General features: G+C 33.9%; 11 protein-coding genes and 3 pseudogenes across 12 annotated transcripts; 9 read left to right on the forward strand and 5 right to left on the reverse strand.

Annotated features, from left to right (window-relative positions):
- Positions 1 to 9,941: 9,941 nt before the first annotated feature.
- Positions 9,942 to 10,904, reverse strand: LOC126713845 (kiwellin-like; annotated as a pseudogene).
- A 14,399-nt stretch (positions 10,905 to 25,303) lies between these two features.
- LOC126713855 (kiwellin-like) lies at positions 25,304 to 28,032 on the reverse strand (annotated as a pseudogene).
- A 6,480-nt stretch (positions 28,033 to 34,512) lies between these two features.
- Positions 34,513 to 35,371, reverse strand: LOC126713857 (kiwellin-like). The gene has a single exon (XM_050413762.1). It carries the CDS (start codon positions 35,348 to 35,350, stop codon positions 34,688 to 34,690), a length of 663 nt encoding a protein of 220 aa, XP_050269719.1. The 5' UTR covers positions 35,351 to 35,371; the 3' UTR covers positions 34,513 to 34,687.
- A 14,313-nt stretch (positions 35,372 to 49,684) lies between these two features.
- On the forward strand, positions 49,685 to 52,546 carry LOC126726055 (DNA polymerase II subunit B3-1). The gene is made up of 4 exons (XM_050431170.1): positions 49,685 to 50,316; positions 50,445 to 50,529; positions 51,936 to 51,977; positions 52,100 to 52,546. The coding sequence occupies exons 1-4, from the start codon at positions 49,849 to 49,851 to the stop codon at positions 52,177 to 52,179; spliced, it is 675 nt and encodes a 224-aa protein (XP_050287127.1). The 5' UTR covers positions 49,685 to 49,848; the 3' UTR covers positions 52,180 to 52,546.
- A 334-nt stretch (positions 52,547 to 52,880) lies between these two features.
- On the reverse strand, positions 52,881 to 53,824 carry LOC126689811 (dehydrodolichyl diphosphate synthase CPT3-like). The gene has a single exon (XM_050385012.1). It carries the CDS (start codon positions 53,757 to 53,759, stop codon positions 52,881 to 52,883), a length of 879 nt encoding a protein of 292 aa, XP_050240969.1. The 5' UTR covers positions 53,760 to 53,824.
- A 4,659-nt stretch (positions 53,825 to 58,483) lies between these two features.
- On the reverse strand, positions 58,484 to 67,168 carry LOC126726063 (uncharacterized). 2 transcript variants are annotated; one of them, XM_050431182.1, is made up of 11 exons: positions 66,769 to 67,167; positions 66,172 to 66,489; positions 65,972 to 66,080; positions 65,783 to 65,876; positions 61,961 to 62,048; positions 61,771 to 61,854; positions 60,645 to 60,741; positions 60,476 to 60,563; positions 60,149 to 60,254; positions 59,950 to 60,042; positions 58,484 to 58,990 (listed from the first exon to the last, which is right to left on the reverse strand). In XM_050431182.1, the coding sequence occupies exons 1-11, from the start codon at positions 66,997 to 66,999 to the stop codon at positions 58,583 to 58,585; spliced, it is 1,716 nt and encodes a 571-aa protein (XP_050287139.1). In that variant the 5' UTR covers positions 67,000 to 67,167; the 3' UTR covers positions 58,484 to 58,582. The 2 variants fall into 2 exon arrangements, with proteins under 2 accessions (XP_050287139.1, XP_050287147.1); XM_050431190.1 differs by lacking the exon at positions 58,484 to 58,990 and having other exon boundaries at positions 59,982 to 60,056; positions 66,769 to 67,168.
- Positions 67,169 to 79,246: 12,078 nt separating this feature from the next.
- LOC126726075 (fasciclin-like arabinogalactan protein 12) lies at positions 79,247 to 80,457 on the forward strand. The gene has a single exon (XM_050431202.1). The coding sequence runs from the start codon at positions 79,412 to 79,414 to the stop codon at positions 80,153 to 80,155; it is 744 nt and encodes a 247-aa protein (XP_050287159.1). The 5' UTR covers positions 79,247 to 79,411; the 3' UTR covers positions 80,156 to 80,457.
- A 3,427-nt stretch (positions 80,458 to 83,884) lies between these two features.
- On the forward strand, positions 83,885 to 85,113 carry LOC126713865 (fasciclin-like arabinogalactan protein 12). Its single transcript, XM_050413772.1, has one exon. It carries the CDS (start codon positions 83,943 to 83,945, stop codon positions 84,720 to 84,722), a length of 780 nt encoding a protein of 259 aa, XP_050269729.1. The 5' UTR covers positions 83,885 to 83,942; the 3' UTR covers positions 84,723 to 85,113.
- Positions 85,114 to 87,744: 2,631 nt separating this feature from the next.
- LOC126713866 (fasciclin-like arabinogalactan protein 12) lies at positions 87,745 to 88,797 on the forward strand. The gene has a single exon (XM_050413787.1). It carries the CDS (start codon positions 87,821 to 87,823, stop codon positions 88,610 to 88,612), a length of 792 nt encoding a protein of 263 aa, XP_050269744.1. The 5' UTR covers positions 87,745 to 87,820; the 3' UTR covers positions 88,613 to 88,797.
- Positions 88,798 to 94,429: 5,632 nt separating this feature from the next.
- Positions 94,430 to 95,533, forward strand: LOC126726081 (fasciclin-like arabinogalactan protein 12). Its single transcript, XM_050431215.1, has one exon. The coding sequence runs from the start codon at positions 94,493 to 94,495 to the stop codon at positions 95,294 to 95,296; it is 804 nt and encodes a 267-aa protein (XP_050287172.1). The 5' UTR covers positions 94,430 to 94,492; the 3' UTR covers positions 95,297 to 95,533.
- Positions 95,534 to 104,801: 9,268 nt separating this feature from the next.
- Positions 104,802 to 106,082, forward strand: LOC126726102 (fasciclin-like arabinogalactan protein 12). Its single transcript, XM_050431229.1, has one exon. The coding sequence runs from the start codon at positions 104,913 to 104,915 to the stop codon at positions 105,804 to 105,806; it is 894 nt and encodes a 297-aa protein (XP_050287186.1). The 5' UTR covers positions 104,802 to 104,912; the 3' UTR covers positions 105,807 to 106,082.
- A 9,143-nt stretch (positions 106,083 to 115,225) lies between these two features.
- Positions 115,226 to 116,628, forward strand: LOC126726093 (fasciclin-like arabinogalactan protein 12). The gene has a single exon (XM_050431220.1). It carries the CDS (start codon positions 115,543 to 115,545, stop codon positions 116,440 to 116,442), a length of 900 nt encoding a protein of 299 aa, XP_050287177.1. The 5' UTR covers positions 115,226 to 115,542; the 3' UTR covers positions 116,443 to 116,628.
- A 4,967-nt stretch (positions 116,629 to 121,595) lies between these two features.
- LOC126726113 (fasciclin-like arabinogalactan protein 12) lies at positions 121,596 to 122,781 on the forward strand. The gene has a single exon (XM_050431239.1). It carries the CDS (start codon positions 121,676 to 121,678, stop codon positions 122,567 to 122,569), a length of 894 nt encoding a protein of 297 aa, XP_050287196.1. The 5' UTR covers positions 121,596 to 121,675; the 3' UTR covers positions 122,570 to 122,781.
- A 5,328-nt stretch (positions 122,782 to 128,109) lies between these two features.
- Positions 128,110 to 131,339, forward strand: LOC126689884 (fasciclin-like arabinogalactan protein 12; annotated as a pseudogene).
- The last annotated feature ends 12,840 nt before the right edge of the window (positions 131,340 to 144,179 follow it).

Raw genomic sequence — 144,179 nt, forward strand, 5'->3', positions numbered from 1 at the left:
GTAGTTTTACATATACTCTTCTACATTAACCAAACAACTCCAAATTTTATATGCCTTTATCACTTTAAATGCTTTAGATAGATTCAATGGATAACTTTTCAATTTTCTCTTTTTTGCATAAAAATTAGGTTCAATGTAGGATTGCAAGAGTCGGATTCAATGGATTGGATAATATGATTATTTGTCTCTACACATTTGTCCAATCAAGCATAATTAGCAACCTTGTTAAGAGCTATCCTTCAAGAAGTAAGTTCAATGTAGAATTACAATAATCAGATTCAATGGATTGGATAATATGATTATTTGTCTCTACGCATTTTCCCAATCAAGCATAAATAGCCACCTACTTAAAAGTTGTCCTTCGACATAAACTTGGATGGAGCGATTTTTAAAGAATAAAGTGGGAGTAGGAGTTTTGATTCGAGATGATAAATGGTCGCTCATTGTAACATTGAGCAGCGAGGGGAGAGCAAATTGGATTTAGAGGAGGCAAAACTAGCTGCAGTTGTTCAATTTTGCAATTGAGATAGGTGTAAGAGATATCTTGGAGGGAGATTTAACATATGTATTGACAAACTTCGATCCAAGGAGGAAGATAATTCATGGCTATGAGCTATGGTAGAGGCAGCAATATAAAGAATAAGTATTATGCATGCTTATTAAAATAATTTCATATAGATTTTTTATTTTATTTTATGAATTATTTAAAAGAAATTTATATTATGCCTGTGCATTGCACAGACATTAGCTAGTTAATATTAATAATACATCATCTGCATAAAAAATAATGTATTTACTCTATGATTAATTCTATTGGGAAACTTCGAACAGTCTTTGCCTGGGCCGGGGACCATCTTGCCAAGACTAAAGTCTAGACTCTAGAGAGACTTCTCAAAAAATGAAAAAAAATAGTCTATAGAGAGACAGAGAGAGAGTAGTGAATAACAGGGCAATTACAGACAAATAGTACAATGATTAAAGTGAGTACAACGAACGTTCTAAGATTCTCATTCTCATAAATTGAACTTTGAACATGATTTAAACCTTTTTTTTTTTTTTTTTTTAAATTTTTATTTTTATTTTTTTACAGTAAGAAGATCATGATTTTTCTTAACCTCTAATAATTCAGGTCTATGTTAGACTAATATAGCAATAAGGTCTATATTTTTTTGCTTCGGCTTAATGATGGATTTTGACCATATTATGTGTATCTGTTGTTATCATTTGATGGAGTGTCCCATTTCAATGACAAGTGAATGCAAATGTACTAATGTCGTACCATGCTAATTTTTATTTTTTTTAAATAAAAAATTTAAAACACCTGTTTTTAAATTTTAATCACTAAAATACATAAAATTTTTAATTTAATTTCTTTTTTTTTCTTTCTAAAATGACAACTAAATTCCTGAACAATTGAAAGGGTCATAAATACATTCTTGATTCTTTCATTATTCTCCATAATTTATATTATGATGATACATCATGTTAATTTCTTATCTAATACTTAGAGTTAGCTTACAAAAAAAAAAAAAAAAAATCATGTGGTAATTAGTTTTATCTATCCATATGACAATTTATTCGTTTTTCTAAACCCAACAACCATTTCTATTTGAGAATCTTCACATCTAAGATCTAACACTAACACTAACACTAACACTAATAGAGAGATTTAATTGCTGAATTCTTAAAAGCTATTTGAGATTTGATTGTAATTTATTTTATTTTTTTTAAATTTTGTACTTAAAGAATGAAATTGAAACTTATAGTCTGTTTGGATTGAGGGAGAGGGAGGGAGAGTAGAGTAAATTTAGCACAAAATTAGTTTATTTTTAACAAACTCTACTCTACTGTCCTCCACTCCTCCTCCTTCTCCCCTCCATCCAAACAGACCATTAGTGTATTATGGTGAGGTTGAATTCATCTCATGTCTTTGTCCCATGAATTCTGATCGATGAACAACCTCTCCTAAACGAGATAACCTCTATCTCCTAAATCGGAAAAGACCTCTTGATTAAAGGAACGCAACTCTTGAAATATGTGACCTAAATTGATCATGAAAATAAAAGTTATATATATATATATATATATATGCCATAAATTTACAAAATCCTATGTTACACACCTTATTTATCTTGCCCATGAATGCACGAAAAGTGAGCTCCTTAACCATAATTACTATAATTGTTGAAATGGCAGGACAAATCAGGGACCCTTAAGATTCTATAAATATTGTCGTAATGATAATGATGAAGTATTACGATAAGGGTATGAGAACAACACCATTCTAGTGGTGCAGCCAGGATTTAACTTCAGATGAAAAAATATATAACTAATGTATATGTCTTTGGATAGTTGTCGATATATGCAATACACATATTATGCACGTTCACAATACGCATATATTACATGTAATACTTAAGATCAATCTATATAATATAATGACGCTCATGTGAAGACTAAGTGACATTTTTATAACCAATAAAAATATAACATATCCATTATATTGTATTTATTTTTTAGGATTTTAATATATGAATAAGTTGTATTGTAATTTTTTTTTTCACTATCAAAATTTCACTTATAATTTGCATGTAAATATTTTAGAATTATATAAACCTCAACTACAACTTATGTTAATTTTTGTTAAACTTATAAAATGATTAAACTAAGCAAAACTACAATGTTAGTCCCTAAAGTTTACCTGCTGAACGCTTTTGGTCCCTCAAGTTTCAAGTGAGCGTTATTAGTCCCTGAAGTTTTAAATATGAGTGTTATTAGTCTCTGTTAACTTCCATTAGTTTGTTTGTCTATGTGTCTAACGGAACAATAATGTAACATGTTTTAAATGATGTGACAACCTATTTATTATTAAAAATTATACATCATATTATAAACATAGAACCAGGTAATCCCAAATAATGTGGGTCTTCAACACATCAAACTCATTAAAATTGGATCTTTCTCCAAAATCAAAGAACCTGGATTATTTTTTTCATTTTCCTTCATTTTCTCGAAATCCAAATAGGGTCTAGAAATATGTTCAATTCAAAATCAAATAACTAATATATATTTTAAAGGATTTTGCTACTGCAAAACTCCATCGCCGCAGTAGCAGCACTAAAAGAAGATGGAGATGGCGAGTTCGTCAAGGCCTATGCAACTCATCTCAAACACTCTAGTCGGATCTCTCACTATGTATAAACACTTATTTTACATGTAGATACATATATTCATTGTACCTAAAACTTTATATATTTCTTTTTTGGTTTCATTAATTCTTTGGGTGAGAAATGGAAGTGATCATTCTATTGAGTATTTGCCGTTAACCATTTGATCAAATACATATTGAAATTATTATACCGTAAACATTTAATTTAGGGTCTAAGGATTTTTCAGTGTTCAATTTTGAAAGATGAGTATTTTTTTTTTTTTTTGAGAGATTTCTACTTGGTCGTGTATATATAGATGCAATTATGTAGATACCTCCAGCCTTGGTTACAATATCTCTCTCTCTCTCTTTCTCCATAAACATATTCCTTGGTCCTGTTTGGATTCCGAGAAAAAGGAGGGAAAGATAACGAAATGTAGGAACTTTGAATTTGGAGAAAGACATGGGTTTGATGTGTTGAAGACCCATATTATTTGCATTTAGCCAATTCTGATGTGTATAATATAATGTATAATTTTTTAATAATAAATAGGTTGCCATGTCATTTAAAATATGCCACATCATTGTTCCGTTAGACATATAGGCAAACAAACTAACGGAAGTTAACAGAGGGACTAATAGCACTCATATTTAAAAATTCAGGGACCAATAACGCACACTTAAAACTTTAGGGACAAAAAATGCTCAACAGACAAACTTTAGGAACTAACAATGTAGTTTCGCCATTAAACTACAACAATTTTAAGCCAAATAGTAATTATTCCTGCATTTAAAACTTTAGAATTCACTTCAAAATGATATCAAATCATGAAGTTTATTATATAATTGTTTTTATATTTTATTACATATAAATTCATTTTCATGAAAAATAATAAATTATCATATAAACAATTTGATATATTTAACCCGTTAGAGGATTTTTTGTGTGCATTTTTTCTCTTCAATTTGAATTCTTTAATTCTTCTTCTTCTTCTTATTATTATTAAATCCTTATTTTCCTTTTATAAATTTGACCATTAAAAATATTGATAAAATAGGAAATTTTTTTTATATTTTTTATTTTGACATATAAAAAATACAAACAAAAAGCATACAAAGTGGAAAAAAAAGAACCCAATGTCTAATTGGGGGGGGGGGGGGGGTGTTATGGTAGGGCCAATCGCCCCCTCTTGAATCCCTTTGAGTCCACTTATAACTACCACCAAAATTTTTATTATTAGAAAATATTGCGAGTAATTAGAGAAATTTATGTTAATATCACTTCGGTGCCATATGAGTTATTCAATCTTCTTTCATACAAGTTGTCCCAACTCCCCAACTTCACGCAGGTTGTGAAATCATTGAATTGTTCAAGCGCTGGCTTTAAATTGCCATAATAGGTCAACTTATTGAGGTAGTTTCTAAAAGCATTGTTTTAGGTCTCCTATAGTGATGGTTTTCAAAACTACTGAAAAAAAAAAAAATGCGGCTGTAGAACTACTTTTTTGTAGTAATTATTTAAATATTAAAATTGTGATTTAAAAAAAATCATGTTGAGGGCAAAATCATCTAACGCTCTGTTTGTTTTGTTGGAAAACTTTCTATAGAGATAGTTTTCCACATTTTCCAATGTTTGGTAATATAAAAGAAAATTGGTCAACGGAAAACTATCTTTAGTCAACAGAAAACTCTTATAAAAATAAGGCTTATTTTCTATAAGTTGTTTTCCAAAAAATTTTTTTGGAAAACAATCTCTCTCTCACACAGTGCATAACTCCTATAAATATTATATTCTTCTGACCTAGGAAAAAATATTTTCTTTCGCTCATTTAGCCTTTCTCGCAATAAACTCTCTCACTTCTTCTCCTCCCTTTGTTTTTTCTCTCTTCTCACACCCTCATTATCATCCCCTCTAGTCTCTTCTCATCCCACAGATTTCTCTCTCTATTTGCCTCTCTTCTCTTTTTTCTTCCTATTTCTTCTACCCTCTATAACACTGTTCTTTAATAAGGTTTTTTTTTTTTTTTTTTTTCTCCTCCTCATAGATCGGTCAACAGTTCTATAACAATTTTTGGTGTATTTGTCAAACTATTTGTACTAGATTAGTTTGCCAGTAAAACTATTTGGCCTATGTGGCATTTTGAACTATTTAACATGGAACTTATGGTTATAATTGTTATTTTGAATTATGAGAAGTATGGTTTATATAAATATATATATATATATATATATTATGTACTTTATTGTTCATATACAAGAGCAAGATGAGTATTTGAGATCATGAAAATTGGATAGCTAATTTTGATTGTATCTGTTATCAAAATTTTAGTTTGAAAACCAAATTCATTCTTGGGTTTATTTATTTATTTATATTGATTACATTAGGTGAGTTTACACAATACACATATTATACATTTTTTAAATTATACAAGAAATGTTATAAAAACTATGGATACCAAACACCAGAAAACATTCTCAAGCCCATTTTCAAGGTTATTACCAAACACTAGAAAATGAGATAGTTTTCCAGAAAATGCTCTTTCAAAAATGAATCATTTTCCAGAAAACGTTAATGTCGAAACAAACAGAGCGTAAATGCAAAATGCATTCCAAAATATACAAAACTCTAAAAAATGCAACCATATCTAGGAATGCATCTCTGTAGCAAATTATACAGCTTGCTACAGTCAGACGTAAAAATAAAACCCCCTTTAGCAAGTTGTATAATTTTTTTTTTTTGTATTTTTTATTTTGTCTCTCTCTCTCTCACTATGTTCTTGTTGGTGTGATATTTTATTATTATTATTTTTAGATATAGTTGTTGGTGTGGATTTAATAGATTGTTTTAATGGTATGAATTGTAAAAAAAAGACCGAGATATAAGATATATTATTAAATAAAAATGTAAAATAAATAAAATAATATTTTGAGAGATAAAATGTATATATTTTTTGCATGGTCAAATGGGAATGCTCCACTTCAATCCATTTTGGAAAGTGAATTTTAGTTAGTACCTTCAATACGAGTAACTCAGCTAAGTGTACTCCTACATTATTGGCTCAAAGTCCCAACCCTTAATAACTCCAATCTAGCATCATGTGTTGCCCGTCGTCATGGGAATAGCTCGGGTCTCGACATCATAATATCATATATGTTGTCACGGGAAATTGACTAAAAGCGGTCCATTTGGCCTGATCCACTGTCATTATTATTATTTTTTGATGGACACTGTCATTATTAAATCTATACACACTACCATCTAAAAAACAAATCTTATATACACCTTTTCCCCCTAGAAAAGGGTGAATATATTTCTATTATCTTTTTTTTTCCTATCAGAGAAATCATTAAATTAGTACAAAATTTGTTATGACCCCAAAAAGAAATACAAAATTTTTTTAATTCAAAAAATAAATAAAAAATTATTCAGCTTATTGTAAATGATATATCCCGCAGCATCTCTAACCACTAGCTAGTACCAGTATCTTTTCTATTATGGATTATTGGACAATATTGTTTAATTGCACTGGATCCATCTAAATAATAATACACACATGTCTAATAGTGGATATCTAGTATCATCCAAATGATTTTAGTATAACTGAATATTGGACACCATCTTTACCCGAAAATCATATATATATACAAACAATCAACTTTTTTTTTTTTTGGCTGAGATATACAGTTACAAACAATCTACTAGCTATATTAATAAAAAGGATGCAGAGAAATCAACATACTAAATTAATTCACAAGTCTGGATAAATAATTAATTCAAAATTCTGTACAACCTAACCTAAGGTAGGTGACCTACTTTTATTTAATTTTCAGGATAAGCATTAAAGACTAATTTTATCAATCTTTTTCAAATGCGAATACAACATGTCATCTTACAGTCAAATTAAAAATGCATTTGCCGAAAGTTGATCCATGGATAGATATAATGTCATCAATTCCACGACAGAAGTCACCTTCAAACGTTTCAACAAACAAAAAGAAAGAATAATAAGAAAAAAAGTCACCTTCAAACGTGTCGTGCAGTAGTGGGAACTCAGGCCTTGGAAGTCTTGGACTTGTGCAGTGTGTGAACGAAGATCGTTTACATTTTTAAATTAATCTTTTTCTATTTTTTAAATTCTTGAAGTGGTTATAGTTTTTTAAAATCCAATTATTTTGAGGGCTGGTATGTTATTAGGTATTTGGCTGAGGGCTAGCTGGTATATTATTAGGTATTTGGCTTCCACTGGGACTAAAGGGACTATTTGATTTGAAAAGTGATGCATTCACAATATTTTGGCAACACTTTTACATCAAGTTTTAAGAAATATATTGTATAGTCAGTAACAATTGGCCACTTAAAATTTGTCGTGCAAATATTATAAAAATATTGTCAACATAACATTTCTTGTTTGATTATGATTTGTTGCTAAGTACTCGGTAGAAAAGCACAAAGAAGGGGTAAAAAAAAAAAAAAAAAAAGGATGGTAATCGAACTGCAGAGAGGTAGGTTCATCATGCAGATGGTGAGATGCCCTTATCATGAAGAATGTATTTCATGCCTCTATTATATGCAATGCTGCAGTGGGTGTCTCACACGTAATACGTATAGGATTCATATATATATATATATATATATATATATTTATTTATTTATTTATATCTGTAAAACCCATATGAAACATTTTATATGCATGCATATCAGCATATGCCTTTTTTGTTTTTTGTTTTTCTTTTTTAGAAAGAGGGGATGTTTTATTTGATTAAGTAGTAGTTACAAAAGTTGGTCCATTAGTTAATTTTGGATAGAGTCTAGCGTTCAAGGATGTTAAGGAACACTCTCTCCGGGACTGTTTTTTTCCAAAAAATCCCATATATAGGAATTAGTTACAAAAGTAGGACTTTATGCATATTCCACTAAGCTATTTTTTTGTATTATTCCTCTCTTGACTAGGCTATTTGTAATGCTATTAGCTTCACAGAAGATGTGACGTAGTAGGACGGTTTACACTCTGCTTAGTAGGACCCTACAATCACAAATTAATGAAACCATAATGTCTTTCTAGAACCAATTGTAATTGAGACATTCCACTGTTGTCATTGTAATTGTAGTTATTGTTGTTGTTTTATTTATTTATTAAAGTAGAGCTTGAGGTGGCACATTCCACTGTCACCCTATAGGATTTTTTTTTTTTTTTGGGACGGAACAGGCCACCTATTTTATGTTCATTAATTTAAAAAAAAAAAAAAAAAAAACCATGTCATGACCAATCTTCTACGGTATTTTTCTTTTTGGTAATTAAGGATTTAGATTAACTAAGCAAAATGTACAAGGTGGATGCTAACGATCTACCGAAATATCAAAATCAATATAAGTCTTAATAATAGGGAGTATTGAGATAACATTATCTAAAGTTAAAATCAAGATATTGGATGATCATCTGTTAGTGGAATCTCCAAAGCAATCTGATAATATTTAGGAGTTCTCATATAATCTAAATACAATAGCATACATATATACATATGTTTGAATAAAAATATAAAAATAGTAACTCTTGTAATATTTTTAAGGAAGTAAACCAAAACACAAACTCTTATCATTCTCTCTTAATCCGTTTAGAAAGAGGAGAATAGAATAAAATAAAATAAAATCCTCAACATATGTTCTCCTTAAAGCAACCAAGGTGTCAACGATCTATTCGACCTACCATAGCTTATGGTTATAGCAATGGGAGGTTCTTCTCCCCTAAAAGCATTGCATAACTAAGGGTTTTGTGAATTATTATGTATCACAGACATCTTCATAGTGGATTCCATTTGCTGGGCTAGGCTTTAGAGAGTTTTTCCCTTTTGGGTTTCTCTTTGTAAACACATCTTTGTGTATGTGTTGGTGATTTATTTATTTAATGCTTATCCATGATGCTTGCAGTTTAAATCTGATTAATCAATCACTTGGTTGAAATTTGTAGCAAGCCGTACTAGGGTCTAAAGACTCTAAACTCGGAACTTTCATGGATCATTTCCAATTTAGATGGCAGCTTTAGGAGAAGTGGGATGGCAGTCGTGAAAGCATGGGAAATTTTGAGCCCTTAATTTGCTTACCAACTAGAGTGTTATGTTCCGTATTACAAAACAAAAAACCACTACAAAATAATCACATATATGATATATCATTACATAAACGTTTAAATTTGGGTAACTAGAAATTACATTGATCGCAAGAATTCAATTGGCACAAAAAGAACGCATTAAAAAGAAGAAGAAGAAATGTTGACTAGTCCATAACGTGTGGTTTTAACATAAATCATTTTTCTTATAAATTGTTTTCTTTGTTTTGGTATTTTATATAGTTAAAATCTTTTAGTAAAACAAAAAATCTTTTCCTAATCAACTGAAAATAATGAAAAAAAAAAAAAAAAAAATTAAGGGCCTTTAAGTAAGGGTATTCTTTTATTACCATTCCAAGGTTATTCCTTGTTTATTTACCAATATTTCACATGTTAAAGTTTTTTACTCAAAATTCTGTTGGATTGATATAGTAGATCCAAACATACATATGTTTTTTATTTGTCACTTTGTTTAAATTGTATCAACGGTTGGTAAGAACTACAAGATTAATAATTTACCAACTTATTTATAGATTTGTTATACTTGTACTTACTTTTCTAATTTCTAATACAACTAAAAAATGAACATTTTTTTGCCATTTATATTATCAAAATTGTTAGAAATATTTCTGGAGAATGCACAAAATCTTAAACAAAGAAAGAATTTTAATTCGTAAAATCAAACAATCTTAAACAAAGATATGATGCACAAGACATGAATCAAACTTTTATTATTATGATATTACACCATTAGTAGTTTGCTGGGAGATCTCCAGCTGATCGACCATGGACCAACTAGAGTGATCTACTACCTTTGGTCCATCTTTTGCCCTAGCTAATTACAATAATACAAGTACCAGTACTAGAGTACCACACACTCTGTCACAACTATTCTATATACAGATTATAGATAGTTCCATACCTAGCTAGGCCATGGACCAAGTAATTCCTACAACACCTAGATCCTGATTCAAACCCAAGGCGTCCCAAACAGAACTTGACCCATCAACAATATTATTATTGCATGGTGGCTGACCTGCACGCTCAGAATCACACCCATTCACAGAGTCACACTCGTCCACCACCTTAGCCATCACACTCCTCCCATTACTAGCAGTAATCCTTATCATCTTCCCACACCGCGACCCATTATCATACCACCCTGTTGATAACGCCACAACTCGTTCTGAGTTATCATGGAACTTGTTGTCACACTCCGATGGGCTACCAGCCTACCACCATCTCCGCCTTGGCTAAAATCGTTTAGTGTGAGACTAGCTTTAGTTGAGGAAGTCACTGGGGGTGAGCACCCGAACTGTGGAAATGATTTGCCTCCGCACTTAAGTGTACCAGAGGACTCGCAAGTTTGGCTAGGTGGTGAGGAGCCTCCTCCACCTCCACCTCCACCTCCAGAGTCCAGAGCATATGTGGGTGCCGACTGCGGGGTCATTGTTGCACTTGCCGTTGATGCAACTCAGCTGACCGTCGCAGTCATTGAGGGTTTTACATGGGCCATTGCAGGATACGGAAAGTGTAGGGAGAGGGAGGTAGATAATGTTGAAGATTAGGAAAAGAGGAACCAAATATAATATTACGTTTGCCATTTGAGAGAAATATGTAGGAATTAAAAAGTTGTTTTTTGAAGAGGGTTTAGAGCTTGCATGTACTTATATAGGCAGTGCAGCGCATTCAATTCCAACGAGTCGTTAACCCGTATGACGCACGAGAAAACTATTGTGTAAGTAAATGTTAACAACTATTTGTCTCTTCCACTTTGATTGTACATATTCGCTAACTCGTGCAATGCACAAAATAATTTGAGAAAAATAATATATATTTACTTAGCTTAAAAACTCACTTTAAAATGAATAGATTGGCTTTCTACTCATAATATGACTCAACATACTCAAAAACTGGAATCACATTTGATTAAAGGAAAATTGAACAATATCAACTATTGCAAAAATGGTGAAAGAACAAAAATATATAACAAATGAAAGTTTTCCATTATGTTTCTTCTTTCTTTTACTTATTAGGAAAAATATAGCAATAAAAAAGCATATCAACCAATTTATTGAATTTGATTTGAATACAGTTTAAAATACAAAAAAAGGGGACTCTCTCTTATAATTGAAACACTTCAATTTGGACTCCTTTCATATGCTATGCACTAAAGTCCTGGCTATTGTAGACAATAATTTGGGATGATAATAAACACCGTTTCCCCTTGGATCATGACAATAGAAAGAACTTGTAACATCTAACATTCAGTGAGGTAAAAGAGATGACAAAGAAAGACCACTCAAAACAAAATGGTATATAATTGATATTAAGATATGGTTGTTACTTAATGTCACCTATCACAAAAATATAAAGAGATGTATATAGGTTGCTAATACAAGTATACGTTGTTATCCATTATAAACTGTTTGTTGATATAGACACATCCATCATCAAAAGTTTAGGTAACACACTAATAACATAAAACTACCCGTCAAGCGTTAGTTTTAAAACCAACACATGGTACGTAATAAACTATTTTTTTTTTTAAATTTAAAAAATGGTCTTCAAAATGGGATAAGCAAATAAAAGTAGCATTAAATCAAGACACAACTACTAAGATGGCTTTCACATCAATATCTAAAAATTCCTAAGGAAATAATATTCTCACTAACTACACACATGACATATCATGTAATTTACACACTTAGCTTTGAACTCATCATTGATACAATTCTCCTAGATAAAACTTTAAAAGATATTTGAATTTATACATGAATCATAAATATGATTGGAGAGAACAAAGCAAACCATTTTTAGTGCTGAATGGGTGAGCATTGAACCGTAGTCCATAGTGGTTCCCCTGCAATGCTTGTGCAGAAACAACCTAAACAATAGAGGATATGAGGAAAACAAATTAGACTATGAAACATGGAACCACTAATCAGATTGAAAAAGAATACATAAATCCCAACTAAGTCCTCAAGATAATAATATCAATTTCCCGGTGAAAAAATAATATATAAATATGTGTGTGTGTGTGTGTGTGTGATGAAAGAATTGACAGTAATAGTGGAGACAGCAAGAACACTCTGCTCACACCAAGCATGACACTAAAGCAGAAAACAAAAACCAACAAAAAATTAAAAAACTCCCATCTGAAAAACCAAATATCAAATAAATAATCACGACATCAATTAAATCAAAGGGAGCCTAGTAGTTACCTAAAAGCTTCAATCAAGAGTTCAAAACATAGTTCCATAGAATTTGGGAGTAATAGTGGCAACTATCAGTATATACACTGCCCTACATAGTTCCTTCCTTCTTTTTTTATATATAGGTTATAAAAATTCATTGAAACAAAAAGGATAATAGTTTTCCTTATGGAAGAATAAATCCAAAAGTACAAATTCAAAATGTTAACTCCTAAAATCTAACTTATGATATCTATGAATCCATGAAAACTCAATGAAGGATCTGAGGTCACAACCTGCACCCACTCAATAAGAGTCCTTCAAAATAGAAGATTTTCTAAAACAAAACCCAATAACTATATAGCATCAAATCAACCGTGCCTAAAATTATTATTAAACCCCATAACTATCTGCAACACATAGCCCATATATGTCACTGAAAATTCTGAAACCACAACGTACATCAATATGAATTAATTTTTCAACCAAAATAAATTAATCATTAGGCCGACTCTTAGGCCTTTCAAAAACACAGAAAAAAAAAAAAAAAAACCATTAAATCGATACTATCTCCACTATGAAACCCATTGATATTTACAATATTTTCTTACAAAACCTGTAGAATTTGAAATCCCTAAATCGATAGAAAACCTAATTGAAGACATATAATTAAAACATAACTTTGAGGCTTTGTTCCATTTAAACCAATTTCAATATGAATTTTAACCCATATCAATCAATTAAAATTGAAACTTGAAAAAGATCAGATTGGAATTCTTCATACCTGAAAAATCGTCCAACATTAGAAACATAAAAAGATCCAAATTTGTCTAACATCGGAAACAGAAAAGGATCCAAATTCTTCAAGTCAGTCCTAAAAATCAAATGCCTAGAAAGGGGGCCAAAAAATAATCAATGCCCAAATAATAAAAACTCAAGAACAAAATAACCATGAATCAAAATTGACATAAGCCAAAGGAGTTGTGGCTGAGAAAAGAAGGAGGGAGTTGCATTGAATGAGAGAGTTAAAGAAGAAGAAGGAGATGAGAGTGAGTTTGAAATAGAGAGTTTGATCGAGGGTTTTGTTAGGGTTGAGTTTGCGTTTGAGAGATAGTGTTGAAAGAGTAGGAAGAAAAAATTAACTGAGTATGGGTAGGGTTTTTTTTGTTTGCGGTTGATTTCTGCATTTAGGCTCCTCTTTTAGTTAGGTTTTAATAAGAATCGGGTTTGTAATTTGTACTTGGTGGAAAAAAAAAGATTTATTATTATTTATATAAGTATTTTTGAAGTAGAAAATTATGAGAGATTTAAAGACTTTGGTTATATATATATATATATATATAGATTAGGGATGGAAATGGGGTGGGGCGGGGCGGGGCGGGTCTGAAGGATGGGATCTTTGCTTCCGTTCCGCATGGTTTGGTCTTACTCCATTCCCACCTCACTCCGCATGATGAGAAAAATTTTCTTACCCCATCCTCGCACTTTGGGGCCCTGCGAAGACCGGCCCCATCTCGTAAAATTCTACTTGTTAATTTGCCCATAACTATTACAATTGTTTTTAATAAAACCTATTTCATTAATAAAAATATACTTGAAATTACAAATAAATTTATCCCATTAAATCAAACTAATTTTTAGCAAAAATTGAATAATATTATTAATGTGTTTAACAAGACAATATCCCAACAAAAGCAAAAATCTCATAATACCAAATTAATGATTCAATAGTATATAATTTTTTTTTTTTATAATAAAGACAAAAGAAAATGTTAAAATTGGTACCTTATTTGCAACATTGCTAGAGAGAGAGAGAGAGAAAAAAAAAAAAAGGGCAGAAAGCCTTTTCGAGTAGAATAAAATAAACTAATGATATGTTTGTTTAAATAATAGGATTTTAGGATATGAAAAATTTATAATTTAACCCTTATCAATACGGGGCGAGGTGGGACAGGGCTAAAATCTTGCCCCATTCCTGCCCCACCACCTTTGCGGGGCAGGGAAAAGCCGTATGGGGCAAAGAAAGGAGGGGCGGGTCAAGCGGGGTGGAGCAAAATTGCCATCCTTAATCCCAATGGAGTCATTTTGTATTAGGAAGGTTACAATTAATTTCATTACATAACTATTTAAATTAATGTGTCAAAATCACAAAAATCACAAAGATTTAATTTGGACATTTATTTATTTATTAGGAAATGCTAAAATCATTGTTATTAATTCCGTTCCATTCCGGCCGGAATAACCGGAAAATACCATTCCAGTATGCAAACCGAAATGAGAAACCATCTATTCCACCTTGGATTAAATTTCGGGTCATTTCGGGATATTTCGGTGAATTTCGGCTGAAATTGAAGTTTCGGCCGAAATGAAGTTAGCCTCTTTTTTATTTTATTTTTTATTTTTTATTTTTTTATTCTTTCACCATCAACGTGAACTCCAGATCAGACCTGCTACCAAATCATTTCAGAGGAAAAAAAAAAAAAAGATAAGAAGAAGAAAAAGAGAACAAAAGCTCTAGTTTTGGCTGCAATAACCCATTTGAAATTGGTCTTCTTCACTTCTACAATCTGCACTACTTTGAAATTGGTCTTCTTCAGTTTTGCAATCTGCACTACTGCTGCGTCTATAAACTTTCTAAGATATAAGTGAGGAATGAAATATAAGTGATAAGATTTTGAAATGAGGAATAGGAGTAGAGAACCAATAATGCACCTGGCAGATGGTGAGTGGAGTTTAAGTTGAAAGAAAGCTTCTAGGAAGCTTCATGGTTTATAAGTATCCCACTATGTTTGTATATTTACCAAAAAACCCCAAACTTGATTTTTTTAATAATTAACCTAATCACTTTATATCTTCTAAAATAAAATCACTTTATTATTATGATTTTCTTTTAAAAAATATATTAAATTCATTAATTTATAACATTTGGCTTAATAATAGAAATGAATAATAAATCTTTTTTTTTATTAATTATTATATATATATATTTATAAAACGATAAATCCCGAAACGGTACCCGAAATAGGCCGGTACTGAAATATTCCGTTTCAATAGACAAACCGAAACGGGCACCGAAATGGTATTCATAACATTGGCTAAAACTAGCATCAATTTTACTAGAAATTTTATAAAAATGTGTTACAATGAATGTAATTGTACCACATTAATTAACAACTCAATAAATTTGATTAGATGCTAATAAATGGAGTCCAAATATTCTATTTCACTCTTCTTGCTCCACTATATACTCCACAAATAAAAACATGCCACATATCCATCTAATTTATTAAATGCTAAATTTATGCTTTATATTATTTCAATTTCCTAAAATAAATAAATAAATAACCCATCATATTTAGGTAATTGAAATAATATAAGGTATAAATTTAGTTGGACATGTGGCATGTTTTTATTTGTGGAGTATATAATGGAGTAGGAAGAGTGAGATAGAAGATTTAGACTCCTAATAAATGCCATACACTACAGATTTTGCATCTTATGACAACTATTCGATTTGATTAGAAGCTAAGTGCCACACACTACAATACTACATATTTTGTTGCTACTTTACAATACTTCCTTGTCCATTTCTGGAATGCATCTTCTTGATTGATTTTAAGTGCTGACCACATTTTTTAATAAGACTCACCGATTATATGGCTAAGCAACATCTTTCTAATAGATTCTCCAAAAAAAAAAAAAAAAAAATCTTTCTAATATGACGTTTAAAAAGAAAAAAGAAAAAAGAAAAAAAATTCAAATTTAGAAGTTGAATGGTTGATATTAGATCCTTTCATGATATGACAAAACTATTTCTTATAATTTGCTTATGGCCATTGGATAATAGGGTATGGACAATAGATATATGTTAGGATAGTACATGCTTTGTTGAATTTTGTTTTATATCTTACTTTAGGGAAAAACCTTGCGTTTATATATTTTGTGTTTAAGTTCCTTAGGTATATTCTCAGCTTCTCAGTTTTTTTTTTTTTAAGTTGAAAATTTATAAATATGGATAATTTCTTTGGAGAAGATTGTCATCAAGATTTGTTTAAGGAAGAGTTCCATCAATGTGATGTTATTGAGAATGAAGAACAAATGGAATATGTCATAGGATGAGGCGGACAATTTGTATAGAAATATTGGGGCAAGATTTTTTTTGGATAGAAAAAAGAATTTTTGATTGGGGCGATCATAGTGGTTTCTCTACATGAGCATTACTATTATAGCATCCTATTTGTTGGGTCCAAATCTGCAAGTAGGAAAACTAGTGAGTCATAGTTGTTATTCTAACCTCATGAGGGCATTAGTGAATATTTACCGCACGATAATTTTGGAGATTGTGAATTAAATTTCAGGCTGTATGTTGGTATGCAATTTGATTCCCTTGCAGGTGTTGAGGTGCATTTTGTAAAGAATTTGCAAAGAGAAAAAGAAGGTTTTGGAATTTGCGTTTGTTCTAGTAAAACATCATCTAGAAGTGAAGATGTGACAAATCATATTTATGTTAGTGGTGAAGGGCAACGCAAAACAAAAACTGTTGAAGTTTTATTCAACTCTTTAGAACTGGTTGTAAAGCAATGCTTAGGGGTGTCAAAGACTAAAGAAGTCTAAGAAATGGGTTGAGGAACCATTTTTCAACAACCAAAATCGTGCTATGATCAGTCCAAAGAGTGTTGTATCTATAAAAAATGTATGCTATTGCTAAGAGCATCGTTGAAAAATTTAGTGAAGAAGGAAGGGATTCCAATAGAATTTTTTTTTTTTTTTTTTTTGAGAGTGAGATACTACAAAATTTTGTTGCATAGAGCTCAACATTAACAACTAATATGTTTTTAATTATCCTTCTCAAAAAAAAAAAATTTTTTTTAATTACAAAAGGAAAATAATTCAAACATTTATTTATTAGGTAATTGAAACTCACCAATCACATTTTACCACATAAATATGTAAGTTTTATGTAATAAAAATTGTAATATTATTAACATTTTTCAAAAGTAATATGATTGTGTGTTTAAGAAGTGGATGACTTATTCAAATATTAATAAAAAGTTGATTAGCTTACAGCCTTACACAATAAGATAAGCAGTTAAGCACCAACGTCCTCAAAAAAAAAAAAAAAAAAACCCTACCAACGAGTCGAAACATCCATTGATCACAAACAGCTATAAAGCCCAAGAATGCTAAGCCCGACAATAAATGTCTAGAAAAAGAAAAGATATATGGGCCATGCACAATTGAACTGGATTCACAAGCAAGACGTGATAGAGCATGTGTATCATAGGTAAGACCCAAGTGTAAGCTAGAGATACAAACTCAAACTCCTGGAACTCAGGATTCTCAAAAAAAAAAAAAAAAAAAAAAAAAAAAAAAAATGCAAGTTTGGAAATTGGTACACACACCAACATAAAATTTTTTTCTTCCTGTTTATTGTTTTATATAGCTAAAACATTATTTGATGACTTCAGAAAGAATTTATAAAATTCTGCTGAGTGATAGGGCGATCCAAAGGTCCCGAAACAGTAACATCAGAGCCCAAACTCTGCTGGATAAGCCCAACCCATTTAGTACTACGTTTAATTTTCTTCTCCTCATTTGCTCATATGGGAAAGCCGAATCCAAAATGAGGTGGGGCTAATAGTGATGATATATGTGAAGAATGTGGGTAAAGCTCGAAAAAAACAACGTTAACAGGACATGTCTTTATATATATGGTCCTGTGACAGAGCTAAAGAAGTAGACTGGGTAGTGACTTGGCGGATAAATTGTCATTTGGGTTGGAAGCAGAGTTTATTGATATCTTGTGGCATATGTTCTTAGTAATGGGGGTTCGAGTGAAGATGTGAAGGCAGTGGCGGCTTTACATGCAAGTGGGGTTGCAGGAAGTCAAGTTTGAAAGTGACTCTTAACTGGTCATGCTCATGCACATTGACATTATCTCAAGCACTAGAGACTAGAGTCTTGCTTGGAGCTTTTAGATTATTCTGCAATTGCACATGTACAGAGGCAAGGAAGTCATTAATCAACCAGCACATTGATTTGTTGGCTAAAGGAGTGGACGATTTTGTAGATTGATCCTGGGTTTCATTGAGACTTTGAGAGTGCTTTATCCCATGGCCATGGCCCGTGATGTATCTCATTTGGTTTCTTGATCAATAAAATCTCTAGTCTTTCCATTAAAAAAAAAAAACGGCGTAGGGTTTCCATTAAAATTTCCGGCCTCAGTCACATGGTGTATATATAATTCGAAATAACTATATTTAGTCATTCACTTTGTTAAATGGCAATGAACATATGTTTGCAAACTAATCAAGTGGTGTTTACCATCAATGTTAAATTAGGATATAATGCTCGTTTTGTCTGTCCAACTAGGCCGGAAATTTTTAAGTTATCAGAATACTGATGTTTTGAAATTTCACTGATAAGTGATAGAGATTAAAGAAGTGACACCAATCAAGTTTCCATTATATTTGATTATCAATTGCGTGGACGTCTACTTTATATATAATTTGATGCAGTGCTCATTCATTGGTTGCATGTGGTGATGCAATGCAGCCTAGGTGCATTGTTGCTGTGGGCTGTGTGCGCGCCTGCAAGTGCAGCTAATAAGTGTTGTGTTTGAACCTACAGGAGTTTGAACCTACCGTTGTCCTTTGAATATAAGAATTGGCATAACATCATAATTATAGCCATCAGTGTTGTGTTTGAACCTACTGATGGCTATAATTATGATGTTATGCCAATTCTTATATTCTTATTTGATGTACACCTGTTTATATCTATATATATATATATATATATATATATATAAGTATTTAATCTTGTTATGCTTCTATTGAGCCTCATCATCGGTCATGTCACCATTTTTTTATATTGATTTGTTCCTCTAATTTTTTGATAATATTAAATATGATAACCGATTAACTTTATACATTTATCTTGGATGATTCTAACTTTATATATACTTTATATTTACTCATTCATCAACTTTAATTTAGAAAGAACTCATTCCATACTTTTCTTTTTCATCGCTACTCTTATGTTAATTCATTGCCTCTCCTTTTCTTTTGACCCTTTCTCTACCCATCAAACCCGAAAGACTATCCAGGTGCTTCAATTAATTGCTACTCCTTAAAATTAAAAGTCCAACAATTTTTTTTCCTATTAGATTTTTAAATGCCCTCTTTGTCCTCTCACCTCTCCCATTCATTGAACAAGTAGAATCTTAAGTGAGGCTCTCTCTCTCTCTCTCTCTCTCTCTCTCTCTCACAGTGGATATGTGATTTTTTTGGTGGCTAATCTACTTCTAAAGTGTGCTGGGTAGATTGAATTTTTTGTCGATTTTGATTGAATTTGTGACTTTGGGATTAGAATGAAGACAAATCTTTTCAGCCTAAGCAGGGGCGGAACTACATTCCCCCCACCCCAAAAAAATTAAAATTTTTTTTTTCTAGTATATATATATTAATAGTGAAATTTTTAAAAGGATTCATTAAAAAATTAGGATTTGGCCTCCCCACAAAGTTTAAATTCTCAAACAATGCTCTAAAAAAATAAAGAATTGACTAATAGACCAAATAATTATAGAGACAATGTTTTTTTTCCTCAATTTCATTTTTTATAATTTCATTTGTTTCACAATACTTTTAAGGTTTTGGATCATTCACAATTTTGAAGACTTCTTTAGTTTCATTGGAGGTTTTTTATTCATGATAGACTACTTAGTAATTTATATGCAGATGAAAATGGTAAGAATTCACTATGAAGATGATAATAGTTGAATTTTATTCTATTAAATATTGTCATCAAGTTTTATTCTATAAGTTTTAAAAATATCAAGTTCTTGTGTGTGTGTGTGTGTGTGTGTGTGTGTGTGTGTGTGTGTGTGGGGGGGGGGGGGGGGGGGGGTTGTTCACATCTAATATCAAGGTAAACAACATTATGAACACTAGATAGGACGGACCCAGGTGGGGGCCCATGGGGGCCCGGGCCCCCCAATCCAAATGTTTTTTTAGTTATTATAAATTGTATTTTATTTTGTAGTTGGGTACCCTTACAAAACCTTAGCCCCTTCCTCTCAATAAGCCTAGCTAACCTCACCAAAATAACATCTATCCAACCCAAAAGCTTAACAAAAATAATAAAAATATTCACAATGGTAATTGTATTTTAGCAAAAAAAAAAAAAAAAAAAAAAACTATTTTACCACTAAAGAACCAAAAAAATCTTATGTTATTAGAGAAGTTAAAGCTAAATTTTTTGCAACTATAGTAAACAGGTATAAATACTAATTGATTGTAGCAAATTGTTTAAAATAAAATAAAATATTTTATTAAGATTATATTTCTTCCTTCAATTAAAAAACTCATTCCCTTATTAATGGGATTTTTATATTATTTTTAATGAAGTGATAAAAAAATAGAACATTTGATATTGGTTGTATTGTAAAGTAAGGTGGTAAAATAGATAAAATAGCTTTTTAAGATAGTAAAAGCTAAAATGTTTAGCAATACTACTGTGAATGCTCTAATTTCAACCAAAAAAAAAAAAAATCCTAACCAGCCTAGTATTAAAAAAAAAAAAATTTTTTTTTTGTTTTCGTCTTTGTTGGTAAATGATCTCACAAACTGAGTGACTCGTACCAAAATCTTATTCATTATAAGTCCTCTCTTTCTTACAAACTTTCACAATGATATTGATCGGAGTGCTTTTCAAAGATTTTTGAAGCAAGTGTTGCAATCAAGTGTGTAAGCAAAGAGGATAAGAAGAATGATAGGCATGTTTAATTACAAGAATAAAGCAAGCCCTAAATGGGTTCAGGAGTGTACCTAACAACATCCATTCAATTGTAATTAGAATGAAGCTATGACTTTTATTTGTTCGGAACCAATTCTATTTTTATATTATGTTGCTATCATTTTCTTTAGTATGACAAAAATAGAGGGAGAGACCATGAATTAAAGTAAGAGTAATGACGAAACAGAAAAGTGTAGAAGGAATTCTTTCTAAAATAAAGTAGACGAAGATACAAAAGTAGAGTATATGTAAAGTTAAAATCATTCAAGATATTATTAGAAAAAAGACTTTCCAAGATGAATGTGTAAAGTCAATTAGTTAATATGTTTAATAACATAAAATAAGTAGAGGAACAAATCAATGATGTGGCCAATGATTCATTCCATTCGTCTCATCTTGGCCCATTTCAGTCCATTCAGGCTATTTCAATCTAATTTGGTCACTTTTGTCCATTCGGGCAATTTTGGTCTATTTAGTCTAATTTTGTCTATTTGGTCTAATTCAGTGTACTTTGGTCTATATGGTCCACTTCGATCGATTCAGTCCAATTCGGTTTACTTCGGTCCATTTTTTATTATTATTTAACTACATATCCTTTTATTTTCACATCTTTTATAATTTCAGTCAATGATTCACTAATTTGCTTCGTTTTTTTTTTTTTTTTTTTTGGTTGTGAAAATTGGCTTCTTAAAATGACTAAACAAGTTTAAGTCATATAGAAATTAGAAGATTGCTATACCTATGGTTTTTTTAAAAGCTTTTAAATGATTCACTTGAGCACATGAAAGCTTTTCTTTTTTCTATTGACATATGAAGCTCATCTTGCAATTGATAAATTATTTTACATATCATGGCAAAAATTCCATTATACATAAATTTATTGTCCACTTAATTCTTTAACAAGAATGATCATATATATTTTCACACAACCACTCAAAATAATTAATATGACTCTTCTTAAAAAAAGAAGTTAATATGACAAAACAAGGCCACACAAAGCAAATTCTTTACGTTGATGACTCTATTGTGTGGTTGAAAAAAGCACCAAACTTTTTATTGGAAAAAAAAAAAATCAACACAAAAAACCATAATTATCCCACAAATTATACGGGATTGCGACCTATGAAGCACGGGTGCGTTTCCGGATTCAGGTAAGGGTGCGGGACTTGGCAATTTTTGAAAAAGTTGGGTTTGGATGCGGGTGTGGCGGGGTGCGGTGATTAAAAAATTATTAAAAATATTTTTATTTATATTTTTTATATATTTTTACTATTAAAATATTCTTAAAAAACACATTACTATGCCTTGATTTACGAAACAAAGAAAGAAGAAGGAAAGAAACACAAAAGAAATAACAAATATTCAGAATAAAATTAAGCAAGGACAAATTTAGGATGTTTGGGCCTCATTCAAATCCGATTTCGGCTGTTCCGGCATGATTCAAGGCCGATTTCGACCTATTTCGACCATTTCAGTCTGTTTTGGTCGCCGACTGATACAACCCGATTCAGTCAATATGACTTGAATTTGGCCGAATCTGCTTGGTTCTGTGCGAATCAAGCCAAGTCGGTGCAATTCTGTGGGGGAAAAAAAAAAAAAAAGGCTTAGATGCGGAACCGACCTACGGGCAGCCACGTCGGATGTTGCACCTCGCGTCGAACTCCGGTGTGGCACCCTCCCAGCCGCGTCCTTGCTTTATAGATTGCGACTAGTTTCAAATGATAGTATTAACAATAATATTAAAAATTTGTATATGAACAGGAGTGTGAAACCTGCACGGATAGCCATGGGGCCTTGTGATAAAGAAAGAGTGTTTTGTATCATTATTTCAACCAGATAGCTTTGATGTCTTCCACAAAAAAATTTTCCCACCTTCAAAGTGCAATAGTACCCTTCTAAAGTAGACTTGAGACTTGAGACAACGTCCAAACTCAAAAACTTTCAATTGATAGGAAAAAAAGGTTTCCTCCAAATACGCATTCACTTATTGAACTATTATTCAACCCAAAGTTTTTACATAAATAAATGGGTAAAAACTAATTCATACACATTCTGTTATACACACTTAAATTGTACATAAATCATGACTTGAAGTCATAATTTTCAAGTAAATATATGATGGTGGAAATTAAGGATTATTCCTCCAGTAGGGCAGTATTGGACTTAGAACTGCTAGGCTAGCTTTAAGAACTACTGAATTTTTTTTTCCTTTTTACGCCATGTAAGCTCAAGTCAATCCAGGAAAGCTAAACATGCCTACAATGACCTATTTTGAGCAGAAATGAACCATGTTTGTTTCATTCCCTCAAAGGTCTCATTAATCGTATTAAGCAAGAAATTGCTGACCCTTTCCTAACTTAGTTGCCAATCCCAGCTGTGGTTCATAAAAAAATAAGTGCATGCATGGATCCATGGCGGTGGAGCTTGCCATGTGGACTAGCTTCGTTGGATTGATTTGTGATACGTGGTGATTGGCATTTGACCAACACTGTCAGGTTTGGGCGGCAAAAGTGTGGTTGCATCAACTGTGTGGTTGATTTGATTAGTTTCGAGGGACTTATTGGAACAATAGGTGAAGATAATGATCAAAATTCAAATGAGCCTTATCAAGATAACACGCCACACCACAATGAGAGATAACAGAAATAGAAATTCAATTCAATTCAAACACTTGTATTTATCTGATTTACTCAAGTCATGTATATCTAGTGCACTATATATATTAACAATAGCAACAGAGAACATTCATTCGGCCAAAAGCATTAATTTATTATTTTACTGTTTTATGGTATCAGAGTAAGAGATCCTGATTTCAATCCCTGTCTTTACTCTACCTCTCATTTAAAATATTAATTTCTGCTTACTTGTTGGGTCCCCATTTATTAAGGAGTTTAAGTCCACAAGTGAGAGAGAGTGTTAGACTTATAGTTAAATGATTAAATTTACCATTTCCTAATAGCTTAAACTTTTGGGACAATCGGTAATTTAATAGGACTCATATAAAACTTTTCTGAAATCTCCATATTGTGTTGGGTTTTGTGGTGCTTAGTTTTGTTTGATTCAGTTCGACGACCTGACCCGACCCGAATAATATTGTGTGGGTGTTGTTGCCATGTTTTTGAGAGTAAGAAAAATTGTAGCCGCACTTTGTACTTTTCCCTGATAATAGTGAAATCCCTGCAATTTCGTGGATGTAGGCAAATTGCCGAACCACATAAATATTGTCTTGTGCGTGTAATTTTTTTTTTTTTTGCATGTGTTTTCTCTATTTTTTTTTTCTCACAGGTTGGGAATTCGGGTTAATTCCCTACATATTGAAGTACTTCCATAATGTAATTGCAGTCTGTAGAGGCAAAATGTATATATCAAAATGATTTGTATATCAATGAGGCGGTGATTAATTCTAATAATCTAATTAATCAGCCATATTTAGTGCAAAGATGACAAAAGAAAAGAAAATCCTTATCAACCAATTTTGGATAGAGTATCATGGGATCCAAGGCATTATTCCAAGTGTACTAATCACATGAGTGGTGCGTAATCAGGACGTTATCCAGGACCAACTGGCTCATATGCCCATTTTTCTGCAAATTTTAGAGGCAAGTTGAGCTGGTATCTTTAATTACAGGTGATTTCACTCTTATCAAAGGCTATATTCATATGTAATGTTGCATGAAATCCAAGTTATTTTCTCCTAGAAAAGTTGTCTCTTGTTGGTGACTTCTAAAGAATAAATTTGAACGCACGCTTGCATGCGTGCGCACACTCATTTTTATATTTCTTGAATTGCAAGCATGAAATGTATAGAGATACTATATCATAGGATGCTATTGTGCGGTGAAACCAGAAAGATCGATATATATATATATTATCAAGTTTGATCCATATTGTATTTCCCATAAACATTAATTGAAAACAAAGATATGATCCACAAGACATGGATCAAACTTGATAATATTACACTATTATCCAGCTGACCAGGGACCAATTACACTAGAGTGGCGTGCCGCCTATGGTCTTTCTTTAGCCCACGCTAGCTAACTAGTTATTTCCATACCTAGCTAAGCCATGGACCAAGTAATTCCCACATTAACCAAATTTTTATTCAAACCCAAGCCATCCCAAACAGCAGTACTAGACCCATCAACAATATTATTCTTGCATGGTGGTTGGCCTGCATGCTCAGCATCACACCCATTCAGAGTCACACTCATCCACCACCTTAGCCGTCACACTCTTCCCATTGCTAGCCGTAATCCTTATCATCTCTCCACACCGCGACCCATGGCCATACCACCCAGTCAATAAGGCCACCACTTGTTTTGAGATACTATGGTACTTTTCGTCACACTTTGATGGGCCACCACCGTCTCCGCCTTCGCTAAAATCGTTGAGTGTGGGACAGGTAGGGCCACCCCAACACAATTTGGAATCTAGGGTAAAATTTTTATGTGGGGGCCTTTTATATTCAAACATTAATTAAATAAAATTATTTAACAATAATTAATTTAAGACTAATTTGATGTATTAAATATAGAAATTGATGAGTAATCCTAACTAAACTAAGGCAAATTTCATTTTAGGATTAAATATCATAGTTGGAGCATAAATTTAAACAAAAAAGAACCTTAAAAAAAAAAAAAAAAAAAAAAAAAAAAAAAAAAAAAAACTTGTTTGGTTTAAGAACTTATACTCATTTTTCATTTTCGGTATCCTAAAAGTTATATTTGAATACAAGGAATGAAAACACAAATTCAGCATTTTTATTTTCATAGAAAATGAATATAGTGGCAATTCCATGAATTTTGTGAAAATGCAAAGGCCCCACTTGATTGATGTGAGTGTGTGTAAGTGAAAAAAGTAACTTTAAAAAAAGAAAAGAAAAAGAAAACAATGCTAAACCATGTATGATGAATTTATACCCAAAATTATGCATTCAAAATAACTTACCAAACACCATCAAATGTAAAAATGGGTCTTTTATATATATATATATATATATATATATATATTTATATATATATTCAATTACAGAATTTGAATATAGAAAGAAAATAGAAAATGAAAAGTGAATACATCACTTTTTGAACTAAACAAGGCCTTACTTTTACTTGGATATATGACTATGCAATAGTTAAGTAAATTTGTAATCTAAGTTTGAGTTTTATATCTTATTTCTAAGAGGAAGAGATAGATAGATAGATATTATTTGGTGTGTAGATTTGTAGGAAATTAGTTTACAAAACTTAGCATCTCAAACTATTAGGGGATATTAGTTAGCATTGATGATCTAACACATCTACAGCATTTTTTTTTGAAACATTTTAGGGTTTCAATTTGGTTAAATTTCTATTGGTCTCTTTTTTTGGAAGGCTTGTTAGAAATGAAAAAGGAAAATATTAAAGATATTACAAAATGTTCACAAAATAATGTGATAATAACTGTGATTGATAAACTTCAACAACCTAATTAATGAGTGTTTGATTTGTTTTTTTTATGTGATTGGTGACACGTCAGTTTGTAAACCTATAGTAAAATTTATGGTATTCTTATGAAATTTATGTTAAACAATAACCTATTCATGGCTACTAATAATATTTTTATAAAATTTTGGGTCTTTCACAATTGAGGATAGGGTCTTTTTTTTTCTAAGGAAATTTTGTTGTTGTTGTTGGGAGTTGCCTAGGCCCTGGCCCGACCCTGGAGATGGGCTTGTGTGGAGGATGTCAATTAGGGGCGACCCAACAAATTTGAAGGCCTAAGACGATATATTAAAATATGGCATTTTTGTTATCACTTAAATAAATATTTTTTTTTTTAGAATGCACTTAAATAATATTTAACTAGTGTTTAATATCATAATTTTTTTTATAACAAAACTTAATTCTTTTCATTTTGTAATATGCTCTTTTTTTTGGGAAAAAATGCTAAAACTATATGAAATTTTACTAATAAACCTTACAAATGATGTAGTAATGAATGTGATTAGTGATACTTCAAGAAGAAAATAAACAAGTATTTGAATAAATGATGTTAAGGATATTATAAATTTTACAACATGAGACTTATAAAGATGTATCAACAATCACAAAAAGTAATTCAAAAATGCATTTAATAGGTTACTGACATTCATATATCATATTAATTGTCACATCAATTTATAAAGGTTTTCAAGTAAATTAATACTAATATCTTTAGCATTTTTCTATTTGAATTATTTCTTGCGATTAGTACACACATACTTGTAAGACCCATGTATTTAAAGTTGTATTATTTCTAGTATTACTCAATTCTTTGGGACTTCTTAAAAGTAAAGGAAAAATGTAAAACTATTTTTTTTTTCTCTATATCTCCAAAAAAACCCTTTTAAATATATATATATATATATATATAAATAAAATTTTGCCCCAAAATTTGGGAGTCTTTCTCTAGTAGGAGGCCCTAGGAGGTGGCCTAAGTGGCCTGGGCCTAAGTCTGGCCTTGACGTCAATGGGGGTGAGCACCTATACTGAGGGTATGAGTTGCCTCTACATGTAAGGGTACCAGAGGACTTGCAATTTTGGCTTGGAGATGGTGAAGAGCCACCTCCACCTCCACCTACAAAGCATACATGGGTGTTGACATCGGGGTCATTGTTGCGCTTGCCGTTGATGCAAATCAGCTGGCCTTTACAATTGTTAAGAGTTTTGCATGGACCATCGCAGGAGGATGTGGCACGTGCAGGGAGAGGGAGGGAGACAATGTTGAAGATTAGGAAAAGAGGAACCAACAACAATACTATGTTTGCCATTGGAGAGATATATGTAATTGGACTAGAAGTTGTGTGGGGAAGAAATAGGTTTCCAATGTACTTTTTTTTTTTTTTTTTAGAATCATTCCAATGTACTTATATATATAGGCAGCTCAAATAGAAATCTTTCTATTCCACTTTGGGTCACCTTAACCTTATACTCCACAAATCACAACTCTCTCAACTATTTTCTATAAAAAATTTTAATTTTGGGTATTTTATAATTAAGAAAACAAAAAATATATATTGTCAGCTATGTTTGGTAGTCATTAGAGTTGTTATAAATGTTATTATATATAATATGATAGTTACGACAATAGGGAGGAAATTTTGAATCTTAGTATATGTTTGGATTGCGCGTTTGCACGTCCACGTTTTTTCTTTCTGCGTTTTCCTTTTTTTTTTTTTTTTTTTTTCCAAGCCGCAGTTGTTGACCAAGTCTTCCATGAACAGTGCTTCCATGCATTGTTCATGGACCCACAAATTACACTTTTCAGCAACTTTTTCATTAAAAATGGGTCCCACAACACTATTTATACATTTAAAAATTATTTCGCTACAGTGTTTTCAGTTTCAGTTTTCAGTTTCAGCAAAAATAAGCTCAATCCAAACGGACCCTTAAACATTTTCATTAGAAACACAAAAAGTACAAGTTAATCTACAAAACTCTTGATCAACTTGAAAATTAATATGTTTAATTCAAGTTGATCTACAATCTAAAACAAAATATACAAGCCCAAACAAAATTAGCCCAACAACAAAAATAACCAATAATAGCTTAAAAATAATTAAGCTCAATCAATCAATTTTACCTAAAACAAAAAACTTAGCCTTTTAAAAAATTTCAAACAAAATAATCTTTTCATTACCCAGTAGCAAATGCACACATAAAAAAACACAAATAATTAATAAATAATTAAAAAAAAAAACCCCTTATCGGTTAAGCAACAGAGCTAGAAGCTAGAGACCAATAGCAAAGTTGCTACCCCTAACTTCAAGTTCTAGCTCTATCCCTGCTTAGTGCCCAACCCCTCCCTAGCTTCCCTTCTCCCTTTCACCCAATGCCTTTCTTCTCTCTGTTTCTATTGCCATGAACCTGAGCCAAAGCTTCAAGACTATCTCTTCTTCATGGCTTCATCACTCTATCTCCTCTATGTTCTCATCTCCATCGATCCATTAAAGTCCTCTATGTTTAGGTGTGGTGGCAGTCGTTACTTGTGGTGCTAGATTGGGTTTTGTTGCCATTGCCGCCGTTGGTATGGGTTTGTGTGAGTGAGATCTCTGGATTGTGGGTTTTGTCTTTGCTATCATTTTCATTATGGGTTTGTTGGGGTTGAGGCAATGGTTGTGTGGTGGTTGTGCATCGTGCGTGGTGGTGGTTGTGTGGATTTTAATGGGTTTGCAGTGGGTTGTTGAAGATGGTGGTGGTTGTGCTTGTGATTTGTGTGTGTGTGTGTGTGTGTGTGTGTGTGTGTGTGTGTGTGTTGTAGGTTGTGGTTGCCACAATGGTGGCTGTGGCTAGTTTTGGGTGACTGATTGCTATGGGTTTTTGTGGTGGCTTTTTTTTATATATTATTTTAATGGGTTGTTTATATTATTTTAATATGATGTATGTAAAAATAGAAGATTTGATGTAAAGTGTATTATAAAGTAAAGTGTTAGAGCATTCTCATCAAGAGTTTTAAAAATTTTAGCATTTAACAACTCAAAAACTTACTTTATCTCTTTTAACACTTCACTTTACAATATACCCAATATCAAAACTTCTAATTTTTTTACCACATTATTTAAACATTCTTTCATTATTATTTTTTATAATTTTTTTTATTCTTCCTCTCTGTCTCTCTCTCTCTTCTTAACCTAACAATCTTGCTAGCCACCACCACTGGTATAACAAAACCCAACAGCCACCACACCCAACTGCCAACAGCCACCTCACCCAACAGCCAATAACCACCACACTACCAATAGCTTCCATGCCCAAAACTCAAAAACTACAAACAAACACCAAAAACCCATCACCCACAAAGCCAACCACAAACCACCACAACACAGCCCCATAGCCACCATCACTGGTGGCACCCACAAACTCTGCAAATCAGGACCCCCACCACCCAAAACCAAATTAAAAACTCAACAAACCAACATCAAATCCACCAATCAAACAAATCCAGTACCACCACAAATCACAAACCCACGTTAGAAATCACAGACCCAAAATCAGAAAGAGCATATTTTTTGAAATTTCTCACCTAAAATCAAATCACCAAACCTAGCCACACCTATCGAAACCCAGCCATGCTCACCGAACCACCGCAATCCAGCCACCCAGATCAACAACAGAGACCCACAAACCACAAACTCGAAATCATCTTCACTGGTTTCGCCGAACCACTATCCATACTAGTTGCCAGAGTCAAACTGTAGCTCAATGAGAAAGAGGGAGATGGGGAGGCAGAGAGAAAGAGATCAGAAAGGAAGAGAAAGAGAAAGAGAAAATAATATAAAAACATAGCACATTGCTACGTTAGAGATGGCAACTAACAATAGCTGGGTGTAAAAAATTATAGCATTTGACATGTTTGATGTAGTGTGTTTTTTGTGTGATAGTTGTTATTAATAACATTTTTAGCATTATAGTACTCTTGACGTGAATGCTCTTAAAATGTATAAAGTAAGATTTTGAGTTGTGCTAAAAGCTAAATTTTTTAAAATTTTTGATGTGAACGCTCTTATATCCCATGATGTATCTCATTTGGTTTGTTGATCGATAAAAATTTCTAGTCTTTCCATAGATGCTATTGTGCGGTGAAAATAGAAAGATCGATATATATATATATATATATATATATATAATCTTTTTTAGATAAACATTGAAAAGAGAGATATGATGCACAAGAAGTGGAACAAAGTTATTTCGATAATATTACACTATTATTTAGCAACTGAGAGATTACCAGCTGACCAAAGGCCAATTATTACATGATATTATTCAATTCAATAACTAGAGTGACGTGTTGCCTTTGGTCCTTCTTTAAGCCCACAGTAGCCAACTAGCTAAGCCATGGACCAAGTAATTCCCATGTTACCCAGATCTTGATTCGAACCCAAGGTAGAGACCCACGAACCACAAACTCAATCTCATCTTTTTCACTGGTTTCGCCGAACCACTATCCACACTAGTTGCCAGAGTCAAACTGTAGCTCAATGAGAAAGAGGGAGACGGAGAAAGACCGGAGTCAGATCCTAGCTCAGTGAGAAAGAGGGAGACAAGGAGGTAGTGAGAAAGAGGGAGACAAGGAGGTAGAGAGGCAGAGAGAAAGAGAGGAAAGATAGAGAGAGTAAGAGATCAAAAAGGAAGAGAAAGAGAGAATAATATAAAAACATAGCACCTTGCTACATTAGAGCATCCTTATCAAGGATTGCAAAAATGCTAAAACTTAAATTTTAGCATCTGAAACCCAAAAAACTCACTCCATCAAAACTTGCATATGCTAAAAGATTTTCCATCTTGCTATAGTGCACTCTCATTTTTGAGAGCGCACTGTAGCAAGATGTTATAAAATTTTATTGATTTCTAATTCTCTCTCTCCTCAGACACGGTTTATTTCTCCCTTTTTTATTCTTTCCTTCTTCTCTGTTTAGACTTGCCGTTCCTCTCCTTTTTTTTTTTTTTTTTTTTTTTTTTTTTTTTTTTCCCTCTTCTTTCTTCTCTTGCTCTCTAAAATCGATCTCCCTATGGCTCCCCGCTTGAAGCTATCTCACGACTTGGATTTGAACCAATGAAGCTACTTCCCTTCCAATATTTTTTCATGGGTTTCGATGGTGGGTCACGCTAGCAGTGCTTTGTGGGTTTGATTTAGAGGCACGGTGGTGAAATCGATGAGTGCGTGGGTTAGATCTTTGGGTTACAATTTTGTTTTGATGGCTGGTTGTTTTTGCTAGATGGATGTGGTTATGCTTTCTTTTTTTTTTCCCCACAGTGGGTTAGATCAGCCACTAGTGAGTGCTTGGCTGAGATTTTGTTTTTGCAGTAGCTGGTTGTTTTTGTGGTGGTTGGGTGGTGGTTGGTTGTGATTTTGGTGGATGGTTGTGGTTATACTTTGGGTTTTTTCTTTTTCTTTTCTTCCTACAGGTGGTTGTGGTTGCCACAATGGTGCTGTGACTTGTGGTGGTGGTGTCTATGGTGGGTTGTGGTTGCTACAATGGTGTTTATGGCAAGTGAAGCCGTGGTAGGGGTGGTGGAGGAGGTGGTTGCTATAGTTTTTTGTTTAGTTGTTTTATTAGTATTTTAATGAGTAGTTTATATTATTTAAATGAAATGGTAAAAAATATAGAATCTTTGATGTTTGATGTATCTTAAAGTGGGGTGGTATAATAGATAAGGTAGGTTTTTGAAATGTTAAATGCTAAAATTTTTGGAATGCTTGATGGGAATGCTCTTAGAGATGGCAGCTCACTTTAGCTGGGTGTAAAAAATTATAGCATTCGACATGTTTGATGTAGTGTGTTTTTTGTGTGATAGTTGTTATTAATAACATTTTTAGCAATATGGTACTCTTGATGTGAATGCTCTTAAAATATATAAAGTAGGATTTTGAGTTGTGCTAAAGCTAAAATTTTTAAAATGTTTGATGTGAATGCTCTTATATCCCATGATGTATCTCATTTGGTTTATTGATCAATAAAAATTTCTAGTCTTTCCATAGATACTATTGTGCAGTGAAAATAGAAAGATCGATATATATATATATATATATATAATCTTTTTCAAATAAACATTGAAAAGAGAGATTTGATGCACAAGAAGTGGATCAAACTTATTTTGATAATATTGCACTATTATCTAGCAACTGAGAGATTACCAGCTGACCAAAGGCTAATTATTACATAATATTATTCAATTCAATAACTAGAGTGGCGTGTCGCCTTTGGTCCTTCTTTTAAGCCCACAATAGCCAACTAGCTAAGCCATGGACCAAGTAATTCCCACGTTACCCACATCTTGATTCAAACCCAAGGCAGAGACCCACGAACCACAAACTCAACCTCATCTTCTTCATTGGTTTCATTGAATCACTATCCACACTGGTTGCCAGAGTCAAACTATAGCTCAGTGAGAAAGAGGGAGACGGAGAGAGATTGGAGTCAAATCCTAGCTTAGTGAGAAAGAGGGAGATGGAGAGGTAGAGAGGCAGAGAGAAAGAGAGAAAAAATAGAGAGAGTGAGAGATCAGAAAGAAAGAGAAAGAGAAAATAATATAAAAACATAGCACCTTACTACGTTAGAGATGGCAGCTCACTATAGCTAGGTGTCAAAAATTATAGCATTTGACATGTTTGATGTAGTGTGTTTTTTGTGTGATAGTTGTTATTAATAACATTTTTAGCATTATGGTACTCTTAATGTGAATGCTCTTAAAATATATAAAGTAGGATTTTGAGTTGTGCTAAAAGCTAATTTTTTTATAACATTTGATGTGAATGCTCTTATATCCCATGATGTATCTCATTTGGTTTATTGATCAATAAAAATTTCTAGTCTTTCCATAGATGCTATTGTGTGGCGAAAATTGAAAGATCGATATATTTATATATATATATATATATATATATATAAATAATCTTTTTTAGACAAACATTGAAAAGAGAGATATGATGCACAAGAAGTGAATCAAACTTATTTTGATAATATTACACTATTATCTAGCAACTGAGAGATTACCAGCTGACCAAAGGCCAATTATTTATTCAATTCAATAACTAGAGTGACATGCCACCTTTGATACTTTAAGCCCACGGTAGCCAACTAGCTAAGCCATGGACCAAGTAATTCCCACGTTACCCACATCTTGATTCAAACCCAAGGCAGAGACCCACGAACCACAAACTCAACCTCATCTTCTTCATTGGTTTCATTGAATCACTATCCACACTGGTTGCCAGAGTCAAACTGTAGCTCAGTGAGAAAGAGGGAGACGGAGAGAGATTGGAGTCAGATCCTAGCTTAGTGAGAAAGAGGGAGACGGAGAGGTAGAGAGGTAGAGAGAAAGAGAGAAAAAATAGAGAGAGTGAGAGATCAGAAAGAAAGAGAAAGAGAAAATAATATAAAAACATAGCACCTTACTACGTTAGAGATGGCAGCTCACTATAGCTAGGTGTAAAAAATTATAGCATTTGACATGTTTGATGTAGTGTGTTTTTTGTGTGATAGTTGTTATTAATAACATTTTTAGCATTATGGTACTCTTAATGTAAATGCTCTTAAAATATATAAAGTAGGATTTTGAGTCGTGCTAAAACCTAAAATTTTTAAAATGTTTGATGTGAATGCTCTTATATCCCATGATGTATCTCATTTGGTTTATTGATCAATAAAAATTTCTAGTCTTTCCATAGATGCTATTGTGCGGGGAAAATAGAAAGATCGATGAATATATATAAAATCTTTTTCAGAAAAAACATTGAAAAGAGAGATATGATGCACAAGAAGTGAATCAAACTTATTTTGATAATATTACACTATTATCAAGCAACTGAGGGATTACCAGCTGACCAAAGGCCTATTATTACATAATATTATTCAATTCAAAAACTAGAGTGACGTGCCGCCTTTGGTCCTTCTTTAAGCCCACGTACGGTACGTAGCCAACTAGCTAAGCCATGGACCAAGTAACTCCCACGTTACCCAGATCTTGATTCAAACCCAAGGCATTCCAAACAGCACTAGACCCATCAACAATGTTATTCTTGCATGGTGGCTGACCTGCATGCTCAGCATCACACCCATTCACAGAGTCACACTCATCCACCACCTTAGCCGTCACACTCCTCCCATTGCTAGCCGTAATCCTTATCATCTTCCCACACCGCGACCCATGGTTATACCACCCTGTTGATAAGGCCACCACTCTTTCTGAGTTATTGTGGTACTTTTCGTCACACTCTGATGGGCCACCACCGTCTCCACCTTCACTAAAATCGTTGAGTGTGAGACGGGCTTGCGTGGAGGACGTCAATGGGGGTGAGCATCTGTACTGAGGGTATGAGTTGCCTCCGCACGTAAGGGTACCAGAGGACTTGCAGTTTTGGCTTGGAGATGGTGAAGAGCCACCTCCACCTCCACCTCCAGAGCATATGTGGGTGCCAACGTCGGGGTCGTCGTTGCACTTGCCGTTGATACAAATCAGCTGGCCGTTGCAGTCGTTGAGGGTTTTGCATGGGCCATTGCAGGAGGATATGGCACGTGCAGGGAGAGGGAGGGAGATGATATTGAAGATTAGGAATATAGGAACTAACAGAAGTACTATATTTGCCATTTGAGAGAAATATGTTGGACTAAGAAGTTGTGTAGGAAGAAGAAGAGAGTTTCCATGTATATATAGGCAATGCGTCCGTTTTATAGTATTTCATTGTAAATCACAATTTTTCTTTATTATTATATTTTAATAACTTTAGTTATTTTAGGTTAGGTATGAAAAAAAGAATATATAAAAATTTATGATCTGTGGGTCGGCATAAGGTTGAAAATAAAAGGTGGGATAGATGATTTTTATTTAGACAGCAAATTCATTCCCAATGGAGTTATTGGGGTAGTTATAAATTTTGTTATATAAGTGTTATAAATTTTTTTTTTATTTTTTGGTATAATTTGATAATCTACTTATACATTAATAGGTAAAACTTAGAGAAAGTTCAATTAGAATTTGAAATTAGAATAAAATTTTACGTAATATGTCTAAATTTATATGAGGATCACATTATAGTTAATTATCCACTTAAGTTTGTGCCAAATGTCTACTAAATTTTTAAAATTTTTGTGCCAAGTGAGTTAATGAGTACAAAACACTAAGAATCTAATATTAATGAACTATAAAATTTTAAAAAATAAATAATCACATATACTCAATAAAAATCACCACACAATAAAGATCACCACATATTCTATCTTATTAGAAATAAGAAAAAAAAATTATAAGTAGTGTCCGTTTGGCATGATTAATTTTGTCAATTTATTTTACTATTCAGTTTATTTTTGTTACTATATATGGATCTCAGTACACTTTCTGGTACTATTCATGGATCTCACTATACTATTTCAACTAATTTTTATATTTATTTACAGTACTTTCAGTAAAAAGTTTTCAGTTTCAACAAAATAAATAGATCCCAAACAAATCCGAAGTATTAAATTTGGGTAAGAATTTTAATATATGACTAATTATGTTTTCTTTTTAAAATATATATATAGTTTGACTAATTATTTATATTTTTATGACAAAAATTGTGTTTAATGTAAATATATCTATACATATGCATGTGTTTCATGCTATTTTTCTAATAATTTGATTAATTATTTATATTTTTACAATAATAGAAAGGAAAATTTTGAATTCTAAATGTCCTCTTTGGAAATATAGAAAGTACAAGTTGAGTTATAAAACTCTTAATATAAGTCTTATAAATTAATGCGCTGCAAATCATAAAATAAGTAATTAGTATATTTATTTATTGGAAAATATTGAATTAATATCTATTTTACTAAAAAAATAATGAACTTACATGACAATAAATATAATTAGTATCACATAAACAATAAAATAAATAAATATTTTAATTGTTTTTTCTATAGTATTATTTTGCTAAAGTGACACAATTTATCACATTAAGTTATAATTTTTTTTATAGTAAAATTGGTAGTATGTTTAGCATTCTCTCACTATCAATTCCACTGTACTATGATTCCATTTCTGGACTCCTCAATCTGAGTCAATCACATTTCATTGTCGTGGTATAAAATTGGTAAGAGGGTTAGCATTTTCCAAATTCCTATTTCTCGTATAATTCCATTTGTGAACCCTCCAACCAATTTCAATGACGTGGACCACTGCGGGGTGGATGAGGTTTTTTTCAAAAAAATTTTGTTAAATATAGAAAATTTTGGAAGGTTTAGCCATGTGCTAACATGGAGGACTTGGAAAAATGGCTCGGAAGTTCGGTCGAGTTGTGGAAGTTTGATGTCATTTGCAAATCTTATTCTAAACAGAAACTTGGGGGAAGATGGCATATGCAACTAGTATCAGCAAGTGGACAGTGGAAAATATCAACCTTAAAGTCTTTCTTGCCCTCTATGCATGGCAACATGACATTCAAATACATATATATAATATCAGTGGGAGCTGAGGTAAATATATATATTGATGTTATTAAATAAGTAGGAAAATAGTAATAAAATATATATATATATATATATATATAAAACAAGTAAATCAAATGCCGACCGGTGTTTTTTTTTCTTCTTATACCAAAATTTGATTGGATTTTTTTTTTTGGAAAAAAAACCAATCGGTATCTTGATTTGATAATAAAAAGCTATAGATTAAAACCCTCTAGATATGGTATTAGGAGCAAACGCAATATGTTAAAATTCTCTATAAAAAAATTTGATTAGTAGAATTCAATAATATAATATAAATATTTAAATAATTTTTTATAATTGACAATACATCAATTTAAAATCGATTAATGTATTAAAAAAAATTGTACTCGTTAAAACTCAAAACCGTATCTCATTAAAATGTGCAAGGAAAGGTCAAAAAACAACTGATTTCTTTGTATTGTTCGGCCCAATTTTTTAGACCTTTGTGTCAAAAGTGAGTCAAACTCACCGATCAGTCCGTTCAACATTTTCAGCCAATCTCATCCTCTGTAACTGAAGGGAAACAAGCTTGAATATCCATGTCCATTCAATATTATTTAAACCTCGGCGGCTTGACTAGTAGTTGCTGCCCATGATGGTGGTTATCGCCGGAGGCACTATTTCCTTATCTCACGCAATAATGGATGGAACTATTTAATTGAAGGAAAATTTACACTCTTTATTTATTTATCATAAATTATATTTCATTTTATACTTTGTCTCATGGACTATCAAATTCTACGATTGATCCCAAAAACTATAACATTGTTTCAATGTCTTCTGTCGTTTGTTTTTGTATTAAGTATGATGAAAATAAATATTGAAAGATTAATTTATTCCCACTCTTTTAATATTAAATTTCATTAGACTTAACGGCAAAATAAATGATAGAAAATTAAGTGTTACAAAGTTTTCAATTTAAGGGGTTGATAGTGCATTTTGATAGTTCAAGGAACAAAGTATAAAATACGGTATAGTTTAGGATTAAAAAGTATAATTTTTGCTTAATAAAATTTAGGTCTAATTATATGTTTACTAGTTCTCAACATTTGTTTGATGTACTAAATTAGTCCCATCTTTTAAAATGTTTCATTTTAGTTTTTATACTTTTAAATTTGTGTTAAAAAGGTCCTTATAGTTACCGGTTACTTTGATCTTCTCTATCTCCAAACAGACATAAAAGAAGCACACAGAATATTTGAATAACTAATTTCTTCCTTCCTTCATTGCTATTAAAATTCCTAGGATTTTGCAGAACAATCTCAACTCAAAATCAAAGCAAGAATTAATGGTAATGACCTTTTGGACACAAAGTTTAAGTATAAGGACAAAAATGAAACATTTCAAAAAATAGTGAAACATGGGGTAAACGTTAGTAATTACTTTTTTAATTAAGCCTTAAATTTATGATGAGATTTATGTTCACCTGAAAAGGAGTACTATATTGCCCTATATTGGGAATATTTAATAACTTTACACAATAATTTTCACAACAATTGAATTGACAAATTTTTATTCATTTTCATATGGGCTTACCACTGTGCGCGCAAGTGCCCGTGATGTGGTTTCATCCTCTTCATTGGGAAGTACGTCTTGGGGCTTCGATGGACCATGGCGGAGGGTGTAAATGGAGTCGTTGCCTAGTTTAGGTTTAGGAATCATAAATATAATGCCCTTCGTGGAAGGACTGATTTTTACCAGAGTCTGGAGTTTAGATATGGAGATGGGAAGATGTTAGGCACCCAACCCCACCCGACCTGTGGATCGCTTTTCCACTTATTGTGTTCCAAGTCTCAATCTCGTTAAATGCATATTTAACATGTTATTCTAACTCACACACACACACACACACACACACACACACTAGCATGCATCTAAGACCAAACAATCATGGCATAATCAATTAGGGGTGTGCGCGGTTCGATCGGCTTGGTTTTTTCTCAAATTGGTCACCGAATCGATAGGGATCGGTTTTGTAATAATTAAAACCGATGCATACCGATTAGGGTCGATTTTCTAACCTATAGCAGTGCAGTTCAATCGGCTCGATTTAATCGGTTTGGTCGGTTTGAAACATTAAAAATTCTATTTGTTTATATATATATATATATATATATATATAATCTATTCAACCTATAAAAAAAATCTGTTCAACAGAGACTTTATAAAAAAAAATATGTTCACCCAAATAGTAATGATCCAAATTGGCTCACATGAACAATCTGTTCACCCAAAACCTGTACAAAAATTTGTGTAAAAAATCAGTGCAAACAGTAATGATCCAAATTGGCTCAAATAAACAATCTGTTGACCCAAAACCTGTGCAAAAATCTATGCAAAAAATCTGTGCAAATAGTAATGATCCAAATTGGCTCACATAAACAATTTGTGCAAAAATATGTTCACCGAAAACCTGCAATAATGATCCAAATTTCATCATTTAATTCAAATAAACAATATGTGCAAGTTTTTTACACAGCAAAGAGCAAATTGTTCAAAGTCCAAACAATTTCATAGTTTCACACATGACAAACTATCCAAATTTTTTCATTTAATTCACCATGCAAAAATATTTTGAAATTGCCTCTGTGGGGCCCAATATCTGAGGTCCCGGCCCACTTTATATTCAGGACCCAAAGCCCAGGCCGAGGAGCCCTACTGCGAAGGACGTATGATTAAAGCCCCACAAAGGCCCAAAGATGTGGCCGAGAACGATCTCACACTCAACACCTCACAAAACGCCTGAAGAAAAGGACAAACTCAGTACGAGAGCAGGACAAGGGAGAAAGCTGCCAACAGCGCAATGTGGAGCCTTGCGTCTGACAAGCCCATACTCCAGACCATGCTATTTAACTTTTCCCAACCACTCTGACGTATGGGTTGATAGGACGAGTCAGTATCCCAAAAGTGAAAAACTGACACGTAAACAAAAAACGGAGAGGATACACTGGTATAAAAGGGGGAGAGAGCCAGGGAAGAAGGGGGGGATCCCACAAAAAGAAGGATAGGAAGAATGTGATGCTCCTCGGACTAAGTCCGAGGACTCAAATCCTCCGAGCTACATCGATAGGAAGCCTAGCGATTCTAGCTAAGCCTACCTTCGTATGAGCTTCCATGAAAATCGCGACCAAACCGCCGTCCAACGACCAAGGTCCAGTCTTTCTAGCCTACTCTCTATGAATTGTATTGTTCGGGCCTTTTACATACGAGCCCAACATCATTCTTGGGTCGTTAAAAATCGTGTCCCTACAACCTCAATAAGAGTTCAACTCCCAAAATACTATCATGTAGTATATAATATCATTAGTGCCACTGTGTGTGTTAGTATCAATAACAATAAGCATTAATGTATTCACTTAATAACGTATTATAGAACCATTTGTCGCTGTTCACAAATGCCAAAAGAAATATTTACAAATTAAATTAACATTTAGGCAAAAGAATGCTAATTGCTTGTATCCCCAATGATAATCCTACCCATGAATACCTAAATAATTATCATTAGTGAAAATTCCACTACCATTAACATGTACAAATATAATTAGAGCATATAGGCAAAAGAATACTAATTCTTGTAAGTCCTTTGTCCAGTGAGTATGTGCATTATGCATCATACTAGAACTCCTAGAAAATACTAAACAAAACAAAATAAACATGTGCTAATAAAAATAAAACGTTTATGAACAATAAAATATTTATAATTAACACAAATGAATGATAATAGCAAGTATACTTCCACAATACTAATTACTAACTAACTCCAAGCAAAGAGTAGCACATCACTCATCTTCATCTAACACAACGGTGCTTGGATCCTCCTCCATAGGCATTAGGCAAATCGATGCAATTTCTACAATCTCATTCAAAACAAAATGATTCTTAAGCATTGAGCAAATAAATAAACAATTGAATAATTGATACATACAACAAACAAAATGAACATATATATATATATATATATATTTTACCAGTATTAATCTCAAAAACCATCCATATTCTCCACATTATCCATGCACCTTGAAGCTTTATTGGTCTTTTTTTCTTTGCACCCTTCAACCAATTTTGGGTACAAATAAGGGCTTCAATTGTATTAGGAGATAGTGAACTATGAAACGAGTCCAAAACACGCCCTCCCCCCCCCCCCCCCCCCCGCGCGTACTAAAATCAAACTCGGATGCAATTGTAGAGATAGGAATGGCCAACACATCACAAGCAATTTGGAAAAGGACTCGATATCTAGAAGAATTCATTTTCCACCACATTAAGATGTCAAAATCTTCCACATCAGGGTCCTTGGAAGATTCCAATAAATACCTGTCCAACTTAGATTTGCTTTCCATACTGTCCTCATCCGTCAAGTGTTGCTTAAACCTATTATTATAGTTTTTAATGCGATTAGAAAATGAAGCATTACCAGCACTTGGCCTGGAGTCCCTAGACAATGAAGCACCATTACCACTACCACTAGAACTCGAAACTCCATTTTGACCCACTCTCTTCACATACAACCTCTTCAATGCATCCCGAACCTTAGAGCTCATCACATCACCCTTGTCCTTTCCATACCACTCCCTAAATCAAAATTTGATATACTTCAATCTATACCTTGGGTCAAGAACAACAACAACAAAAAAGTATCAAGTTGATATTATCTGTACTTCCCTAACACTTATCATATTTTATTTCGTCTCTACCGCCATACTCCTCAAAAGTGGATCCCCATCAATACTACACAACTGTTACAATTGATCTTCAATGCTAATTAGCTTATGAAAATATGTATTAGAAGTGACAAACAAGGATTTAGAAAATCTAAGTGTTGCCTCATAAAATATACCAAGAAATTTCACAAAGGTCTTGACATTTTCCCAATCAAGATAGTTAGGAGGACCAATGGACTTTTTTCCATTCCCATCCGCTTCACAAAAATAAAGTTTATAATATCTATCCTCCTCTTCCAACCTATCAAATGCTCTCACAAATTTCAAAGCACAATCTAACATAAGATAAGAGGAATTCCACCTTGTTGGCACTTCAAGGGACAATAAACATTTGGCTTTGATTTTCTCATTTTCAACATATTCTTGAAACTTCTCAAACCTTGCGGGAAAGGGTCTCACATATTGCACCACATTCCGAACCTTGGCGATTGATTCATGAATGGACTTCAACCCACTTTGCACTATCAAATTCAATATATGCACACAACAACACATATGCATGAACTCACCACCCAATATGCTACTATCTCTTTCTTTTGTTTTCTTCTTCACATAATCAATTGCCACATCATTAGAGCTAACATTGTTCGCAGTAATTGTAAACAACTAGTCTATAGCCCACTTCAACAAACGTGACTCAACCGCTCTACCTATGGTGTCCCCTTTGTGATTAGCTATAGGGCAAAAGTTTAAGATTTTCTTTTGGTAAGTCCAATCACCATCAATGAAGTGTGTGGTGACTACCATGTAGTTCAAGTTTTGTATGGACGTCCAAGTATCTGCTGTCATACAAACTTGTTGCCCAACAAAAACCCTTCTCAAAATATCCATCTCACTAGAATAAATCTTCATACAAGCCCTTGCAATGGTAGTGCAATGGGGAATAGGAAACCTAGGCTCAACTATTTTCATAAATTCTTGAAAGCCTTGGCGCTCCACAAATTTAAAAGGCAATTCATCAATAATGATCATCCTTGCCAACGCCAACCTTATCTTCTCTTCACTATAGTTTGCAACCACTAACACATTTGAACCACTTTCCCCTTCCCTCTTAGCTTGGAAAGATAAAGTTTTTTTTTGCTTATCATCACGGGGAAAATGTCACTTCTTACACTCCTTCATGTGTTGCAACATGCTCAAAGTACTATTTGTCTTACCATGACAATTATATTGATTTTTACAATACTTTGCATTCAGATCTAGGCTTCTTGGGATCAAGACTAGCCAACTTAATGAAGTACTGCCATACTATAGACAGGTCCTTATCACCTTGTTTAGGTAATAGTGGAGGAAGTGGTGCACCAAGACCAATTGGTGCTGGAGGTTCAAGTGGATTAGGGTTAGGAGGAGGTGGGTTAGGGTCCCTAGGGGCTCCAAATCCAGGTGGAGCATCAACATCCATCTAATAAAAAAAATTTCCAACCAACCAAAAAACAAAGTTTCCACAACAATGTCAAATTATAATTTTTCAGCAAATATAATATCAAATAGCTCACTCTCAATCAATGAATGTCACAACCAGATCAAATAATAGCGATAATTAATCAGTTTAGTTACAACAAGGCAACAATAATAGACTAACAATCATTAGTCATTACTCAACAATACATGTCACTGATATTAACAAGGAATTCATCATATTATTCTCAATACAAATATAAAATAAAAGTTAATTTTATATATATAAACTTAAAGCAGTTGTTATTGAGTACTAAAAATTTAAAATGAAAATGTTGAATATAGTGAGTGATTAGTGTTTAGTGATTACCTCTCAATGAAGGATTGAACGTGTGAACTCTCTCAATCTTGTCTCCCTCAAAAATTAAAATGCTGAAGAAAAAAAAATATTAGTACTTACTACTTAGTCTGTGACACATCGAGTCACTAATTAGCTAGCTCATGCAATGCAATAAGTTACTTAAAGAATTAAGTGGGACTAAAGTAACAAAGTAACACTCCAAAGTCCAAACAAGTGCTGAAAAATTGATAATAAAAAAAAAACATTTTACTAAAAAAAAAAACATGATAAGTATTACTAAGTTTATAGTTTACACTATCACATTTATCATTGAAACCGAAACCAAACAAGCGCTGAAAAGTGATAAAACACATTTATAGATTACAATGTAAATGTATACTTAAGAGTTTTGTGTGCTTAGATTGATTGAACGTCTTGGTTCTAATGTTTTACAAACCTCAAAATAATGAATTATGTCACTTGATGAGTATTCACATGCATCAAACCTTGACTAAAGGGTTAATTATATTTTATCCACATGTGATAAGGAAGGGTTATTTTAATTTTTAACATTTCTTTGCTCAGTCTGTTAGACACTTACTATTCACCTTATCACCTTTACCATTAAAAATAAAAAATACATTAAAAAAAAAAAGGAGGGATTCTGTTATTAATTGGACCGGTTAGATTGAGTTTATTCTTTTATTTATACTAGCTTGTATCTCCATGCATATGCATGGATACACTTAAAGATATACAATAAGATCCATAATATAATTCTTATATATATATATATATAATTTAAATACTATTAATAGTCATTTTTATATTTTGTTAACTCTTTAAAAGAAATTGTAAGGATATTATTAGGTATAAAATGTAAATTGTCCATGTTTATTTATTTATTTATTATTGTGGAGCACTTTTTTTTATTATTTTTTTTCAATGATTCATTCATTCTAGACTCTTTGGTTTTTGTACATAATAACTCACTTGAATGAATATTTATGATGTGGTCTTACATTTGATTCTAAAATTAAGAAATAAAACTCTTTAAGAATAAATAAGTTATGACACATAGCGCAAAATTGGAATTCTAATTTGAATTTCTCTCAACTTCACCTATTATTATATATATATATATATATATATGAGGCTTTGAGGTTTGTATTTGCATGGACTCGTGTTTGGATTTTTTTTTTTTTTAACAAAAGGTTTTATTTTATTTTTAAACAAAATAAAACCTTTTGTTTTATTTTTTACATTTTAGTTTTTACCTCGCAATATAAACTATAAAGTCAAAAATAGAGAAACTCCAATTAAAGTGAAGAAAATAGAGTCGGTGGGTCACCGCACTTAAATGGGAATGCTAAGGGTCTAATACCTTATCGCCTTTACTATTCACCTTATCAACAAATTATGATATTGTAAAAATCAAGAACAAATGTGTTTTCTCATAAAATAGAGTACAAACAACCAAAAAAATAACAAGATACCCAAGACACAAAGATCAACAAAGACAAACCCAGGACAATCAATCTCAACAAGCACAAATAAATCATAGATCTCAAGTCTCAACTACTCTTATGGCTTACCGGTGGTTTGCCGCGGGCTCAAGGTGAGCCGGTGACTATAGGCACCTGTTACTATTGCAGAGGCCAGTTGAGCTGAGCGGTGCAAGCTTAGACACGAGGCGTCAGTCCGTCGAGAGGCAAGAGTGAGAGAGAGAGAGTTAAGTCTTATGAGAGAGAATAGAATGTATTTATAGTTAGGGAAATCTAAAAACCTAGAATCAAACGGTGCCGTTTTGTGTTTTTATTTTTTATTTTTTTATTTTTATAATAATACCCAATACGACGACGTTTTAGTAAAAAAAATTAAAATCCATACTCAGTAAAATGATGCCATATCCAAACGTTTGAAAAACTAATAAACTATTACATATATCGGTTCGGTTCGGCACCCATCGGTGAGGGATTTGCAACTTCGATGACTGCACCGCATTGGTGTCGGAACTCCCTTCGCATTCTGATCGCTGATATTAGCTCCATCGGTCGGTTGCAGTGGTGGTGTGGGAAGGTCGGCGCCGGTTGGTCTTGTTGGCTCCGGTACAGGTTTACATAGCCCTAATAATCATCCCCAAACCTAACATACATATATCATGGCATATAAGTATATATAAACAAGGGCAGAGACATCACCAACCAGTTTTGGAAAAGCATGTTATTTCATCCAAACAAAAAGAAACCCTATCAAGTATAGAAGAGTTAAAACAAACAAAATAGAGCAAAACAAAGGAAACAGATGTACACAGATGTGAAAACTAGGTTAAATAGAGGCTAAACATGTAAATAAAACTAAGGAAAACAAATAGAAAAAGAATTTAGGGTTTCTGGACCAAAGTATGCGTGCGCATACACATGGCATGCGTACATATCCCAACTATATGCATACTTCGAGTATGCATACACATGCAAGTTGCATGTGCACTCATACACACTTGAAACCCTGTACTGAGAACCTATAAAACCAAAATAGAGAACAAAAAAACCAACAGAAAGAAGAAATCTAACAACCTAACATGCTTCAAACACAAACACGAAATAAACCTAAGCTAAACAAACATATTTAAGCAATTAAAACATATAGGCACAATTGCACTTTTAATCCCTACATTTTGACGTTTTTCCATTTTAGTCCCTACATTTTATTTTTTCCACTTTTAGTCCCTAAAACCAATTTACGCTTTTCGTTTTCGTCCTTTCCGTCAGTCAACTGACGGAAATAGCTGAGGTGGCAGCCGGAGACATTAAAATATTATAAAAAATGCCACATCACCTATGACACATCAGCATTTAAATTTAAAAAATTAATTTATTAATTTTAACTAAATAAAAAAAATAAAAACAGAATTAAAAATCGAAATTCACCTTAATTAAGATTTAAAGAGTAAGAAAAAAAAAACTTGTAATAACTTTCTCAATTTTTCTTAAATTTTCTTGTCAACCAAACAAAACAAAATCATCAATAAACACTAAACTTAGACCCAAACTCATCTTTCATTTTCCCAAATCTCTCTCTCCCTCTCCCTCTCAGGTCAAACTCCTCTCTTGGCTTTCTCTTATGTATTTTTCTCCGACGGTCCTCTCCATCGAGTGCCTTAATGGTACTTCCACCACCGACGAGTGGACCAGCGATTGTTCAAGTCATTCTGGGCAGATCCGAGGTCGATTCCTTCGTCTTCAATGGCCCCTACTCTTGATGTTGGTGGTGGGTCGGGTTTGGTGGCTATGAATCGTGGGTTAAGGACATGCAGCGGCGGTGGGCTGTCGTGGGCTTGGTGGGTCAGGCTGTGGGCTGCCGTGAATCTGGTTTTGGCTGGGATCGTGACTTTTGGCTGATTTGGGTTGCTGGGTTATGATGTGGTGGTGATCGGCGGTGGTGTGGTTGGTGGGTTTGTGGTGGTAGTTTTCTGGGTAGATCTGGGTTTTCTGGGTTTGGATCGGCTAGGTCCATTGATGTGAAACCCATAGACCAAGCCCAGAAAGGACTCACTGCCGTTCGTGGCGTCGTGGTCAACAACGAAGGATTGAAGCTTGAGGCGGCCTGGGTTCCTTGCAATGAAACAGAAGTAGAGATCAAAGGTGGTGGATCTGGTGTGTTTGGAGGTTTTGAATCGATGGTTTGAGTTGAGTTTCAGATCGTTGGGTTTTAGATCGGTGGGTCGTTGATCGTTGGGTTTCAGATTGTTGAGTTTTGTGTTGGTTTAAGTTGATTTTGTGTTGGTTTCTCAAAAAGATAAGAGAATCATACTCTTTCTTTTCTTCTATTTTCTTTGGTGCCCGAAAATTTGGGTTTAGAGTTTAGTGTTTTTGTGTTTGGGGGCCAGAAATTCTGGGTTTGAGTTTTGTGTTTGATGCTTTGGTGGTGTGGGGGTTTGATTTTTCGGATTTGTTCATGTATAATTTTGTGTTGATGTGGATCTAATGCTAATTTTTTGGGATTTAAATTTTCTGTGTTTGTCTTCTTGTTCAAATGTTTAATGTGTTCATGTTTAATTTCTTGTTCATGTTTAATATGATGTGAATTTGGTTTTTCTGTGTTTGATTTCTGGGTTTGTATGATTTTTTTGAGTTTGTACTCTTTAAATCTTAATTAAGCTGAATTTTGATTTTTAATTCTGTTTTTATTTTTTTTATTTAGTTAAAATTAATAAATTAATTTTTTAAATTTAAATGCTGATGTGTCATAGGTGATGTGGCATTTTTTATAATATTTTAATGTCTCCGGTTGCCACCTCAGCTATTTCCGTCGGTTGACTGACGGAAAGGACGAAAACGGAAAGTGTAAATTGGTTTTAGGGACTAAAAGTGGAAAAAATAAAATGTAGGGACTAAAATGGAAAAACGTCAAAATGTAGGGACTAAAAGTGCAATTGTGCCAAACATATATATAAGCACAAGAACAAAGGAAAAATAAAGAAAAGTGAAGAGCCAAAGTTAGAAACTTTACCTCAACACTAGAACTCTTTAGAACTTTATTTTAACCGTTCCCTTCAGTCAATCTATTTACAACCAAATCAAAGACGGATTAGTAAACTTAAAACTTAAAGATCAAGATCATAAAAGGTCCCAATCAAACAAAATTGGCTTGAGGATATTTTGTGAAAATACTCCTTCTTTGATTCACTATTTTCTAGTGAATCTTATGTGTTTTACTACTAGAATTCGTCATCCCTTGAAAAATTCCCTTTTATGGCTTTATATAGTCGAAAAATAGGGGTTTGAGGCGGCTCTTAGATGATGTGGGATTCGTTCTAAATCGAGTTTAAATACAGAAAACTTGTCTTTCATAATTTTTGGAACCCTAGCATGTGTATGCACACGCATGGGATTTGTTTCAAACAGAGTTTAAATACAGAAAACTTGTCTTTCATAGTTTTTGGAACTCTAGCATGCACACGTAGAGCTTGAGTATGCATATGCATATGTGTGTATGTGTACGCACACCCTAAGGTTTTAGTGGCCTTTCTTTTCTAAAAATAGTTTTATACTCCAAAAAATAAGTTATATTTTCTATAAACACTTTCCTCAAGTTAATTTTCATTTGATTGGGCTCTAAATCAACTTTGGGCCTTAAAGTTATAACATAATTGGGGAACGGGGGCCCGAGTTGTAAGGGGTATAAAATGCAGTGTCTACAACCACTAACATTACTTTTAATATAAATATATATATATATATATAGGTTCGACTAAAATTGATTTTTGGAAAATTTTATCTGCATTTATGGGTCTTTGGGGCGACCATTGTTTTAAAAACAAAAACGGTCAAAGAATTGAAAAATGGGCCAGTTCCCAGATTTTCCCTGTTCTTGACAAGTTTTTACCGATTTTTCCTTATCCAATCCAATTTTTAAAACAATGGGGGCGATGAAAAATGTTGGTCAACCAAAAATTGTTTTCTAGTTGACTATAAAATAAGACACTTATGATAGAAATTAGTTCACACTGATTTCTACTTCATCCAAAACTTATCAATTGAACCACCACTCTCACTGTTTGTCATCCAACCACCACCCTACACTAACGACCTCGGTCTTTGGTGGCCAACCACCGCTGGTGGTGGTTGGTGGCCTCCGGCCACCACCACCATCAGGAGGATCAAAAATTTTTATCTAAAATCTTCATTTTTTATTACATATGTGCTTGGGGAGATGAGAAAATGTGAGAAAGTAGTAAAATATATATATTTTCCATAGTATTTTCAAGCGCAACCAAACACTAAAAAGTATTTTTTAAAGCATTTTCTTGAACCCAAACAAATACTTAAAAATAATTTTTTTTTTCAGAAAATACTTTCACCTAAAAATGTTTTAGGGTTGGATAATATTTTCCACAACCAAACACAATAGTTACTCTTAGGCTTATTGTATTTCTTGTGCCGTTTTATACACCCCCTCACAACTTATGGGCCTGTAGTACCAACAAAGGCCGGAAAAACTATTTTCAAAGAAGCATCTAGTTTATTTGGGTTGAATGACCACAGCCCATGAATCTTTGTCCCTTCGTACTTTTCCTCTCCAAAGTCCCATCCCCAAATCTGAGAAACAAACACTCCTAGTAGCTTCGACCCTAGAAAGCCAGAAACTCAAAAAACAATGGCTTCCTCCAAAAAATCCACAACAGAAGAGAAAAAGAGCAAAGAAACCAAACCCAAAAACACACCCAAGCAGAAAAACAAAACTACTAGTACCACGAAAGGAAACCCAGAAAAGAACAACAACAACAACAAGGTTAGCAACGGCACAGTCAGCGACTCCTCCTCGGACGTGATAATAATCCCATCTTCAAGCATTGAATCCGGACAAGATGAAAAACAAAAACCCAACAAAAGTTCTGATGTGAATAAAAGAACCGCCGTCGCCGACGCCGACACCAACACCAAATCAAAGAAACACAAACAAAAAAAGCAAAAACGACAGGAGGAAGAGGTAAACGACGTCGTTGATAAAGAGGAAGCGAAGACGCATAGGTTTCCTATGAATCGTATCAAGACGATTCTTCGGAGCCAAGACTCCGATTTGCGCATTACCCATGAAGCCCTTTTTCTCGTCAATAAAGCTACGGTATCAAAAAAAAAATTTCCAGCTTAGTTTTCGTTTATTTACACATGGCTGAAGAAAATAAAATGTGGGTTATATTGGGTGGTTCATGTATTGGTGTATTTATGAATTTCTTACTTCAATGGTTGCAGGAGAAGTTCCTTGAGGAATTTACAAAAGATGCACATGCGTGTTGTGTTCAGGACCATAAAAAGTCGCTTGCTTATAAGCACCTATGTATGTAAAATCCCTTACTATCTTTTCCTTTCAAATGTTGTTATTATTATAATTTTTATTTTTTAATTCGATAGTCGGAGGAGGGGGGATTTGAATTAATTTGGACGTTTTGATATGAAACTTCGGGAGGTGTCAGTTGAGCTACAAGACTATTTGCCAAATGTTGTTATTATTAAGTTATAATTTGTAATGTGGAACACTTGGATGAACTTTGATTGATTACATCGTTTTGGCTTTCATATGTGGCTATTTGCTCTGCATTAGTGTGTTATAAACATTGTTGGTCATAAATTGAAGCTTTATGTTGGTAAAGAATTTAGGGAGAGTTGGGGTTTATGATCGTTACGATTATTTTTAAATCAATGAAGTGTTTAAAATGGGATTCTCTAATTTTTTGTGAATGTGGTTATACATTTGTTATACTTTCTAGTGGTCTAGGTTTGTGATTTATTAAGGGAAGTACAATACCATTGCCGAACTACCCATAATGTCATATAATTACTTTTCTAACTAAGAAACTTGGGGCCTTAGTGGTTTTTGAATAATCTTTTACCAAGTAAATGTTGTGGTAGTGTTAGGAACACGCATGCAGAACTTACCCTTCCTTGAAAACCGGCTTGCAATGGGAGGGTTCCCAAGAGCTTATAAACTTATGATTAAGTTTACACTTAATCCATGTGGGGTATTAGGATCATAACATACCACCACACTTCACGCTCTGCAGCCGACGTCCAAGACGACACACTATAGCGACATTGACCCGATGGTTGTCCTTTCTCTTTTTGGCGGCTCTACTCACCTTTTAGTTATTTTAATCTAGCCTCTAGGTTGCCCCCTCCAAGATCCAACCACAAAGCCACAACTCATTTGATCTCATACTCAATGAGCTACGTCCGATTACTTGATGTAGTGGTTGGCTCTGATACCAAATGTTAGGAACCCATGGGTAAAGCTCATCATTGAAAACCGGCTTGCAAGAGAAGGGTGCCTAAGAGCTTATAAACACGTGGTTAAGCTTACACTAAATTCATGTGGGACATGAGGATCATAACAAGTAGCTTGAATTTTGTATTTGAAGCTACCAGCTGCCTTGTTAGAAATTTTCAATTGAAATGTGATATTGATGGCGGCAAGAACTATTCATTTGACATTTTCTCCTTTTAGTTTATTAGAAAACTGGAAATCAGAACTTTGAGGAATACTCCAATTAGTCTGTGGAGGATACATAGCCAATAGCAAAATATTGGGACTAAGGCATTTTTGTTGTTGCTTATTGCTTTCAATTGATGGCAACCATTAGTCTGTACATTAGCGGACAAACACCTCTTTAATACATCAATTGCCATAAATTGTGTTAGATACTTAGAAGTTGGAAGTATGTATTAAAATGCTTCTTCTTGTTTCAGCATCAGTTGTTTGTAAAACGAGGAGTTTCGACTTTCTTTCAGGTACTTCTATGCTACCTCTCTGTAAAAGATTTTCCTATTTGAAAGTGAGATCTCTAAACTTTTCTGCAGTTTCTGCTATTATTTACCTTCCTTTCTGGTGTATTTCCCTTGTGTCTGTATAGATTTTGTACCAGAAAAATTAAAGGCCAAGGATGCTTTGGCAGAGAGAAAAATTGCTGAGACCGAGAATGAGGCAGCCTAGGATCTTCAAAATGGTGCTGATTGGGATGATAATCCTGCAATTTTCTTGATTGAAGCTCATTTCGATGTGTCCTGTTTTCCCGTCGGAAGTGTATTTTGGGGTCAGAGATCATATTACTTGTTGTACAACTATATTGGATCCATGTGTCATCACATCTACCTAAGTTCGCTTAGAACAGTTGAACCATATTCATGTTGGTCTAAGAAATTCTTCAAAACAGGGAGATGCGTTTTGGCTGGTTGCTTCTTTAGATGGCCAGTGAGCTGGTTTGAATAGAATTCAAAGAGCTGTAAATGCGGTTATTTTTGCAATGATTTATTGGGCTATTCTTATTTTGGTCAAGTTAATTAGCAATGCTTTGAATGAATTCTGCAGAGCATATTGTTATTTCCTGCCTATCATGAATTGGGCAAGCAATGCGAAAGAAATCATGCCATAGTTCACTTTTCAATTGGAGTAACGAGGATTTATCTTCTTATGTTTTTGTTATTGCTTGTTTTGCTTTGTGATATTCAATACTTAAGCACAAGTCTTTTCCTGCATAATATTGCACACACACGATTGTGGGTGACCACAAACAATAAAGTTAAAGATATCTGCATGACATGAGGAAAAAATGTACTTTTTGGTTGCTTATTAAATAAGATCCTGGAAACCTATGAACAACCGTCTCATGGTTTAGGACTCTGTGTTGCTGTTTGCTAAGCTTGCCTCTTTTTCTTATCCAAATAAGAGCGGTGCTGTTGGAAGTCTAATACTGCTCTCACCGAGTGCCTTAGACCAATCTCAGGCCAGAGCACAGCGGGAGAACACAATAGGCAATATGTAGTATGCCAGAGTTGGAAATTGCTCAGGCGATGTTTGCCAGAAGTTTGAATCAAGATGTCAGGATCAGGTGCTACATCCATGTACATATGCTTCTCTATATCTCTTAGTTTTATAATGGCCTTCTCCTCCATTTGATATTCTTCATCCCGAATTTCCTGATTCCAAGCTTTACTTCCATTCGCTTCTTGAATCCCAACCCATTTATTATTGCAGGATTCTTGAATGGCATGCACAATCTCATCAGTGGAAGTATAGGCCACACAGATGAAGGGCATCATCATACCAGTATTGTTAGTAGTGGCCACCATTGCCTTTTCAGCAGCAACCCTGATGGGCTCAGTCAGAAGTGTCATGTTACCTCTAAAATACACTCTGGCACCATACTTTTGCACAATACTTTTTTCCTTAAGTAACCCCTGGATTTTCTTAAGCGTCGGATGCATCACATATTGAACTTCATTAGGCCGTCGTTTGAAATTATCAATGCTAAAGGGATAGATCGATACACACTTGATTCCCAGTTCATAGCAATACTTGAGCATAGACGTTAGAGCTAAAAAGCCAGCCTTGTGGCCGGCAGCATCATCGGCCCGTAGACTCTGCTTCTTAGCATATCTCCGGTTTCCATCCATGATGAAGGCAATGTGATTGGGGATGGTACCCACGGAAAGTATCCTAAAAATGAATTTTCTCATATAAGAACACAGAACATGAAAATATTTGGTTGCACTATCCTCTCTTTCCCTCTCCATTTCATAAATTTGTGGCAAAACTCTTGGCGGATTAAGTTAGTACCTTAACCCAACTTTTGGTGGGTTAAGGCTTAAGGGTTGCGGTGGGGTTGGAATTGCAATGGAGCATGCAAAAAGAATGAGCAGTGAAAGCGGGGTACGCGAAAAGATTTATAGCATAGTATGGGGGACAAGCAATAAGAATAAGCACTAATGGGAAGTTCGTTAGGTGTTTTGAGTGTGTGAGCTTTTTTTTTTCCTTATAAAAAAAAAAAAAAAAAAAAAAAAAGCATTACTTGCAGGGAAAGGACCTTCTCCAATTTCCTCTAATTTTTAACAAAATATGTGACACATGATATTTATTTAATTTTTAACAATAAAAATTAGAGAGAATTGGAGGATTCTGGAAAGAAAATAAGAGGATAAAGCAGAACAAAAACATTAAGAGAACAGATTACAACCCCTAATTATTAGCTAATTGTTTGCAATTGCTTGGTATTTAAGACGTTTTTCTACAAAAATTAAGAGCAAGAAAGATTATGAATAGCCCTTCAATATATTTTTATCATTTATAGGACCCAAGTAGAAAATGGAGCTAGAAAGATCATGAATACCTCTTCAATATATTAATATCATTTATAGGACCCAAATAGAAAATGGAGGAAAAGAAAAGGGGAACCCTTTAAACCGAAAGTATTGCTTTAGAGTAGTTGCTAAATATGGATTTTTAAAAGTAGAATTAAGAGCGTCAAAGTAATCATAGAAAACAAGAATGACAAACTGCAATTGGCTGACTATCTTATTATTTAGAGGGGGAAAAATAAAAGAAACCGCTGAATAATTTGCAGGGAATTGCATCAGGAGGCATTAAAGAGGGAGAAATTATAAGGACCAACGGGAGGATTGCTGAAGTGGTCCTTTCAACCAATGAAATACTGCCAGATATTTAAAAATTTTGAGGTAGCTTTCTAATCAGCAAAATTGTCCACTAACCTATTTTAACCCTAGCTTCTTTTAGACAAAACTAACCACTACCATTTTTTTAACCTTAGTTGCTCTTAACCCAAATTCATTTTGCCACTAGATAGCTTCCCTCTTTTAAACCAAAATTTTTTGATACCCACTTTTTAAGAAATACTAGCGTATAACTCGTGCATATGCACAGTACAATTAAAAATTTTTTTTACAATTACACACATATATGGATTCAAATTATACTCTCTCTCTCTCTCTCCCTCTATTTTTTTTTTAATTTTAATTTCTTTTGGATATACACGAGTTTACTTTTTTTTTTTAAAAAAAAATTTTATTGAGTTCTTGATGATTTATTTATATTAGACTCTTTGTCTTTTGCACCTCATTAATTCACCTAGAACCAAAAAAAAAAAAAAAAAAAAAAAAAAACTTAAATAGGACACATGGCGCAAAATTAGAAAACAATTAGAATCTAATTTAGAACCTAATTAGATTTTCTTTTAGTTTTACCTATTAATATATATATATATATATATATATATATACATATGATTTATTTATGTTAGACTCTTCGTCTATTGCACCTCATTAACTCACCTAAAACAAAAAAAAAAAAAAAAAAAAAAAAAAAAAAAAACTTAAATATAACACGTGGCGCAAAATTAGACAACAATTGGAATTTAATTTATAACCTAATTAGATTTTTTTTTCAGCTTTACCTATTAATATATATATATATATATATATATGTTTGATCATAGTTTTTCTTTTATGCATTCCAATCATATCTCCAATTTTGCCAATGCTCTTTTGTTTTTGCGTAAGGAGGCTTCTCCTAGGTTGGTTGAGCATTTCGTTATGGTTACATGGTGCATATGGGAGCATCATAACAGGGTAAGGTTGAGGCAGCAAGCTTGGGGGATTGGGGAGGTGTGTCGGCATGCTTCTGATCTGCTGAAAGAGTTCCATGATGTGCATAAAAAGGTTCCCCGGATGGCTGTTCGCAGCAGCGACTCTCGGTGGAAACCGCCGGCTTCTAGCATGTATAAAATAAACTTTGATGGAACTTTTTTTGAGGAGCAGGCTTGTGCAGGTCTCAGAGTGGTAATAAGGGATTCAGCAGTGCTTTGAGCCAAAAAATTAGATACCCAGGTTCCATGGACATGGTAGAGGCTCTTGCTGCTAGTCGAGTCGTCGTTTTTGCCAAGGAGCTTTGTCTTCAGTCTATGGTGGTGGAGGGTGATTCCTTACGGGTTATCCAAGCCTTAGTTGCTGCTAGGCCTTCAAGGTCTATGTTTGGTCATGTTATTGCTGATATTTATAGTTTAGTTTCTAATGTTGATTGTAGTTTTTGTCATGTAAAGAGAGAGGGGAATAAATTTGCTCATGCCCTCGCTCGTAGAGCAGTTACATCTACTGATTTTGATGTGTGGTTAGAAGATCTACCACGTGATTTGGAGAATATTTTCTAGTTTGATTTGCATTAATAAAATTTCTTATCGGTTTCTAAAAGAAAAAAAAAATATATATATATATATATATTTATATATATATATAGATAGATTAGTCACTCTCTCTCCAACAAAAATTCTAAGTTCTGATGTTTTTGACTAAAGTTTCACAAAACAAATCACCCTTGGGAGGACTTGCCTTGTCGGAATCCTAACCCAATAGTGTGCTGGTAGTCTTTTACGTACACTATTGTTGAAGTTTTTTTTTTTTTTTTTGTTTTTTTTTGTTTTTGTTTTTGGGAAGACACTATTGTTGAAGTGATTGTCCAAAGTGGCGTAGCTAACCATGACTAATCAAGGTATATTAAAGGCTTGTTTCACTCTATTTCAATGTATCATTTTCTTGTTGTGTTTTCTCTCTATTTAGTTTATGATTTTGCTGTGCTTTATTTTTTATTTTTTATTTTCTATGTAGTTAATAGATATGATCCCCTACTATTTGATAAAAACCCGAAATGAGAAAGTAGTGAAAGAACGAAAACTCCTAAATATACGTTGCTTTCTCTCTATCTAATTTATAAATATGGTGCCCTCTAGGCTCTAGCAATTTGATAAAAATCCAAAATGTGAAAAAAAATTAAACGAATGAAGTCAACTCTGAATCTGATATGTGAAGAAAGCACAACTCTAAGTGCCCGCCGCACTCGTCTTTGTTTCGTTCTACTTTCAAATTAGAAAGTCTTGCTAGTCTCATCAATATTCTATTGTTGAATTGTGAACTGGTTTGTGCATTGTATTAATGAACATGGAATTTGTTGATTTATGTAACAGAACTGCACTATTGTATTCTAAAGATAGAGGAAAATTACACTTTACCATCTTAAACTATGCACTAAATTATACATTGTATCCTAAACTATTCGACTGCACACTTTGCATCTAAAACTATCACACTGCACCTAGTGTTATTTTTGCTATTATATTTAACAGAATCTTGTTGCATGTGACAAGTACATGCTTCTTGTTTAAGTGAAACAAAGTTAAAAAAATGAGACATCCTTTTTCAAAATCAATTAAACAAAACCCAAGACCCTATTATTGCGAACTTCAACTTCTTCATCGCTCCTTTGCATTTTACCCACTTCCGCTCCTTTGATTGGTACAGATATGCTGATAATCGCAAGAAAATTATTGGGTTTTGTGCTTATGTGATTAGGAGCTCTCTGGCTAAACTTTATGCTTCAAGGTATGGTATAAAGTCTTGTGCCAAGGTGTATAAAATAGCTTCACGTGACCTTAGCCGTCCATTGAGGGAGAGCAGTAACAATTCAGCACCTATATTCAGATCTTTTGAGGATGGGACTTGTAGATGCCATTGAAGGCGTTCAGTTTTCTCACATGTCTATGATTCCCTCTCGTGATTACACTCCATTTCCAAGGAACTGGATCCCCAATCATGAGAAGGTGTTGCTTGAGCATATTAGACTGCAAGACCCAAAATATTTCTGTGACTTGCACAGATCAATAAAGTGACAAGGTTTAAGCTTGCCCCAAGATGAGATATCTGACATTGTGTGGACTATAAAATACTCAGGATTTAGAACTGTCTGTCCAATGATGAAAACAAAACAAACAATGATTCAGGGAAGGTGGATGGGGTACTGTAAATGAATTTTGCTATGGAATTAGAGAGGTAAATTTAAATATTTTGAAACTGAATTTGGGGAAGAGGATGATACACACGAGACAAGAGGGAGATCTGGAAAAATTTAGGTTTTGTTTTACTTGATTTTGAAGAATGAGTGTTTTAGTCTTTTAACTTTGTTCCACCTAAGCAAGAAGCATGTGTTTGTCACATGTAGCAAGATTATGTTAAATATAATAGCAAAAATAATACCAAGGTGCAAAATGTGATAATTATGATAGTTTAAGGTGAGAAGTGTGCAGTTGGAATGTTTGATAGTTTAAGGTGTAAAATGTAATTTAATGCATAATTTAGGATAGTAAAGTGTACTTTTCCCTAAAGATAAAAAGATTGAAATATTTTTTAAGAGATTAGTGATCGTTAACAGTGTGTCAAGGTGTTTGGTGCTAAGAATGTTTTACCTCCTTCAGTGAGCAAGGCATTGGCAAATGACTCATGTTTTCCCTCAGAAATGGGTTCTATAGTCTCTTTCACATGGGCACACGTGGGCGAGAGGAAATTTGTAAGAAGGTTAAGGAGAAAGCTATCCCAGCAAGCCTCGTTTTCCACAGATTAGTATCGCCATGCTTTTTGTTGAGAAAAAAAAATATGAACGAAAAGGAAAAGCAAAGACATCAAAAACATCGGCAATCATGTAAGAACAGAGGCCAATTGGGTATTGCGGGAACAACATATAGCCGTGAAACACCAACTAAGACACTTCTCGTGTTATCTTACAGATGTACAGACTTGTAACTAGAGGCACCAGTTTTGCCTGGCACTGGCGGTATCTCCTTTGAACTATTACCTACAGGAATTTCTGGGTTGCTTGATTGGCTTTCAGAATTTGATGGTCTCACCCAAATCTTTACATACCCTTCCCGACATGCGGTGAGAATAGATTCCTCAGTAAAAATTAAGCCAGATAAGGGTTCTGAATGAACACGGTGGGCGACTAATGGGGAGAGCTTAGGCACATCTCGCATGCTTGGAGCAGGTTGTAGAGTGCCCACTGGGCAAATGCTGTCCCAATGAGATGATTGGCTTCCGGTGCTGAAAGTGGGGGACCCACCAGGTGGACAACGGCGAAGTGGTACTACGATCTCATCCATTGATAAATCCCACAAAAGCAACTGTGTATCCTGTAAACATATCACCAAGTTGCAGATTTAGAAAATAATACATACTTTTCTATAGGAGCAAGGCAGGACACAAACGAATACTAGAAATCACTTCCAGGATAATATGAATGCACGACAAAAATCAGATAAAAAGTAAAACATTGTGCATAAAATCTTTTAATAATGTATGGTAGTAGAAATGTAACCATGTCAGGGCACATGAAGTTGGATTATTATGAAATGAAAAACCACACGGTCTTGATTTTACTACTTCCTGATTTAAAAAGTAATAGTGGAAAATTGAAGACCTTTATCAACATTTAGGCAATACCTCTGGACATGGTTCCTAACAAAGCAAGGCCCAGCTTCTTACCATCAAGTTTCCAATGCACCTACCATAAGTCCTAATTTTTCCAACAGCCTTACACATAATACAACCTATTTATGCTATTTGTCCAAGCAGATACTTGTCCAATCGTTTTTCATTTGAAAAGTTTAAACTCATCATCATAACCACAAGGCACCTGGCACTTCTGACCTTTTTTATCTGAAACAATTACTCCAACATGTAAATGAATTTGTAATCTTCACAACCATTGTTGAAACTTAATGATACGATTACCAAAAAATAAAGATGGCAATCAATTCAAAGAAGGAACCATGCAATAACAACAACAACAACAACAACAACAAGGCCTGGATAGGAGAACACCACCAGGAAGCTTTTACATGTGAAGATAATGGACATACCAATTCCTTAAAAGTAAGTTACCTACTATTTCTATATTAAAGTAAATAAATGGGTCTTTACTTCAGTTAAAGATACCCATCATTGTATATTTGCAGCAAATAACAGCTTTAAACAGATAATAAATGCAGCAACACTTGTTCTTTTATTTCTTTCTTTTTATTTTTCCCTTCTGGTTTTTTGTGTTTTTGTTTGGAAAAGAAGGGGGGAAGGGTGTGAGAGCACAAATTACCTGACCAACAGAACCAAACCGGTACATTACACTTTCTTCTGTGCCATCCGATGTTGGTGATGACCAATACGAGTCAAAAGCCACTCCACTTACCTGCAAGCCATCCTCTTTAAAATGTTTAAGATGGCAATATATATGCAACTCATATCAAATTTATCAAATCTTGATTTAAATAGTTAACAATTTAGCAAAACTTTACCCATGAGTTGTGCCCTTCACCCCATGCAACTACCTTCCGATCTTCCATACTCCAAACTGTAACTAGATCATCTTCACCACCTGTCAGTATGTATTTTCCATCCATACTGAGAAACAGGAAGAAGCAGAGTAATTAATTAATTTTTTTTGAAGAATTAGTAATAAGGAAACACTTTTTTTTTTTTGATAAGTAATAATAAGGAAACACTATTTTTTTTTTTTTGAGAAAGTAATAAGGAAACACTATGTGGTGTGTAATTAGAAGATTCTGAAAATATATAAATGAGGAAACATTGACTAAGCAATAATCTCATACATATCAAATTACCTCCAGGCACAACATAGAAGAGCACCATAATAACTTTTTCCACCACATATTAGTTGTTCTTTTTGGTAGTCAAATACCCGTAGATATCCTACATTAAAGTGCTCAATATCAGTACCTTTATAATAAGTGATACTTGTAAAATCACAAGAATAGTGGATCAAGAGAATACCATCTCTACCAACAGCTGCCAAATATGCACCATCAGTAGAGAAAGCAATGCCGTTGATTGAACTTTGGCAGATATGCCATCTAGCAATTGGATTACTCTGCAAACAAAACATTAAATTAAAAGTGGATTACTCTGCAAACAAACCATTAAATTAGAAGTGGATTACTCAGCAAATAAAAAAATTGAAGATGAAATAGATAACGAAACTATGAGGAGAGGAGGAGGGAAACAACAAAAGCAGATAGGTTCGGGTTTGTATCTTCTATAAAATTTAGAAAATAACCAAAAGAAAAAGGTTTTATAATTATTAGCTGAGTTGTATGCAGACAATTTGTGATGTTTTAAAATTGTTGACATTAAGTTACAGACAATTAATGAAGCTTTAAACATCACAAATTGTTGACATTAAGTTGTCCCCATGTCCCCCACTTTAAATAGTTAAACACAATTGATTATGTTTTAATTAGGATAATGTAAAATTATTTGCATAGGCTTGGAATATGTTATGACCACTCAACTGTCCAACAGCTTGACATACCACACAGACAAAACCACATTGCTGGTTAAAACCTAAAACTGCTTTTCAATTTGCCACAGTTATGAGCAATTGATGCAGGGGCATCTCAGATTGTGATGTCAGCATAATTGAAAAACTTGTTAGTTAATTGTTAGTAGTTGAAATCCATTAGTGCATGTGTGCTGAGTTGGACAGTAAGTTGACATAACTACTATAACAGATTCTGTTATCAATTAGTTACTTTCTGTTACAGCTAGTTCAACCTCTAGGCTTAGCAGTATAAATTCCATGAAATATTGTAATTGAATGACTAGTTAGTAAATGAATTCAAAGCTTTTTACTATTGTTTCAGAGATTGGTTCTCTGTGCAGAGGTGTGTCCACCTGTGACCTACTCTAAGCAACTCTCATTTCTTCTTAATTCTTAGTATGCCCTCTTTGTGTATTTTGCTGCATTAGTAATTGTATAAGAACAACCTGCATAATTCATTATTTTATCTGGTAATCTTGAAAGCCACACTGGATTTGACATAGCCGATTTTAGAATTGCTATGAACTGCTTGAATACAAAAAGGGATCAGGATGCAATAAGAATATCAAATAAAACTACCTTACTGGACCTTGCATGTGCCACAGAAAACTGATTTTGATCCTTTACAACTGGAAATGTAGTATCACTGGTACCATCCTTACTCTAGAATAAAAATGGAAGTTACACTTGATTTAGCTTGTGCAATAGAGCAGAAAATAACAGTAAAGGCAGGCCAAGAATAGGCACATTGAATAAAGTTGAGGCTTGCCTTTTCATACACATACAAGTTTCCATCAGCATGAGCAACAACAAAAGCACCATCAGCTTTGGGAACCCATGCAACACTGGTACATCGACTGTTAGAAACAACTAGTCAGTTTGCACATTCAGACTAGTAATTACATCACACATGCACACATCTTATCATTAAATTAAATAAAAATGCCACAACTTGCAACACAAAAAGTATTTGCTCCAAAATTCGTCAACACCCCCCCAACCCCCCTCTTTTTTTTCCTTTTTTTTTTCTTTCCCTTTTCTCTTTTTCATTTTGTATAGTCTAGAAAAACCAACTTACATCTAACCTAATACCCATTCATGGTAGGACCCAAATTTACAATGAATGACATAAATTATCTCAAAATGTACCACTTTAACCCACACAGAAACTTCATGAAAATTCAAAGAATGATTCAACTAAAATAATATCTACTACTTTTTATACAATTACAACCTAGGGAATGTAGAATATCTGCAGGACTTCACTTTTTTCTTCTAAACTTCCAACTCTAATGACTATCAAAACCATCATGCATAGACATAGAGTACTGTAAATACATTGATCAAACTTTATAAGTTATGTTGTCTTGGTCAACCATTTTTTGTCAAGGTTGATGACCTTGATGATACATCCAATACATCAATATTTTCAGAATTTGTACTTGTCCCAAAAGCTTAAAATGATAGAAAATGGTAAATTTAATCACTTAAATATTATTCTAACACTCCACATATGTAGGCCAACATTTCATATCAATAAGCAAGTCCTAACATGTAGAATTTTTTAACTTTAAATGGAAGGTAGAGTAAAGACAGGATTCGAACTCAACACTGCTTGCGCTAATACCATAATAAATTACCACTTATCCTAAAAGCTTAAGTTGATGGGAAAGAATGAATTTAATAATTAAATCATTATTCTAACAACTCGATTGATATGAGAGTCTCTTGGTTCCAAGACTTCTAATGATTCCATTACTGTAGGTGGTTATTCTGTCTTTTTATAGAGAATTTTAAACCTTTCTTAATAAAGGCATGTGGCTGAATCAACTCCATTGAGGATAAGCAGGTATTAATAGTTACTTAGTTGAAACTCTTTGAGGATGGAAATTCTCTGTCAGAATGAAACAGTTCCTTTACCCACACTATTTATTGGGAACACCAGATGGTGACACATTTGACTTTGCCTAAAGGAGAAGACACTATTGCTGAAGAAGAGAAAAAAGTATTGAAATGAGGTTCAAAAAATGACATGGGTTCTCCAGAAGTCACCCCAAAATCAGGTTAATGACAGAATGTTTTCAATTAAATTTCAGAACTATAATTTTAAGTTCTTATTGAAAGAGACACTTGGGAACTGAATCCTACTATAAAGCTAGCAGATAGAATCTCCAAATACCAAAAGAAAAGAATTATTTTTTATTCATATGTTATTTTTTAGATTCAAATAAAAAAGTGTCGCTAATGTCACAATGTTACCTTCATCCTAATGAATCACCATTGTTTCAAGCCTTTTCACTCCGTGCACCATGAAGGCTTGATGAGTAGCATATGCATTAAACATCTGCACTCTCTAATTCTTCTCTCTGGTTGAACTTTCTCTTCATCAAGTAGTGACTCTCCAACATGCTGTATTAATTCTACTACACATGGTCTAAGTCGTATTTAATTCCACATTTTTGTTGGCATCTGTATTTCTTTTTTAACACTAGGTTCAAGTTATACTTGATGTCCCTTCATCACCAACATCTTAAATACCAACATTCTATCATATGTGGGAAGCAGTATTTTCATTGTTATGTCATCCTGTTGGAGGAAAGATCCATTAATTTGATCCTCACAACAGGTCTTGGATGGCTTCTATTATTTGAGGAGGCTCCATGACTGACTGGGATTTAAAACATGAAACCATGCAACACGCTAACATGATTCAGGTAGATATCACTCTTGATAGGGTTGGGGGTAGATGTATCTCTCTAAGTTTTTCTTTCATTTCTTCCTATTCAGCTATGGTAGGCTTATCCCTTCCAAAGCGAAGGTTATCAATATCGTACCAATAATCCTAATCTCTACCTATGAGTGTCATTTTGGCAAACCTAAACTTGTCATCTAACAAACATGTTTGTTCAACGAACTGTTCAACCTCAAGTATCAATTGGCGAAAATCCATGAGTCTTGAAAAATATCAAATGTAAATGTCCCCAATAAAATCACCACTAGAATAATAAGTTTAACAAATAATTGTAACAAGAACCTAAGTTGGGCTAGTTATGACTTATGACCTGGTCTTGACTTGAATTACATTTCTGTGCTGGCTAGATCTATGACTAATGACTAGGCTTCAGAAGTGACTTGTATGTCCTGACTTTCAAGCAAGGCAAATGGGCTTCAAACTTGCACAAACAAACTCTAATGAAGACAACAATTCCCACTTGCTTTCTTTTGTAATTGAATTGGACACCAGCCCAGTACCCGGTCAATTTTTTAAATCTATTCTTGTTATGAGCTCATGAACCAATTTGCTACAAGTGAGAGATAGTTAGCACCCTTAAATGGCATGTTCGAGGACCAGCAAAAAAGGTGCTCAATCCCAGTTTCTATGAATGCATGTCGAGACATATTGAGCAGCGATATGGCCTAAGCAACGAAGATGAAGCACATCTCCGATGAACTTCTAGTGGAGGCACAATGCACAAAGACCATGCAAGACTACAACACACATTGCTGAGACAAAATCTTAAGTTGGTTCCAGTGATGAGAGCCACAGTGGATCTGCTTGCCAAGGTATGAGCTTTAATCAACATCATTGTGAGAGAATTGAGAGACGAGGACTCAACAAGCTTGATGGTGATTGAGAATTACTATAGAAATGCTTTCACAGATAAAGAAATTTAAAAGAACAATAGACTTTGTAATGGGGATCTCGGCGATCTAGTGTGGATCTAGTGTGGACGAGGTTGTGGGCGCCTAGCGTCTGTGGACACGGGTTTGACCCATATGGGTTGGATTTGACACAGGTTTATGGGTACAAAGTTTTCTAAGGAGTTGAAATTGGTGAAGATGGACACTGGTAGGGTTGTTTTTTTTGTGATGGGGCTTCAATGGCTCAATCTTGCAAAGATAGGAGTGATGGGCTTCATAAGAGAGGTGGTGGGTTTCAAGGTTTTCTTGGAGACAGTGGTGCCAACTTTGGTACTGGTGAATATCTTGTGGGTTAACTAAATATGGTTCAAATAGGCTATGAACTTGTGAGGTAAGTACTTTCACTTTAATTTGAGTCATCAGGAGGTTTAGTTTCTGGTTTTGGTGTGGCTAAAGGGGATCCGATATGTTCTGATGCCAAATTAATGCATTGACATGTGGGGTAAGAAAAATAAAAATATTAGGTAATAGGGAATGGGACACAAAACACTAAGCTACACCACCAGAGAGTGCTTGGAATCACCTCCAAGTTGTAGAGAAATACTACCAGAAAATTCTTCTTCAAAATACAATGCTTCAAACAATTGATGAAGATTCTTTTTAATAAGCTTCAAGGATTACATCAATAAGAAAAGTCTTAACGAAGCCACAATTACATCCCATAAAAACCTCAACTACAATAAGTCCAAATACAAAAACAAAATATGAAAACCTAAAAAAAGAAAAAAAGAAAAATTCTATCAACATTTATTCTGGTTGCAGTCCCAAAAACAAAGTTGTTTACCCTATATATAGAATGAATTTTAACATGGCCATGCTGTGAGTATGGGAAAGTATAACAAATAGTGAATGAGAAAAAGAACCAAAATAAAAATGCAACTAGTCTTGCCTGTTTGTGACCGAACCTTCCTTGTTATAGTGTTGGGCAGCAACAAGCTTCTTCCCAACATCTTGTAATTGTTGTCTCAGAGACACTGAGTAAACTACAATAACATACAAAATGATCAAGTCAAAACAACTTCTTCCTATAAGAACCCCCATAAATCATATCATACCAAAAAAAAAAAAAAACACCTACCATCTCCCGAGTTCAATCCTATAAGCAAGTCATGTCCATCCTTGGCTTCAGGATCAAATGAGTGGCAGATAGGATTTGAAGTGCTAAAATGTAACGATTTAATAGGATCCTGCATAAAAAAAAATGAAATATCATCAATATCATTTACAAACAAAGACATAAACATCACCAACAACGACACCCCAAGGACACGAAATTACCTTATCTTGTGTATTGAGGTCACTGACAAATAAACTATCCCCAACATTGAATATCATATATGTCCCTTTACCATCATAATTCGAATTAAGCATAGAGTGACTACCATTTGACGCTGCAAATGAACTACTTCTACTAGTTCCATTCGCGGCTTTACTCGTGCCATTCCCTCCTACAAAACTAAGGGCTCGACTGCCATTCCCACCCCCTACCCCTAACAGCCTTGCAGCAGCATATCTAACTCCACTACTCGTGCTCGCACCCGAGCTCGACGCTGACCCAGCTTGTGTAGGCTTTTCCTTGAGATGCGCTAGAGTTATCTGAAAAATCACATCCCCCCAAAAAAAAAAAAAGTCAATTCTTCAAAAAAAATTTGAAAAATTCAAGATTTGCATAGTATCATTTCCCACAATTTTGAAAATCAGCAATTTGCGATTCAAGAAACATATCGATCGAGTTTGCTACAACTAATTCCAATCAAACTAGGTTAAAGAACTTATCTTTCTCTCGGTTCCTACTTTTCTACCTCATTTTCTCGGCAACCAAACAAGAAAAAAAAAAGGAAAGGAAAATTTGGAGAAAGAAAAGAAGAACCCTACCTGAGAAACTGATTTGCCATGGGAATAAGGAAGAATACCAGGAGGGTGAGTCTTCTCGGAATGGAGCTTGTACCTTCCTTCTGGGGTTTTGAAATACGTCTTCAACCCTTGCTGCTGCTGCGTCGATTGCCCATTCGCTGAAGCTGAAGAAGGAGACAACGACGTCGTTGTGGGAGACGCTGACGTCATCACTCCGTTACCGTAGCCATTGTTTCCGTTACTGTGAATCATCGTTCGTTCCTCGCCAAATTCGCTCTATTTCTCCGTTTTTTCTCTCTCTCTCTCTCTAAAATCTTTCGCTCTCTGACATTCTTCCGGTTTCTCTCTCTAAAATCTTTTTTCCTGTTGGTTATGGATTTTTATGTTTTTGTTTAGTTTCTGTTTTAGAAGGTAGTGCCTGGATCAAGAGCTCGGATCGTGCACATCGCCTAGGAGAGGGTGGTGTGTGGTCAACGCCACGCACGCATTACAAGTTGTATACGTGGACCAATCAGGGATTGGGAAAAAGGTGAAATTATACTTAACCACGTCCCTTGCCTATTACTTCACTAAAAGAAATTGCTGAGTCAGTTTAAGGTAAAAAAAAAAAAAAAAAATTTTAAATAGAGACTAACTTCTTTGTTAAATTGATTCAACAAAATTTAAACATGTGAAAGTTTTTCAGTAAAGGGGTCAAAATTTTCTTAAATGATTTATTAACTAATGCTCTTAATATTTGCTAACATTTTCCCCTTTATGGAAGATAAGTAATGTGATCTACTACAAAAACCAGGTAATTTCTCGAGAAACAAGAGATTAGCGTGAAAGTTGGATTATTTTTGGATAAATTGACGGATTGTTTATCACTTTGATATTAACCCATCACATTTTCTCAACCGCCAACAGTTTGCCACATAACATGAACAGATGTGGTATTTTACTGGGTCTTAGAATTTGGTATTCTTTTTAATTTTTAATTTTTATTATTTATGTAGTAGGAGGAGACAGTGTTGGGCGAAATGGTTGAAGTCTTTGGATTCTTGTGGGCCGCACGATGAGTGGACCTTGTTTTGTCTTTGACTCTCAGCGTAGTTATCTTCGATGTGCTAAGAAAAAGTCTAATTCCGGAATATTGACTCTCTAATTATTAACAATTATTTCAATCCTCTAGAAACGTATTATTGGGGATCTAACATCAAAGTTTTCAGACCTGAATCGTTCATTGAACTGTAAAAAGGAAAGGTTTAAGGTTTTTGAGGTTGAACCGTAATGACATCATAATTAATTTAATAATTAATTAAAGCCTAAATATAAATATTAAATTTATAAAACTAGCAAAATTGACTAATATATCTATATATGTGAGGGAAATTTAATGATTTTCAAGCATATATTTAATAATTAAATAAAAAAGTTAATAAAATAAAATAATAACCATGAAAACATTAAAATTTATGATTAATTTTTGAAGTAAAGTTGAATATCTTTGAAGGAACTTAATTATAATTTTTTTTTATTCATTGTAAGAGATGGATAATTTAATTAAGTAAAATAAAATTGTGTTAAGTTGTTTTTATAAAAATAAATAATAAAAAAAATTGCTACAGGGTTGGACCGCACAGTTCTTGCCACCGGTTCGTGCAGTCCAACCCTGGTTTTAGGGGTTCACAGAATTGCCACATATGTCTGGTTCTTTATGCTTAAAAAACCGATTTTTATCCCGGTTTTCGGTTTTCATGGTCCGACCTCCTGGTCCGGTTCGGTTCCGTTTAGGTTTAGGAGTTAACTAAGGAATGAATACATTTAGCAGTATCTACAACAACATTACCATTATTCCATTAATGTTAGCTGCTCTATAAAAAGAAAAAGGATAAGTAACAGTCTTCAGGCCAATTTTTAATTTTTAATTTTCCTTAAAAAAAAATTTCTTTTATAGGATTAGTCTTAGTTTGGCATTAATCTAGCTAGTTCACTTCAAATTCAAAAGATTTTTTTGGGGGGGGGGGGGTATGGGGGGCAAAGAAAAAGGATAATAATTGGTAATGCTGAAGGAGCAAGGACTATATTTCTTTGGTGTTTTAGTTTGAACATTTCTACTAGACAAATGTGCATAATTGTAAGGTCAACACCTTTGTACAAATATAGAGTTTTTTTTTTTTTTTTGATAATATGCAATGCATCACTAGATGAAAAGGAAACAAGGGGGATAATCTGCCTTACAAAGAGCCAACAAGGCAGGGGGCAAGTTATCTAAAAAAAAAAACACAAAAGCTAAACGGGAAAGTAAGGAAAATCTAGCTACTTGGTGTGCAACACCATTACCAGACCTACTAATCCAAACAAACGAACAAGAGAAGAAGAAATTAGCTAAAGTAATGGTATTAAGCAGCTAGGTTTGAATGCACCAAGGGAAAGGTTGGCTAGGAGCGTTGATGGCATCAAAACATATCTTGGCATCCCCTTCGAAGATAACACAGCTCCAATTCTCAACTTTAGCAAGTTGAACAGCCCAAAGCAAAGCTGCAGTTTCAGCTTAGAAAGGAGTTGTCTTCTTAAAAAACCTTGCCCATATTTTGATTGGCACTCCACGGTGATCATGGGCCACCATAGCAATAGCAACATTCGTATCAAAGATGGCAGCATCTATGTTGATCTTGATGCAATCAGCGGGTGGAGGGGACCAAACACTCACAGGTAGAGGAGGACTATGAGCTAAAGGGGGGGGGGGGGGGTTATGATTGTGGAGAATTCATGGCATCTGATTTGGACAAGCCTAATAGAAGAGGAAACATCCCGAACACAATTCTACTTGCTCGAAAACCCCAGGTGGATGGGTATCGTGACCAAGTCGGAGCCATGGTCCAGCAGCTTTGAACCTAGCACCGTTGGAGTTGCAGAGTTGGAATATGGTGCCTATACATGATCTTTCTTCATGCCTTATAATTCCACACTTGTAACAAACATCTGCGAGCTTTTCATATTTTAAACCAATCTAAGAGTCAGTATTGTTTGGTCGGGGAAGGAACAGGCCAGGGAGTAGTGGTTTTCCCACGGGGATATCCACACGAATTCTGAGAAATTTTTTCCATGCACTGCTTGGTTCACCGACTAGATCCACTTCAACAACTTCTCCTAGCCTCGAACCTATCTTCCTAAGGTTATCCTCAATATTCCATAAGGCAGGGAAACCATGGACTTAGACCTAGAAAGTTGACGAGGAAAAATCTACTTCTTGCCAAGTGACTTCCGGGCTCCATTTTTTGAGAATGAGGTGGCCTCCCTTGCAAGACCATGGTCGTCTGTGGTACGCTTTATAGGCATCCACTTCGTGGTTGAAAGAGAACATAAAGATGTCCTTATCCATTCGTTTCACCTCCGGTGGGTAGATCGGGTTCCAGGCCTTCAGTACCATGTCCCTAACATAGGCGAGACCTATATCTTTGTTGGTGATAAGTTTGGCAAGGAGTATGAGTTTTGGAGAGGTGGTAGGGCCTTGGTTTGGAGGGAGATCTAATCTGGCTTCTTCGCAGGATACTTTTTTTGTACGAGAGATGAGGTCCGAGACCTCTATGGTGATAAAGGAAGGAGGGTAGTATTTTCGCAATGATGGACGAGAGAGGGAGATGGTCTGATAGGGTGGTAGATGGGGGAGGAGGTGGATAGATGAGGGTGTCCTAGCTACGATGTTAGGGGAAAGGTAAAGGGGAGAGAGTACAAGTGGGAGTACGGAGAGAAATTTTTTTTCGTTGTAATACTTTTTCTTCACTTACCTGTTTTTATAGAGTTTTCTTTGTTATTGCTATTTATTTCTTTGTAATTATCATTATTGTATTTTCTCTCAACCTTTTCACTTCTAGAATTCATGGATCATGAATTGATGATTGATCTATGCCAAAGTAGCTTTTCTTCAAGATAATATATGTACCTTAAGATTTGTAAATTATAACTGTTAGAGATATATTAGCCCATTAGAATAAGCCTAAGCCTAAATCTACTTTGTGTGCAAGCGAAGCCTCCTACTTGTATTAGAATTCTATTAGTTTAGGGTTTAGTCTACTATATATACACATGTTATGGTTTATTGTAATACAAGATTTGTACTACACTCTAATATATTATTGATGTAGTCCTTTAGGATTTCCTCCGTGGATGTAGGTCATTAGGCTGAATCACATAACTCTCGTGTGTTTTTGTGTTCTACACTTTATGCTTTCGCTTCCACATCCATACTAGCATATTCAACATGGTGTATTAATGCTAATATTTAATATGGTATCAGAGCTACCTTCCTGTGGCCATGGTTTTCTGTCCTTACAGTGTATCAAGAGCAATCTTTGTCTTCCTCGGTGTTTCTTCGTTGCATTCATCTTCTTTGGCTTTACACTGTTGCCGTCAAAACTCTCCGGTATAGTCATGCCACCGTTAGAAGTCGCATCAACACTGCAAGACTATTGCCTTCCTTAAAACACTGTCATAAAGCCAAAATTCATTCAAGGGATCTTCTTAACTTTATCAAATCTCAAGATTTCATCAAGTTTCCATCTTGAGTTTGAGATGGGGTGTTAGAAATATATTAGCCCATTAGAATAAGTCCAAGTCTAATTCTACTTTCTGTGCAAGCCAAGTCTCCTACTTGTACTAAAAGTCTATTAGTCTAGGGTTTAGTCTATTATATATACACATGTTATGGTTTATTGTAACACAAGATTTGTATTACATTTTAATATATTATTGATATAGCCTTTTAGGTTTTCCTCCATGGATGTAGGTCATTAGGCTGAATCACGTAACCCTCGTGTGTTATTGTGTTCTACACTTTATGCTTTTGTTTTTGCATCCATACTAGCATATTCAACATGGTGTATCAATGCTATTATTTAATAGTAGCAATGTGGTGATGTGCTTTTTTATTTATAATTTACAATACCATCAATCAAGAAAACGAAATACAAGCTAGGTAATCCGCCTTACAAACAGACTCAATAGCTGGCAAAAGATTACCATTATGAAAAAAAAAAAAAAAAAAAGAAGACTTGCAATGTGCTTTTGTCTTTATGAGATATTGAGATGCCCTTCACAAAAATAAAAAGACAAAATTTTGAGATAAAAGTGTAACATATTTTGGACGAGAATGTTCCTAACTAGCCTTTCATTTTCATCATTCAGAAAATTTGTAGACAAATACAAAATTGACCTAGTTCTCACGGCGGCGGCGGCGGCGGGGGGGATCCATACATGAATTGAAAAAAAAAAAATTACTGAATCACAATAAGTATAATAATAGAACATAAAACAATATTGACTTATATCTTTAGAGGCAACGATACCAACAACATACAGGATGATTAAAAATTAATGTTGATGTTCCTATAAGTCCTAAGTTTTCCTTGACAATCTTCTCTAATGCCTCCAATTGACACCTTTATTAGGAAGGTACATGTTGCTCTCTGAGCTTTGAAATTGGCTATCCTACATATTTGAATTTTGTTGTGTGCTTAAATGATTCCAAATCTGTCATTGAGGCTCTTCAAAATACCTCATCGACTCCATAATTCTTGGCTCCTTTCTCTGACTCGGTAGATTTTGGTTCATTATTTTGTTGGGAATATAATAGAATGGGTTGGAACTTTATTCTAGCAGTACTCAAAACCATGGGGTTCAGCTCACATTGGCTTCAACTAATGTATCACTAGGCATCTACATTCTATTGATAAATGGAGCCACAATCGAACCTTTTAAGCCTAGAAATGATTGAGATAACGAAACCTATTGTCTCACTGGCGGCTCTACGTTCAGTTCAGGGTGGTCCTCTTGAAATTTTTATTTTTATTTTTTATTATATATAAATTTTTAAAATTTATGATTTTTTAATCCTTAAAAAATATTTGTGACCACCCTAAATTTTTTTAGGCCTAACATAATTAAATTTTGGACAAAATTTGGTAACAAACTTGGTTGTAAACTAAGGTTGTAACTCTACTCAATATATATATATATATATATATATATATATATATATATATATATATTTTATTGTACATGAATTTTGACAAATCCACAAATAGATACATTTTCTTCTTATATCCTTCATATTTGCAAAGTTTCAAGAAAAGATTAATAACTATGTCATCAATCAAATCTTTAAATTTCGAGTTTTTGTAGTCTAAAATTATATATAAAAAATAAATTTATGGATGAAAAGTAAATAACATATGATTGACATGAAACTTGACATGCGTTTTTGTTAGGGTTTGTGCCCTAAAATCCAATTTATTGGCATGTTATAAATAATTAAATTGTTCAATTATATGAGACTATTTGTAAATGAACTAATGAGAAATTATCATAGTTATTGAGATGCATTGGATGTAATCTATGTGATTTAGTTACAGAAGATATAAATCACAACTTTCTTGTAAACTCAAAATATAATTCGTAGTCGATGATGAAATTGGGCATTTCATCTGCGAAGACTATAACACATCGACTATAACACATCAGCTAAGATGGTTTGTCTTGATCATGGAAGTGGAGACTTTTAGTTGATGTGTTGATATGTCTTAAGTATGTAAGACATATTGAACTGGGCCGCTGTGAGATTAATTATTCAATTAACAACTGTCACCTAAATAATTAATCTCACGACTTTTAATTTCATAGACTCTCAATCCTGAGAGAATAGTGAACCTGATCATGAAATGTAGATTACTTTGATATATCAGGAGTGAAATCTAATTTAATAGTCAAAACCTCAATATGTTGGGTAATCACACATAGTGTTGAGGGAACACATATTCTCAAGATGGAATCCATAATCTTTTTCATAAAGATACAAAATATCTCCTTGAGATAAGTTTAATGAGAATTGGTTATTTAGGGCCGGCCACTTTAGTAAAGAGTTACTAAAGTTTATATTTATTGAAATTAGATTTCATAAATATGAATAATTACAAGATTAAACCGGGAACTCAAGGAATAAAATAGTAGTTTACAAAGTGACAGTTTATTATGACTTTGTTCACTATGAATATTTCATGGAGGGGTCAAATGATATCATATTAGAGTTTTGAAAAATAATTTATTAATAAGACCTAGAGTGCAATTAATAGTAACTTTAGGCTTGTCAAGAGTTGACAGATAAGTCCGAGACCTATTGGAGTTAGAGCCTTATTTGTTCCTTTGGTCCTATCCCAAGCCACACACATTGCCCAATTGGGCTGGCATAAAAGGCTAACCCAATTAGATAATCAGTTATTTATTTAGTAAGAGTTATTAAATAAAGTAACTGCCTAGGTAGCTAAAGAATGTACGTATGATTAAAAGAAGAGAAAAAAAACAGTTTTTCTCTTAAGTATCTTTTGAATACACTTTCCTTATGGAGAATTAACGTACTTAAGAACTGATTGAGAGACCACTCATTTTGGATACCATGTGGAATTAGGATGAAGATTGAAGGTATTCTCAAGTCTTGTTTTGAATTTTACTTCATTAAGGTACACTTTCTCTTCTCTATTCTAGAATTCAAGATTATATGTTATCTCTCATGAATGAAGTAAATCTTTATGTTACTTCTGCTGTGTGTTTTGTATGAGATGCAAACTAGTTTTTCCAATAGTTTTAAGAACATAAAGATTAAAGAAAATTCAATTCAATAATTAGATTTTCAAAATTGACCATGTTAATTTATTTAATAAGAGTTGTAGCCTTAGGGTATAATTAAGTTTGTAGCCAAATTTTGTCCTTAAACTTTAGTCCCCTTAACAATATATTAGGTTCTTATAAACAAAAAGAAAAATCCCAAGAAAATTTTTATCTAACTAAAATTTTGATAGAGATGTAACTTGCAACATTGATAATAAGACTATCATGCAAAAATTTCAAATTAAAAAAATTTGTAGAAAGAAATTGTAAAACTTTTATGTATTTGTGTGAGTGTGTGTTTTTTTTTGGGTCAATATATGAAGTTTTTTTTAATTAAATTTTGTGTCATTTAAGTTTCTTAACGATCATCCTAGAAAATATTCCTAGAGCCTCCACTAAATGTCTCCCTACTTTGATCCAAGAAAAACACACAAATCTACTTAAAGGGATCTCAATTTCCAGAAGAAGTGTTAGCATCAATCATTCGATGTTTGCTAATGATACCATCTTCTTTTTCCAAACTGATAAAACTTGCAACAACAATAAAATCCATATTAGATTGGTATTTCCAACCTTTAAGGCAAGTAGTCAATTTCAACTGGTTAGAAATATTGTTCACCCAAACACAAACCCATACACTTGATCAACAATCAAATAAATTTTTGGAGTACATGTAGCTGAACATACTGGAAAGTACCTAGATATAATCTACACTTTGGCCCATCTAAGAAACTTCCGTTTGCACTTGTAGTGGATAGACTAAAATTTATACTGCAGACCTGTAAAGCTAAGTTTCTCTCACAAGGAGGAAGATTAACTCTTATAAAGTCACTCTTAAACTCTATCCCCTTGTATAATATGTTGCATTTTTAAGTTACCTAAACACATTTGTCAACAAATAGACAAAATCACAAGCAACTTTTGGTGGGGACAGGATCTCGATAAGAGGCATCTACACATAGTGGCCTGGGAGAAGCTTTGTCAGTCCACCAAAAAAGATACAAAGCCAGGATTAAGACAAATTGAGGTAGTGACTCAATTCTTGTTAGCTAAACAATTCTGGAAGCGGATAAAACATCCAACTTCACTCTTAGCACATACTTACCAAGAATCTAGTTAATTCTTCATTGTCTTACTGTTATATACAAAATTCTACTTCTTTGGGTTGGAAGAGCGTTCGAATTTGTAGGGTATCCCTGTACTGATGCTGTGTGGCAAGTGGGGGCTATAAATACTGCTCAATGATGCTCATTGTCCAACACCAAATAGAGAGGTCACACACACACACATGGAATACATCCTCAAGGAGTGAATTAATTTTTAGACTCAACAACAAATAGATGAAATGAATAGATATTGATACAACTCTATGATAGACAAACTGTCTCCAACATCTTGCAAAGAGCAACTTCAACCACATGTGAGCAGGATCAATTAATATGGCCACATAGTATGTTAGGGGAATACATAGTGGAACAATCCTACACCCTGTTGCAAACACAGTCAAGCCAAGGACAAGGTACCATACAAAATCTCACTCAATTTCACTGTTAGAAGCTATGGAAAATTAAACACCCCCCCCCCCCCTCTCATAAAATCACAATTTTCATTTTGGAAACTCTTGAATAAATCATTACCAGTCAAACAAGAACTCATCTACAAATCTATCACCGTCACACAACCTTGCTATGCTTTCTGTGAGAAGGAAGTATAAATAATAGATAATTTGTTCCTCCATTGTCATTTTGCTAGAATATTGTGGTTTGGTTCCCCTCTTACTTTAAGAACGGATACATAATATACAACCTCAGTTATTCAGTGGGTGCAAGAATGGATTACAAAAGGTTCACAAAAAGAAGTTGAACAGCAATTTCCACTGTTAGAAATGCTATGTATTCTATGGTCTCTATGGAAGAAAAATAATTTATTTTAAAAATGACTCCAAATCCTCACATAGTTATTATTGGGTAAAACTTCGATATAGTACCTTAGATGCAATTCATTAAGTTTTCCAATTAAATTCAAACACTTGGTTGCATTGACCAATAAAACACAAATAGCATTATCTTTTTTAAGGAAAATTAAATTCAAAGCAACCATGTATTTGAATTCAATTGGGGAATTTAATGTATTGCATACTGACCTAGTTCAAACAGCCAGGCATTTAAAAATGGATGTCTCTCTCTATCTTGGATCTCAAAAAAAATGGATGTCTCTCAGAGAAGTAACCTAATTTTCTCAACATCAAGCAATATATATATATTTATCTTTTTGGTGAAAAAATCCAGCAAAATTATGAAGTGTGCTTATTGGGACAGCAGAGACAAAAGCTAAGATGGAGGGATAAGATGGTGTGTCGGAATCTGCTAAACCTTGTAGAAAATTTCAAGGCAGGTACTTTTCTATTAATCCATGGGCAAATTACAACAATGCAGAGTTCTTTAGCCAAGGAAGCCTTGTATTCCTTTCTCAATTAGACTTGGCAATGGATCAAAAAATTTGGTTATGTTATGTAATTATGTATATAGACTGTTCTAACTAGACATTAGTGTACTTCCCTCAAATTAAATGAATAATTTACTTCCTTCTTCTTTTCATTTTATTTTATTAATATATAAAAAAATGGAAATAAGGGCATCAAATGCACTGCATCATTTTCTCCCTATAAAAGAAGCTTCTACTCAAGTTTAGCATTTGACTCATGAATATGTTGCACATGATTCGCTATGTCCATAACTTTATTCTTCATTAACGATCCATCCTTTTCATTTTGACTGTTAGTTTGGGACTCACTTTCTCCTTCATTGGTAATGGCATAGCCGCATAGGTAGAGTCTTTGTTATCACAAATAATGCCATGGCCTTTTCATCCCCAAAGTCTCCTCCTCAAACTTCTTCTTTCATGTTTGGTCATAGACAGGAAGTTGATCGAATTCTTCCTCTTTTTCCACCAAGTGTTTTTCACTATTTTAGGCTGCCATTGCTCTCACACCCACCGAATGATGGTAAAGCTCTATAGTCTATATATCAGGCGAAAATTGGCATTAATTTGTCCATAATTTACAAATTATGCAGCAAAATGCCCTTGTTTTTGAAATTCGATTTTAACAAAATCGAGTTACAGGTGGAACTCAACATTAACAGTGTCGAGTTCTATGCATATTTTGTCATTTATATTTTTTTTTTTTTGAAAATTTAAGTGAAACTTGACATTTCTAATGTAGATTTTCACTTAAAAATATACATATAATTTGATTTTGAAGATATAGAGTTTTATACAGAACTCGATTTTGTTAAAATCGAGTTCCAAAAACAGAGATATTTTGCTAAATAGTTTCAAAACAGAGGCATTTTGTTACATAGCTTGTAAATTAGGGGCAAATGCCCATTTTTCCCTATATATCAAAATATAATTTATACTTTTATACACATTAAGTTTGAGTTAATGTTTCCTCAAAAAAAAAAAAAAAAAAAGTTTGAGTTAATGGGCTTTTTACCCCCCTCGTTTTTTTTAAGGCTTTAAACTTTAACATTTTTGCTAAGTTAGTCATTTCTTCAATTGTCATCCATAAATTTTGGTTACTTTCAATAAAACAACGTTGTATCAAATATGTGAAAAGCAACAACTTTACAGATGATAATGGATGGAAGGACCAACTTGTCAAAAATGTTAAAGTTTAGAAACTAAAATGACAAAATAAACTTTAAGAAATAAAATGACAATTCTCTCAAATTTAAAAGGTACGATTAAAATTTTAGCAAAAAATAAATTGAAGAAGACTTTTTTTCCCTTTTCAAATATGTTTTTGACTTCAGTATTTACAACAATATGAAATTTATATTGGAACATTTTTTTTTATTTTAAATCAGTAACTATTTAGAATATTAAAGTGAATTTTCCCATGTATTATATAACTTAAGGATTAGGTTGTTTTAACCAATCCCATCTGAAGTGGATTGGTTCCTCCTGAGAGCTTGGAGTTGGGGATTGAGCAGGGGAGACCGGGTTCAATATGTGGGGTAGCATATCTAGTATTTCTAACCAAGTTAAAAAAGAGAGAAGAAGATTATGTTGTTTTATATTTATACAATTTATAACTAAACTTGGACCTCTTAAGTCTTAACATCTCCTTCTGATTCAGCACAAAAAAAAAAAAAAAAAAAAAAAACTCCTTGTGAGGTCAGACAATCATGCAGAGAAGTAGCTAACCTAATTGGTAATTACACACAAGTCCATGATTCATGCCCAAAGCCTAAATAATGAGTTCTATTGTCTAGCACCATATGGGCCTAGAAGGCACCAAGTGTCTGACAAAGCAACTGGCTTTTGGGCCGAAAGTGCAATATTTCCTTGAATTGAACTCCAAAAAAAAAAATCTAGAATTTACAGTGAACGCATATCCAAAAAAAGAATTTACAGTGAACAGAGTGTCAACTCTGCTGGTGACCCATTCACATGGAGCTATTAACGTTGAGTAAGCTGGCATAGGTCAGAAGCTAACATCCATGAGGTTGGGCCACTGGGACCTCACTTGCAAATCTGTCATTGGTCCTCATCATAGATATGCTCTTCCACAGTGAAACCTACGGAAACTTCTTTCTTAAGTTGGTGGCAAAGAAATCGGTTTTTATAGCACAATTGCATAATTAAAAAGTGAAAGCAAAGCAATCATGCACATCTTTTATTAGCCGACACACCCACTTGAGATATTTATCCCCTCTGTTTTTCCTGCCTTCCCAAGCAAACTGGTCGCTCAAAGAGCAAAATCTCTCTCATTCTATCCATTCATTTCACCACCTTCCATAAAAACGATGAGCTGCTAACAACTATTGTTTTGTAACTATAATCGTTCCCTTTCACCTAACTTTGTCATCCTTCAACCTTAATAAAAACCCTCTCCTCTTTCTCATACATATCAAACACTCTTTCTACTGCAAGGACCACTCTTGCATTAGCACATTGCCAAAGCAAAACACTACCAACCCCACTTCCCAGAAAAAAAAAAAAAAAACACACCACAAACATGAACAAACAGGCTCTTTTCTCCCTCTCCCTTGTTCTAGTTTTCCTCTTCCATTGCACCACAACTTTAGCCCAGCCAGCTCAGGCCCCGGCACCACCCGGGCCAACCAACGTGACCAAAATCCTCGAAAAGGCCGGTCAGTTCACGATCTTAATCCGCCTCTTAAAGAGCACCAAAGTGGCTGACCAAATCAACCAGCAGCTCAACGATACAAACAACGGCCTAACCTTACTTGCTCCAAGTGATAGCGCATTTTCCAACCTCAAATCCGGCACTCTTAATTCTCTTACTGATGAACAAAAGGTTGAGCTAATACAGTTTCACATCTTACCCAATTTTCTATCTATGACAAACTTCCAAACCGTGAGTAACCCATTGAGGACACAGGCTGGAGATTCCAGCCCTGGTGAGTTCCCACTAAATGTGACCACTTCAGGCAATTCAGTGAACATCTCCTCTGGTCTTGTCAATACCACAGTAGGGGGTTCAGTTTATTCTGATAATCAGCTAGCTGTTTATCAAGTGGATTCAGTGCTTCTTCCACAGGCAATCTTTGCTCCAAGGCCTCCTGCACCAGCACCTGCACCTGCTGCTACTAAAGCTAAGACTAAGAAGAAGACTGCTGCGGGAAGTCCTGATTCTGCCACAGCGGATCAGAATGGTGCATTGAGTCTCAGACTCAGTAGACATGGATTTTTGTTGTCCATTGGAGTTGCTGTGATTGCAGCACTACTTTCTTTGTAACAAAGGGAACATGATGAATTATGCATCAGCTGGATATATACTTTTCTGGGGGTCCAATTGTCGAGTCCCGTATGATTTTTGGTGAGTTGGATTGAAGGGTCGTGATCAAAACCGAGTGCTTTCAAATAATTTTCCATTTTCCTAGCTGTCCCGTTATGTATAATGCCAGTTTGTGATGCGTACCAATTTACTGTTAAGTTTTAATCTTGATTTTTTTTTGAGGGTATTGTGTTATTTTTCACTTCCAGCTTCCATGTACTTGAGAATCTTGTATAATTGATTTTTCTAGAGAAGTTGTGTCATTCATTGGGCTTGAGCATTCAAATTTCTATTTTGAGTTATATACTTTTAGGATAAACGATCATGGATGCTCTAGATAATAAATACATACAAGAATGAGACTAGCACTGCAGCACAAATGTATTGGTAAGCCATGAGCAGTGCAGTGCAGTGCATGACGTACTGTTTAAGAGAAAAAGTTTATCCGGTGATTAAACAAAATTGATTTTAGATATGGCAAAGAGGGAATTGATTCAAGAAAAATATATGAATCGAATTTGATCATTTTTGGCCATGGAACGCTAGAGATAACAAAATGATTAATTTCTTCCTAAATTGAGAGTGCATAAAGAATATGATGCCATCAACATATATGCCTGTCTCACTTGAACAGATATATGAGTAGAAGTCACGAAAACAAGTGGTTCTGGTATGTTTGTTCCCAACACACCCCAACTTGATACACACACACAAAAAAAAGGGGGGGGGGGGGGGTGGGGGAGATTAGATCTCAACTACTCTAGCAAGTCTTACTATGGTTTTAAATTACTACTTATGCTAAACGTCTACAAGGTAGTCAAGAGCCTTGTAAGGTTTAGCATTACCTGCTATTCTTTATGAAGAGAAGAATTAGGGTTCGAAGCTTCGGATCTCACACTTGATTGTTGTAATTATTGAATTTATATTAAAAGAAAAAAACCTGCAAGGTACATTAGCATTATACATCAGCATTACGACAAATCATAAAATTTTGAGAACATATTACTAAGCAATGTATAATAGATGGCACTTCTGAAGGGAATATGATCATTACGCTATTGATCTGCTATGCTTTCATTCAACTCTAGATATTAAAGATAATAATTATTTCTTGCTATTGGAGCTTAACTCAGTTAGCTTCAAGTTATTATTTGTTGAAGTATGAGCACAAGTACCTTTGTGGTAATGTCTCATAAATCATCACTTTTAGAAAAGAAAAATCAATTTTGGCTTTAAATTGGAAATTTCAGGAAGTTTATGATTTCTACTGTCCTATTAATGAAATCATGTTTGAAGTTTGGATTATAATTTGATATTGTTATCTCCTTAAGTCCAAGAAACCAAAAAATATTCACTAAAGCAAGCTGACTAAAACTAACTACACATATATATTAAAAGTGAATTTTATGTTGTAATAATAATAGGAAAATTTCATTAACAATTACCGCAGTGCATAAGCAAGCTAGTCTCATAAAATGCGAATGTTATCATGTTGATGGAATTTATGCTTGTGAAGTTAATAGATGAGGGAAGTATATAGAAATTCTGTCATGATACAATCATGTGAACAAGTAAATCTTGTAATCTATGGGCTTGAAGTGAATCCAGGCCGTCCCATCTGTAATATAGTCCTTGAGTGGAAAAATTAACTTGACTATGATAGAATAATGAATAAATTAACTTGATTGGAAAAATTATCCTTCTCCATTTTTTGTAAGTGGTATTACATTGAGTTCAACGTAAATGGATTAGTGACGGACCTAAAACTTTTTCCAAGGGACCAAGCTAAATTTATTAAAAAAAATTCACCCACCCCCCCCCCCCCCCCCCCCCGCCCCCCCCAAAAAAAAGAAAAACTATTAGACTATTAGATATATATATAAATTTTACTTAAAATATATGTGTAATTTGATTTAACACATGCTATTTTCTTATATATAACATAAATATTTATACCAAGTTGGTATTTACATAATCTGAATAATTTTTTTCCCATCTAGCCAATTTTGTAATCCATGAACTATCTTTTAAATTATATTGTTTATAATTAATATTCTTTAAACATTTTATATAAAGAATTTTATTGAATAATTTAGAGGTTACACGCATAAAGTATATTAATATTTTTTAATAATTACGAAACATTTAAAAGTTAATCAATTTTAAATTCCTTAAATAATAAAGGTCACTATAATGACCTAAACACATACAAGTTAATATATGAAAAATATAACAATAATAAAAATAAAACCTAAAAAAAATTCTCATATATATATATAAATAGTGTCCATATATCTAAATCTAATTCTCCAAATGTTTAAAAAAATTTATTTTTTGAAAATAAGGAAGGCTTTTATTAAAAAGATTTTCTTATATCTATTTCTAGGAATGTATATCTTGAATATGCTTTGATTTATTGAACAACCTAAGAATTTAAGATATAAGATTAATAAAAGGAAAAATTGATGCACTAATTAACAATATAATTTTTTTTTTGAGAAACATTAACAATATAAATTTATCTATTATAGAATGATATAATTGAATACACTTTGATTTAATACGTTAAATATAACATAAGAGTAATAAAAGGAAAAAAATAATGCATTAATCATTTTTCTCTACCTAAGGGATTTGTAATTGAATTGACACTTTCTATATACAAAGTGCTTGAAGGCTATTGACTTATTGTTTAAGTGGTTATAGAAGGGACGAAGTTTAATTAACATAACTAAAATATGTGATGAGCCGGCTGATAAGCACCACCAATAGACCAAGTGGATATTAGGTCACGTAGAGCCGTCATAACTAGTATAAAATTATATCATAATAATGGATTGAAGATGATAAAATCAAGTGACTATATGCCAAGGCAAAATTAAATGCAAGTGACAATATTCTCGTGTTTTGAAGAACAATGAAAATGGATAGTGATACAAGAGAACTAACGAAAAAAAAAAAAAAAAATAGAGGAGTATTGGCAATAGCTTGTGAATAAGTGAACATAGTATATTTTCATTGAACATCAAATTACTATTCTCTGTTTCAATTTTTTATTTTTATTTCAGAGGAAAAATTCAACTAAAATTTTAAAACGCTGTATGTATCTGGGTTATTAAGAAACAGCCACTTATTATTGTGTTATCTAAAAAGCAAGGTTTTTATTTATTTATTTATTTTTTTAATAAATTTTAATTATTTATTTTATTTAGGAATAAACAACTTCCTCCATCTCCTAAGCAAACAAACTAAGTATTAGAAAGAGAAGGAAGGAAATCCTGTACCTGAGAAGAAGGATTTGCAGTGGGAGTAGGGAAGGAGACCAAGTTGGCGAATCTTCTCCATAACCAAAAGGTTGTCGCATGAACAAATGAGTTTTTATAGCTATAAGATTCATCATAAGAGAAAGCTAAGCAATCATATCCATATTTCTAATCCCAAAACACAAATCGGATCCCCTATGTTTTTCCTGATTTCACAAGCAAACTAAACTGCAAATAAAATCTCTCTCTCATTCTATCCTATCATCCTCCACCTCTCACAGAAAAGATGAACTGCTAACATCTAAGGTTTTGTAACTAAGATTAAGTTCTTTTAACTAAGATTGTACCCTTTCACCTAAATTCATTGTCTGTCAGCCTATATAAAAAGCCACTTCCATCCCTTCAACACATATCAAACACACTCCAGCAAGTACAACTCTTGCATCAGCAAACTCCCTAAACCAAACACAGCCCACTATACAAAGATGGCCAAACAAGCTCTTTTCTTTCTTTCACTTCTACTTGTTTTTCTCTTCCACTGCACCACAACCTTAGGGCAGCCAGCTCAGGCCCCAACACTGCCTGCTGTGGCTTCACCTGCCAATGCCCCAGCCCCGCCTGGTCCTCCAGATGTCATCAAAATCCTCCAAAAGGTCGGTGGGTTCACGATCCTAATCCGCCTCTTAAAAAGCACTGGAGTGGCTGACCAACTCAAAGGGCAGCTCAACGATTCAAGCATTCGTTTCACTCTTTTTGCTCCAAACGATAACTCATTTTCCAACCTCAAAGCTGGCACTCTAAACTCTCTCAATAACGAAGAAAAGGTCCGACTCATACAGTTTCATATCTTGCCCACTTATTATACTTTGGAAAACTTCCAAACTGTGAGCAACCCAGTGCGAACACAGGCAGGAGATAACAAACCTGGTGATTACCCACTAAATGTGACCAGTGTTGGAAGCCAAGTGAACATTTCGACTGGCCTTGTCAATGCTTCAGTGAGCGGTACTCTTTATTCAAATTTTCAGCTTGCTATTTATCAAGTAGACAAAGTGCTTCTTCCTCTTGACCTTTTTGTTCCAAAGCCTCCATCACCAGCTCCAGCACCAGCCCCAACTAAGCCTAAGGCTAAGAAGACAACGGCAGCAGCCAGTCCAAAGACTAGTACTACTTCTACAGCGGTTGATTCTGGTGCAGTGAGTATCGCAAAGCATGGAGTATTGGTGTCGATTGGAGTTGCTATATTCATTGCATTTTCTTTGTGATAAAAGAAAAAAAAGTGAAGACATATGCAACACGTGGATATTGAAAATTATACAATATTTTGAGAATATACTAATGAGGTACTTTTCTCTCTCATATAAATAATGAATCATACTATTAATTTAATTAGTGTGATTCATTATTATATCAGATGATGAAGTAAACCATTATTATATTTCATTGTATAATTACTCGAAGCTGGACATGTTTTAGTAGCGCAAATTGTCTATTACTTTATAATTTTGTTGATCGAGTTGGATTGATTGCTCATCATTGTCTCAGAGTGCTTTCAAATAATTGTCATATCTTTCCATGTATTAGTATTGTTAAAGTTGATTGTATGCTTTTCTTTTTTCCTTAATAAATAAATATAGTTTTTTTTATACCTTCTCATTTCCAGCTATTGTACTCTAGAGAATTTTGTATAATTGTCCAACATATGGAGCTTAAAATTTATCTTTAGGGGTCAAATTATTAAATCCGTGATGATTATTAGGTTTTTTTTTTTTTTTGGCGTGTATATATATAGTGATATATGAAAAGTAAACATAGCTTTGATATATAAGAAGTATCTTATAAACCAATAGACATAACAAAAGGGGTAAAATGCACCAAGAGCCTCTAAACTTGAGATCATTATAGTTAAATTCCCCTCATTTTTTATTTTTGCCAATTTGGTACTCTATTTTTGATAATGAATAAAACAGACTCCTTCTATCAAATGCTTCATTAATTTTTATGGAAGAATGATCAGGTGGCTCTCACATAAGCTTAAAGTAATCTTTGATAAATTGTTATATGGAGGTACTCGGTTGGTAGGTACAAAAGGAAACATAAATACAAAATCTAAGCATTCTTCGTTGAAATTATGGTTTAAGCACTTTTAGATATATAAATATATATATATATATATATATTTTTTTTTTGAGAAAACGCTTTTAGATAACTTAAACAATCAAATACAAGGTTTAAAATGAAATTCTCAATAGTTTTCCTTTAATATAGACCGTAGTAAAATTATTTGCACCAAAACTTCATCCTTGGAGATTAGAAAAGATATATTTGGGAATTGAAGTTTAAGCATTATAATCAATAGGTGTATTGCTTTCTAAATTGTAAACATCTTTTCTTTTCAAGAATGTTTTGGTTCTCATTGGCATTACCTAAATTTTAAAAGTTATATTAATTATAATAAGGATTAAAAAAAAAAAATCCTGTTTCTTGGTGATAATTGTTATACTTAATAAGATTAGATTTTAAAAAACAAGTATTTAGTATAAATATATTAAAAAATTATCTTGAATGGAATCAAATCTGAATGAGATTTAAGGTTTTTTTTTCCTTGAACAAAATATATCATTAAAATTCAGAAATAAGGGGATAAAAAAAAATTTAGCTAAAATAATGAAAGCAATTCGGGTAGAAACTTATATATTCTTGCTGTGGCCTGAAATGGGAAAGAGGTATTGTGACATGAAAGATATGTGGTGGGGCTCCACCAATAGTCACAAATATATATGTAAAAGGGAGAAGGGGGTAGGGGTGGGAAATCAGTAGGAGCTATTCTTTGTTAATCTCCTAAAGGGAAGTGTAAAAGGCAAAAAAAAAAAAAGAAAAGAAAAGAAAAGAAAATCTCAACTTAATTGAGGAGTCATGAGTGAACCAAACCACATTAATCTTGTTCTATTTTATTTTAATATTCAGTCATTCTGTTTTGAATTATATAATTGTAGGATAAAGATCTTGGATTGCCAAGAGCTTTATATGTAGCTAAACTAACATTTTTTTATGTTTCTAATAGAAATATTTAGGGTTCAAATTCTTTCTATCCTATTGTACTATTAAATTAAAAAAAAAAAAAAAAATCTTGGATCAAGAATGAGATTTGCACTAGACAAAACATGCATTGTTAAGCTGTGAGCTGTTGAGTGCTATGCATGATGCACTATTTAAGAAAAAAAGAAAGAAAAGGAAAACATTAAATTTATACAAATTTTACTATAAAACATTTACAAACTGATGTGGTAATAAGTATGATTGACGGACTTCAGTAATCTAATTAATTAATATTTAAATTATTTTTTGTGATTAATAACATATCAATTCATAAGTTTTATATAACAAAAATTTATAGTATTTATATTACAGTTTGTATGAAGGTTGTGTGGTTGCAAACAAAATTGAAAATGATATAATTCGACATTTTCAAAAATGGAACACTAAAAAGAACCAAACAATGATTTTGTCCTAAGATGAGAGTGCATAGTGTATACAAATTGTCTTACACTCTTTTTATACCTTGTCTATACACATCATATGTAATTATGTGTTAAATGTGAATATTCCTAAAATACACAGTGAACATCTAATATGAAAGTGTGGACATTCTATATAAGAAGCATACATAAAAAAGTGTAAATTAATATTTAGAGTCTAGGATAACTAATTTTAGTATTTGTTTAGAGACTTTCATAGTAACTGAAGTGCTTATGATGCATTTTGGGTTATGTGAGTGTTCTTGGAGAGTTTTCGAGTTTTCGAAAAGGAATTGATTGATGTAAATACCTCTTTCTTCAATGATTACATTTGCGGCTTAAAATAAAATGTTTCAATGATTAGGTATTGATTGATGTAAATACCTCTATCTTAGTTTTTTAAAAGCTTTGTCTCAACCTTAAGCTTTTTTCTTAAGGATGTGGCATGCAAATGAGCTTAGCTAAGTAAGATTCATCGTAAGAGAAAAAGCTAAGCAATCATACACATCTTTCTAAAACCAAACACATTTCGGATGCCCTATGTTTTTCCTGATTTCCCAAGCAAGCTAGTTAGCTAAAACGGCAAATAAAACCTCTCTCTCATCCTATCCACTTATGCTTCACCTCTCACAGAAAGATTAACTGCTAACATCTAAGGTTTTGCAACTAAGATTAAGTTCTTTTAAGTAAGATTGTACTCTTTCACCTAAATTCATTGTCTCCAAGCCTATATAAAAAGCCACTTCCTCACCTCGATCAACACATATCAAACACACTCATCAAGTACCACTCTTGGCATCAGCAAATTTCCCAGACAAAACACAGCCCACACCATACATATAAAGATGGCCAAACAAGTTCTCTCCCTTTCACTTCTACTTGTTTTTCTCTTCCACTGCACCACAACTTCAGGCCAGCCAGCTCAGGCCCCGACGCTGCCTGCAGTGGCTCCAGCTGCACCTGCCAATGCTCCGGCCCCACCCGGCCCCCCTGACGTCACCAAAATCCTCCAAAAAGTCGGAGGGTTCACGATCCTAATCCGCCTCTTAAAGAGCACCGGAGTGGCTGACCAACTCAGAGGGCAGCTCAACGATTCAAGCATTCGTTTCACTCTTTTTGCTCCAAACGATAACGCATTTTCCAACCTCAAAGCTGGCACTCTAAACTCTCTCAATAACGAAGAAAAGGTCCGGCTTATACAGTTTCATATCTTGCCGACTTATTATACCTTGGAAAACTTCCAAACTGTGAGCAACCCAGTACGAACACAAGCAGGAGATAACAAACCTGGTGATTACCCACTAAATGTGACCAGTGTTGGAAGCCAAGTAAACATTTCGACTGGCCTTGTCAATGCTTCAGTGAGTGGTACTCTTTATTCGAATTTTCAACTTGCTATATATCAAGTAGACAAAGTTCTTCTTCCTCTTGACCTTTTTGTTGCAAAGCCTCCATCACCAGCTCCAGCACCAGCCCCAACCAAGCCCAAGCCAAAGAAGACTACGGCAGCAGCCAGTCCAGAGACGAGTACTACTGCAACTCCTACAGTGGTTAATTCTGGTGCAGTGAGTCTCGCAACCCATGGAATATTGGTGTCGCTTGGAGTTGCGGTTTTAATCACAACATTCTCTTTGTGATACCAAAAAGGGGACGATATATGCATCAGCTGGATATGTTTTGGGGTATAAATTGTCTACTACTTTATGATTTTGCTGAGTTGGTTTGAACCCTGATCATTGTCACCGAGTGCTTGTATACTATTAAGGTTGATTGTATGCTTTTTATTTTCCCCTTAATAAATAATTTTTTCTGTATCTTCTCATTTCAAGTTGTCTCTCTAATTAAGAATTTTGTATAATATTCTAAGAGAAAGCTAAAAATTTATCTATATATAAGGGTAAAATTAAGTCTATATATAATGATTCTTATTGTTTTTAGTGACTTACTAATTAATTATTATGATAGTTTTAATAATATATATTCTTGTTATGGCCTAAAATGTGAGAGAGGTATTGTGACATGAAAGATGTGCAATGGAGCTCCTAGCTCTGGCAATGGTCATAACTTCCAAAATTGAAATGTAATGAAAAATAAAGGACAAAATTTAGCTACAAAATTGATTGTAGCGTAAAGTTACAATCTTACTCAATATCTTTTTATTGGAGGTGAATTTTAACAAACCATTGGATTACATCTTCTTCTTATATCCTTCATGCTTGCAAGATCAATAGCTAAATAATCAATAAATTGTTTAAATTGCAAGTTTTTGTAGTTTAAAATTATGCATAAAATATAAACTTATAGATCATATAGTAAATAATATCCGATTGACACAAATTTGACATGTGTATTGAGAGCGTAAAGTACATGTAATTCAACGATTAGATTTTCAAAATATGTAGTAATGTTTATTTTATTGAGTAAGGTTGTAGCCTAAGGCTACAATCAATTTTGTAGTTAAACTTTGTCCTTAAAAAAAAAAAAGAGTTATTTTGCCCTAATTTCCAAAAGTGAAGCATAAAAGAAAAATATGGATATTTGTAATCATCTTAATTGAGCTGTAAAAAGCAAACCGAATCATATTAATTTAAGGACAAAGTTTAGTTATAAAATTTGTTGTAGCCTAAGTCTATCACCTTACTCAATATCATTAACATTACTATATATTTTGAAAATCAAACAATTGAATTGCATATTTTTATACTTTTAATATACATGTCAAATTTTGTGTCAATCGGATATTATTTACTTTATAATTCATAAAATTATATTTTATGCATAATTTTAAATTACAAAAATTTGTAATTTAAACAATTTATTGATGACATAACTATTGATCTTTAATTTTTTTAAAATTTTACAAGCACGGAAGATATAAGAAGAAAATGTAATCCAATGGTTGATTAGTTAAAATTCATCTCCAATAAAAAGATATTGAATAAGGTTGTAACCTTAGATTACAACAAATTTTGTAACTAAAATTTGCCCTTAATTTAATATTCAACTTTACCTTTTAAATTATATAATTTTAGGATAAAGATCTAGATCAAGAATGAGACTAGCTCTATAACACACGTGCATTAATTGGAAAGCCGAGAGTCAAGTAGAGTGCTCTTCATGATGTATTGTTTAAGAGAAATGAAAATGTTAAAATTAATACATAAGGTTTACAAAATGATGTGATAATGAATATAACTAATTGACTTTAACAGCCTAATTAATGAATTTTAGAATTACTTTTTTTATGATTTGTGACACCAATTTTGTAAGCATTATGTAAAATTTGTAATATTCCTATAGTATGGTTTGTAAGCATATGAGAAAAAGGTTGTTCGATGATGCAGACAAATTTCAAAATTATATAAGTCAATCATTTTCGAACATGGAGCTTTAGAAATAACCATTTGATGATTTGGTCCTAAATTGAGAGTGCATAAAGAATAGGGTTTTGATTGTATCTCACACTCTCTTTGTACATTTTTTCATACACATCATGTGTAATTATGTGTTACTTAAATGTGGATATTTTGGAAAAAGAAGAATATATTGTGTGAAAGTGTAAACATTGTGTGTACATCAAAGGATCAAGAAACAATAATTTTCCTAAAGAATCCGATTTGATATATATATATACACTATGCATATTTTATCTAGTAGACATCAAGAGATTAATCATTCCTAGCTATCGGAACGTAACTAGCTTGTAGTTATTATTTGTTGAACTATATATGAGAAAAATGTGCCTTTGGTAAATTCTCATAACTAAAAAGATTTTTTTGTTTTTGTTTTTGTTTTTTTGTTTTTTTTGTTTTTGTTTTCCGTAAATTGGAAATTCCAGGTAGTTGAGGATTGTGACTGTCCTATTAAAGAAATCATGTTTGATGTTCAAATTTAGAATCTCATATAGTCATCTCCTAAAATCCTAGAAACCAGAAAAATCACTAAAGCAAGCTCACTAAAACTAACTGCACATATCTAACAAAAGTGAATACTATTTTGTAATAGAAATTTTCATCAATTTACAATATGTTTATTATTTTTAGTAATCCACAATTACCACAGTACTTAAGCAAACTTGGTATAATGCTAATGTTGATGTAATTTTGTGGAATTCTTTTATGGCCAAAACAAAATCTCAGTACATTTTCACAAGCTGTGGTGTTAACTTACATTAATTCAAAATAAATAAAGACTAGAATACACTTCTGGCCTTTATGTTTCAGAAGTTTCATTTTGGCTGTTTATCTTTGATTCTATTTTCATATTGACCCTACCACCTCTGTTGTAATTTGTTCATAAGTGTCAAATAAATGCCATCCACTAATACACATCACCAATATAAGTCTTATTTTGTTTTTAATCTAACCCTAAAGTGCTAGATAAGTGCCATTCATTAAGACATGTCACCCATATGATCTATTTCTTTTATAAATCTGACTGTCAAGTGTCTAGAAAAATACAGTTAATTAAGGCATGTTACCCATATAATATCAAATATCACCAGATTACTTGTGGAAATGAACGAAAGTGCCAATATGAAAACAAAATCAAACTTGAAGAGCCAACATGATAATTTTGACAAAAATGAAAACAAGCATCAAAACTTTAGGGCAAAAAATATACTTTAGTCTTTATTCATTTTGACTTATGGTATTCTAACACCACAATTTGTTGTGATAATGTAATGAGATTTTGTTGTGGCTATAGAAAAAGTCCATATTTAAGTTACATCAACATTAGGGTATAGATTGGCATAATAACTTGTTTCTTTTGGGTTTACCACCGACTTATATGTATGGTTCTTGGCTTAATCACAAGGATATAATGTGACCATATTCATAAAGATTGTTAAGTATGTGAAATTGGATTAAATCTATGCATTGCTTTAAGTCCAATGGAAATTTTGATGTTTGGAATTCATTGAAAATTATATCTTACTTTTCCAATTTAATTGAGACACAATTTATAAGCCCATGAGTTTTGTTATTTGAATACTTTATTTATTTTACTCGTATATATGCTTAATCTACATAGTTAGAATTTTGGTTACTTATTGAATTGTTGAGCTTATCCCTTCTTTCTTTGTTTCAAATTTTGAGTAGTAGAAAGTTTGGGCTATCGTTGAGGTGGTGGGAATGAAAAGAGTATTAGGATTTGACATCAATATATACTTAGTGTTGGAAGATTTGAAATTTGTGAGCTTTTCAGTTAGTTGTAATTTTCTAGAAATTTTCTTTTGACTATTGATTTATTGGAGATCACCTCAACTATTTTATTGTTTATGAGAGAATAGTAAATTAAAATTTTATTTGTTATCAAATCCCAATTGGAGAATAATTATTGAATTTAGTGGGAGCCTTGCGCACCTGGAAGACAAAGTTCTATAGGTATGCAGCCGTTGTCGCATGCCTAGCTCATTCGTTGAGTTGGGGGCGTGACAACATTCTTGTTAGATTCTTGGTGAACATTGGAACATTCCTGCATTAGTTAGATCATAACAATCCTGAGAATAATTATATAAATATGTTTGTGCAGGTATACACATAAGTATACACTTATAAATAAATGTAATTATATAGGAAAATGTTTCAAACTTTTCTTATATCTTTTTATTGGATATAAATTTTGAAAATCTAATCGTTTGATTGCATGTTCTTATTATATATGCCATACTTGCAAAATTTAAAGAAGATAAACAATTAATAACTATGTCATTAACCAAATGTTTAAATTTCCAGTTTTGTGATCTAAAATTTTATTGATTGAATAGTAAATAATATCCAATCTGAAAAATTTTTGACATGCATGTTAAGAATGTAAAGAACATGTAATCAAACGGTTAGATTTTCAAAATTCACATTCAATAAAAGGATACAGGAGGAGTTGAAGAGTTTTTCTCCAAAGTAGTTTGGAGAGAAACCTTATCCATTTGTATATATATATATATATATATGTGTGTGTGTGTGTGTATATGCATGTATGCATATGGAGATGTGTCTATACTTGAGTATATATACAAATGTGTTTGTATCTATACTTGCCCCTATTGTTTATTTATAGAAGGAACCAAGTTAATTAACAACAGATATTTTTGTCTCACCTTTTACTAAATTAGGCTACGTTTTTTATTTTTTATTTTTATTTTATTTTATTGAAATATTTTTGTACCGGAAAATGTTTTAGTTGAAAATACTTTTTACTGTTTATTAGCAACCCAAAAAACATTTTCATGTGTTTAATCTACAAAAAATTCCATTTATTGAGGATAGAATTCAGTATTCATCAAATACAAAACACAACAAAAAAATCCTAGATATTTGTAAATCTCAATATACTTGAACAAATCAAAAGGATTGAGAAATGAAGATCTATGTGGTGGTGATCGTAAAACAAAGGTTGGTTTGAAGGTGGGAGGTGGAGATTTGGGGATGGAGGTGGTGGTGGTTGCAAAAGAGGTTGATTTTGAGTGATTGGGTTGAGATTCTTGATTGGTGATGATGAGAGAGAGAGATGGTGATGACGGTGCAACTATAGTGGTGACACAATGATGGGCCACGATTGGTGGATAGTGGCAGTGAGGTGGTGAGTTAACTAACTTGGGGCATTGGGGAGGGGAATGAAAATACCCTAAAATGCCCCAAATTTTATGGTCAAGTGGAAGACATTTTCAAGTTGACCAACATTTTTAGTCACTAGATACTTAAAATTCGAAAAAATATTTTTACATGAAACAAAAAATGCAACCTAAATAATAAAATTATTTCTTTTATTTATTTAATTTTTTTTTAATCTCTTCCTTAGCAAAAATACTATAAAAAAGTACGGTATGAAAAACTTAACTCCTAGGATAATCATAGACTACTCACCGTGTCTTGAAGAAGAAGACCAATGAAGTTGGAAAGCTATTTTTATTTTTTAAAGCTTTGTCTCAATTAAAACATCATCTGTCTGAGTTGTTGTTTTTGTTTTTTTAAACTGGTTTATGAAAATACAACTTTGTCCATCTCCTAAGAACTCAAACTGTGTTAGAAAGAGGAGAAAGGACACCCTACCTGGGCAAAGGATTTACAAAATTGGGAGTAGGGAAGGAGACCAGGGAGGCGAGTTATTTCTTTGGGTTGTGGCATGCAAAAAAGCTTTTATAGCTAAGATTCATGTAAGAGAAAGCTAAGCAATCATATCCAACTTTCTAAATCTAAACACATTTCGGATCCCCAATGTTTTTCCCGACTTGCCAAGCAAACCAAACGGCAAATAAAATCTCTCTCTCATTCTATCCACTCGTCCTCTTATCTCTCACAGAAAGATGAACTGCAAACATCTAAGGTTTTGTAACTAAGATTTGAGTTCTTTAAAGTTTTAACTAAGATTGTACCCTTTCACCTAACTTCATTGTCTCCAAGGCTTTATAAAAAGCCTCTAATTCCTCTCTTCAACACATATCAAACACACCAGCAAGTACCACTCTTGCATTAGCAAACTCCCCAAACAAAACACAGCTATACATACATACAAAGATGGCCAAACAAGCTCTCTTCTCACTCTCACTTCTACTTGTTTTACTCTTCCACTCTACCACCACTTTAGGCCAGCCAGCTCCGGCCCCAAAGCTGCCTGCTGTGGCTCCGGCTGGACCGGCTCCACCCGGGCCCCCTGATGTCGCTAAAATCCTTCAAAAGATTGGTGGGTTCACCATCCTAATCCGCCTCTTAAAGAGCACTGGAGTGTCTGATCAACTCAGAGGGCAGCTCAACGATTCAAACATTCGTTTCACCCTTTTTGCTGCAAACGATAACGCATTTGCCAGCCTTAAAGCTGGCACTCTAAACTCTCTCAATAACGAAGAAAAGGTCCGACTTGTACAGTTTCATATCTTGCCCACTTATTATACTTTGCAAAACTTCCAAACTGTGAGCAACCCATTGCGAACACAAGCAGGAGATAACAAACCCGGTGATTACCCACTTAATGTGACCAGTATGGGAAACCAAGTAAACATTTCGACTGGCCTTGTCAATGCCACAGTGAGTGGTACTCTATATTCGAATTTTCAGCTTGCTATTTATCAAGTAGACAAAGTGCTTCTTCCTCTTGACCTTTTTGTTTCAAAGGTTCCATCACCAGCTCCAGCACTGGCTCCCGCCCCGGCTATAATCAAGCCTAAGCCGAAGAAGACGCCGATAGCAGCCAGTCCAAAGACCAGTACTACTACTACTGCTACTCCTACAGTGGTTGTTGATTCTGGTGCAGAGAGTCTGGCAACCCATGGAATATTGGTGCCCATTGGAGTTGCGGTTTTCATTGCAGCATTGTATTTGTGATACAAGAAAGTGACGATATATGCATCAGCTGGATATGTTTTGGGAGTGTAAATCGTCTATTGGTTTACGATTTTGTTGAGTTGGATTTGAACGCTCGTCGTTGTCGCTGAGTGCTTTCGAATAATTGCTGTCTATCCGTATATCGGTACTGTCAAGGTTGAATTGTACGCTATTGTTTTTTTAATAAATAATTTTTCTGTACCCTCTCATATTCAATGAAATTTTTAGTTTAAAACATGGATTTCAATTTACTCCTGGTAAATTTTTCTTATTATTGAATAAGAGATTAAGAGTTTGAATCCCATCTAGATAAAAAATAGATTAATGTTTTGGACCGGTAATAAAGAACAATTATCAAGGAGTAAATATTATAAATTGAAATTCTATCATATCTATATATATAAAAAAAAAAAACGAAAATTAATCAATTAATTCAAATCTTATTCAAAGCAGTTAATTTACCACAACATTCAAATCAATTTTCATGGAGGTACTATGTAGGTTGGTATAAAAGGAAATAAAAATACAAAACCTAAATATCCCTAGTTAAAATTGTGGTTTAACTTGTGTCGGGGACGTTTTTGCGACTAGGGCCGAAAATATGAGAATGACCCAAATCTCCCCTTGGGTTTTTTAGAAGTGTTTATTTGTGGAGAATTAAGCCCAAAATTTCAAATGTATAATGAACAAAAGGCTAATGGTGCTTTGACAAGAGAAAATCAAAATGCTAAGAGTGAAAGTGCAGAAAAAGCATAAAAACATAACAGGTTTGAAACTTCAACTCACAGTCACATAGAAGAAGAAATTGAGGAAGGTCGTGAGAAAGAGAGGGAAGGTTCCCCTATACCCATATTTCCACCCCTAAGGTTCAGAATTGTGAGAATGTCTCTTGGCTCAGTGGGTTTTTGCTCTCAAGTTTTAGCTTTATAGGGAAAACGTGGTTTAACAGATCTGAAACTTTGACCCACAGTCACATAGAAGAGGAAATTGAGGGAGGCCGTGAGGAAGAAAGGGAAGGTTCCCCTATACCCATATTTCCACTCCTAAGGTTCAGAATTGTGAGAATGTCTCTTGGCTCAGTGGGTTTTTGCTCTCAAGTTTTAGCTTTATAGGGAAAACGTGGTTTAACAGATCTGAAATTTCGACCCATAGTCACATAGAAGAGGAAATTGAGGGAGGCCGTGAGGAAGAAAGGGAAGGTTCCCCTATATCCATATTTCCACCTTCAAGTTTCGGAATTGTGAGATTGTTGACTGGCTAAATGAGTTTTTTGCTCTGAAGTTTCAGCTCCTTTGGTAGAATGTGACTGCCCCTTTTATGAGCTAAAGAGAGAGTTTTATATTGAGTTTGGGGTGTTGCTCTTGACTGGTTTTTGAGTAGTGGAAAAGTCTTTTATCCCCTATGATACCAATTTGGTGTTTTGGCTTGGGTTGCTTTTATTTAGGGAAGAGTTTGGTAAGCTTTTTACATAATTTTGGAAATAAATGGGGTTTGCTCTAATTGGTTGCCTTTGGTCAGACATTTTAGACCATTGAAAGGCTCACCTAAGTGAGGCCTAGCAGATGGAGTTGACCAATGTGAGCCAACTATGTTTTAAAAGTAAAAGTGGGTTAGGGCAAAAACTTTAGGCCACAGTCACCCAGAGTATAAAAGCTATTTTGGGGTGGAAAATTTGGATACAAGACCTTTTCCATGAGCTTGAGGTGCTACCAGTGTCCCTTGCCCACTTGGTAGCATGGATGGGCTAGGCTCAAGCAAAAGGTCCGAAAGGAACCAACCCATACCCTCCAAACCACACTTCCTCAATTTCCCCAATATTGTCACATAGGCTTGGGCCATGCTTAAAAGAATAAATAAAATATAATACATGAATCGAGTCCATAGGGAAGTCGAGCTTGGTTGAATTGGGCTTGTATGAAATGTGTCGCGAAAATGGGTATCAACAACTTGTTATTGATAACTAAAACAATCAAGAATCAAATCTAAATTGAAATTCTCAATAATATCCGATCCCTTTGAGATTAGAAAAGTATTCTTTGACCACTGCACATTCTTGATGTGATGGTCACTTTATAAGTATAAATGCTTGTGGGATGTGAGACGGGGGTAAGGGCCAAGGTTCAAATTTCTAGGAGGGAGTTTCATACACATATATACTTAGATTAGACTAGAGTAAAATTTTTATCTTGTATAAAAAAGAAAAAAGAAAAAAGAAAAGATCTCTTTGGAAATTGAAGTTGGAGTATCATAATCCCAAATCTCATTACTTTCTAAATTGTCAACATCTTTTCTTTAAGAGAATGTATAAATATTTCTCAACTTAGTTTTACATGCAGTATACAACTGAAATCAAATATGAATGAGAATTAAGATTTTTTCCCTAAACAAAAAATATTAATTGAAAATTAAGAAGACAAAAATTTGGGGAAAAGAATGAAAGCAATTTGGGAAGAAACTTATATATTCTTGCAATGGCCTGAAAATGGGAGAGAGAGAGACTGTAACATGAAAAATGTGCGGTAGGTCTTTGCCAATGATAACAACTTCCAAAAAAAAAAAAACTATTATGTGTCAATCTCCTAAGTGTAGTGTAAAACAGAAAATATGAATTTCTTTAACATCTTAATTTTAGTAGCAACAAGAGAAACAAGCCACATAATCTTGTTTTATTTTATTTTAATATTTTAATTGACTGAAAAAATAAGAGTTAGAATAAGATTGTGGAGCTATTATGTGAGAAGGTATAAGAATCTCTAAACTCTTTGTCTCTTTCTTACCTTTATTATTATTATTATTATTTTTTAATTATTTTTTTAATTTTTCAACTTCTAGGTCCCCTCAGCCCTCTAATATTTAATGTCTACATCAATGCCAAGACAAGTTATGTCTGAGATATATATATATATATATATATATATATATTTTTTTTTTTCACTTTTTAAATCCAATTAAATGCATTTATTTTTTACCCAATTTTTATTTATGTATTTATAAAATATAACTTTAAACTGGCTTTCATTTACACACATTATATTTTTTTAATAAAAAATTAATGTCATATCATTAAAAATAATCGACTTCATTGTTCTATTAGTTATTACAAAGACATGAAAATAGACAGAATGACCAACAAGACTCATATGTTAAATTTTAAGGTCTAAAATCTCTCATTTGAAATATTAGGCATTGTTTCTCCAAAAAAAAAAAAGAAAAGAAGAAGAAGAAGAAATATTAGGCATATTAAAAGCATTCAATGTATAAACTTTAGGACCAACAATGTATTTTTACCTACTTTTGATTATATTGTTAAGTTTAGAGTTGACAAATTCCATGACAATGTAATCTTGATTGAGTTTGTATTGAAGAATCATTAGTTCAAGATCAAGTGTCCAAGAGGCAATGCAAAAGAATGAAGAATCTTAAATTTGGACTTTCGTTCGAATACTGTTTAATTGATGTTTGATTGACCTTCCATTAATATTTGATTGTTTGAAGAGCAATCGAAAATCGTGGATTCGTTTTTTCTGAGGTGATTTAATTGAAGTTGTTGGTCTCATCAGCCAAAAAAAAAAAAAAAAAAAAAAAAAATTGTTAGTGGATTGTTGTTGGCTTTTTTTTAGCCTTATTGAAAGTCTCCTATATAAATAATTACTAGTCGCTAACCCGTGCGATGCACAGGATAGTTAAACAAAATTTATACACATTCACTTTTATTGATATAATCATTTGAAAACAATTCTAACTAATACCAAAATGTAAGAGACACATTGACTTACTATTTAAAGTAGCCTTCTGAAAAATTTACACATTGTGCAACTGAGCCTTAATTTCTCATCAACGGTTAGAAATATAAATTGCAAATATATAAATAAAGACCATGACTTGAGAAGGACACATTAAACTTCAAATTAGAGTAGTAATGTTACTTTCTCAATCTTTGCTCGGTTGTAATAATAATATAGAGGAAATTCAAAACATGGAAAGAAAATAAAAATTACAACAATTAATTTCATTATCTTTCATGCTATACTTTGTAATTGTACGGAATTAAGTCAACTAAATTTAAGTAGTTGTAATAAAATTGACTTTTACTATTCTCTATTCTATAGAGATATGAATATATTGAATTTCTCAAACAATTACCGGTATTGCAATAAAATGATTTATTATTGAAAATAAGAAACAATTAAGCTCATCCCTTAAAGATTTACCTCTTGTACTTGGTAATTTCCATTCAAACTTTAAAATAGATTATTTACCTTACCTAGATGTTTTCCTTGTGGTGAGGACAAATAAAATGAGACAGGTGTTGCATGACCTTCAAAGCAAAAAAGCTTTCTTCTAGTCAAAAACAAAACTTGTCAAGAGGAGTAAGAGAGAAAGAATTTACTCAATGAAAAACCATGGTGAATGGAGAAAAGATTTTTGAACTTCCAAAGATCCACACAAATTTTAGCCATAGGTGCAAAATGCCAAGTTAAGAAATATAAATATTGATCTACAAGTGCAATTTTTAAATAGAAAATAGCAATTTCATGAACAAAAACCCTAGCAACCAAATAGAAAAACTATAACTTGATTTGATTTCTCATTTATCAATGATGGTGACTGGAGAATAAGTTGATTTAGTCCATAAGAGTGGCCCTGAGTAATTGCCAATGGCAAGTGCCAAAGATAGTAAGTAAATCAAATCAAAGAAGGAGAGAGTATAAATTATTTCACAAAATCAAAGATCTCTTTACATCCCATAAAATTTAAAATAAAGAAGAAAATCTCTCTATAGCTTAAGAAACACAATATAATAAAATTAAAGAGAGAAAATTTTCGGAGGACAATATTATAGATAATTTAAAAGAATTTTGGTTTAATTCCTGAACTCCGCAACTCCATAAAATTCATACTAATAATAATATTTTATGATTGCATAGACTATTTTTTTAGTGTTTGATCTCAACATTGGCATGCATTTAATCTTTCACTAAAAGCAAAGGGAAGTAGATCATGTGCATACATCTTTATGAGGAATTTTTGGTAGTCAGGCGTAACAAACGTGTAACCATTTTGTCCTATTCCTACCATCTAAGAACATATCCTCTCTTATAAGTTGATGATGCCAAGTTTAACATATCCTCTCCTTTTTTTTTTTCTTTTTTTTTTTTTTTTTTCTTTTTTTTCCCCAAAGAAATAAAAGGACTTTAAAGACATGTCCAATTTCAAGCCATAGAATGACTTAATGAAAATTTTAACTCCATGAATTGAATTTGCAAATGGAATTAACTATTGGCTATTAATGCGATTATTAAGCCGTACCACATTGAACATGTTTCTCTATCAAAATATATAAACAAACTACCTTACAAAAGCTGAACTTTATAAGCTAAAATCTATACCATGCGTTGTAGATATTGAATGCTATATCGTGCGTTTAGGGCTTCCTACATCTGGAGAGAGAGAGTTTGCAGAAATCAAAGAAAATCTCTCTATAGTTTCGGAAACACAATATACTAAAATTAAAGAGAGAAAATTTTCGGAAGACAAAATATTATAAATAATTTAAAAGAATTTTGGTTTAATTCCTGAACACTGCAACTCCATAAAATTCATACTGATAATAATATTTTATGATAGCCCAGTTAGAATTTTGGTTTAATTCTTGAACACTGAATTGGAAATTGATTATATGAGTATTCAATGGTGAACAAAAATTAAGTTAAAATTTGAGCATTGTAACAACTTCTTCACACAGTATTCTACGGGTAGCATCGAATTTAATTTGATTGTGTTACTATATAATCCAAACTTATTAATATATCAGGACTTTGAATTAACTCAATAAAACTATCAAAGCCTTTCCACTACAAGAACATGTGAATATTCTGTTAATTTGAGCAAACTTAAACCCCTCCATCCACTTAAATTTTAGAAATAGATTATACACTTAAAAGGGTTAATAATTTATAGCACTTACCCCTCACTATTAGTATACAAACACCAAGTGCGATCGTCGTAACCCTTTGAAAGAACCTTCCCCAATTGGACCCTATATAAAATAAAAATAAATAAATAAATAAATAAAAAACCCAATTAACAAAATTGATCCAAAAGGGTCTAAAAAGCAAACAAAATCAATTCAGAAAACAAAAATATGAGACAAAGTAATTACTTTCCGCTGCCAATGAAATCGTCTTCTGTATTGCTATTCCAAACTGCAACACTTATCTTTCTAAGGCCTTCAATTAACAAAAACATAAATTTCTCTTGGAATACCAGAGTATTATGACCATCTATACACACACACACACACAAAACAAAATCAACATAACTCACTATAACTCTATAGAAGCCTTAAAAATATAAAGAGAAATTAAAGGAAAAAAACACCCAATTAACAAAATTGATCCAAAAGGGTCTAAAAAGCACACAAAATCAATTCAAAAAACAAAAATATGAGACAAAGTAATTACTTTCTGCTGCCAATGAAATCGTCTTCTGTATTGCTATTCCAAACTACAACACTTATCTCTCTAAGGCCTTCAATCAACGAAAACACAAACTTCTCTTGGAATACCGGAGTATTATGACCACCTATACACACACACACAAAACAAAATCAACATAACTCACTATAACTCTATAGAAGTCTCAAAAATATAAAGAGAAATTAAAGGGGTTGAATTTGATATTTACGTTTGGAGAAAGAGAGTTTGCAGAAACCATGACTTTATATTTCTTAACTTGAGAGAGGGGTAAGGTTGCTAGGGTTTTGATGAGTTATAATGTTTTTATTTTTATTTTTTATTTTTTAAATATTGTGCTGACGTGGAAAATTGTGGTGCTAGCAGAGGTTTCGATTTTATATACATATATAGATTAGTGGATTGTTCATTTGGGGATGGTTTCCCCCTATGGTGATTTTTCCTTTAGATAGTTTTCCGTGATTTTTCACTTTATCACCATATCGTTGTCTCTTGTGTTATTAATTGAATTGGATTGGTGACACCACATGCCATAAGGTCGATACGTTTTAATTGGCTAAAACAAAAGTATTTAATTGACATAATTGGACTAAATTGATTAATTCCACAGCATAATATACAATGAGGTCTAAATAACCCAACATATACAATCCATGTAAGTCATAAGAAAATAAATTTTTTTCCCAAGTCACAAGACTTATGTTAGGTTCTAAATGTTTAGAACAATTGGCAAATCGTGAACACAAACTTGTCTAGATATAGATCTTAGAGTCTATAGGTATTATTAGACAATGCTCAAGGTGATTCAAGTCAAGATTTAAGAACATACAAGTTGCAGGAAGAAGATTTCATAATCTGTCTGGTTCGATTGAAAGACAGGCTCGATCGATCGAAAGACAAGCTCGATCGATCGAAAGACAAGCTCGATCGATCGAAAGTCGTATCTGCAGAATTTTAATTAAGCCCAAACAACAATTCAAGCCCTTTTAGGATTAGGGTTTCTAATCTACTTCTCCCAGTATATAAAGGAAACCCTAAGCACGTTTTTATGGGGCTTTTCAAAGAGAAAAGAGTGTGCCTCTTTTGTATTTAGGGTTTTGTTCCAAAAAGGCTTTCTTATGTCTTCTACAGGTGCTATTCCTTGAAGAATCTTAAGATCTGGTGTTGTAGAAGTTGCTGCCTTCTCTTGTCATCAAAGGTGTTGATGATCTAAACCTTCAAGGGTGGTCTTAGAGTCACAAATATGAGAGTTTGTGTTGCTAAACCTTTGAGTGAGATCTCAAAGTCATAAACGGGGGTGTTTGTGTTTTGCAAAGGCCAAAGAAAGAAGGAGTCTGTGGATTCGGAGCTTGCACGTGGTCATGTCAGTAAGTTCTATTGGTTGGTAGCAATAAGAAGTCGAGCATGGGGGCTTGTAAGTCTTATTGTATGAATTTCGATTCTTTCTACTGGATTTGCTTTTTACCTTGAGGATAGCTAGGTTAAATCCTCCCCAGGTTTTTACCGGTTTGGTTTCCTAGGTGATCATATCTTGTGTTATTTATCTTTTTGCTGCTTTGCATGATATGATCTTTGTGATTGTGATAACCTAGATTTGTTAAATTGGACTAAGTAACAACTTAGCTAATTACCTAGGTTAATTCAATTTTGTTTTAAGGGGTCTAAAAACTATCAACTTATATAATAACAGATAGTGAATTTTAAATAAGTAGCGTGAGTAAACCACATGCACATGGTTTTTTGAATTGTCACCTAGTGTCAAGGAAGAAAGCTATCCAAATCTTTTGGGAAAAAAACTTTTTTTCTTGATTTTAGGTAAGGGTGAGAAACATCCCCTTTATGTTTTATTACTTATTTGACAATGATTAGAATTTAGAAGTTAGATGAGGACATGAGAATTGTGATAATAGCATTGCCCTTTTTTTTTTTTTTTTTTCATATAAAAGAATCTAAGATAATTCCCTCTACCCCACTGATGGTTAAAAAAAAAAACACAAACTAGAAGCCAATGACAATGACCATTACAAGACACCTAAAAGGTACATGAGTTTACACATCATGAATCCCGACAGATCACACCAATGACAATGACCGAATAATATATATCACAGGGTAGTTTATTAAAAGCTTAAGGAAAAAAAAGAAAAAGAAAAAAGAAAAAAAAAGAGTTCCGACAACTACAAGGTACAGGAAGGAAATATGTAATAATCAATAATCATGCGGTGTCCTACTATGCTTTCCTTATCATGATATTATCACAAACCTTGTTTCCCAATCCAAACTATCCAGGCCCAGGATTTGGGAAGTTTACAGTCTGCAATTGGAACCAAATCTGGCAAGCTCATTAACCCGTTGCTAAACAAGCATTAGAATTGATTGCACTTACATTTGGGTTGATTAAAAATGGGGAATTCTAGCTAGTTGAGGATTGGGAATTGTCACATTAATCAAAGCCAAAAAAAAAAAAAAAGGATATGTAGTTGGAAATGACGTGAACCTTAATTAATGATTAGAATCTCAAATTTTTACTCGTTAATAACTGGAAACAAAAATTTTAACTCAAAGGACAGCCCATTACAAGTGTTGAATTTTACTCTGTTTGAGGAATAAACAAAAACAAGTTAACAAATTTGATACAGGAGTTTACTATATTTTCTTTTCAACTTCCTTCATAAGCTTGTGGCAAACAAATGAGTTTCATAGCCAAGAATAATTATCTGTGATTGTGAAAGCAAAAGATATGATAAGAATCTATATTTTCCCGCACACACAATAGAGATCCCCTCTCTTTTTCCTTCCTTCCCAAGCAAACTAGTTGCTAAAACAACAAGATCTCTCACTTTATCCTTTCATTCCTGCACCTTTCCAAGAAAGATAAGCTGCAAAGAGTTAAGGTTTTGTAACTAGACATTCCTCCACCTTTCCAAGACAGATGATCTGCAAATCACTAAGGTAATTCGTAACTAGAAGTGTACCCTCAACCTAATTGCAATGTCTCCCAGCCTTAATAAAAGCCCTCTCTTCCCTTCCACACATATCAAACACTCCTGCAAGTACAAGTGCAAGTGCAAACCCCACTCTTGCATTTCAAAACATCCCAAGTAAAATTCAGTTCTCCCCGCAATAAAAGAACTTCAAAGATGACAAAACAGGCTCTCTTCTTCTCCCTATCAATTTTACTTGTATTACTCTTCCATTGCATCACAACTTTAGGCCAGCCCGCCGCAGCACCAGTCCAGCCAGCAAATGCACCAGTTCAGCCTGCAAAGGCTCCAGTCCAGCCTGCCACTCCACCAGTAGTTCAGCCTGCCAAGGCCCCAGCCCCAGTCCAGTCTGCCAAGGTCCCGCCCACAAAGAAAGGTGTCCCCGATGTCACCAAAATCCTTGCAAAGGCTGGAGGGTTCTCAGTCTTTATCCGCCTCTTAAAAAGTACCGGAGTGTCTGACCAATTATACGGCCAGCTCAACAATTCAAATAATGGCTTTACCATCTTTGCTCCTACTGATGCTGCATTTTCCAGCCTCAAAGCGGGCACTATAAACTCTTTGTCCGACCTACAAAAGACCCAACTAGTACAATTTCACATATTAAACACAGTAGTTACTCTGTCAAATTTCCAAACTCTGAGCAATCCAGTGCCCACAGAGGCCGGAGATGCTGGTGAGTTCCCACTAACCGTGACCACTGCTGGCAACCAAGTGAACATCTCTAGTGTTCTTGTTAATACCACGTTGGGTGGAACTGTGTATTCGGATAGCCAGCTTAATATTTATCAAGTGGATCAAGTGCTTCTTCCTCTTGACATTTTTAATCCTAAGCCAAAGCATAAGGCACCGGCCTCGGCACCAACATTGTCAAAGCCTAAGTCTTTGAACAATGGTGCAGATGCAGATGCGGATGCAGATGCAGACACTCCTTCTGTTGCTGCAAAAGTGGATGAGTCTGGAGCACTGAGTCTCAGGAGGCATGGAAATGGAATATTGATGTCCATTGGAGCTGCTCTGGTTGCATTCATTGTCACGAAGGGACTTTGATTGTGTAAATGTATTTGCTTGAAATTCTTAGGTGGGTTCCAACTGTCTCGTGCCGTATGATTTTGCTGAGTTGGGGTGAACGGTCGTAATCTACACCGAGTGCTTTCAAATGATTGCCATCTTTCCCTGTCCAATATCTATAATTCTAGTTTGTGATGAGAACTATTGATGTTAAGGCTTTATCTTGATTTTTTTTTTTTTTTTTTTTTTTTATTTCTTGCTCTTGTCATTTTTAAGTTCCAATTTCTATGTACTTTAGAATTTTCAAGACTTGTCTCTATGAGACTGAGAGCATTATTTGAATTCTTGTGATCAATTCTATTCTACATTTGCTTTATTGGGTAGCAAACCTTCTATTAACAATGACTTGTTTTTAGAAAATATATCTCTAAAATTTCAGCAAGATTATGTCTAGCAAGTATTACGCGAACTACAGCCAGCAGTTGCTATCCCTCTAGCTAGGAAATGCTCCCATGGCAACACCTATCAATATAGTCAAGACACACTCCTAAATACAAGAACATTCCATTCTTTGATGGGGATGATGAGTAAGTTGGATTTTATTGATTAGCTCTTGAGGTGGATGAATATTTTGATTATTGGGAAATCTATGACGAAGAAAATGTCAAACTTGTTTCTAATAAATTGGATAGAGAAGTAGAGGAATGGTGGGAAGAAATTCAAATTGATAGAAAGCATTGAGGTAAGCATCCAATTTGCTCTTAGCAAAGAATGAAAAAGGTTGACAGTTTTTAGACCCCTTAAACAATTGATTAAACCTAGGTAATTAGCCAAGTTGTTACTTAGTCCAATTAAACAAGTCTAGGTTATCACAATAATAAAGATCAAATCATGCAAAGCAGCGGAAAATAAATAACACACGATATGATCACCTAGGAAACCAAACCGGTAAAAACCTGGGGAGGATTTGACCTAACTATCCTCAAGGTAAACTTGAATCCACTATCTTGAAAGAATCGAAGTTCATACAAAAGGACTTACAAGCACTCCAGCTCGACTTCCTAATGCTACCAACCAGTAGAACTTACTGACACGACCACGTGCAAGCTCCAAATCCACGGACTCCTTCTTTCTTGGATTCCCACCAGCTACAAGCACCCCCGCTTGTGTATTCTTTAAGCTTTAATGGCAGCAACTGTTTTGATCATCAAGGTGTAGAAAATATCTCCTCCCTGAAAACCCTAAGTTTGTGTAAAGGAAAGCTCCTCTAGATCTCACAAGAGATTTACACAAACTGCAATATGAGCAACACTAAAACGTGGCTAGGGTTTGCCTTTTATACTTAGGACAAATAAGAAACCCTAAAAACGTTTTAAAACAATTAGGGTTGAGTTGGAAAATTCTACAGAAAAGCAATCTGCCCAAGCTTCGATCGGTCGAGCCTAAGCTTCAATCGATCGAGCCAGGCCGAAAGTCACAGTGCTTTCTGCTTCACACTCGATTCCAACTTTATATTGACATATAACTTTGAGCTAGCTTTAAACTCTTCTAAACACATTGTTTTGATCATGGTTTGCCAACAATACAAATTAGAGTTCTAAATACATAAAATCCTAAACTTTAGAACCTAACAAACTCCCTCTTTGGCAATCCGTGACAAAACACAACTTAGAAGCTCAAAGTTTACAAAATGAAAAAGCCCTTTACAAAATAATGCTCATAAACCAAATTCAATCCTAACTACTATCCATCAGTTGCAAGTTTAGACAGCATCTCAATTGAATCAACCTGTATATTTCCTGAAACACTAAACAAAATGCATAACCGCATGTGTTGAAATAATACAAGTAAACAAAATAACTTATTGATTTCAAACAACACACAAATAAAGACATATATCAATGAATAACTTATAAATATAAATCAATAAGCAGTTTGAAACAAGAAACAAATAAAGTACCAACAAAAACATAAAACTCCCCCTAACATGAATATCCCATCACAAACAAGGTAAGAGCTAAAAATGTTAAGTACACAGTGAAGCACCTAGATACAATCTAAAACTCCACAAGCTCCAACCAAAATCAAAAAGTCTCCCCCTGAAAACAAAAAACCTACAAGTACTCCCTCTTTTTGTGACGGAATACCAAAGGGCAAACAAGATATTCATCATCAAAAGGGAGGTGGTCTAAACTGCGCCAACTCCGCACGCAAGGCACGGATCTCATCAAGTACGTCCACCAAAACCTGTCCTTGAGCCGCCTGAACGGTCAAGACATGATCCAACGTGCGACGAATGTCTGAATCATCCATAGCAGTCGGTGGAGGAATAGCAGCATCAGCATCTGCAGCAGCACCTGAAGTCTCAGCAGCAGTTGTACCTGTAGAAGAGGGAGGAGGGGGAACACTACTAGATGACGCACCTCTAGGACGAGAAGGAGGAACTCTCAACTGAGCAGCCCTCTGACGAAGAAAGGTGGCACCTATGGGAGCTATCACATGAACAGGCTCACCTGACGGAAAACCATCTAGACCTAAATAGAGCAGAATCCTATGAATGAAAATAGGATGAATCAGCGCATGCCCCACGGCAGAACTCCTATGAACCTCGTTCAAAGAATGAAGGAACAAGTGAGGAAAACTGATGGATGCTCCTGAAGCAAAGGCGTACAAAAACACACATCGCTCTAAAGGGATGGTGTGGAAGTGAGAGATAGGTCACAAAGAATGACACGCAATCCTAAAGAAGAGATAGGCAGTCTCAATAAGCTCAGCGGACGTGATCCGAGGATCAGAACCACACTGGATAGATGACCCAGTGATGTAAGACATGACAACATCTAAAGAGGGTGACTCATCATAGGGATAGTCAGCATCCCGAACAACCGGCACCCCAAGAGCCTCAGCCACCACCCGAGGGGTAATGGTGAACTCTACACCTCGTATCCAACTCCTAACAAGGGTGTTGGAATCATAGATGTGGCAAGAGAGGTTTGAGTAGAACTCTCTAATCAGGGCGGTCGGAGGTGGATGATCTATCTCTACAATCAGGGCGGTCGGAGGTGGATGATCTATCTCTATCCAACTCCTAACAAGGGTGTTGGAATCATAGATGTGGCAAGAGAGGTTTGAGTAGAACTCTCTAATCAGGGCGGTCGGAGGTGGATGATCTATCTCTACAAGAGGCAACCAACCCCTAGACTCAAAGTTGGCCCTAATGGCCGGATCAAGCGCATCTAACACAACAGCTCGCTCAGACCAGATCTTACGCCTACAGTTCAAGGTGTCATAGGCTTCTCTACACTTATCATTCTTAAACAGCTCTACTCTAGGTGGAGACTCAGAGGAAGTGGTAGTGGTCCTATGAGCTCTAGTTTTCCTAGGCATGGTGCTAAGATAAGGATCAAAACACAGAGTGAAAGAACAAAAACCACAAAACCAAAACCAAGGGCAGACTGCAAGTTAGCACAAAAATAAAAAAAAGAAACAAAATCTATATGATGCATGAACAAGTTTAAATGTCATGATGCATGTGCTAATGCAGTGAATTAAGTCACAAAGGTTCAAATTACAAAATTGGCTTGCACATAAAGGTTTTCAACACAAAAACCCCTAAATATAGAAACCACTTGATCAATTTTTAAAAAAAATGACGAATTGATCATTACACATGATATAATAACAAAAATAATGACCAAATACATCAATTGGAGAAGCCAATTTCATCAATTTAAGCCAATTTGACAAAATCCCCAATTCGATCAAATTCAAAACCCTAGAATTTCCAATTTTTCAAAAACCACAAAATTGATCAAATTAACTTATAGGGAACATCAATATAACATCATGGCACAACAAGATCGTGCTTCTTCCTCTTGACATTTTTAATCCTAAGCCTAAGCATAAGGCACCAGCCTCGGCACCAACATTGTCAAAGCCTAAGTCTTTGGACAATGGTGCAGATGCAGACACTCCTTCCGTAGCTGCAAAAGTGGATGAGTCTGGAGCACTGAGTCTCAAGAGGCATGGAAATGGAATATTGATGTCCATTGGAGTTGCTCTGGTTGCATTCATTGTCACGAAGGGACTTTGATGGTGTAAATGTATTTGCTTGAAATTCTTAGGTGGGTTCCAACTATCTCGTGCCGTATGATTTTGCTGAGTTGGGGTGAACAGTCGTAATCTACACCGAGTAGTTTCAAATATTTGCCATCTTTCCCTGTCCAATATCTATAGTGCCAGTTTGTGATGAGAACTTTGATGTTAAGGCTTTAGTTTTTTTATTTTTTATTTTTTATTTCTTGTTCTTGTCATTTTTAAGTTCCAATTTCTATGTACTTGAGAATTTTCAAGACTTGTCTCTATGAGACTGAGAGCATTATTTGAATTCTTGTGATTGAATCTATTTTACATTTGCTTTTTTCGGCAGCAAAACTTTTTTTAACATTGACTTGTTTTTAGAAAATGGGTCTGTTTGATAATATTGTTCTAGTAACGTTGTTTGTATTTTTTGGAAATATGTGTGAGTAAAAAAGTGTGTGAAAATACGTATAATGTTGTTTTAAAACTGAAAATATGTGTTTAAACACATGTATCAGACGAGTCCTATTTCTAAAACTTCAGCTACATGTCCAACAAGTATTACGCCAACTAAAGCCAGCAGTCGCTACCCTACTAGCAAGGAAATGCTCCCATGGCAAAACCCATCAATATACTCAAGACACACTCCTATATACAAGAACATTCCATTCTTTGATGGGGATGATGAGTAAGTTAGATATTATTGATTGACTCTTGATTTGGAAGAGTATTTTGATTATGAGTAATACTACAGACATAAACTATTTTACAACATTTTTATAAATGACTGATGTGACAAATTCTTACTAGTTCTAATATGGGTCCATCATTAATATCATATTTTTACTTATAATAAATATTTGGAAAATACTAAAATCACATCAGCAGTTTCTAAAAATGTTGTAAAATAGTTTGTGTCTGTAGTACTACTCTTTGATTATTGGGAAATCTATGATGAAAAAAAGGTCAAACTTGAGTCTAATAAATTGGAAGGAGAAGCAAAGGAATGGTGGGAAGACATTCAAATTGATAGAAAGCATTGAGGTAAGCATTCAATTCGCTCTTGGCAAATAATGAAAAAGGTGTTAGTTGATTTATGGTTTTCACATTACTATTATGATATATTAGATTATGCAATTGTTAATTATAGATCTGCATATTAATATGAAAAGGAGTATATGTTCAAAAGTTGAAATGCCAGCCACAAAACCAAAATCAATTGAAGGTCGATGAGAAGAAATTTTATGGTACACTATATGAAGGATACAAGTTTTAAAACAGAATCAAATTACTAAAGCATTCAAAGTTTATTTATTTATTTATTAAGAGCGGAAGATTTTTGATCTCGACTATCAACTTGATGACAAGTTTTTTCCAAGTAGAAGGATTTGATGTAAGACAAAATCTCCAAATTTATTTTTGTAATTTCTTATTTTTGGCAATTTTATGTAATTTTCATATTTTTTGGATTAGAGTTATTATTTCCTTAATTTTAGGTGTCTTTAATGTGGTTTAGTCAAATTAGGGTTTTGTACTCTTTCCTAGATGCCTTAAGTTTTCTAGCTGCACTAGGTTTTCCTTTTAATATTTAAACGCATTGTAGCTTCTAAAGGCAATTCAATTTTGAGATTAATAAAATTTTAGACTTTTGTCTATTACTTCTTTTTGATGGATTCCATAAACTTATCACCTTGTAAATTTGAGGTTTTCATTAAGAAGCTAATGTGTTTAGTTTCTTTTCATTCAGAAAGCAATGTGTTTGTTTTCTTAAAGTTTCAGCAACATCAACAACAAAATTCGAACCATGATTAAATTCAACTCTAGTCCACAAATTAGGACAGTTCGAGTTTATGATTCAAGCCAGTTCAAAAGCTTGGTTCGATTTGCTGATGGGATCATGAATTGGATCAACCAAATTTGGTTTGGGTCTTGTCTAAGTTGGGTCGGGTCAGTGTGCTGACTCGTCAAATGATGTGGCATACATGCTGACCTAAGGCTAGGGATGATGTGGCACTATTTGGTGATCATATCTTGCTAGCGTTGTGTGTTGTGTGTGCTAGCATGTGTCTTGAGCGTGGGGAGGCTAGCTTGAACACTTGGAGTGGCTTGTATGTTATATGGAATTGGCGACCGAAATTCCAGGCGGCATGCCTATTGGTTTCAATTCCACCTCTGTTGGATATATCCAATGGTGGTTGCGGTGTGATAAACAAAGATTGGTTTTGAGAGATGTAGTGTCTAAGTGTTGGCAGCAGTAACGCATCACTTTTGGTGGTGGCGGATTGGAGAAGACAAAAGAAACAAAAAAACGTTTAGGGAGACAAGATTACTCTTTTTTTTTTTTTTTTTTTTTTTTTTTGAGAAACGACAAGATTATTCTTGAACACCAAAGAGTACTAGTTAGAGCACTGGATTTGATGACTTGTTAAACACTAATGTCTTATTGTATTGAATTGTATAAAATATTGCACAAGGGACTAACTTTATACTATATGTATATATATACACACACATAGGAGAGCATGAAGTTATAGCATGTGGCGTACTTTTTTGAAGAGAATTGAAATACTCTTAACCCACATTAGAGATAAGAACAAATTTAAAAATAATGACTCTTTGTTTGCTTTGATTCAATATTTTAAAAATTATTTTTATTTCCTTTGATTCAATGTTTCAAGACTTTTTGTCTCTTTCACATTTGCAAAACTTAATGTGGGATGCAGAAGCGTTAAGAAACAAAAATACATCTACTTCAAGAAAATAAGAAACAAAACACATTTGTTTCTGAAAATAATATCGAATCCACGAGGGTTTCTTGAATCCACAAGGAGAAAAGGTTCTTGAATCCACTAGAGAAACAATAGACAAAACTCTGTATTTTTATTAGAATCAATAATACTAAAAAACGTTTATAGACTTAATTAGAGGCCTATTTAAGTGCCCCATAAAACTTAACAGACAAGAAAATATAATGTAAAATAAATCCTAATTAATACTTAACCATAATAGGAACCAAATTTGACCAAATATATATATATATATATATATATATATATATATATATATATATTAAAAACACCTAAAAACTTGGAAATAAATGTCCTAAACCTAAAATAACGAAAATTACATAAAAATTTGAAAATTAATCAATTACAAAAATTAAATAGTATATTATGTCCAACATCAAAACTCTTTGCATTTCCATTCACCATTTTCACTTTTATTCCTTTATATACACATGCCCACAACCCTTCATGGTATCCCATCTCAAATACATCCAGACCAAAAACAATATTATTTATCTTCAACTTTTCAACGACACCTACATAACTCCAACATTGTCGTATCATTTGATCCTAATCAATATGAGTAGGCTGTGACTATGGAAGGAGGCTTGCATTTTTTATTCATTGATGATAGCTTACAATTTTGATGTTGAAGTTGGACATTGTGGATTTTTTGAAGGTTGTCATTCACTTTGAGTCTTTGAGATTTTGGTTTAGGAAAGTCATAAATGTGTTTTTTTTTTTTTTTTTTTTTTTTTTTTTTTTTTTTTTTGTAATAAGAACTAAAGAGAAAGAAAAAGAAATCTTCTAATTGATTATTTATGAAGTTAACTTTTTTTTTTTTTATTATAAATTTTTAACACATAATTTGTGGGTTTCTTTGTAAGTTCTTTATTGTTATTTAGTGTGGTATGAGCCAAATTGATAAAAATAAAAATCAATGATGATTTCAAAGTATTTTTTGATTTTTAATTTTTTTTAAAGGATTTGGAAGTCCAACTAAAGACAATTAAATTTTGATAAATGAATTTTTTTTAGCCAATTTCTCAAGTTCTCTTTATGTTAATGCTTACAAATAATTTATTTAATTTCATTGAAATAATGAATTGGGTGTTTGAGATTGAGGTCTCCATATTTGGTTGTGAGAATAGAGTAGTTGAAGAAGAGTTTGAGAGGCTGCTTAAATTTATGTATTTTTAGGGTATAAAAGTATTTATTCTTTAAATTCTTATTTATAGATTTTAAAATCATTTAATCAATTAAAAAGATAAAGTTTACTTTTAATAGTAAATATTATAATATGTTATAATCTTATAGTGTTATAAAATTTAAAAATAAAATAAAATATGAATTAAGAAAATCAAATTTCGGAGTGTTCAATAATATTGTGGGCAAATTTAAATATTATACAACAAAATAAGTATTATATATAGGTTATAATATACATAAAAATTATTTTGAATAAAATTGTAAAGTATCTGTGCATTGTGCGGTACATCATCTAGTATCATACATATGTTAAAAAAAAAAAAATCTAGTATTGTACAAAGGACTGACTTTATATAGACAGAGTATATATGTCATACAAGTAACAGAGTGCGGTACAAATACGTGAATTACAATAGTTCAATCTTCAATGGGCCTGAAGCCCGTTAGGCTAGAGTCGTAGATCGGTCCAAATAGATGCAATAGGACCAATTGAAGCAACCTCATCAACCCCGTTGCTAAACTAGCACTAGAATTGTTTGCTCTTACGTTTGGGTTGAAGTAGAACTGAGATTGTCTTGGTCAAGCCAGTGTCAGTGCGAGGCTCACTACAAAAAAGCTAGCTATAGCTGTATTTGTTTTAGCCGCATTTACAAAAGACATGGCTAAGGTACCGTTTGGATTGTGTCTACACGTTCACGTTTTAGTATTTCGCTTTTTTTTTTTTTTGACCAGTACCTTTTGTACTGTTCATAGGACATGAACAATGCATTAAGACAAATGAACAATATTTTCATTTGTGAACAGTAACTGAAAATTATTTTTTTTATTATTTTTAGTTTTCAACAAAATAAACAGTATCCAAATGCACCTTAAAACTCCCCTAGAGTGGCTAATAAAACATGGACATTCTAGCTGAGGTTTGGCAACTGTCACAATAATAAATAAAATTGAAACTTTGATATGTAGCTGGAATTGAAGTGACCCTTAAGTAATCATTATTAAACTATTCGGCAAAAAAGTAATTATTATTAAACTCTCATACTCTTTTTTTATGGAAAACCCCTCATACTTTACTACTTGAAAACTGCCAAATATGTATATTAACTGAAAGGTTAGTCCATTATGTGTTTATAACTATTTGCAATCTGTTTGAGGAATTAACCAAAACAGGGTAAGAAATTAGATACAAGAGTTTACTATCTTTTCTTTTCAACTCCCTTCATAAAGTTTGTCGCAAATAATTGAGTTTCATGGCTAAGGACAATGATATGTGATTGTGAAAGCAAAAGTTATGACAGGCATCTTCACTTTCTCGCACACACAATTGAGACCCCCTCTCCTTTTCCTCCCTTCCAAAGCAAACTAGCTGCTAAAACAACAAAATCTCTCACTTTATCCATTTCCACCTTTCCAAGACAGATAAGCTGCAAAGTGCAAACAATTAAGTTTTGCAACTAGACATTCCTCCACGTTTTCAAGATAGATAAGCTACAAAGAACTAAGGTTTTGTAACTAGAGGTGTACCCTTTTACCTAATTGAACTGTCTCACAGCCTTAATAAAAGCACTCTCTTCCCTACTACAAACACCGGACATATCAAACACTCCTCCAATTGCAAGTGCAAGTACAGGCGCCACTCTGGCATTTGAAAATATCCCAAGCAAAGTTCAGTGCTCCACACAATAAAAATAACTTCAAAGATGACAAAACAGGCTCTCTTCTCCCTGTCAATTTTACTTGTATTTCTCTTCCATTGCATCACAACTTTAGGCCAGCCTGCCGCAGCTCCAGCCCAGCCAGCAAATGCTCCAGTTCAGCCTGCAAATGCTCCAGTCCAGCCAGCCACTCCACCAGTAGTTCAGCCTGCCAAGGCCCCAGCTCCAGTCCAGTCTGCCAAGGTCCCCCCCACAAAGAAAGGTGTCCCAGATGTCACCAAAATCCTTGGTAAGGCTGGTGGGTTCTCAGTCTTTATCCGCCTCTTAAAGAGTACCGGAGTTTCTGACCAATTATACGGCCAGCTCAACAATTCAAAGAATGGGTTTACCATCTTTGCTCCTACTGATGCTGCATTTTCGAGCCTCAAAGCGGGCACTATAAACTCTTTGTCTGACCTACAAAAGACCCAACTAGTACAATTTCACATATTAAACACAGTTGTTACTCTCTCAAATTTCCAAACTCTGAGCAATCCGGTGCCCACAGAGGCCGGAGATGCCGGTGAGTTCCCACTAACAGTGACCACTGCTGGCAACCAAGTGAACATCTCTTCTATTCTTGTTAATACCACGTTGGGTGGAACTGTGTATTCGGATAACCAGCTTGATATTTATCAAGTGGATCAAGTGCTTCTTCCTCTTGACATTTTTAATCCTAAGCCTAAGCATACGGTAAAGGCACCAGCCTCGGCCCCGACATTGTCAAAGCCTAAGTCTTTGGACAATGATAATGATGCAGATGCAGATGCAGACACTCCGTCTGTTGCTGCAAAAGTGGATGCGTCTGGAGCACTGAGTCTCAAGAGGCATGAAAATGGAATATTGATGTCCATTGGAGTTGCTCTTGTTGCATTCATTGTCACTAGGGGACTTTGGTGGTGTTAATTTACTTGTTTGATATTCTTAGGTGGGTTCCAATTGTCTCGTGCAGTATGACTTTGCTGAGTTGGGGTGAGCGATCGTAATCTACACCGACTGCTTTCAAATAATTGCCATCTTTCCCTGTCTGATATGTATAATGCCAATTTGTGATGAGAACTATTGATGTTAAGGGTTTATTTTAATTTTTAATTTTTTGTTCTTGTCTTTTTTAAGTTCCAATTTCTATGTACTACAGAATTTTCAAGACTCAGGTCTCTGAGACAGAGCATTATTTGAATTTTTGTGATTAAGGGTCTGTTTGAGATTCGCACTTATTTTTCTGAAATTGAAAATTTTTTATTATTGAAAGTGCTGTAGATAAAGGTAAACGTTAATTAAAATAGTACAGTGGAACTCATGAATGGTACCAAAAAGTGCAGTGGGACTCATGATTAGTACAAAAAATAAGCTGAATAGTAAAATAAGTTGACAAAAAAAAAGCTAGCTAGACAATAAATCTATTTACATTTTCTGGTTTCGGTAGCAATCCTTTATATATATATATATATATATATACACACACATACACATACATACTGGGACTTGCATTTCGGTAGCAATCCTTTGTTACGAACTTTCATAAAATTTTGTGTAAGATAGTTTTTCCCGTTTTCTGCGTTTTACAATGTTAACTAGCATTGGAAAAAATGAGTCAAAAGATAATTATTTTTTGTTAACATAAAAAGAATAGTTTATTTTTAGAGATTGTTTTTTATTAATTTTTTTAGAAAACAACTTTATCTTATGACAGGCGAAATAAGAGAAGTTAGAATATAATTTTTTTTTACATATTTAAGGTTGTTACCTAAGATAAGAAAATGAGATGGTTGTATAGAAAATATATTTTGGAAAATGACTAGTTTTCTAAAAAACTTTAACGTTGAATAGAGATAGAAATTATATGTAAAATTAGTTGTATATTTTCTGTAAATTCAAATATAAGATGCACAAAAACTGTCAATAACAATGTGAATATTAGTTTGAGCAACTAGAAAACCAACCTAAAAATTAGTTTCCTTTTTGATTTGACCTCTTGTTGTGCTAGTTTTGCTAGTGTCTAGGTCCATGGATGAGTTGCTACTAATTGGATTTATAGGTGTGATTAGCTACCTATTGTTTAATTACCATTTCAATGCTAGAAGGTGTGAAGTCTCCTAATCTAACTTAAGGAATAAATGTCTACGAACCAAATTGGTTCATGAGTCCTATACGTACGGGAAAGGTCTTAGGCACTTTTTCGTAACTATATTGCGTGTCCTCTTTATTTTTTGTACTTATTTTATTTGCAATATTGGTTATGTTACAGTTGCTAATCAATTTTCCATCCAAAGCATAATTGATTGACTAATCCACTTGGCTTAATTAATTAAAAGAAAATCAATGGGGTTCAAAAACTTCTCACCCTATTTCTTTTACTTCTATTTTATTAGACAACATTAGATATAGTATAATGGGTTCAGCTGCTTAGACAACATTCTCTTAGACTGGAGCTTGTGAGAACAAAGACCTGAGGCGACAATATGCCCCTTCTTAACTGGTGAAAAGAAGCAATTCCACGGTAGCGAATTTCAAGTTAAATATTTAACTGTTAACACTATTTCCCTTAACTTAGGGACTTATGTGGGGTTGTCACTTATTTAATTTATATTAAAAAAAAAACTTAGAAAACTCAAATATAAAGTTTATAAATAAATAATAAGAAATTACAAGACATGTCAAAATAAACCAAATTATATGAATTTGGTCCTAACTACAATCCGGTCATGACCAATAAAAACAGAAAAATAAAATAGAAACAACCCCAGGCATGAATTGTTTGCATAATAAAAAATGACAACTGTGGTAGTGCAACCCACAATGGTATGACAATTGTTGGGTTTGGACCCCCAATTAATTTGTATGATACTTTGGGTATAGGTCATAATGGGAGGTCCCAAGAAGAGTAGGGCTGATAGATGGTGGCTCGGAAAGGCTATAGGGTGATTGTATACTGTCAATTTGACTACCTGAGGAGGTTCTCAGGTGGCCGAGGTACCCTTAAAGTGACTTGAGCTAGACTACTTCTTTCTAAATATTATGTGACAGCCTCTCGTTCACTCGTGTTTTGTCTCCCTAGAAAAAATGTTCCAACCCCTTTCCCTCTTGAGCCTCTTCTATTTTATACTATCTCGTTAGTGGATAGGTAATGATGAAAATATTCCACCTATGCGTGAGCCTCCCCTTTTGTAGGATCTGGGTGGCTCTTTGAGTCTAGGCTACTATTCTAGCATGTCCAATCTCAAATTGAGAGGGTAGGTGTACTGCAATGATTCCCTAGCAACTTGAACATGGCATCGAGACCCGTGCTTGGATTGCTGACTCCTCAAAGACATTATTACTCATTGGTGATATTTCCCCTCATTGGGAAGTAGGTGGGGTCTGTCTGGATCCCATCCAGTCACTTGGTAACTTACACGATGGTTCAGTTCAAACTTTGTACATGCAAATTGGGCTAGGGGTTGATGGGCCTCGGCCCAAGTTTGGTTTGGGCTAAACTTTGTCCACCCACAACTACTAAAAAACAAAGGCACTTATGGGTTCATCATTGATGGAACATTACGCAAACTAAACAAGAAATAAAAATACACAAAGCCACGTATTTTAACATGCATGGATAATTGGATATAACTAAAAATGCATGAACATATAAGAATATGAAAACGCACAAACTAGATATTGTTTCTCACATGACTTGTGATTATAATTCACATGTAATTCTAAAAATAATTATTGAATATCAAATCTAGAAATTTGATATTCTAACATTTTTTCTATCATTTCATGTGAATTATCTCAATATTTATGCAAAAAAAATATCTATACCCATTCTAGATGATACGTTAAGTATATGAAAAAAAAAAAAAAAAAAAAAAAAAACACCTTATTTGGTTTTCTCATTCTTTTATGCGATGCAGGATTAAAAACGAATACGTTGGTTCGGTTGCACAATTTGATGCATAAATGAGTGGCAAATCTTTGAACATTGCATGTACGATTCTCTTGACTGAAAATTTGATTACCATAGACACACAAGTTTCAGTGGCCGTTTTGGGATTTGTCTTAGGGGGTCAGTAAGTAAGAAGATGAATATTACGGGTTACGTGGTTTCTTTTTAACAAATTTGTCTCTAGTATCCGTACATATCAGCAAGAAAATAAAAAATGATAAGTGCTACATCCATAACACTTTCATAACAAATCTTAGGTGATAAAATGATATTGGTTCTACTTTAAATCAACTACTGATTTTTATTTATTTATTTTTTTTGTTTATCATTAACAGCGAGTAACAATTTACCACTTAGGATTTGTTGTAAAAATGTTGTGAATATAACATTTCTCTTAAGATAAATTATAAGTTCATTTGGCACATTGTTTATTAATACAATGAACATACTAATTATTTTTTCTAAGTTTAAATCTCGGAAATCATCTATTGTTTCCAAATACAATAAATATATTAATTATTGTTGTAAGTGAATTGCAAACGAGATCTAAATACGATAAACTTTTATATATTAATTTATTTCAAATTTGTTAATATCTAAATGTTTTTTTTCCTAAGGTTTAAGATGAACAAATTTTTGTTGTTGGGCTTATCATTTTTCCCCCCACAGATTTTAGATCAAATTGGTTTATTGTTAGGTTTTGTCTTGTGTTTAAAAAGACCAAAATATTGTTAAGAGGATCATATTCAAGCTTATTTTAGTTGGGTCTAAAAAAAATTAGGTTCAAATTGTTTAAATTTTATTTTAGGAGAGTCAATTTTTTTTTTTGAAATTTTTTAAAAATTAAATATAATAATAATTTTAGCTGGACACTACCTAGGGCTGCCCCTGACAAGTTTACATGTTTAATCATAGTTAGAAATTTAAAGATAAAAATAAAAAGAAGAAAAAATTGTCATAGAAGTCAGGTCTTAGCGCAATGAAAAGTGTCTTCCACTAAAAGTAATAGGTTGTGAATTTGAGACTAAGACTCAACCTTTAAATTAAAGGGGTAAAGTTGTCTACCAATTGTTAATAGAAATTTTCGCGACAAATTTTATGATTTGACAAAACGGCTAAGCTCAATTGCTTAGCGGATCTGATCAATGTATCTTATCAATTGTATTTTGCTTTGTTGCATGAACCAAACCCATGCAAATAGTTGGGAAAAAGCCTAAGGAAAAAAAAGAAAAAGAGTTCCGACAACTACAAGGTACAGGAAGGAAATATGTAATAATCAATAATCATGCGGTGTCCTACTATGCTTTCCTTATCATGATATTTTCACAAACCTTGTGACCCAATCCAAACTATCCAGGCCCAGGATTTGGGAAGTTTACAGTCTGCAATTGGAACCAATTCTGGCAAGCTCGTTAACCCGCTGCTAAACAAGCATTAGAATTGATTGCACTTACATTTGGGTTGATTAAAAATGGGGAATTCTAGCTAGTTGAGGATTGGGAATTGTCACATTAATCAAAGCCAAAAAAAAAAAAAAAAAAAAAATTGGATATGTAGTTGGAAATGACGTGAACCTTAATTAATGATTAGAATCTCAAATTTTTACTCGTTAATAACTGGAAACAAAAATTTTAACTCAAAGGACAGCCCATTGCAAGTGTTGAATTTTACTCTGTTTGAGGAATAAACAAAAACAAGCTAACAAATTTGATATAGGAGTTTACTATCTTTTCTTTTCAACTTCCTTCATAAGCTTGTGGCAAACAAATGAGTTTCATAGCCAAGAATAATTATCTGTGATTGTGAAAGCAAAAGATATGACAAGAATCTATATTTTCCCGCACACACAATAGAGATCCCCTCTCTTTTTCCTGCCTTCCCAAGCAAACTAGTTGCTAAAACAACAAGATCTCTCACTTTATCCTTTCATTCCTGCACCTTTCCAAGAAAGATAAGCTGCAAAGAGTTAAGGTTTTGTAACTAGACATTCCTCCACCTTTCCAAGACAGATGATCTGCAAATCACTAGGGTAATTCGTAACTAGAAGTGTACCCTTCTCCTAATTGCAATGTCTCCCAGCCTTAATAAAAGCCCTCTCTTCCCTTCCACACATATCAAACACTCCTGCAAGTGCAAGTGCAAACCCCACTCTTGCATTTCAAAACATCCCAAGTAAAATTCAGTTCTCCCCGCAATAAAAGAACTTCAAAGATGACAAAACAGGCTCTCTTCTTCTCCCTATCAATTTTACTTGTATTACTCTTCCATTGCATCACAACTTCAGGCCAGCCCGCCGCAGCACCAGTCCAGCCAGCAAATGCACCAGTTCAGCCTGCAAAGGCTCCAGTCCAGCCTGCCACTCCACCAGTAGTTCAGCCTGCCAAGGCCCCAGCCCCAGTCCAGTCTGCCAAGGTCCCGCCCACAAAGAAAGGTGTCCCCGATGTCACCAAAATCCTTGCAAAGGCTGGAGGGTTCTCAGTCTTTATCCGCCTCTTAAAAAGTACCGGAGTGTCTGACCAATTATACGGCCAGCTCAACAATTCAAATAATGGCTTTACCATCTTTGCTCCTACCGATGCTGCATTTTCCAGCCTCAAAGCGGGCACTATAAACTCTTTGTCCGACCTACAAAAGACCCAACTAGTACAATTTCACATATTAAACACAGTAGTTACTCTGTCAAATTTCCAAACTCTGAGCAATCCAGTGCCCACAGAGGCCGGAGATGCTGGTGAGTTCCCACTAACCGTGACCACTGCTGGCAACCAAGTGAACATCTCTAGTGTTCTTGTTAATACCACGTTGGGTGGAACTGTGTATTCGGATAGCCAGCTTGATATTTATCAAGTGGATCAAGTGCTTCTTCCTCTTGACATTTTTAATCCTAAGCCAAAGCATAAGGCACCAGCCTCGGCACCAACATTGTCAAAGCCTAAGTCTTTGAACAATGGTGCAGATGCAGATGCGGATGCAGATGCAGACACTCCTTCTGTTGCTGCAAAAGTGGATGAGTCTGGAGCACTGAGTCTCAAGAGGCATGGAAATGGAATATTGATGTCCATTGGAGCTGCTCTGGTTGCATTCATTGTCACGAAGGGACTTTGATTGTGTAAATGTATTTGCTTGAAATTCTTAGGTGGGTTCCAACTGTCTCGTGCCGTATGATTTTGCTGAGTTGGGGTGAACGGTCGTAATCTACACCGAGTGCTTTCAAATGATTGCCATCTTTCCCTGTCCAATATCTATAATTCTAGTTTGTGATGAGAACTATTGATGTTAAGGCTTTATCTTGATTTTTTTTTTTTTTTTAATTTTTTTTTATTTATTTCTTGCTCTTGTCATTTTTAAGTTCCAATTTCTATGTACTTTAGAATTTTCAAGACTTGTCTCTATGAGACTGAGAGCATTATTTGAATTCTTGTGATCAATTCTATTCTACATTTGCTTTATTGGGTAGCAAACCTTATCTTAACAATGACTTGTTTTTAGAAAATATATTTCTAAAATTTCAGCAAGATTATGTCTAGCAAGTATTACGCGAACTACAGCCAGCAGTTGCTATCCCTCTAGCTAGGAAATGCTCCCATGGCAACACCTATCAATATAGTCAAGACACACTCCTAAATACAAGAACATTCCATTCTTTGATGGGGATGATGAGTAAGTTGGATTTTATTTATTAGCTCTTGAGGTGGAAGAATATTTTGATTATTGGGAAATCTATGACGAAGAAAATGTCAAACTTGTTTCTAATAAATTGGATAGAGAAGTAGAGGAATGGTGGGAAGAAATTCAAATTGATAGAAAGCGTTGAGGTAAGCATCCAATTTGCTCTTAGCAAAGAATGAAAAAGGTGTTAGTTGATTTATGGTTTTTGCATGATTATTATGATATACTAGATTATACAAGTGTTAATTATAGATATGCATATTCATATGAAAAGGAATATGTAAAGTCCATATTTTTAGGTTGGCAATCAAGAGTAAATTGTAACCTTTAGAACTTAGTTTTGTCTAATGGTTTAGTCTAGAATTATTCTGGAACAAGACAAATGAAGTTTTGCATAAATAATGACTAAAGAAATATGGAAAAGATAAGTTCAGAAAAAAGACTCACTTATCTCTATCAATCGAGATGCAAATGTCGATTGATCGAGATTCGTGTAGATATGTATTCTCACTTTCTTTCTCAACCATTGGATCTAGGTCTTTGATGGAACTTAAGGATATTTAAATGAAAACCCTAGAGCACATTTTTACACATTCAAGTGAGCAGTGCAAACAACAAATTCAATTATAGAGGAAAGTTGCTGCATCAAATCAACCACAATTGATGATCTAAACCTTTGAGTGGAGATCTCAAAGTCACAAACTGGAGTGTTTGTATGCAACAGTTTCACAATAGAAGAATTCGAGGATTCGGAGCTACGTGTGGTCACGTGAGTAAGTATTACATGAGGTAGCAGTAGATTTAGGGTTAAGTCTATTATACAAACTTCTATTTTACTAGTGAAATGTTGTCTTGAGGAGTGTTTAGGTTAAGTCCTCCTTAGTTTTCTTGGGTCATCATTCTTGGTGTTCATGTGATTTGTGAATGTTTAATGTTTGTTTGATTAAGATCTATTGCATAATTAATTTAATTAATTATTTGGTTGATATTTGATAAAGCCTGAGACAACTGGGGTCTAAAACCCTAACAGAATATATGTTTAAAACATGAAATGACAACCACAAAACCAAAATTATCACATCCAAGTCCATGTGTCAAGAAAAGAAAAGGGTTTGAGGGTTGGCAAGATGTAATCAATTTCAAAATAAAATTTTAAAGTGGTTGAAAAAGATCTAGACTTGCAACAATTTGTAGAATTGAAGATGCCAATTTTCAAAAGTTTTATGAAGAAGTCAAAGAAAAGAAGATTGAGTTGATTGTGGGTAATGACAGCAATCAAGAGATGGTAATTATTGAGAATATTGTGGAAGATCAAGTTGAGGTCAAATATTAGGATGAATCCATAACCCATAGTCCCTAGTTTTCGGTTGATTTGTTGATTTTCTCGGAGTCGAAAATTTTAGTTTTATTATCAAGTGTTTGTTAATTGATGTTGCAAATAAATTGAAGGTCAATGAGAAGAAATTTTATGGTACACTATTGAAGGAAGATTTCCGATCTTAACTATCAACTTGATGATGAGTTTTTCCTAGGTGGAAGGATCTAATGTAGGACAAAATCTCCCAATTAATTTTTGTAATTTCTTATTTTTGGTACTTTTATGTAATTTTCATATTTTTAGGGTTACAGTTATTATTTCCTTAACTTTAGGCGTCTTTAATGTTGTTTAGTCAAATTAGGGTTTTGTACTCTTTCTAGCCACCCTAAGTTTTCTTGCCGCCCTAGGTTTTACTTTTACTATTTAAAAGGATTGTAGTCTCCAAAAGCAATTCAGTTTTTTTTTTTTTTTTTTTTTTTTTATATTAATAAAATTTTAGACATTTGTCTATTGCTTCTTTATGATGGATTCTAGAAACCTATCACTTTTGTGAATTCGAGGTTTTCATTAAGAAGCTAATATGTTGGTTTCTTTTTATCTAGAAAACAATATGTTTATTTTCTTAAAGCTTTCGCGATATCAACAACAAAATAATAACCCTGGCCAAGTTCAACTTTAGTCCACGAATTAGCTTAGTTCGACTCTATGGTTCAAGCCAGTTCAAAAGCTCAGTTCAATCTACTGATGTGATCATGAATTGGATCAACCAAATTCTGTTTGGGTCATGTCTAAACTATGCCGGGTCAGTGTGCTGACTTGTCAAATGATGTGGCGTGCATGACATTGCTGACATAAGGCTTGGGATGATGTGGCACTATTTGGTGATCATATCTTGTTAGCATTGTGTGTCGTGTGTGTGCTAGCATGTGTCTCGAGCGTGGGGAGGCTTGAGCAATTTGAGTGGCATGTATGCTATGTGGAATTGGCCACCAAAATTTCAGGTGGCATGCCTACTAGTTGTGATTCCACCGCAGTTGGATATATCCAATGGTGGTTGCGGTGTGATAACAAAGATTGGTTTTGAGAGATGTAGTGTCTAGGTGTTGGCGGCCGTAACTCACTTTTGGTGGTGGCAAATTTAAGAAGACAAAAGAAACGAAAAAACGATTAGGGAGACAAGATTACTCTTGAACGCCAGAGAGTTAGATCACTGGATTTGATTTGATGACATGTTAAATACTAATGTCTTATTGTATTGAATTGTATAATATATTGTACAAGGGAGTGAGGGATTGACTTATATTGTATAAAATATATTACAAAGGGCTGTCTTTATATTGACATAGTATATATATATATATATAGTACTATTTAAAGTGTTTTCCTTATTTGAAATCCTCAATTTTGATATCTAAAATACCTTCAAATTCATCCGTTTCTAAGCCTTAAATCATAGAATTAGACATGTAAAATTGGTAATTTAAAAACTCCTAATTTTTAGCTAATTAAAAAAGAAAAAAAAAAACAGTTTTTTCTCTCACCTCCACAATTCTCTCTCACATTAGTAGTCAAGCACTCATGCAACTTCTTCTTAAAATAAAAATAAAATAAAGTAAAACTGTTATAAGTAAAACGTGTATATCCAAAAAATAAAAAATAAAAAGTTTCATCATACACGTGAAGCGTGTAAGATGAGGGTAGTATGTTATAAAGGCAATAGAGTGCAACTTGAAAATAATGGGCTGGGTATTGGTCTTGAGCTTGGTCTACGCTTTGTTCACATTTTTCTTTTAACCAAAAAAAAGAAAAAAAAAAAAGAAAAAGAAAAAGAAAAGCAATAAAGTGCGGTACAAATTAAGCGTATTACAATAGCTCAATCTTCAATGGGCCAAAACCCGTTGGGCTTATATTCTATCATTCCAAACTCTCCTAGACCATGCTTTTGGTAGTTTAGGGCTTGTTTGGTTGTGTTGTTTAAACAACAGTTTTCGTTGTTTAAATAATACAAAACACATTTTTACAACATTTTTTCACCCACATATTTCCACAACACTAAAATAATGTTACTAAAACAACATTTCCAAACGGGCCCTTAGTCATTCCATCACAGAGACATAGATTGGTCCAAATAGATGCAATCGGAACCAATTGAAGCAACCTCATCAACCTCGTTTGTTAAAACTAGCACTAGAATTGTTTGCTCTTACATTTGGGTAGAGCTGAGCTTGTCTTAGTCAAGCTAGTGTCAGTGCAAGGCTGATAAAACATGGGGCATTATAGTTGAGGTTTGGCAACTGTCAAAATCTATGTATTACTAAAAGCTGAAGCGTAGCATTTAATGTTGCTACGCTTACGTTAAGCCACATCAGCAGCCATATCATCATTTTTTGTTTCTAATTTTTCTTATATATTTTTTTAAACATTTTCTCATTTAAGGTCACTTAAAAACTCCATTATTTAAAAATTAAAATATTTTTTAACCATTATTTTTATTATTAATTTTCCAAAACTCTCACTCCCTTTTACCTCTTCATCTCCCCACTACTTTCTACTTTAATATCATTCTTTCTCTACCTTTTTATCTTCCTTTATTTTGACTCTTCTTATTCTCAACATTTAACTATAAATTTGACATTTTCTTTTCCATTTTATGCATAGTTTTCTCGCACAAAAAATGTTACTTCTCTCTCTCTCTCTCTCTCTCTCTCTCTCTCTCAAAATTTGTTTTTCATTTTTTGTTTATTTTTTTATTTTTATTGCATCAATTCTTTAGGTTGATGAATTTTTGTATTAATTAGAGTTCTAATTTGGGTTGATGTAATTTAGTTTTGTGTTTTAAGTTGTTATCTTTTATATTCTTTTTGATTAAATATTATTCTACTGCATTATACATATAGTATATAATAATATAATGTTATTATATTACATAGAATGACTTGGATAATTTGATGTTTATTACTATGTATTTTATTGTTACTCTTTTTTCCTCTCATCTTATTTTATTCAATATTTAAATCTAGTCACATCCTCCATACTATTAAATTATGCAACACAAATCAAGAAAATTGTTAGACACAAACCTGTCTTCCTTTACCATACATTGGGGGAATCAATATATTTGTGTGATAAAGGGTCATATAATTTATAATTTAGATAGCACCTTTTGACTGTGTCTAGGCTAATAGATTGAGCAATTTGTAGACTTAAAAGGCTATTGAGAATGAACTTCTTGAATCAAGTCTAAAAAAATATGAACTACTATATATCATTTTGATAAATAATTTTATCATAGATACATTAATATTTTTTTGCCACAAACTTAAATCACACAAACTTAATAAGTTTATATTATGTGTTAGCATCGTCTTTGCTTCTTCTTTTTCTTCTCAAAAATATTATGTATCATCTTTAATGGATGCCAACAATATTGATCTTATGGGAAAAGTTACATAAAATATTGAGAAAAAAATGTTTTATATTACAATCTACTAAAAATGTTTTTTAAATATTTAAATCTTTCTATTTTTCATATCACTGTCGTGTTTTACAACTACCACATGTGTTAACTTAAGTCTTAATATTCTTAAGTTGTTTCGGCAAAAAAAAAAAAAAAAAAAGGTTGTCACAAAAGAGAAGTTCATGTAAAGTTTTTTGCAAAATGAAATATCTGTTTTGCAAGGCCACCAAACTTGATAATTTGCAAATGATGGAACCACTTGCAACAATGTTTGCACAATTACATAGTTCCAACTAAAGCAATTGTGTATGCTTTTAGTCTTCCAAAAACACATGTCTATAAGTGGTTAAACGTTCATCTTGGGTAGTTTTAACTTTTCATATAATTTTACCTTTACATATTTATCTATTTTAATTTAGATTTTTTTTCAAAAAAAAAAAACTTTAATTTAGATATTTATAAGTAAAGAATGAAATAATGATTCATGAATAAAAAAAAAAAATTATCTATGCATATTTATCTTGTGCGGTTATAATATTACATATAATTTTGCATTTATATATTCATCTACTTTAATTTAGATGTTTATAACTTAATAATGAAATCTATACACAAGGTAATTAAAACAATCATATTTCTACAATTCAAAAAGTCACAATTTCTTTTTATAAAAAAAGTCCCTTTACATTTCCTTGGAATTATTTTTAAAATTTTTTTTATAAAACCTTTGACACACCACTAACCTAACCACTTCATACATTAAAAAAAATTTAAGCTCATTATTAACTAGAGAAATGTCTTTCATATTTCCTTGAAAATTTGGAAGAAAAAAAAAAAAAAAAAAACCCTTTGACATACCACTAACGTAACTACATCTATAACTATTTAAGCCATCCATGATATCTATTTCTTATTGATAACCATAAAATTTACAACTACCAAGGGAACATACAAAGTAATAAAGAATAAATGAAGGAAGAAAAAAAGAAATGAAATCAAGCATCAATTAATAACCGTTATTTGGAAAATAAAAAGGTGGTCATGAGGAGTAAGAAATAAAATAGAAATGGTTATAAAGAAGACATTGAAAACTTTATAGTGAAATAAAATCAACAATTATATATAATACAAAATTTAAACTTAAAATTAATCAAACTTTGACTAGGGAAATTATATATATATATATATATATATATATATATATATATAAAATCATAATCTTCATACACCATGACTTGAAAAAAAATTAATGAATATTTCTCTCTCTTATTTAATGTCTATGTTATGCAAATCATACGATAATGGTAAAAAATGTTATAGACAAGATTATGAAAATATGATAAAACTATTTAAAAAAAAAAAAAAAAACTCTTTATAAAGTCTAGGGACTAAAATAGTATTTTATCTAAAAAGGGTCCGGTAAATGTGTGCTCTTAGGGCACACATTAAGCTATCCATTTTTGGAAACATTTTTTCAGAAATTAAAAAAGCTGTCAATGCCTTTTCAATTCTCAAGAATATTTTTTCCAAAAATGAAAATTATTGTGTGCCCTTAGAGCACACGTTAGCAAAATCCATAAATAAAATTGAAACTTTGATGTGTAGTTAGAACTGAAGTGACCCTTAAGTAATTATTATTAAACTCTCTTACTTTTTTCTTATGGAAAAACCCTCATACTTTTACTACTTGAAAACTGCGATAATATATATATATATATATTAACTCAAAGGTTAGCCCATTATGTGTTTATAACTAATTGCAATCTGTTTGAGGGATTAACCAAAACAGGGTAAGAAATTTGATACAAGAGTTTACTATCTTTTCTTTTCAACTTACTTCATAAGATTGTGGCAAATAATTGAGTTTCATGGCTAAGAACAATTATCTGTGATTGTGAAAGCAAAAGTTATGACAGGCATCTTTACTTTCCCGCACACACAATTGAGATCCCCTCTCCTTTTCCTACCTTCCCAAGACATACAAGCTGCAAACAATTAATTTCTGTAACTAGGCATTCCTCCACCTTTCCAAGACAGATAAGCTGCAAAGAACTAAGGTTTTGTAACTAGAGGTGTACCCTTTCACCAAATTGAACTGTCTCACAGCCTTAATAAAAGCCCTCTCTTCCCTCCCAAAAACACCAGAAATACCAAACACTCCCTCCAACTGCAAGTGCAACCGCCACTCTTGCAGTTGAAAATATCCGAAGCAAAATTCAGTGCTCCACGCAATAAATTAACTTCAAAGTTGACAAAACAGGCTATCTTTCCCCTCTCAATTTTACTTGTTTTTCTCTTACACAGCATCACAACTTTAGGCCAGCCCGCAGCAGCTCCAGTCCAGCCAGCAAATGCACCAATTTAGCCTGCAAATGCTCCAGTCCAGCCTGCCACTCCACCAGTAGTTCAGCCTGCCAAGGCGCCAGCCCCAGTCCAGTCTGCCAAGGTCCCACCTACGAAGAAAGGTGTCCCGGATGTCACCAAAATCCTTGGAAAGGCTGGTGGGTTCACAGTCTTTATCCACCTCTTAAAAAGTACCAGAGTGTCTGACCAATTATACGGCCAGCTCAACAATTCAAATAATGGCTTTACCATCTTTGCTCCTACTGATGCTGCATTTTCCAGCCTCAAAGCGGGCACTATAAACTCTTTGTCCGACCTACAAAAGACCCAATTAGTACAATTTCACATATTAAACACAGTGGTTACTCTGTCAAATTTCCAAACTCTGAGCAATCCAGTGCCCACAGAAGCCGGAGATGCCGGTGAGTTCCCACTAACCGTGACCACTGCTGGCAACCAAGTGAACATCTCTAGTGTTCTTGTTAATACCACGTTGGGTGGAACTATGTATTCGGATAACCAGCTTGATATTTATCAAGTGGATCAAGTGCTTCTTCCTCTTGACATTTTTAATCCTAAGCCTAAGCAAAAGGCACCAGCCTCGGCACCAACATTGTCAAAGCCTAAGTCTTTGGATAATGGTGCAGATGTAGATGCAGATGCAGACACTCCTTCCGTGGCTGCAAAAGTGGATGAGTCTGGAGCACTGAGTCTCAAGAGGCATGGAAATGGAATATTGATGTCCATTGGAGCTGCTTTGGTTGCATTCATTGTCACGAAGGGACTTTGATGGTGTAAATGTATTTGCTTGAAATTCTTAGGTGGGTTCCAAATGTCTCGTGCCGTATGATTTTGCTGAGTTGGGGTGAACGGTCGTAATCTACACCGAGTGCTTTCAAATGATTGCCATCTTTCCCTGTCCAATATCTATAATGCCAATTTGTGATGAGAACTATTGATGTTAAGGCTTTATCTTCTTCTTTTTTTTTCTTTTTTTTTTAATTATTTTTTTTTAATTTCTTGTTCTTGTCATTTTTAAGTTCCAATTTTTATGTACTTGAGAATTTTCAAGACTTGTCTCTATGAGACTGAGAGCATTATTTGAATTCTTGTGATTGAATCTATTTTACATTCACTTTTTTCGACAGCAAAACTTTTTTTTAACATTGACTTGTTTTTAGAAAAGGGCTTGTTTGGTAATATTATTCTAGTAACGTTGTTTGTATTTTTTTGAAATATGTGTGGATGAAAAAGTGTGAAAATATGTGTAATGTTATTTTAAAACTGAAAACATATGTTTAAACACATGTATCAGACGAGCCCTATCTCTAAAACTTCAACTACATGACCAACAAGTATTACGCCAACTATAGTTGGCAGTCGCTACCCCACTAGCAGGGAAATGCTCCCATGGCAAAACCCATCAATATACTCAAGACACACTCCTATATACAAGAACATTCCATTCTTTGATGGGGATGATGAGTAAGTTAGATATTATTGATTGACTCTTGATTTGGAAGATTATTTTGATTATGAGTAATGTTATAAACACAAACTATTTTACAACATTATTACAAATGGCTGATGTGACAAATTCTTACTAGTTCTAATATGGGTCCATTACTAACATAATATTTTTACATATATAAATATTTGGAAAATACTAAAGCCACATCAGCAGTTTGTAAAAATGTTGTAAAATAGTTTGTGTCTGTAACATTACTCTTTGATTATTGGGAAATCTATGATGAAGAAAGGTCAAACTTGAGTTTAATAAATTGGAAGGAGAAGCAAAGGAATGGTGGGAAGACATTCAAATTGATAGAAAGCATTGAGATAAGCATTCAATTCGCTCTTGGCAAATAATGAAAAAGGTGTTAGTTGATTTATGGTTTTCACATTACTATTATGATATACTAGATTATGCAATTGTTAATTATAGATTTGCATATTAATATGAAAAGGAGTATATGTTCAAAAGTTGAACTGTCAACCACAAAACCAAAATAAATTGAAGGTCAATGAGAAGAAATTTTATGGTACACTATATGAAGGATACAAGTTTTAAAACAGATTCAAATTACTAAAGCATTCAAAGTTTTTTTTTTTTTTTTTTTTTTTTTTTTTTTATTAAGAGCGGAAGATTTTTGATCTCAACTATCAACTTGATGACAAGTTTTTTCCAAGTAGAAGGATCTGATGTAAGACAAAATCTCCAAATTTATTGTTGTAATTTCTTATTTTTGGCAATTTTATGTAATTTTCATATTTTTTGGATTAGAGTTATTATTTCCTTAATTTTAGGTGTCTTTCTAGCCGCACTAGGTTTTCCTTTTAATATTTAAATGCGTTGTAGCTTTTAAAGGCAATTGAATTTTGAGATTAATTAAATTTTAGACTTTTGTCTATTACTTCTTTCTAATGGATTCCAGAAACTTATCACCTTTTGAATTCGAGGTTTTCATTAAGAAACTAACGTGTTTAGTTTCTTTTCATTCAGAAAGCAATGTGTTTGTTTTGTTAAAGCTTTAGCGACATGAACAACAAAATTCAAACCATGATTAAATTCAACTCTAGTCCACAAATTAGGACAGTTCGAGTTTATGATTCAAGCCAGTTCAAAAGCTCAGTTCGATTTGCTGATGGGATCATGAATTGGATCAACCAAATTTGGTTTGGGTCTTTTCTAAGTTGGGTCGGGTCAATGTGTTGACTCGTCAAATGATGTGGCATACATGGCATTGCTGACCTAAGGCTAGGGATGATGTGGCACTATTTGGTGATCATATCTTGCTAGCGTTGTGTGTTGTGTGTGTGCTAGCATGTGTCTTGAGCGTGGGGAGGCTAGCTTGAACACTTGGAGTGGCTTGTATGTTATATGGAATTGGTGACCGAAATTCTAGGCGGCATGCCTATTGGTTTCAATTTTGTCAGTTTTTAGACCCCTTAAACAATTGATTAAACCTAGGTAATTAGCCAAGTTGTTACTTAGTACAATTAAACAAGTCTAGGTTATCACAATAATAAAGATCAAATTATGCAAAGCAGTGGAAAATAAATAACACAAGATATGATCACTTAGGAAACCAAACCGGTAAAAACCTGGAGAGGATTTGACCTAGCTATCCTCAAGGTAAACCTGAATCCACTATCTTGAAAGAATCGAAGTTCATACAAAAAGACTTACAAGCACCCCCGCTTGACTTCCTAATGCTACCAACCAGTAGAACTTACTGACACGATCACGTGCAAGCTCCGAATCCACGGACTCCTTCTTTCTTGGATTCCCACCAGCTACAAGCACCCCCGTTTGTGTGTTCTTTAAACTTTAATGGCAGCAACTGTTTTGATCATCAAGGTGTAGAGAATATCTCCTCTTTGAAAACCCTAAGTTTGTGTAAAGGAAAGCTCCTCTAGATCTCACAAGAGATTTACACAAACCGCAATATGAGCAACCTTTAGAGAGCCTTTGGGTACAAAACCCTAAAAATAAAAAGAGGCACAAGAGGCACTCTAATCTCTCTAAAAACTACTCGAAAAAACGTTCTAGGGTTTCCCTTATGTATAGGAGAGTTTTACTTGAACCCTAATACGTTTAAGTAGAGTTTGGGCTGAACTGGAACTCTGCAGAAAAATAAATCTGCACGTGGTTTGATCGATCGAGTCTAATTTTCGATCGATCGATTCCCACCAGCTACAAGCACCCCCGTTTGTGTGTTCTTTAAGCTTTAATGGCAGCAACTGTTTTGATCATCAAGGTGTAGAGAATATCTCCTCCTTGAAAACCCTAAGTTTGTGTAAAGGAAAGCTCCTCTAGATCTCACAAGAGATTTACACAAACCGCAATATGAGCAACCTTTAGAGAGCCTTTGGGTACAAAACCCTAAAAATAAAAAGAGGCACAAGAGGCACTCTAATCTCTCTAAAAACTACTCGAAAAAACGTTCTAGGGTTTCCCTTATATATAGGAGAGTTTTACTTGAACCCTAATACGTTTAAGTAGAGTTTGGGCTGAACTGGAACTCTGCAGAAAAATAAATCTGCACGTGGTTTGATCGATCGAGTCTAATTTTCGATCGATCGAGCCTTGCAAATTTAGTCCAATAAATTCTGCAATCACTCGATTCCAATTTCACAAATAAACATACTTTGAGCAAGTCTAAACCTAGACTCTATGTTTTGATCATGATTTGCCAACATAATACAAATTGAGGTTCTAATACATTAGTTCCTAAAATTTCTTAGAACCTAACAATCTCCCCCTTTGGCAATCCGTGACAAAACACATCACAAACATGAAATGCTCAAAGTTACATATAGCCCAAAAATAATTCAACCTAACTACTATCTATCAGTTGCAAGTGTAGACAGCAGCATGACTGAATCAACCTGTATATTTCCTGAAACACTCAACAAACTCATAAACGCATGTGTGACAGAAAAACAAAAACAGTAAATCAACAAATATGCAATCTAACTCTCCCCCTAAGTTAAATACATCAAAAACAATGTTAACTCAATGTTAACTCCCCCTAAACAGAACATTCTTGTATTTTCCACTCATTTCATCTAAATCTCTCCCCCTTTTTGTCACGCATTGACAAAGACAACTCAAACAAAGAGTTGACAGAAAACATACGCAACAGAGTAAGAGAAAATAGAGAAAGAAGGGAACACAAAACAATTCAACTCTATAGGAAATATAGACAACTCCCCCTATGAACAACAAAGGTTAAAAACAAGCTTCTCCCCCTATAAAAATAGGAAGAACAAAACAAGTTTTGGGAAAAACAGTTTTAGGGAAAAATAAGGGGGGTGGGGATAAATAAAAAGACACAAACCAAGTTTAAAAAAAAAAACTAAGTTGAGGATACACATGAAGAAAAAATATTCTCTCTTTCAATAAAATGCAAACATGGCACTATGTGACCCACAAACAGTTGCATGAGTAGAGAAAATATTTGCACATTGATTATTCATCATATCTCTTAAGAAAAATATTTTCTACAATTCACACATAAAAATAGCATATACTAGAAAGTACATAACTCAAAAATTAATCAATCAATTTTTAAATCAAGTTGAGTATCCAATGTAGCAAAGTGTATGCATGTTATGTGTGAAAACAATGAAAGATATGACTGCAAAACTGCAAGATGGATACAAAAACAATGCAATTCATGTGAATCCTAAACATAAATGATGCATGGAAAAATCAAATTTTTTGAAGAATAGAGTAATTTAATGCAGAAACTCCTCAAAGCACAATATTTCATGAATGAAATGCATGAGTATGAGATTAAAAGTTTTTCAATCAAATTGTCCTCAATTCTCAAACTTTAAACATATTTTGCATCAAAATCAAGGAATTTTCAATCTTGGATGGCCACAACAAGATCACACACAATATAATGTACCAAGTTTAACAAAGAGTAATTTGTGTAGTGTGTGCAACTAACAAAAATTTGAGATACATGTGAGGTGATATGTGAATAGGAATCAATCACAAAGTCTACAAAATTCATCACAAAGAATTTAAAAGAGACTATTACCTAAAGAGTTACATCATATAACTCCCACATCTCCTAGATCATAAGCTTGCAATCATGTAAGTTTCTTGTATTTATGCCTCATAATGTACATTCCAATTTTAAGTTATGTGAGTTTGGCATCAAGCCTAATAGTACACACCAATTAGATTTTAAGAATTAAGCACTTTAACCGAGGCTTCACCTTATGTTCTTTTTGTGCATGTGCTACACTTTCTCGATCACAAAATCTTATGATATGCACTAAGGTGTTCATGATTGGCTAGTGAATAGTGGTGAGATGATTATTTATGCCTTTCTCTAAAAGTTCAAGTCCAACATTTAAAAACATGTGACTTCAAGATTAAGACATAGTAATCAAAAAACCATCAACATCTTTCCCACACAACATGCACTACAAAGCTTCAACTAGTAAAGTGCAATAAATAAGCTCATCAACGCTAAACAAGGTACATAAACTTGTTATGTAAAGATAATATGGCCAATTCTTGATTATAAATCCAAGATGTGAAATACAAAACATAAAAATCTTTTTGGTTTTAAAAAATTATATGACCAAAAACAAAAAGGCACATATTATGCTAAATGAACAATGCAAATGCAATACATGATAGTGCTTAACTAAGCTATAGAGGGTACACAAACAAGAAATATCAATTTCTTAATTAACCCTTAAGTACATGTACAAACTAGTACACACTCACACAAAATCAGAAATAGCTTAGCACTTATTTAACACATACTATTCAAGTTTCTCCACAATGTCAAGCATGTTCTAAATCAAGAGAGAGATATCGTAACTCATGTAATTCTCAAGAAAAATAAAACTAGACACAAAATAAAATATTTTTGTCTTTTTGAAAATTTTCAATGTTTTTGGATTTTTTTTTTAATAAAAACCAATCTAAAAAAAAAAAACAACCAAAAACAAAAACAAAACATGTCCATAAAAATTGAAAGAATTAATTCAGGGACGTTTGCGGGCGCATTCAATGCGGATGTGACATCTTTTCCTTGAACCACTCCCACTCCGTACCCCCATGTAAGTCCCATTCTACTCGCCTTATCTTCTAGAGGCGCTTTGGAGGCCGCCTTTGACGATATGCCGCTCTTCCCTTTGAAGTCTTGGGATGCCGAGGACAGGGTCATCCTCGACTGCATCTCTAGGCCATTTGGTCTTTCACTACTTGTCCTTGGAAACTACACTCCTCGGCATGGGCCTTGGGTCCTAATGGGAAGTGGGCCAGGTCATAAGTTCTCTAGCCCCACAATAGTCCCTCAAAATCCTGCTGTCTAGATCCTCGGACAGATAGGAGGGTTTTGATGACATCAGGCCTCTGCCAAAGCTTGTCAATCCTTGTCACCTATTGGTTCCTAAGACTCTTCGTCTGCCCGAGGCACGTTCTTGGAGCCTTTGGAAGGTGAAACGTGTCTTTATTAAATGCGAGCGTCTCTGTGCTTCCCACGTTTAACGGTGCGATGGTGATCTAATGGTGGAGATTTCCTTGCCTTTATGGGTGAGAAAATTCGTGCAATTACTTTCGATGAGAGGTATAAATGATTTGTGGAACTGATTTGTCTCTTCATTTTTGCACTTAAGAGTTCTAGCGCAAATATCCTGAGTTCATCCAAACTTTCATCCAAATTCAAGTCTATCTCCAGCACAAAAAGCCTGTCCGGGGCACCTTTCCTCCTTTCTGTAAGTTATCTGCCTTCACTAACTCGTGCTTTTTCTTTTCTGGGTTTATTTCTCTCTGGTTCCTCTCCTTCTCCAGTCATCCACTGAGGTTTGTGTAGTAACTCTTAGAGATGGTTAAATTGAGATTGAGAAAATTGGTTGATACTGAAGAGGCGATGGAAAAGTTCATCGTCGATTATAGGATTCCCCCCAACGTGAGTTTGAGGCACTGTAAGACGGGAGAGTGGCATCTTCTGAGAAGGACGGGCGAGGTGGTAATTCCTATTCTTGCCTTCGTAGAGAGGGGTATGAGAATCCCCATGGGGCTGGTAATGAAGGGTTACCTTAGGCATTTCCGATTATCTCCCACCCAGTGCGCCGCCAATATGTTTAGGATTCTGGGTTGTGTGGATGCCTTAAACGAAAAAATGAGGTTAAGACTAACCCATCATGACGTAAATTGATGCTACAATCTCCAAAATTTGAAGGGCAAATCCTACTACATGAAGACGAGAGACGATAGGGTTCGGCTAATCCAATGCCTCCCCGACTCCAACAAGGGGTTGAACAAGGACTTTCTTATCGTATCCGAGGAATGGCATGATGGCCTTCCATGCCCAATGGTGGAGGGAGAACCAGGTGGGGTACAGAGAGTAGAAGGGTGCTAATCCTTGCACCATTTTAATTTGTTGTGGTTCGGTTACTAACCATGTACATGTCTCTTTTTGCAGATCCAAACGCCTTCCACCGACACTTTCATCTTATTAACTGGGTTGATTTGGAGACTGTTCTTCAAGCGTGAATGACGAGGATGGTCAAGTCAGAGCCACTCACAAAATCTTAGGGTACGATTCCATTCAGAAGTCATTTGCCGACCCAAAGCACGTGGTTAGCGCTAATCGTCCTTGGCTTCCGAAAATTACCGTGGTCGAACAAGGGTTTCTGATCTCCCAAGGACCTCCTATCCCCGAGGGCATCCCATTGGTGGGCTCTTCGTCGTCTCATCAAGCAGCGGAGGACAAAGGTAATTTGGATCTGTCCGAGAAGGGTTTTGGGGCATTTGACCAAGCCGACCCATCCGAGGATCCTTCTGGTGATCTAGGTGACCCAGACTTGTCTGAGGCAAAACTATTGTCAGTGGGAACATCCTCTCGAGCCGAGATGGGTCTTAAGAGAAAGCCCTCGACTAGCTTATTCGACCTCATCGAGGGTCAACCGGGGAAGGGTGCACAGGGAAAACCGCAATCCAGTGTTCCAACTCCCCCGTCTCAGCCTCAGCCCGTCTAGACTAGGTATTCCTTTACTAAGTCGCAGCCATAATCTCCCCGTCCCAAACTTCCTGCTCCTCCCCAATCAGCTCTGCCTCCTCGGCTGGAGCCCACTGACTCAAAGAGAAAGAGGAGCCCCAAGGGTAAGGAACCCATGGATGGGGGAAAATCCCAATCCTCACAGGAGAGGGACGAAGCCCCGCGAGCTCCGAAACAGTTAAAGATTGGGCACCAAAGCAAGGGGAAAGGGATCGAAGCCCAATCCGCCCAAAGCAAGGGAAAAGGGATCAAAGCCCAATCCGCGCCGAGCGCTTGGCTTCCCGGCCCAATGCTCCACTGGGAGCCATTGCTGGAAACCGCGTCCATGAGGGACCTTGGAGACGGTGATGGCGGTTATGTGGCCGACGCATTAGGGAGAACCATACTGCTCCCTACTGATGTGGAAGAGTTAAAGAACATGAGGATGTAGGAGGTTTTCCTTAGCGTGAAGAGGTACTTGGGTATGGTAAGACTCTTGAAACCTAAGGCTCTATCAACTTTGGCTCCCAGATTTTCATTCACAATATACTTGTATCAATTGGCAGGCTATCCAGGCCACCTATAGGATGGAGGAAGAAGTTAAGGGGCAGAGTAAGGCCACTGAGGATGAACGCACCAAACGCATAGATGCTGCGCGGACCCTCAAAGCTTCCGAGGCTGACCTCGCGAAGGCTAGGGAGGACTTAAAGGGGGCTACCCGAGATAGGGATAGTGCCTTGGCAGGTTTAACTGGCACCCAAAAACAGGCTGAGGAACAGACAAAGCGCCTACTCGATGCCGAGGAACAATTACAGATAGCTAAGGAGCAGATCAGTGACTTAAGGAGGAAATTGATCATGGCAGACAATGCTAAGGGCGTGGCGAAGTTTGCCCGAGACGAAACCGTGAGGGCCAAGCAGGAGGCTGAATTTGCCAGAAACGAGGCCGAAACTGCTAGGGACAAGGCCGAGGAGGAGGGTTACGAGACAGGAGTAGCTGAAACCCAGGCCTCCCTTAAAGCTCAAATCCCGGGAGTATGCAGGCTATACTGCTCCCAGGTTTGGGAAGAGGCCCTAAAATGAGCTGGGGTGGAAGCTTCGTCCGGCTTGTGGAAGGCGGAGAGCATACTGGGACTTGCATTTTAGTAGCAATCCTTTGTTACGAACTTTCATAAAATTTTGTGTAAGATAGTGTAAGGACTTAATTAGTAGCGACCCCAAAATGATGTTGGGTTCGCACGTTAAGGGCCCAAACAATATAATTTGTAGAGCGTGGGCTTAAAAGGCTAGGCCTTGGTCACCGGACGGTGGTTAGTCATGGTACTCATACAAAGATGAACTATGTTCGCTCGAGAAGTCTTTCTCCTAGGCGTGGTTTAGGAGGCACTGGTTTTTGGCCTTTTTTCTCAGCCTCCTTCTTTGGCGCATAAGCCTTTACATTATATAGCCTTTCTCGGTTGATCCTGACCCTCCATCTGTTGATCAAGCAGGTATCTATTCGAGTACCTGTCCCATCAGCCGCTTCCCCCTACTTTATGTTAGTTGCAATAACCGAAGCCGCACTATTCAGGGCTTTTTTCCCATCAATATGGCCAGGACGTTTGTGGGCGCATTCAATGCGGAGGTGACGTCTTTTCCTTGAACCACTCCCACTCCGTACCCCCATGTAAGTCCCATTCTACTCGCCTTATCTTCTGGGGGCGCTTTGGAGGCCGCCTTTGACGATATGCTGCTCTTCCCTTTGAAGTCTTGGGATGCCGAGGACAGGGTCATCCTCGGCTGCATCTTTAGGCCATTTGGTCTTTCACTACTTGTCCTCGGAAACTGCACTCCTCAGCATGGGCCCTGGGTCCTAATGGGAAGTGGGCCGGGTCATAAGTTTTCTGGCCCCACAGATAGTTTTTCCTGTTTTCCGCAGTTTACAATGTTAACTAGCATTAGAAAAAATGAGTCAAATGATAATTATTTTTTGTTAACATAAAAAGAATAGTTTATTTTTATAGATTGTTTTTTATTAATTTTTTTAGAAAACAACTTTATCTTATGACAGGCTAAATAGGAGAAGTTAGAATATAGTTTTTTTTTACATATTTAAGGTTGCTACCTAAGATAAGAAAATGAGATGGTTGTATAGAAAATACATTTTGGAAAATGTCTAGTTTTCTAGAAAACTTTAATGTCGAATAGAGATAGAAATTATATACTCGGAAAATAACTCTCTTTTTTTTTTTTTTTTTTTTTTTTTTTTTTTTTTTTGTATTTGGTTGTGATCCTAATAATAAGTTGAAAAAATGTTTTCTGCTGGCTCGTATGTAAAATTAGTTATATATTTTCTGTAAATTCAAATATAAGATGCACAAAAACTGTCAATAACAATGTGAATATTAGTTTGAGCAACTAGAAAACCAACCTAAAAATCAGTTTCCTTTTTGATTTGACCTCTTGTTGTGCTAGTTTAGCTAGTGTCTAGGTCCATGGATGAGTTGCTACTAATTGGATTTATAGGTGTGATTAGCTACCTATTGTTTAATTACCATTTCAATGCTAGAAGGTGTGAAGTCTCCTAATCTAATTAACTTAAGGAATAAATGTCTACGAACCAAATTAGTTCATGAATCCTATACGTACGGGGAAGGTCTTAGGCACTTTACGTAACTGTATTGCGTGTCCTCTTTATTTTTTGTACTTATTTTATTTGCAATATTGGTTATGTTACAGTTGCTAATCAATTTTCCATCCAAAGCATAATTGATTAACTAATCCACTTGGCTTAATTAATTAAAAGAAAATCAATAGGGGTAAAAAACTTCTCACCCTATTTCTTTTACTTCTATTTTATTAGACAACATTAGATATAGTATAATGGGTTCAGCTGCTTAGACAACATTCTCTTAGTCTGGGGCTTGTGAGAACAAAGACCTGAGGCGACAATATGCTCCTTCTTAACTGGTGAAAAGAAGCAATTCCACGGTAGCGAATTTCAAGTTAAATATTTAACTGTTAACACTATTTTCCTTAACTTAGGGACTTATGTGGGGTTGTCACTTATTTAATTTATATTAAAAATAAAAAACTGAGAAAACTCAAATATAAAGTTTATAAATAAATAATAAGAAATTATAACACATGTCAAAAAAAACCAAATTATATGAATTTGGTCCTAACTACAATCCGGTCAAAGAAAAAAAACAAAACCACTCACCTTTTTTATCATATAATAGAAGAACAAAACCAATAAAAACAGAAAAATAAAATAGAAACAACCCCAGGCATGAATTGTTTTCATAATAAAAAATGACAACTATGGCAGTGCAACCCACAATGGTATGACAATTGTTGGGTCTGGACCCTCAATTAATTTGTATGATACTCTGGGTATAGGTCACAATGGGAGGTCCCAAGAAGAGTAGGGCTGATAGATGGTGGCTCGGAAAGGCTATAGGGTGAAAAAAATAAACAAGAAATAAAAATACACAAAGCCACGTATTTTAACATGCATGGATATAACTAAAAATGCATGAACATATAAGAATATGAAAATGCACAAACTAGATATTGTTTCTCACATGACTTGTGATTATAATTCACATGTAATTCTAAAAATAATTATTGAATATCAAATCTAGAAATTTGATATTCTAACATTTTTTTTCTATCATTTCATGTGAATTATCTCAATATTTATGCAAAAAAATATCTATACCCATTCTAGATGATACGTTAAGTATATGAAAAAAAAAAAAAAAAAACACCTTATTTGGTTTTCTCATTCTTTTATGCGATGCAGGATTGAAAACGAATACGTTGGTTCGGTTGCACAATTTGATGCATAAATGAGTGGCAAATCTTTGAACATTGAATGTACGATTCTCTTGACTGAAAATTTGATTACCATAGACACACAAGTTTCAGTGGCCGTTTTGGGATTTGTTTTAGGGGGTCAGTAAGTAAGAAGATGAATATTACGGGTTACGTGGTTTCTTTTTAACAAATTTGTCTCTAGTATCCGTACATATCAGCAAGAAAATAAAAAATGATAAGTGCTACATCCATAATATTTTCATAACAAATCTTAGGTGATAAAATGATATTGGTTCTACTTTAAATCAACTACTGATTTTTATTTATTTAATTTTTTTTTTGTTTATCATTAACAGCGAGTAACAATCTACCACTTAGGATTTGTTGTAAAAATGCTGTGAATATAACATTTTTCTTAAGATAAATTATAAGTTCATTTGGCACATTGTTTATTAATACAATGAACATACTAATTATTTTTTCTAAGTTTAAATCTTGGAAATTATCTATTGTTTCCAAATACGATAAATATATTAATTATTGTTGTAAGTGAATTGCAAACGAGATCTAAATACGATAAACTTTTATATATTAATTTATTTCAAATTTGTTAATATCTAAATGTTTTTTTTCCTAAGGTTTAAGATGAACAAATTTTTGTTATTGGGCTTATCATTTTTTCCCCCACAGATTTTAGATCAAATTGGTTTATTGTTAGGTTTAGTCTTGTGTTTAAAAAGACCAAAATATTGTTAAGAGGATCATATTCAAGCTTATTTTAGTTGGGTCTAAAAAAATTTAGGTTCAAATTGTTTAAATTTTATTTTAGGAGAGTCAATTTTTTTTTTTTTTGAAAATTTTTAAAAATTAAATATAATAATAATTTTAGCTGGACACTACCTAGGGCTGCCCCTAACAAGTTTACATGTTTAATCATAGTTGGAAATTTAAAGATAAAAATAAAAAGAAGAAAAAATTGTCATAGAAGTCAGGTCTCAGCGCAATGAAAAGTGTCTTTCACTAAAAGTGATAGGTTGTGAATTTGAGACTAAGACTCAACCTTTAAATTAAAGGGGTAAAGTTGTCTACCAATTGTTAATAGACATTTTCGCGACAAATTTTATGATTTGACAAAACGGCTAAGCTCAATTGCTTAGCGGATCTGATCAATGTATCTTATCAATTGTATTTTGCTTTGTTGCATGAACCAAGCCCATGCAAATAGTTGGGAAATTGAGTGGGAATGGTTTGGTGAGTTTGGGTTAGTTCCTATCGGATCCTTTACATGAGCCCAGTCCATATGTGCCATAAAGTGGGCTAGGGATGCTGGGGGCACTTAGGGCCTATGAAGGAGGTCCAGTATCAGAAATTTCTACCCCAAAATTGACTCCATGATCTGGCTGACTGTACCCCTAATTTTTAGCCCAGCTCCATTTTCCACACCAAAGCATAATTGACTCTAAAAAAGTTGAATAGCCTAGCCTACTCAGCCACCCGAATGTAGTTTTCTAAGGCTTGCAAAGACTAGAAACAGTAGCAACACAAAGGATGCAACTTTGTTTCCAAAATCATGTAAAAAGCAGCCAAACCCTCTCTTAAGCATAAAACATAA

The sequence above is a fragment of the Quercus robur genome, chromosome 1, assembly GCF_932294415.1.
Source record: "Quercus robur chromosome 1, dhQueRobu3.1, whole genome shotgun sequence".
NCBI classification, from domain to species: Eukaryota; Viridiplantae; Streptophyta; class Magnoliopsida; order Fagales; family Fagaceae; genus Quercus; species Quercus robur.

Coding starts and splice junctions, on each gene's coding strand:
- LOC126713857 (XM_050413762.1), bottom strand. CDS start 35,350: ATGGCAAATATAGTACTTCTGTTAGTTCCTATATTCCTAATCTTCAAT.
- LOC126726055 (XM_050431170.1), top strand. CDS start 49,849: ATGGCTTCCTCCAAAAAATCCACAACAGAAGAGAAAAAGAGCAAAGAA. Junction 50,317..50,444: donor TTCTCGTCAATAAAGCTACG/GTATCAAAAAAA, acceptor CAATGGTTGCAG/GAGAAGTTCCTTGAGGAATT. Junction 51,978..52,099: donor GAGTTTCGACTTTCTTTCAG/GTACTTCTATGC, acceptor GTGTCTGTATAG/ATTTTGTACCAGAAAAATTA.
- LOC126689811 (XM_050385012.1), bottom strand. CDS start 53,759: ATGGAGAGGGAAAGAGAGGATAGTGCAACCAAATATTTTCATGTTCTG.
- LOC126726063 (XM_050431182.1), bottom strand. CDS start 66,999: ATGATTCACAGTAACGGAAACAATGGCTACGGTAACGGAGTGATGACG. Junction 65,877..65,971: donor AGGATTGAACTCGGGAGATG/GTAGGTGTTTTT, acceptor ATGTTATTGTAG/TTTACTCAGTGTCTCTGAGA. Junction 62,049..65,782: donor GAAGGTTCGGTCACAAACAG/GCAAGACTAGTT, acceptor TGTTTCTAACAG/TCGATGTACCAGTGTTGCAT.
- LOC126726075 (XM_050431202.1), top strand. CDS start 79,412: ATGAACAAACAGGCTCTTTTCTCCCTCTCCCTTGTTCTAGTTTTCCTC.
- LOC126713865 (XM_050413772.1), top strand. CDS start 83,943: ATGGCCAAACAAGCTCTTTTCTTTCTTTCACTTCTACTTGTTTTTCTC.
- LOC126713866 (XM_050413787.1), top strand. CDS start 87,821: ATGGCCAAACAAGTTCTCTCCCTTTCACTTCTACTTGTTTTTCTCTTC.
- LOC126726081 (XM_050431215.1), top strand. CDS start 94,493: ATGGCCAAACAAGCTCTCTTCTCACTCTCACTTCTACTTGTTTTACTC.
- LOC126726102 (XM_050431229.1), top strand. CDS start 104,913: ATGACAAAACAGGCTCTCTTCTTCTCCCTATCAATTTTACTTGTATTA.
- LOC126726093 (XM_050431220.1), top strand. CDS start 115,543: ATGACAAAACAGGCTCTCTTCTCCCTGTCAATTTTACTTGTATTTCTC.
- LOC126726113 (XM_050431239.1), top strand. CDS start 121,676: ATGACAAAACAGGCTCTCTTCTTCTCCCTATCAATTTTACTTGTATTA.